Below are 144,179 nucleotides of genomic sequence, written 5' to 3'. Positions count from 1 at the left end.
GTGCCGGGGAACTTTTTCACACAGAGTGGTGGGTACCTGGAATGCACTGCCAGAGTAGGTGGTGGAAGTAGGCACGTTAGCAACATTCAATGCATCTGGATGCATGAGTAGGGAGGAAATAGGGGATATGGACTGAGTAAGAGCAGAAGTTTTTTTTTAGTTTAGTTAGGGCATCATGTTTGGCATGGGCTTGGAACGCTGAAGGGCCTGTTCCTGTGCTGTATTTTTCTTTGTTGCAGGAACATAGTACAGATTGTACACATCAAGATAAAAAACAAAGGATTAAAAATGAGTCGTGCGAGAGCTCGCAAAATCGCAGCCACTCCCAAGCTTGCATCACATGATCCCCAGGCCCCTCCCATTGACCTTTTTTTAACTCGTTGGGAGTATTAAGAGTTACAGAGTCAAGGCAGGTAGTTAGAGTTAATATACAGATCGGCTATGATCTAATTGTTTGGTAGAAACCATTAACGGATCCCATACCTTTATGGTTACGTTGATGTGGATTGATTCTGCAAAATGCTGTACTCTCCATCTCAAGTCGTACCATGTTCTGGAATCTGCAAGTGATGAGAGCTGTAATGCTTGTCATTTCAGTAGGTAGGATGATCTCCTCTCAATAACTATTCCTTTTCTATCCCAGTTCAAGCGGCATGTGGGCGAGAGTGAAGAAGACATTGACTTATGGATGGGGTACTGTGCATTCCACCTTGGAGATTATAGAAGGGCCATGGAGGTAAGGAAAACCTGGCAAAGAATATGAACCCTCAGGTATCAAGAACATCTTGTTCTTGTTTATGAAGTTTGTGAAGACTCCCTATCCAGCAGTGATCACTATCTCTGCATTCATCCCTAGAAGTCTCACAACACCAGGTTGAAGTCCAACAGGTTTATTTGGTAGGAAAAGCCACTAGCTTTCGGAGTGCTGCTCCTTCGTCAGGTGAGTGGGAGTGAACTCCCACTGACCTGACGAAGGGGCAGCAAGTGCTCTGAAAGCTAGTGGCTTTTGCGATCAAATAAATCTGTTGGACTTTAATCTGATGTTGTGAGATTTCTTACTGTGTTTACCCCAGTCCAACGCTTGGCATTCTACATCATTCATCCCTAGATCCAGGATGTGAAGCTGCATTATGTTTATTCTGCTGTGTATTAGCTGACTGAAATAGGTTTTTCACACCTCTCCTGTCACTATTGCTCGGTTTACTAAGCTCCCCGACAAGCAAGAATGCTTTAAAAATATTCCATTACTTTACATTTAAAACATGTTTTCTTTGAAAATCCTTCGAGGTTAATGTTATCCAGTGTACATGATAAATCTTGGGCCAAATATCTATAGCCACATGCGCTTATGCAATCTGATGGCTTGCAAGCTGTAATTCTGAACTTGGCAGTGTCAGCACTGAGAGCTGTTGGCAGGAATTTTACAGGCTGGGTGAAACTTATTTTGTGTTAATTTAAATTACCTGCACTTTCCTTGTCTGAGTTGTCTGTCTGCAAAGTTGCATCTCTCTCAAGTGCTGCCCATATTTAAAGCTGACTTGTTCAGAGGAGCAATTTACTCAAAGGAGAGTTGATTCTATTTTCCTCTGCTTTAAGCATTTAAGCATTTCATTCTTTAAAAGATGCAGCTACATATCTCTATCTCAACTACCGACTATGACAAAGCAATCCATGCTCCGTCAATCCTCTGTGTAAAGGGATTTCTTTGAACCTCTATCTGTGCGCTCTCAGTAAAAGTTTTAAATTGATGACCCCTTATCACTGAATAGTGGAAATGGAATCATCGAATCCAGCATAAGGAAGCCATTCATCTTGTTGCTTCCACTGCTGGCTCTCTCTATGAGCAATTTGGCTGGTCCCACTTTCCCATTGAACATATGAACTAGGAGCAGGAGTAGACCACTCGGCTCTTCAAGCCTGCTCCACCATTCAATATGATCATTGCTGAACCGACTGTAACCTACCGCTGATATTGTTTCACCCACTTCTTTACCAAGAATATATCTCTGCCTTGAAAATGTTCAAGGACTCTGCTTCCACTGCCTTTGAGGAAGAGAGTTCCAAAGACTCCTCACCCTCAGAGAGAAAATTCCTTCTCATCTCTGTTAAATGGGCAACCTTTTATTTTTTAAATAGTGGCCCTTAGTTCTAGATTCTCTCACAAGAGGAAATCCTCTCTCCAGATCCACTCTGTCAGGAGCTTAAATCAAGTCACTTCTTACATTGCCCCAGAAATTATTCCTAAAATTTATCTGATCATCGTTCAGCCAAAGTTTATGGCAGGTTCTCATTTTTTTTAAAGTGGGTGAAGTCTGCAAATGATAAAACAAAACTTGGGGTGGGATTGTCTGGCCCTTGCTACTGGTGGGGTCTTCTGGTCCGGCCCTTGGGGAGCAGAGTGCAGGCGTTTTCCAACGGGAATGGAAAATCGATACTCTGTTAACCTGAGCTATTCGTGTGTTATTCCTGGTGGATAAACCAGAGAAACCAGATGAGATACAATGCGTCATTAATTGATTTGCAGAAACATGCTTTGTTTTGATTAAGTGATTGGAGATAAATATCAAGTGGTTAGCACTGCCATCTCACAACACGAGGGACCTGGGTTCAATTCCCAGCTTGTGTCACTGTCTGCCTGGAGTCTGCATGTTCTACCTATATCTGCGTGGGTTTCCTCCGGGAACGCCGGTTTCTTCCCATAGTCTGAAAGATGTGCTGGTTAGGTGCATTGGGCATGCTAAATTCCTCTTCAGTGTACCCAAACAGGCACCAGAGTGTGGCGAATAGAGGATTTTCACAGTAACTTTTTTGCAGTGTTAATGTAAGCCTACTTGTGATACTAATAAATAAACTTAAAAAATGTACTGCATGTGGGACCTGATTTGCATTGCATGTGAAACAAAGACTACTTTGAAATCTAAGACTGTTGCAAGGCTCACGTGATGCTGTGAATTGACCAAGGTTCATTCTTGTGGGTTGTACACAACGATTACTCTGTCCCAGCTACATGTGATTTATGCTCCTTCTCTATTTTATGTTTTTCAGGAATATGAAACCCTGACAAAGAATGAAGATTGTCACCCTGATGTTTGGGTAGATCTAGCATGTACTTTCTTTTTCCTGGGGATGTATAAGGAGGCTGAGGAAGCAGCAATGAAAGGTGACTCCTTAAGAATGGAGAAGTTTAAATGGACTTTTAATGAAGGGATTTTGATACTGTAGATGTCAGATGGTCAAAACTATTTCCAATGACAGATGCGTCAACATCTGGAGAGCACAGATTTAAAATAATTGGTAAACACCAGGAAGGAGATGAGGAAAATACTTTCTATGCAGCAAGTTATTATGATCTGGAATGCACATCCTAAAAGGATGACAGAACCACATTCAATAGTAACTTTTAAAAGGAAGGCATTTGTGGGACTACATGCATGGGGCAGAGGAGTGATGCTAAATTGAATAACTCTTTTTTTCAGTGAGCAGAATGGCTATTTGTTTTACCATAACAGTTTTTTTAAAAAAATAGTCCGTTCTTTTTTTCATTGGACTCTGTTCCAATGTGCTGTGCACTTCATTGCTTGAGAACTCAGAAAAGAGAGGAATATAAATTGTCAAAGATGACTAGAAATTTAAATCCACTCCTCTATTTTCAGCGCCTAAAAGTCGATTGCAGAATCGCCTGTTGTTCCATTTGGCTCACAAGGTAATCTCCTCAAATTATTTAAAGTGCAAAGTTTAATACTATTGAAACCCTTATCCATGCCTTTGTTACATCTAGACCTGAATAATCCAATGCACTCCTGGCCATACTCCCCAAACTTGAGGTCATCCAAAACCTAAGTCCTAACTTGCACCAAGTCCCAAACATTGATCATCCCCATGTTAACTGACCTACACTGGGTCTCAGATAACCAACATCTCAATTTCAAAATTCCCATCCTTGGTTTCAAGTCCTTCCATAGCCTTCACTCTCCCTATTTTTGTCGTCTCCTCCTGCCTTTCAACCTCTGAGATATCTATGCACCTCCAATTTTGGCATTTTGAGCACCCCCGATTTTAACCACTGAATCATTGGTGGCTGTGCTTTCAGCTGCCTGGGTCCTTGGTTTGGAATTTGTTCCTTCAAACTCTCCACTTCTCCTCCTCTCTTTTCTTCTTTAACTTGATCCTTAAAATCTACCTCTTTGGCCAAGCTTTTGATCTTTGACCTTAGTATTTTATGTAGCTATCTGTCAAATTTTGTTTGATAATGCTCCTGAGGATAGGGCGGCATGGTACGACAGTGGTTAGTACTGCTGCCTCACATCGCCAGTGACCCGGGTTCAATTTCCGCCTTGGGTCGCTGTCTGTGTGGAGACTGCACATTCTCCCCATGTCTGCATGGTTTTCCTCTGGGTGCTCTGGTTTCTTCCTACAGCCCAAAGATGTGCACGTTAGGTGGATTGGCTGTGCTAAATTGACCTTTTGTTTCGGGGGACTAGCTAGGGTAAATGCATGGCGATATAGGGATAGGTTCTAGGTGGGATTGTGGTCAGTGCATACTTGATGGGCTGAATGGCCTCCTTCTGCACTGTCAAGATTCTATGATATTAAAAATGCTCTATAAATATTATTGTACCTTTGTATAGTAAATCATTACTGTTTTACTGATACTAGTTAGTCCATTTTCTATCTTCTGTGTACTTATGTCCCCTTTCTATCACTTTTTTTTGCTTTTTGTCCTTCCCTTTCTCTCTCTCTCTCCTTTCTCTCTCCCTCCCTATCCATTTTGTTCCACTTCCTATTTAGCCCTTCCACTTCTTTCAGTAAGTCTCTCCTTCCCTCGATTCGAATCATAGAATCTCTACAGTGCATGAGGAGGCCATTCAGCCCTTCGAGCCTGCACTGACACCAACCCCATCCAGGACCTATCCTCATAACCCCATGCTTCTACTCTGATAATTCTACACATTTGCCTTGATAATCCCCCTGATACTAAGGGTGTATTTAGCATGGCCAATCCACCTAACCTGCATATCTTTGGAGTCTGGGAGGAAACTGGAGCACCCGCAGACATGGGGAAAATATGCAAACTCCATGCAGTCTACCTGAGACCAGAATCGAACCCAGACCCCTGGCGCTGTGGGGCAGCAGTGCTAACTAAGCCACCGTGTTGCTCCAAATTACCTTTCTCTTCTCTGTTTCTCCCTTCTTTCTTTTCATGTGTTTATTTGAATATAGATATTTTGCTTCCTTGTATTTTGTGCTAGTTCAGTGATGAGAAGAGGTTAATGAACTACCACCAGAATTTACAGGACATTACTGAGGATCAACTCAGCCTGGCTTCAATCCACTATATGCGTTCCCATTACCAGGAGGCAATTGATATCTACAAGCGCATCCTACTTGACAACCGGTAATTCCTGCCTTTGTTCTTTATTCAGTGAACCAAAAGGGGAAGGAAAATAATGCCTAGTCACTGGTTACATGAGAAGACACGGTGGCGCAGTGGTTATCGCTGTTGCCTCAAAGCGCCAGGGACCAGGGTTCAATTCCAACCTCAGGTGACTGTCTGCGTAGAGTTTGCATGTTCTCCTGTGTCAGCATGGGTTTCCTCCGGGTGCTCTGGTTTCCTCCAAAGATGTGCAGTTAAGTTGATTGACCATGAAAAATTGCTCCTTAGTGTCGGGAGACTGATAGGGTGATTGCATGTGGCTACAGGGATTGGGCTGAATGGCCTCCTTCTGCACCATATGGATTCTATGAAACATCAGGTATGGTCAGAGTGATAGGGTTACTAAATACGATGACATCCTGTTAGCGAGATGGTAACAGAGCATATACACTGGCCATGAAAGTCCTGGTAGGGCATGTGTAGCCCCATTGAGTAATGGCTTGTTAATGTATCCACAGGACCCATTGCAGAAATGCTAAATGTGACAGGTTAATGCTGTATCTTAATCTCACCCATCTGGAAGTATTTTATTTAGTCAAATAATTTCATTGTTTTCACTAAGGAAGGACATCTGACAACTTCTCGGTCCTAAATTTCAGGACTAAAGCAGCAAGTTGAATTGATGCCTTGAGTTTGTGGCTATGCTGATAGGGGAGAATTTTTAGTTAGATTGACCCATCATTGATCTGTGGTAGCTACTGTTCATTGGTTTTACTGCAATTGGTCCATGTGAATGAACATCTCTTGGTCATTGGTCCAGGGCCATTGCTTATCAGTAAAGGGGTCTCTGAAAAGTCAGTGAGCATTTTGATTCTAATCTTTGGCCGTGGGTTTCGAAACAGTTTGTGAATCTGGTTGAAGATCAGAAATGATCACTAATTCAAGACCTATTCAGCCAGGTTTATTTTGAAGTTTTAAAAAAAAGTGAAAGGCCTTTTTGGAGCTTCCAGTTCCAGACCTCAAGATGCAGCATCTACTTTTCAGTTTGTATCATCTTCCTAAAAAAGCTGAGCGCTCAGCGACTCTTCCTCATTCCACTTGCTGTGCTCCTGTGTATCTCAACTTGTTGCCTTCTTTGTGTTTCACTGTGTTTATAATTGAAAAGTTTGTTTGCACGTTTCTTGAGCTTTTTGAAGTTATTTTCTCTATTCTAAAATACCCACCCACAAGGATCTAAACCGCTGGTTAACATGGGCAAGCCCACTGAAAAGGATCACTGGTCCCCACAGGTAACCATCCATCCATCCTGCCAATGGGACAGGACATATTCAGGGATGGCAATGGTGGTGTCAGGGTGTTATCTGTAAGGTATGATTCTGTGAGAATGACTATGTCAGGCTGTTCCTTGACTAGTCTGTGAAACAGTTCTCCCAATTTTGGCACTAGCCCCCAAATGTTAGTTAGGAGGACTTTGAAGGGTCAGCGGAACTATTTGTTTTGCTGTTGTCTTTTCCGGTGCCAGATGGTCCATCTGTTTTCATTTCTTTGTTGAAATTTTGTAACGATTGATACAACTGAGCGGTTTGCTCAGCCTTTTCAGAGGGCAGTTAAGAACTAACCGCATTGCTCGAGCCCTGGAGTCACATGTGGGCCAGAGTGTGTAAGGAAGGCAGATTTTAGAACATAAGAAACATAAGAAATAGGAGCAGGAGTAGGCCATCTAGCCCTTCGAGCCTGCCCCGCCATTCAATAAGATCATGGCTGATCTGTCGCTGCTTAGTTCCACTTTCCCACCCTCTCCGCATAACCCTTAATCCCCTCTCTTATCAAAAACCCATCAACCCGCGTCTTAAAAATATTTAGCGAGGCAGCCTCCACCATTTCAACGGGCAGAGAATTCCAGAGATTCACCACCCTTTGAGTGAAGAAGTTCCTCCTCAACTCCGTTCTAAACCGCCCCCCTTTTATCTTGAGGCTGTGCCCCCTAGTCCTACTGTCTTTTTTGAGCGGGAAGAGTCTCTCCACCTCTATCCTACCCATCCCATCCATCATCTTATACGTCTCAATGAGATCTCCCCTCATTCTTCTAAACTCTAACGAGCACAAGCCCAGTTTATTCAGCCTCTCCTCATAGCTCAACCCCCTCAACTCCGGTATCAGCCTAGTAAACCTGCTCTGCACTCTGTCCAAGGCCAAAATATCCTTGCGTAAGTGCGGCGACCAAAACTGCACACAGTACTCCAGCTGCGGCCTCACCAATGCCCTGTACAGCTGCAGCAAGACCTCCCTACTTTTATATTCAATCCCCCTCGCTACGAAGGCCAGCATCCCATTAGCCTTCCTGACCACCTGCTGCACCTGCAGGCTGGGTTTTTCTTCCCTCAAGGACATTAGTGAACCACATGAGTTTTTCCAACAATCGACAATGGTTTCACAGTCATCAGTGGATTCTTAATTCCAGATATTTTTTATTGAATTAACATTCCACCATCTGCCATGGTAGGATTTGAACCCAGGACATTATCTGAGTTTCTGGATTAAACTGGATTAATAGTCAAGCAATAATATCACTGGGCCATCGCCTTCCCTTACTTACTTTCAGATGGTCCTTAAAATCCACCTCCTTTACCAAACTTTTCGTCATCTGCTTTGTATGTCTGTGTGTCATATTTTGTTTTATAATGCCTCTAACATCTTGGGATGTTTTATTATGTTACAGGCTGTAAATCAGGCATGTCCAAAATGCAGCCCATGGGCCATTACCTGGCATTGACACTGCAGTACTTCCTTGATTCTGCACTGGCATGTCAGCGCAGAGATTTATGCTCAAGCCCTGGAGTGGGACTTGAACCCAGAACCTCAGAGGCAAGTGTGCTACTGACTGATGAGCCACGGCTGACGCTTCATGCTTTCCCCAATGCCCACCTGTACTTTATAGCAGACTTCATTAGCAAACGTAAAGAGTATTTATTCATAATAATTGTACAGCAGCCACATGGGCTGTAGCTTGCTCCCAAAATGTCTCAGGCTAGGAGCCTTTCTCTCCATGGGGTGATTCCGTACTGAGTCCTGATTGGTTACCAAGGTCAGGTGACCCTTACTGTACCATGCTGCCCTTAAAAAGACAATCACCACACCATCATTAACTCCCCACAACCCCCCACGCCTCATTCTTGACATTATTACTACCATGCTCTTCTTTAGTTTAATCTGGTTCTTCAAACTTGCTAACTTTTCCCTTCATGTTTTGCTAGGGAATTCATGGCCTTGAATGTGTATGTAGCACTCTGCTACTATAAACTGGATTATTATGATGTATCCCAGGAAGTTCTGGCTGTCTACCTACAACATTACCCTGACAGTACTATCGCACTGAACCTGAAAGCCTGTAACCACTTCCGACTCTACAACGGCAAGGCAGCAGAGGTAACCACCTGAGCTGAGGATGGAGACTCAGACTTAAGTTTTCCTTCATTCCCACAACAATCTAGTTGAAACCTACACAAAAGCTTCCCTGGTAGCCTGCTTAAATGGTCATTTACCCAGGCCCTTTGAGCGATAGTAGAATCACAGGAAAGCTATTTGTAAGCCTGTCAAATAAAGTGATGGAGGCAATTACTTGGTGGAATCATTTAAAGATCAATAGAATATGGAAAGGGTATTCAAGGGACTTTCTGGATTGATTAATTCAAATGGGTTGAAGAATTATCTGTAAGTATCTTGTGGAAAGCATATTTTTCAACATTAACAAGATTTTAACAGCAACTTTTATTTATAGAGCATTTTTAATGGAATAAAATTTCCCATGGTGCCTCATAGCAGCAGTATAAAACAAAATCTGACATCAAGCCACATAATGTGACATTAGGGCAAATGACCAAAAGCTTGGTCAAAGAGGTAGGTTTACAGCATGTCTTAAAAGTGAAAAGCAAGCAAGAGAGGTTTAGCAAGGGAATTTTAGCATTTAAGACTTAAGTAGCTGGTTGGAAATTCCAAAATCCCTTAATTAGAAGTCAATGTATGTCACTGAGCACAGGGGTGATAGGGGAATGGGATTAGGCGTGAGTTAGAGTATAGGCAGCAAAGGTTTGGATGAGCTCAAGTTTACAGAAGGTGGTGTGCATAGTCAAGTCTAGAGGCAACAAAGAGACATTACTTTAAGACACTTAGGTATCTGCCATGGCTCAGTGACAGCATTTGATTCAGTAAGTTACATTTACATTGCTGTCAGGAACTTGCACACAAAGCTCTATTGAAGTGTAACGCTGAGAGAGTGCTACATTGTCTTTTGGATGAGAAACTAAACTGCTCTTTGGAGAAGAGCAGCTGGGTTCTCCACAATGTCTTACCCTCATTCAACTCCTAAAAACAGATTATTTGATCATTATCATATTGCTGTGTTCATGGGACGTTGCTCTGTACAAATTGATTGCCATGTTTACCTGCAATTACAAAAGTGGCTACAGTTCAAAAGTACTTCATTTGTTGTGTTTTAGTTTGTCCTGAGGTTGGGAAACACATTTTTTCCCACTGTATAATTTGGCAAGCTTTATCTGGAATGTTTTTGAGTGGGAAATGATGGAGTGGTTTCCAGCCCTTTTTTGTTTTATTCCATCCTTAAAGTTACAGATCCAGTGCTCAGAATGGACCGGGCAAACCCAAATCCATTCCTTGCTTCAAAAACCAAATTCAGATTTCAGTTGAATCCAATGCAAGGTCCCCACAAGAGAGATAAACAAAATCCAAGCTGACAAGATGAGGCATTGCCCCCCCATCTTGGACCTGACCTGACACTTGATCTTAGCAGGCTCAACAGGTCTGTTTCCAGTTGCAAATCTAATCTGGTCTGCTTAAACTTATCCACACCAATGTCATTCTGACCCAGCAAGAAAAATGATTTTAAATACTCTCGGTTGACATGGGGCAGAGGTATTAATGTCCAATTTCAGTGGGAGCATAGCACTGGCCACATCTTAACAGTTGCTCGTTATACATCTTGCCCAATCTTGATTTTCCATTGAAATCAAGCAAAAATTATTTGCATCAGATTTCCCAGTGGGCGCCATCTTTTCAGTCCACTCCGCCAGTGGGAAGGTAGCACATGAGGCTTTTGAGCTGTTGGGTTTGCGAATCGGGCTTGTGCCAAAAGCCATCCTCAGGCTACATTACTGGTTTTCAGACCTTTTTGACACTTTGGGGTTTTTTTGTGAAGATTGCACCCCCAGGATGTTTCAGGCAGCAAGAATCTTCCTGACGCATTCACACTTACCACCTAACCTGTTGGACTTCAAATATAGGCAATTGTCTTCCCACCTTTTGCTAAAGATCACAGGAGCAAAGAGTTAAACTTTGTCGGGCTGGAATGGGAGGGAGGTCATGGAGAAATTTAGTGTTCAACTCCACTGGGGAGCTCGGAGCCAATGTAGGACAATGGAAATCCGAGTGATGACTGCGCTGGACTTGGAGACAGGCCTAAGGGGACAGAATCTGAGCAGAGGAATCCATTTTGAACATTAAATACGAAAGGGCCAAGGGAGGTTACGTGACTGATATTGAATGGCAATGGAGTCGAGGAAATGGATCTTTTGTGCAAAGTAACTTTGGAAAAGGTAAACAGGAAATAGAAGCAAACCAAAAATTCAGGGCAGTGCTGACCTGGGTGGGAAGATTTGACTTGGTGGGCAAGGTGTAGAAACAGACTAGGTGGTTTCAATCTTAGTGACAAAGAAACATACGAACTCCTTGCAACTTGGGCTGGATTTTGGCTGCAGGGATGGGTAACCCCAGTCAGGAATTTTTCTCCCATTCTCTCATTTGCCTGGATAAAAGCATCCTGAAATATGTGATTTTCACTGCAGAGACTGGAGACAGGCCACCAACTTCAGAAGCAGAGCATAGCTGAATGCAGCTGAGTGCCAAGGTGGGCTGCTAAACAGGCTCTCTTTGATACTCTGGGACTCCATCTGAGTTGTTTTAGAAGTTATTAGGTCCTCTAGGTCTTCAACCCTACTCCCACCCCATATCCTCTGGTCCTGATATTGTCCATGCCAATGTAGTGTCCTTCATGACCACATCCATTCCTCATTTACTCCATGTCACTTCTATGGAGGTATACCTAGTATCTAATATGGGCATACCTCAGGATCCTTGTGGTAAACCTCTAACAATCTAGTACAGCTCTCGCTCCTAAAACATGATGAAAAAAGCCCCATTCCAAAGATCCATTCAAAACTTTTAAATCTCCTCAAGTTATTAATTTCTCAAATGTAAACAGACCTCCATTCAGACCCTCTGTCAAAGACAGCTAGTCCTTTAATGGGTTCTTTAAATTGTCAGTCAAGTTGACTAACAACTTAAAGAAGCTACTAAAGGACCCAGATAATTGTGGCATTTTGAAACGCAGCCAGCTGTTCATACTGATACAATGATACCCCTGGGAAAAATGTCAGCAAGGAACACTATTGAAACTGCAGCACCAGATGCAATTTCTCCCAACCTACAGAGGTCAGTCAAAGCAGTCCAGTAACTTTATCAACAGTGACAGAACATAAGAAATAGGAGCAGGAGTAGGCCATCTAGCCCCTCGAGCCTGCCCTGCCATTCAATAAGATCATGGCTGATCTGAAGTGGCTGAGTTCCACTTTCCTGCCTTCTCCCCATAACCTTTAATTCCCCTGCCTACCAAAAACCTATCTACCCGCGTCTTAAATATATTCAGCGAGGTAGCCTCCACCACTTCAATGGGCAGAGAATTCCAGAGATTCACCACCCTTTGAGTGAAGAAGTTCCTCCTCAACTCTGTTCTAAACTGCACCCCCCCCCCCCCCCCCCCCACTTATCTTGAGGCTGTGCCCTCTAGTCCTGCTGTCCTTTCTGAGTGGGAAGAACCTCTCCACCTCTACCCTATCCATCCCTTTCATCATCTTATACATCTCAATAAGATCCCCCCTCATCCTTCTAAACTCTAACGAGTACAAGCCCAGTCTATTCAGCCTCTCTTCATAGCTCAACTCCAGTATCAGCCTAGTGAACCTCCTCTGCACTCCCTCCAAGGCCAAAATATCCTTGTGCAAGTGTGGCAACCAAAACTGCACACAGTCTATTCTATTAATTAAAAAGTGGGGGTACTTAAAAAATATGATAATTGTACAGACCTTATCTACCCTTCAAGAGCGTTTACTTCTAATCCATCAATTCATTACGCCCACCCTGTGGATTAAGGACCTTGCAACAGTTAAAATGGTGCCTGTTAGAACTCAGCACAGAGCTCAAATGGCCCTTCTGACTTTGGCTTTCTTCCTGTATGAATCACATCTCACTCCTTCTCCTCAACTGACAAAAATTGGATGTTTTGGAACTGGGGGTAGGAATGACGTGTCTGGGTCCCACCTGCCATTTGCAAAGGTCTACAGATCTCCCCAGACCAATGGAAATGTGGCCCTCAATGTCTGACTTGAAGAGAAATGTGTCTGACAACGAACAGGCTCTCTAAGGACAAACCTGAAGAGTTTTACTAAATTATATTCAAGAGCTGGAACAGTGCTAGAACCCACCACCTTCCAAGAAAGAGGTGCAAGTTCCACCACGATGCCACTTGACAATCGGTTACTGACATGGCTTCCAATAAAATGTGTCAACCATAAATAACCATGCAAGTGTTTTACTTCAGTAAAATTTGTGAAAGGTTGTGGCTGTGAAAATTTTAAAGAAAATAATGACCCTTTTGTGTTGCTTCAACAGGCAGAGCTAAAAAATTTGATGGACATTGCATCTCCTGTGTTTGATTTTGCGAAGGAGCTTATTAAGCACAACTTGGTATGTATATAAACATCTCCCTGCCTGATTGTTGTTCTTAAAATATTTGTTTTGTAAGGCAACGGCTATTACCCTGAGAATGCTAAAAGTTCAACCACACCGTATGGAATTAGAATCATGTATCAGCCAGTAGGATGTTACAGGTGGGTTTTTCTGTCCACACTCACCCCAGGACCAGAAAATCCTGCCCGAGGTCAACGGACCTTTGCGTGGTCTGCCTCCGCTTGCTATGATTGCTATGGTGGGCAGGACGGGAAACTTCCACTCCAGGGATAAAAATAAATTACTGCAGATGCTGGAATCTGAATCCTAAAGAGAAACTGCTGGAAAACCTCACCAGGTCTGGCAGCAACTGTAAGGAGAAAAAAGAGCTGACGTTTGAGTCCTGATGACCTTTTGTCAAGCTTTGACAAAGGGTCATATGGACTCAAATTGTCAGTTCTTTTCTGTCTTTACAGATGCTGCCAGACCTGGTGAGATTTTCCAATATTTTCTCTTTTGGTTCCACCCTAGGGATTTTTTCAAATTTCCTGATCATTTTCTGGCACAAACCCAACAATTTACTCACATTACTTTGCTTTCACAACTTGAGATTTGAGTTCATGACTTGTAGTCCAGCATAAGGCACTATAGAAAAGCAAGACTTTGCCTGTACCATAAACAATGCTGTACTTTTAATAATACAAGTAAATGTTCTTTATCTAACCAAGCACACATGATTATTTTTAATTTCTGTAATTAAACAGTTAATGATGTCAAATCTCAAGTATTCTTGCCAAGATGAAATATTGCAGAGGCTGGAAATTAGAAATAAAAACTGAAATAAAAAGCAGGAAACTCCACCATCTCTGGAAGGTCATCAACCTGGAAAGTTAATTCTGTTTCTTTCTTTCTTTCTCTCTCTCTCTCTCTCTCTCTATACAGATCTCTCTGACCTACCGAGTATTTCCAACCATTTTATATTTTAATCTCAGTTAAAAAATGAGTATTCTTCCTCAGAATAATAGGGTTCAAACTATTTATTGGCACTTACCACAAAGAAAATGCAACTACTAGTGATAATTTAATATGCACCTACAATGATGCTTGGGTTCACCGGAGAATTCAAACACGATAGAGGTTTGATGTTAAAGATTTTCAAGGTCTCCTCAGACTCTGGTATCTCTCTTAACCTCCACTCTTTTACTCCGTTTTTTTCTCAATCCTGCTCTGTGAGAATTCACCCGTTTCATAGGGTTACCTAATTTGGCACGGTGACACAGTAGTTAACATTGCTGCCTCACAGCGCCAGGAGCCCAGCTTCAAATCCAGCCTTGGATGACTGTCTATATGGAGTTTGCACGTTCTCCCCATGTCGGCATGAGTTTCCTCTGGGCTCTCCAGTTTCCTCCCACAGTCCAAAGATGTGCAGGTTCGGCTGATCAGTCATGCTAAATTGCCCATTTATGTCAAGGGGACTAGCAGCGTAAATGCATGGGGTTATGGGGATAGGGCATGAGTGGGATTGTTGCTGGTGCGGACTCAATGGACCAAGTGGCCTCCTTATGCACTATCGAGATTTTATGTAGCTGCTTCTTGAGCAAGGCTTCACCTTGATTGAAGTGTTTATCAAATCATTCAACTAGAGATAATTACAGAGAGGTTAATGAACAAAGTCAACATTATCACTTTTCTGCCTTCCTCCCATAGATGTGTTCCTTCTGGAATTATTATACCCAGCTTAGGCCTTCAAGAATAGATCAAAATTGTAACTTACCAAAAGTCATTTAACAGATATAACGATTTCCTATATCTTGTGTTCCTTCCAAACACTGGTAGATAAACAGCAAGAGAAGACCCCGGTATGTCTGCTCTCAACAAGGGTAGTCTGTCTGATGCTGCTGGATCATTTCTCAGCTAAAGGTTATCCCTGCCTATTCAGTGCAATATGTCTTAATTCCCACTCTCCTTCCAATAGTAATTCACTTAGCAACTCAAAGTTAACAGAAATAAATTAATACAAGCAGAAATATTAATACAACCTTTCCTTACTGCCCCTATCATCCCTTGATGACCTGAAGTTATAGACTAAGCATTATTTAGTTAGCATCATGTATTCAACTCAATTCTGTCAAGCAAATTTGTGCCCTCTTGGTTACAAAACATTGTCAAAGTATTATTCATTGCACATTAGATAAAATTGATTTTTGCCAGCTGAATACGGAAATATCTCTGAAGCCTCCAATTCCAGCAGCTTTTATCCAGTTCCTTTTTAGTTACAAGTGCTTTTGTTGGGAGTCCTTTCCACTCCCATGGGGAAGAGATGGAATTCTTCGACTCCTTAGTCTCTCACTTGATCCCTATCTCCATACTCACTATCTGAGTTGATAGCCTTACATTTACAATACCTGTGTCTTGATATTTAAAGAAGAATGCTAGTTTTCCATCATAATTTCTGCAATTAAACTAAGTTCACCTCTTAGACTATCTCCACCAATCAGTGATCTCTCAATCTTAAAATAACCTTTGACAATCTATTTTGAACCCATCACTGATTTGATATCCTTTTGGATGGCAGGTGCCCAGGTTTGCATCTGCTATTCCAGTTGTGGTACCACAAATGATCTGAACACACTTGGAACCTTTACTCCAATGACCATGAGTTGTAGCTTGACCTGTGTAGCAATCACTAAGTGTCATCATCATGCAGATATTATAGCTCTGGACTTTGCCACCTTTGCAAGTGAGTTGAGACAGTGGTAGAAAATGAATAAACTGGCTTTTAATTTGCCATTAACTACCTAATGGAAAGAAACTGTGTCCTTGGTATCTCCAGCTGTTTTATAGATAACAAGTCAGGTGCTAAATGCAGAAATGGCTTTGCTTTGCCACATTTACAGCAGGAGCCTGAGAGGAGTAATGTTTTCCTGGTGTTAGTTTTATTGCAAGCTTGTCCTAAATAAAATAAGATTAAAGGTTTGGTTTGAGAATATTCCTTATTTCTGGTGCAACTTGTGTGTTGAATGTCATCTCACGCTATGTTTTCCCTTTCTGACTTCTTCAGGTGGTGTTCCGGGGTGGGGAGGGCTCCCTACAGATTCTCCCACCACTTATTGATGTCATCCCTGAAGCCAGGCTCAACCTAGTCATTTACTACCTTCGGCAAGGTAGGTACTGTGTCACACGACGAAGATAACAAACACTCTAAATTAGACATTTGAATCATAGAATCATCATAGAATTCCTACATGCAAAAAGAGCACATTCAGTCCAACGAGTCTGCATTAACCACAATCCCACCCAGGCCCTATTCTCGAAACCCCGCGTATTTACACTGCTAATACCCCCTAATACCAGGGTCAATTTACCATGGCCAATCAACTTAACCTGCACAGCTTTGGATTTTGGACTGTGGGAGGAAACCCACGCAGACATGGGGAGAATGTACAAACTCCACACAGACAGTGACCCGAGGACAGAATAGAACCTGGCACTGAGAGGCATCAGTGCTAATCACTGTACCACCATGCTGCCTATTTGGTAGTATAGAACTTGAGAATTGCTGAAAAAAGAGACAAGGTATCAAAGCTATCTGCTTAGCTCACAAGATTAAAGGTTTGGTTTGAGAATGTTCCTTATTTCTGGTGCAACTTGTGTATTGAAAGTCATCTCACGCTATGTTTTCCCTCCCTGACTTCTTCAGGTGGTGTTCTGGGGTGGGGAGGGCTCCCTGCAGATTCTCCCACCACTTATTGATGTCATCCCTGAAGGATAGCTCGCAAGAAATTCTCAGTAACAAGGGAGCAACAATTTATACTGCATGAGAAGAGAGTACTCAGTGGTTGCCAAGTGGAGTCTGATTGTTGGTGTTGCCATGGAGAATGCAGCATGGAATAATTAACTACCCAGTATTGTTTAAATTCAAACCAGACAGTGTCTTGACCAGATACTGGTTGGTCAAGGCGCTGTCATTAAATTGATTTTCGGTGTAACTCTTAACACAATCAGGATTGTTTAGCAGATGTTATCCAATTGCAGAATCACATTTAATGTTGGACCCTGTTTTAAGTTTCGCAAACGTGGGCTGGTTGGGTATGGTCAGTCGTTTGCCTGTTGTGAACAGATGAAAGGATGTGTTGTTTGATATGATCCACCAATCATTGGCACAAACGGCCTGTTTACTTGGCATCACACCAGCTCAAATTTATATCCAACATTACTCATCAGTGCGATAAACAAGCCCTTTTGGCTTGACGGCAGCATTTTGCTCATGCTGAATACCACTCGTGTTGCTACTGCATTGTAACAACATACAATGGCTAGCTTCACCTGTTGCTCAAATCTTTGAGACACCTCGCCCTTCCAGGGTAATGTGAGGTAGGCTGGGCACTTTACAGGATTGAAAGTGGGAGCTGTGGGCCCATTTATGAGTTTGCACGATATATAGCAAGTGAGTAATCACTTGATCAGATAATCTGATCAGGGTAGCATTATCGTGCAGGATGGCTTTGCTGTGCCCTATTTCGACATCAAGCTTGCACAGTGAGCAAATGACTGGGCCTGATTTACGAGAGTTGTTGATAAACCTAACCTTTTCATGCATGGAATCATAGGAATCTGAAAGGGATTTGGAAAAGAGCTGTGAGACACCACAGGATAAGACAGCAGTGTTGGCCTCCCTTTTTAAATGCTGTCTGCAAAAAAGACACAAAACAACAGCAGCAGAAAGAGCCACAACACCAATGCCTTAAGAACAGAAGCTTATAACATTGTACGATTTTCAAAGCTGCTCCTTTTCAAGTCTACCAATGCAGTAGGGAACAATGGGGCACCTTGGGGGTTGTTGTGTGGGTTTTGCAGGGAGGTGGATGGGATTGGGACTAATTTTAATGTGGAAAGGGTATTTCTGATATGCAAAGGGCATTCCAACCCCAAAAATAGTAACTTTTCCTTCCCGCCCTCTTAAAAACTTTGTTGAAAAAACAAAGCCCATTCTCACCTGCTCGTCAATGCAAACCGTGTTATGGCATAAACAGCATTATATTGGGGTCCACTGGCTTGCAAACAAGTTCAATTGACCCAAAATTATTTATTTGGATCTGGTGGCCTACTGATTTCAGTGTCTTCCCACCCACCGAGTATGATGGGGGAACAGCTCAGGGATGAGTGAGCCAGCCCTGGTATTTTACATTTCACCCCACCTTTGAAAAATGGCTGGTGGAGGAACTGTAAAATCCAGCCCAAAATCCTAGAGCACTACGAATAGATGCTAATGAAAATCCAAACTGCAGACAACACGTTACTGGGATCTTTAGAAAGGGACAGGAGACACCAAATACTTGAACAAAAATCTCCCTAAGGCCAGACCCCCACCCTGGGAAAAAGTCAATTACAATTGCACCTCATCAAAAAAGTGTAATGAGAAGGGCTTGAAGCAGAAAACTGTTGTGGGCAAGGTGAACGTAGTAAGATTAGCGTAAGATTAAAGTGTGAATGTCGAGGACTATATGCAGAACGTGTGCTCCTGTCTCTCTAGCTTTATCAGGAAAGCAACGTTCAGAAACAAGTAATCAAGATTCATTTTCTTCCCCATGTGGCAGAGACATGTCATGCCCAGTAAACACATGCACTATACATAGTGTTGTGGAATATTCTGGATCTGACCTTTTTAAAATGGACCATGCTGAGCTGCAAAAGGGTGCTGCTGACGGTCACCTGACTCTCAGTCTGTAGATTCAAAAACTGCCACTGTCCTGAAAGAACTCAGTCCAGACTAGAGGTGTCACTACCCATCTGATGAGACCACCTGAAAAGGTATTTCCTGACTTGCATGGGTTGTTCTGAAACCAAAATGGTGAATGTCTGCACACAATAATCCAGGTTATGGTGAAACTTGAGTGAAAACATCATTTTTTTGAAAGGAGCTATGAGAAATCGCATGGTAAGGCAGCCACGTTGGCCTCCCGGTTTAAATATTTATGTTCAGCCTGTAAAAAGACAAAGAGCAGCAGCGCTTGTGCCTTAACTGGAGACTATAACGTTGCATGATTTGCAAACCTATTCCTTTTCAAGTCCGCCAATACAGCAAACAGACCTCCTGGGAACAAGTAACTATCTCTATGATCAACGGAAAGTTCATCTCATGAGCGAGTCCTACAACAAGTCGGGTATACAGCTTTGGCTATTGAATTCACCACTCTACACATCAGGAGGGAAAATCAATTCCTTCATTAAGCCTGCAGCATGTATTTTCTAAGACCAGCCAATCAAATGAATTACAAACTATTATTTAATAACTTGTAAAAATGCACTATTCTCTTTAACTCTATTTCCGTATGTTTGTGTGTGTGTGTGTGAAGTAGCAGTTAATAAAGTCAGTCTTTAACCCTAGAAAGCCTGGTAAAATTGGCTCCTTTTAAAACATAAGTATTGGGATTGAGGAAAAAGTACCTGTGAAGGAAGGGATAATTTTAGATTAAACTTGTTGCAACCAACAAAGGAGGTTGAATAAGGAAAGGAAGCCAGTTCATCCCTCCTCACCCTGGGCACAACAATTTGAGGGTTCTCATCCAGGTTCACAAATTTGGAAAAAGTCACCTGGGGACCGGGTTAACAACCTGGGATCAACAGTTGACCAGAGGTGCAGAGTTCGGGAAAACTATAACTTGTTCTGAAGTCAGGGCCTAACATGTAACCTACATTTTCTCTCTTTGAACTGACAGCTGCTGTGACTATCAAGTATTCTCCACTTTTAAGCCAAATTGCTCCTCTAGGTGAGGTGATGGCCTAGTGGTATTATCGTGAGACTATTAATCCAGAAACTCAGCTAATGTTCTGGGGACTTGGGTTCAAATCCTGCCATGGCAGATGGTGAAATTTGAATTCAATATTTTTTAAAATCTGGAGTTAAGAATCTACTGTCCATTGTCACAAAAACCTATCTAGTTCACTAGGAAAGGAAATTTACCTGGCCTGGCCTACATATAACTCCAGAGCCACAACAATGTAATTGACTCACATCTGCGCTCCATGAGCAACTAGGAGTGGGCAATAAATGCTGGCCAGCCAGCAATGCCCCATGTCCCACAGATGAATAAAACAGTTGTTTTTTTACTGTTTACCTTGCTTTGCTAACAGTCTTGATATCTTGTTACAGATGATGTACAGGAGGCCTATAATCTTATCAAGGATCTGGAGCCAACAACTCCTCAGGTAGTCTTTGTTCAGTACAACCAGTGTAAGACTTGCATGGTGGTATTTTTAGGCAAATGCTAATGAATAGCAATGGACAGTCGGATTGACTGAGGCTTGTGGAATATCCTTGTTGTGCTTGGTTAGCAAATCCAAAGTGTTTTGTTCATGCTGATCTTGTGCATGCTTTGGATTATATATGTCATGATTGTATTTGTAAAAGTGCAGTTGCTGTACACCTCAGAGTTCAGTATAATGTGACTTCTAGCTGTGGTATCTTGACAGGGAACTGGAGCAAAATTGTCCCTGTATTTTAGGATGATTTTTACTCCTGTTAGGCATTAAAAAAAACAAAATCAGTTCATTTGGATCGAACAAAATGCTGTTTTTTTTTAAATTGTCCACACACTCTGGGGTTAAGAAATGCATAACTATTCCTTTTCAAAAAATGCACAGTTTTAGGTGAGTCTGTCTTTTCTAACTTAATCAAACTCCACCCGTTGTATGTTAGAATGTGACCGGTGACACAACTTTGTGTCAGATGTATTGTAAAGTAAAGTAAAATTTACTTATTAGTCACAAGAAGGTGTATGTTAACTCTGCAATGAAGTTACTGTGAAAATCCCCGAGTCACACTCTGGCACATGTTTGGGTACACTGAGGGAGAATTTAGCACGGCCAATGCACCTAACCAGCACATTTTTGGACTGTGGGGGGGGGGGGCGAAACGGAGCACCCGGAGGAGACTCACGCAGGCACTGGGCGAATGTGCAAACTCCACACAGTGGCCCGAGACTGGAATTGAACCCGGGTCCCACCACTGTGCCACCTGACCAATGAGAACAAGCTGTAAGAGTCAGCTGACCCAGTAAACCATGGAACCAATTACAGAATGATGCGATGGTCAACTGACTCACTATTAATAAGTACCTGTTGGGAATTGTGGGTAACTTGGATTGGCCCAGGGCGAGGTCCCAAGGTTGGTGTAATGAAGTTTCTTTGATTTATAAGTGGAGTAAGTTTTGTTTTTTTTAATTGTCTGCATTTGAAGAGTTCCTTCTGAAGAAACATTGCAGACTGTGAAAAAAACTCTTGGCATTGGATTTGCATTGTTGAAAGGACACAGCTCTTGACCTTAGTAATCTATCAACCCCCAAATCATTCTGTTCTTCCACAATTCCTAGCTTCTCACCATTGGCTCTGATCAGCCTGTGTGGGTGGAGTTTCTAATATGGAAACTAATTGTAGGCACACTAAGTAAATACATAATGCTTTTGTGTTACATTTCCTTTGTTATTTAATGCTGTGTTAATCAATGTACTTTAAGGAGATTACCATTTTTGCTAAGGTAGCAGATAGAGAAATGTTATATGAACAATTTACATTTGTTCACTACCGCAGTAATGAAAGTCCCTTACACATACTGGCATAACACAGTTAAATATACTTCACATGTAAATTTACTTAAACCATCCAGCATAATGGAATGACAGGATTGTCATATAAGGAGAGATTGGGTCGACTGCACCTGTATTTACTGAAATTTAGAAGAATGAGAAGGAATCTAATCGAAACTTATAAAATTCTGACAGGACTGGACAGGCTGAATGCAGGGATGTTGTTTCCTCTGGCTGCAGGGGTGTCTAGAACAAAGGGTCACAGTCTCAGGATATGGGGAAGGCCGTTTAGAACTGAGATGAGAAATTTCTTCAGTCAGAGGGTGGTGAACCAGTGCAATTCTCGACTACAGAACGCTGAGAAGGCCAAATCACTGAACATAATTGACAAGGAAATAGTTATAGACTCAAGGGGTATGGGGAGAACACTGGAGTATGACAATGAGATGGGGGATCAGCCGTGATCATGTTGAATGGCGGAGCAGGCTGGAGGGCTGAATGGTTGCCTCCTATTTTCTATTTCAATAATTCAGTAATCAACAACGACTTGCATTGGAGATTTATAGAATCCCCACAGTGCAGAAGGAGGCCATTCAGCCCATTGAGTCCCACTGACTATCCAACCAGCCCCACATCCCACCCTATCCCCATAACCACATACGTTTACCCACTAATCCCCCTAACCTATACATCTTCGGACACTAAGGGGCAATTTAGCTTGGCCAATCCATCTAACCTGCGCATCTTGGGACACTAAGGGACAATTTAGCATAGCCAATCCACTTAAGCTAATTTAGAGAAGGAAAGAAAGCTCCACCAAGCCAGGAAGATTTAGGGAGGCAATTTTGGAGCTCGGGACCAAGGCAGCTGAAGACCCAGCTGCTATTGGTGGTGTGGTGAAAATTGGGGATATGCAATAAGATAGGAATAGGAGACCTTCCTTGTACAAATTGGGATATGGGCAGCGGAGATTTGAATGAATTTGAGATTATTGCGATCAGGGAGTGGGAGGCTAGCCAGGAGAGCACTAGACCGGTCTGGAAGTAACAAGTAGAGGAGGGCTCAGGGTTGAGGCTGAGGCAGAGATTCATCATGTCATGGAGGTGAAAGAGGCCGATCTTGGTGGTAGGGAAGATATGGATTGGGAAGCTCAGCTTGGGATCAAACAGGATGCCATAGTTGCAAACTGTCTCGTTCAGCCTCAGACAATGGTTGGAAAGCAAGGTCTGATTGCTTGGGCCTGTGGCAGAGACAAGACAATGGCTTTAGTCTTTCCAGTGTTGAACTGGAGGAAATTTTTCCTCATCGAATATTGCACACTGGACAAATGATGCAACAAAGTCAAAGCTGTAGAAACTAATCAACAAATTAAAGCAATCACAGTTATCACAAAAAATCTTCACATTCTGCATTGTGATGTTGAAGTTATAAGAACAGTTTCCATAAATTTGGCTTTTATTCCTTTGAGTGTAGAAAATCTAGGATGATCTGATGAAGGTTTTTATAATGTTAGAAGTGTTTGATAGGGTAGGTGCAGATAAACTGTTTCCTCTGGTGGGGGAATCGAAAAGAAGGGGACATAATGTTAAAAGTAGTTAGGCAGCAATAGAGGGAAATCAATGAGCATGTTTTCACGCATAGGATGGCATTACGCAGACACATACACACACATACATATTGTTTGTGAATATGAGTATTGAGGGATCATCTTTCTAATGGCAGTGTCTATTAATCATATTTTACTTACTAATCAGAAATGCAAGTAGTCACATTGGGCTGGTGGCTAATATGACCTTAAGTTCTCAGCCAGTACTGCACTGCTGCAGTACCAAATCAATGCCACCAGAGGCTGTAAATGAGCTCAAGGCTGTTGGTACTTCCAGAGATCAGGGGAGCAATTCTCCCCAAAAAAATTCTAAGTGTTGTATTTGCATAAAAGAACAAAGGAAAGTACAGCACAGGAACAGGCCCTTCGACCCTCCAAGCCTGTGCCGATGATGATGTTCTAACTAAACCCTTCCGCATTTGTGGAAGGCTCTATTGGCCTTGGAGGGAGTGCAGAGAAGGTTCACTCAGGTGATACCGGAGATGAGGGGGTTAGCCTATGAGGAGAGATTGAATGGGTCTGTACCCGGTGGAGTTTAGAAGGCTGAGGGGGGGGATCTTAAAGAGACATATAAGATAATAAAGGGGCTAGATAGGGTAGAGGTCAAGAGATTCTTCCTGCTTAGAAAGGATAGCAGAACTAGAGGGCATAGCCTCAAAGTAAGGTTGGGCGGGGGGGGAGCAGTTTAGATCAGATTTGAGGAGGAACGTCTTCGCTCAAAGGGTGGTGAGTCTCTGGAATTTTCTGCCCATTGAAGTGGTGGAGGCTACCTCGCTGAATATATTTAAGTCACGGGTAGATAGGTTTCTGATAGACAAGGGAATTAAGGGTTATGGGGAGAAAGCGGGAAAGTGGAACTGATCCACTTCAGATCAGCCATGATCTTGTTGAATGGCGGGGCAGGCTCGAAGGGCTAGATGGCCTACTCCTGCTCCTATTTCTTATGTTCTTAAACTAAAAAAAAAACTTCTGCCCTTACTCAATCCGTATCCTTCTATTCTCTCCCTATTCATGTACCCATCCAGATGCCTCTTATAATGTCAATATAATTCCTGGTATAATGATGATGATCATCCCATGTACAAATGATAAAGCTGTCTCAACCATAGTATCCCTACAGTGCAGAAGAGGCCATCTGGTCCATCAGCTCCGCACCGACTCTCCAACAAAGCATCCCACTTAGACCCTCTCTCCTGCCCTATCCACGTAATCTCACAAGTTTGCCATGGCCAATCCATCCAATCTATATATCTTGGGACACCAATGGGCAATTCAGCACTGCCAATCCACCCAAACTGCACATCCCCACACACAGGAGGAAACCCACCCAGATATGGGGTGAATGCACAAACTCCTCACAGCTACCCAAGGCCAGAACTGAACTCAGATTCCTGGAGTCATGAGGCAGCAGTGCTAGCCACTGTGCCCTCTGTACAATGCCCTATGTGCACTATGCACAAACGGGTCATATCCTGAATCTCTTGTTTTTTTTTCTAATAGACTTTTCGCGACATTATCAAAACCAGCAGTGCTAAAATACTGCTCACTGCAGTCTATAACAGGCCCTGAAACACATCAGCTTGGAGAGAGGCACAGTTCCTAATACTTTGCGGACCATTCTAAGTGATGAAAATTATTTTCAAATAAATGAAAAGAGTGATGAAGAAAATGCCTCAGCAAATGGAAAACTGGAGTAAATCTTGCTGGTTTTTGCAATGGGAGTTTAAAATGAATCTCCCATGCTCTGCGCACTGCAGAGTGCCTCGTGTGAATCATACTGAAGATCTGTGGGCAGGGCCGGCAGCATAGCGCTGAGTGCTCCACTGTGCATGCGCCTATTGGTCAGTGCTGAGATCAGCACATGCGTAATGGCCCGACATTGCCAGCCTCCCAATCGCTGGCCAGCTCAACAGACACAGCCCAATCGTGTTCCCCCCAAGACATGTCCGGGCCAGCCTTGACCCTCCCCCAGTCCGTCCTGATGCCTCCCACTCACCCCCATGGCCAGCCCTGATCGCTGGCCACGGCCACCCCCCGCAGCCGCCTTGGCACTGTCCAATGCCCAATGGAGTCTTTAGCCCCAGGCCCACTAATGAGATTCAAAATAGATTTAAATGTGTATTTGAATTATTTTTTCAGTTCCGCGCTGATTTCTGGCACAGAGCTGATGGTGCCGGAAATCTGTCTGCAGGAGAATCACAGAGGTGTGGTATCCAGCAGAGCTCACAACAGGCCTCTGATCGAGCCTCCCAGTCCGGTATGCTACAAAAGCAGCGCAGTGGGGTGGGAGAATCCGCTCTGCCGCCTCTCTCTCCTTTCCCACCCCGTCCCCCCCAATCCCCCCCCAGAGATTTTTTTATCAGCAACTGCTTCGATTTATATTGAACCTTCAGTGTAGTAAAACACCCGAAGAGCATTATAAAACACAATTTGCCATCAGGCCAGTTGAGAGATTAGGGCCTTCATTTTTATTTTTATATTCTTCACCATATTTCTTGAAGTCTCATGGCAGAAATTTTCTGGGATGTTTTAATGGCTCCTTTGTTACAGTGTCGCAGTGCTTGTGTGTGGTGTGGCATGTGCGGTGAGGTATGCGCGTACGTGAGATGGTGTGTGTATTGTTTAAAGTACAGAAAGCTCTTTCAGTAACGTGTGAATCTGAAGGGAAGACTGCTTCTGTCCCTCCAGGCCAAGAAGTTTGCACATTAATGCAGTGGATCTCTAGATTAATGGACCGTGTTTTATACAGCTTTGTCTCTCTTCTCCCTTACTAGGAATATATCCTGAAAGGCGTGGTGAATGCAGCTCTTGGGCAGGAACAAGGTTCGGTGAGTCAAATCCATTATAAATGATATTGATGGAGGAGGATGGACGAGTGCTCCAGTGTGCTGTACAACGGACATGGGGTTACATTCATTAATTCTCATGATTCCGGAACTGAGGAGAGACGGAAATTGTGAATTTGCCTTTGGGAAAGTTTTGATGTGAACCGTGCACTGGCGCACCAGCCAACTCTTTCACGTCTTAGTAATGGTTGTCAGATTTCCCACTTATATACTCCATAATATCATGAAATTATGTGGACTGCTGTGTGCTGCCTTCTGTTCCTTTGTTATTTCTCTGTTGTCCATCTGTGACTGTGCCTTCAAACACTACTGTCACATAAGCAATTCACACCACGGTTTTGAATTTTTGCCAGTTCATTAGTAATGCGCTCCCCTCAGCGTCAGCAATTCTGTTAGGAAATAACAACACTGGGAACCAACATGATGTTTATAAATACTTCGTACACTACTGCACAGTCGGCCTTCGCTGAGCCATTGACACACCACACTTCCTGTATAATTATTAACATTCTTGTTTTTGAGAAGGCCATGGATGCAGGCCCCACTCTAGGACTTCAGTGCAAAACTGAGAGAGTGCTGCAATTGCTGTCAGTTGGATGAGGCATTAACAGAAGCTCTGCTTTTCAGATCAGATAACTGTAAAATATTCTACAGCAAAAGAGTCTCTGGATGTTCTGGTCAACTTAATTCTGTTAACCAGTACTACAGATTTGCTGGCTGTTGGTTTAAATTTGCTGGTTGTGGGATCTTTACTTTTTCACTGCCAAAGTTGCCAGCATTACAACAGAGAATGCATTTCCTGCACAATACCTTGGCTGTGAAGCACTTTGTAACATTGTAAGGATGTTATGCAGTTAAGCTTTCTCTCCACTAGTGAGATTCTCTGACTGACTGTCGAACGGGTGCCACTGACTGAAGCAGTGACATCGTGGTATTGTCACTGGATTGGTAATCCAAAGACCCAGGGTAATGCTCTGGGGACCTGGGTTTGCATTCCACTGGCAGATGGTGAAATTTGAATTCAATAAAAATCTGAAACTAAAAGTCATTGTCAATTGTCGTAAAAACCCACCTGGTTCACTACATGTTCGATATGTGATGTTAGATTGACAGCAATGTAGTTGACTTTTAACTGCCCTCTGAAATGGCCTAGCAATTAGGGATAGGCCATAAATGCTGGCACCATCCATATCCCATGCCCCATGCATGAATAAAGACTGCTGTGGAGCAGATGTCACATAGAAGCTGGAGTTGGCCATTTAGCCTCCTGATTCTGTACCGCTAATCAATTAGATCATGGTTAACTCCATTTACCTATTTCTGATCCACTTCTTTTGATATACTTATGTGATCAATCTCAGCCATGAAAGCTCCAGTTGACCCACTTAATCTGCAGGACAGAATTCCTGATCTCTGCTACCCTTTGAGTGGCAACTGTTTTCACTCTGGCCTTGATTTCATGTTAAAATTATGCCCCGTTCTTCTGATTTCTCCCACCAGAGGAAATTGATTTTTTTTTGTATCCACCCTGTGAATCCCTTTAGCATTTTAAACCCTTCAGTTGGATATTTGTCACAACCAATCTCAGCTTGCTCTTTGGGAATTATTAGAAGTTAGCCCATAAATGCTGAATCAAGCTGTCACTACAAAGACAATTCATTTATCTCATAGAGTCTTTAGTTGGGATTGGCACTGGCACCTCATTGAGAGATGTTTTGTGGACAACAGGTGGGAGAATTGTGCATGCAAGGGTTTTTCCACTCTTCCGAGTTATATCTGGAGGATCTGATGGAAACCAAGAGAACTCTTTGTTAAATGGGAAGTAGGCCGTGCATTTCATACACCCAGCTAGCTAACTTGCCTATTCCTTATACTCTTGAATATTCAAAAGTAATTTCAATATATTGAGCTTGTTGTTTCATTCAGAGAAAAGAATCAGTGACAATCAGAGAGATGTGGAAATTTTTTAAATGTCTGCTTATGTGTCAAAAATATGAAAAGGCCATTAACCCCTTGTGTGCTTAGTCTTGTCCTTTGGCTGAATTTTTTACCTTGCCATTTCCAACAGAGGGTGAGGAAGAAACTCAGAGGCCAGAAGCCAACTCCTAAACTTTCAAGGACATTGATGTGTTTTTATGGTGCCAACTTTATTCAGCATCACAGAGCTTTAAAGAAAATCTGATTTAGTGCCATGTTTGACAAAAGCCAGTTGATAATCAGTGCACAGAAATACCAGCAGCTAAGTATATCTCTTTGACTTCTCACAGAGGGAGCACCTGAAGATTGCGCAGCAGTATTTCCAGCTAGTCGGAGGTTCTGCCAGTGAATGCGGTACGTATTGCGTTCTGCTAATGTGTAATCGGCTTAAAATCGAATACTCTATTAGATTGTGATGAGCGCTGACCTTGAAAAAGCAGAGATATTTCATATTATCTTGCAGCCTCCTTCATTAGTTAGAATGGAGGTCAAATCTCCTTCCCTCACCTATTGGAGAATGCAATTTGGAGGATTAACAAGACCTTCTGGTTTTGTGCAGCAACAATCAATACATTGGTATGATGGCAAGTACTGAGAGAGTAATAAAGCATTATGATATTTCATTGTCTCAAGCATAACAAAACATTATTTGGAGTATATATGTTGCCACGGTATAACTTAACATCTTGTCCATATATCCTTGTAACTCCCTGGGTTAGGGTATCGGCTGAGATATATTTGAGAACAGACACCTTAACAGTTGAGATGTATGGATAAGTTGGTTTATCTCTCTCCCTTCTCGCTTTTGCTCTTATCCAGTGACTCTGACATCCATCATTATGAAATGCTTCAAAAAGTTTTAGCTTCCCAGATTGTCTGGATCCATTACAGTTCGCCTATCGCCACAACAGCAGACGACCTCTCCCTATACTCAACCCTTAACACCTGGATAACAAGGACACCTATGTCAGACTTCTATTTATTGATTATAGCTCAGCCTTCAACACCATTTAGTCCAAGAAAACTCATCCAGAAACTCAGTGGCCTGGGCTCAGCTCCTCCCTCTATGACTGGATACTAGACTTCCTAACCCACAGCTCACAATCAATAAGGGTTGACAACAACACTTCCTCCATGGTCATCCTCAACACTGGTGCCCCACAAGGCTGTGTCTTCAGCGCCCTGCTATAGGCCTTATACACCTATGACTGTGTGGCCAAATTCCCCTCCAACTCAATTTTCAAGTTTGCTGATGACATCACCTTTCTGGGCTGGATCTCGAAATTGACAAGACTGAGTACACGAATGAGATAGAAAATACGGTGAACAACAATAATCTCTCCCTCAATACTAGCTATGCTTCAGGAAGCATAGTTGAGGGCATGCCCCTGTCTACATCAATGGGGACAAAATGCAAATGGTTGAGAGCTTCAAGTTTCTAGGTGTTCAAATCACCAACAGCCAGTCCTGGTCCCCCCCATACCAACGCTATAGTTAAGAGAACCCACCCCGCCTCTACTTTCTCAGAAGGCTAAGGAAATTTGGCATGTTTGCTACAACGCTCATCAACTTTTACACATGCACCATAGAAAGTATTCTTTCTGGTTCTATCACAGCTTGGTATGCTTCCTGCACTTCCAAGACTGCAAAAAAAACTACAAAAGGTTGTGACCAAAGCCCAGTCCATCACGCAAACTAACCTCCCATCCATTAACTCTGTCTACACTTCCTGCTGCCTCAGCAAAGCAACCAGCATAATCAAGGACCCCACGCACCCCGGACATTCTCTCTTCCACCTTCTTCCGTCAGGAAAAGGATACAAAAGTCTGAGGTCACTTATCAACTGACTCAAGAACAGCTTCTCAACTGCTACCATCAGACTTTTGAACGAATGTACCCTATGTGAAGTTGATCTTTCTCTACACCTAGCTATGAGTGTAACACTACATTCTGCAGTCTCTCCTTTCCTTCTCTATGAACGGTATGCTTTGTATAGTGTATAAGAAACAGTCCTTTTCACTGTATACTAATACACGTGATAACAATATATCAAATCAAGGGTTTGATTGTGTCCTGATGGTGAATTGAAAATGGACCTCACACACAAGATCTCAGCAAAAAAGCCACAGTTTAATTTCCAACTACAGTTTTTAATCTCTGTTCATTACTCGTGTCTTATTTTCAGATACCATCCCTGGGCGTCAGTGTATGGCCTCCTGTTTCTTTCTACTAAAACAATTTGAAGATGTTTTGATCTACCTAAACTCTGTCAAGGTTAGTTGTTTTTAATTTGTTCTATTTCCTTGAACATCCAGGCTCTCTCCCCTCCATGTGGTCATTGCATATTTGAGATTTTAAATGACCTGAGGTTTGCTGCTGTTGTGATTATTTTACTGGATTAGTAATCCAGCAGATGTAAATACAAATCCCATCGCGATAGCTTGAGAATTTGAATTCATTTTTTTAACTAGTGAAAGTGACCATAAAACTGTTGGATTAGCATTAGATGATTGACTCTGAAACAAATAGGATAAAAAGAGTTACATTTATCTAGCATCTTTAGTGGTCACAGGGCATGCCAAAGGGGTGGCACAATAGTTAACACTGCTGCCTCACAGTGCCAGGGACCCCAGTTTGTTTCCCGGCTTCAGTCACTGTCTGTGTGGAGTTTGCTTGTTCTTCCTCTGTCTGTGTGGGTTTCCTCTAGGTGCTCGGGTTTCCTCCTGCAGTCTGAAAGACGTGCTGGTTAGGTGCATTGATCTGAACAGGTGCTGTAATGTGACGACTAGAGAATTTCACAGTGACTTCATTGCAGTGTTAATGTAAGCTTTAACTTGCATTAAGTGACTAATAAATAACTTAAACGCTCTTTACAGCCAGTTTGTAATATATAAAGTGCAACAGCCTATTGGTGAGCACTGAGCTCCCCTAAGTGGCAATCTGGTAATGACCTGATAAACTCTTTTTGGTGAAGTTGCTTGTAGGATCAATATTGACCAAGGAAACAGGAGTTAAGCCCCCACAATTATTCAACGTATTATCACGGGATCTATTAATTCCACCATAGAGAATAGGTGGGTGAGTTGTTAAATCAACAGCCTAAGAGATGACACTGCAGTGCAGCACTCCCTTAGCATTTCACTGGAATGTCAGCCTTGATTTCCCTGAAATGGGAATTGAATTCACAACCTTCTGACTTTGAGGCAAAAGTGCTTCCCACTGAACCTTGACTAATACCTGTGGCATAGAAAGCCACACTTCATATCATAAGAACATATCAAATCACTGCCAGCGATTCAAGAGGAAGGTTCACTGCTACCAAGATTTCGTTGGATTAGTCAAGTTTTTAGGGAGCATGGACATGAGTTTCAGCTGTAGATGAAGTGATGGTGCCTCCAATATTACGTAGGAGAAAATGAGTGAACCTATGAAAGCATAGACATGTAAAAACATCTCAGGGCCACAAGTAATACCCAACCATGTTACAAGTGTTCGGTTCAGACACGGTTTCGTGGGCGAGGGATGGAGTCAAATATGTAGAGAATGGAGTTTGGTGCAGAAACAGTGGCATTAGTCTTCCCAGTATTTTGTTGGAGGAATCTTCTACTCATCCAAAAGTGGCTATCAAACCAAGAGGAAGTGATGGTGTAATGGTATTGTCTCAGGACTAGTATTTCAGAGTGCCTGGGTTTGAATTCCACCATGGCAGATGAAATTTGAATTCAGTAAAAACCTGGAATTCAGAATCTACTGATGACCATGAACCATTAGAAGATTGGGAAAAGTTTAAAAATCAACAAAGAATGACTAAGAAGTTGATAAAGAAAGGAAGGATAGAGTATGAAGCTAAACTAGCACTAAATATAAAAAAGGACACTAAGAGTTTTTACAAATATATAAAAAAGAGGAGGCTGGCTAGAGTGAATGTTGGACCCTTAGAGGATGAGAGGGGGGATTTAGTGATGGGAGATGAGGAAATGGCGGAGGCCTTAAATAAGTTTTTTGCCTCGGTCTTCACGGAGGAGGACGCGAATAGTCTGCAAGTGTGAGGTGGTCCACTTTGGTAGGAAGAATGGTAGGAAGGACTATTACTTACGAGGCGAAAAACTGCAGCAGGCGACGGTGCAGAGGGACCTCGGGGTCCTTGTGCATGAGTCGCAAAAACCCAGCTTGCAGGTGCAGCAGGTGGTCAGGAAGGCGAATGGGATGCTGGCCTTCATCGCGAGGGGGATTGAATATAAAAGTAGGGAGGTCTTGCTGCAGCTGTATAGGGCATTGGTGAGGCCGCAACTGGAGTACTGTGTGCATTTTTGGGCGCCGCACCTGCGCAAAGATATTTTGGCCTTGGAGGGAGTGCAGAGGAGGTTTACTAGGCTGATACCGGAGTTGAGGGGGTTGAGCTATGAGGAGAGGCTGAATAAACTGGGCTTGTACTCGTTAGAGTTTAGAAGAATGAGAGGAGATCTCATTGAGACGTATAAGATGATGAATGGGATGGATAGGATAGAGGTGGAAAGACTCTTCCCGCTCAAAAAAGACAATAGGATTAGGGGGCACAGCCTCAAGATAAAAGGGGAGCGGTTTAGAACGGAGTTGAGGAGGAACTTCTTCACTCAAAGGGTGGTGAATCTCTGGAATTCTCTGCCCGTTGAAGTGGTGGAGGCTGCCTCGCTAAATATTTTTAAGATGCGGGTTGATGGGTTTTTGATAGGAGAGGGGATTAAGGGTTATGGGGAGAGGGCGGGAAAGTGGAACTGAGCAGCGACAGATCAGCCATGATCTTATTGAATGGCGGGGCAGGCTCGAAGGGCTGGATGGCCTACTCCTGCTCCTATTTCTTATGTTCTTATTAAAGATAGAAGGATAGTAGGAGTTGAGGGCCTGAATGCGATTACTGTCACCAGAGAGGTAGTGCTTGATAGACTAACGGGACTGATGGTAGACAATCCCCAGGACCGGATGGAATGCATCCCAGGGTTCTAAAGGAAATAGCAGAGGTAATAGTGGATGCCTTAGTGATTATTTACCAAAATTCACTGGATTCCAGGGAAGTGCCAGAAGATTGGAAAATGGCTAATGTTATGCCACTGTTTAAAAAAGGTAGCAGACAAAGGGCAGGGAATTATAGGCCGGTTAGTTTAACGTCTGTAGTTGGAAAAATGCTTGAATCCGTCATCAAAGAAGAAATAGCGAGGCACCTAGAAAGGAATGGTTTGATAGAGCAGACGCAGCACGGATTCGTTAAGGGGAAGTTGTGTTTAACGAATTTATTGGATCTCTATGAGGATGTAACGAGTGCAGTGAACAGAGGGGAACTGGTGGATGTGGTGTTTCTAGATTTTCAAAAGGCGTTTGATAAGGTGCCTCACAAAAGGTTGCTTCAGAAGGTTAGGGGGCATGGAGTTGGGGGTAAGGTGTTAGCGTGGATAGAGGATTGGTTGTCTAATAGGAGGCAGAGAGTTGGTATCAATGGGTGCTATTCTGATTGGCGGTCGGTGACTAGTGGAGTGCCACAGGGATCGGTGCTGGGGCCTCAGCTATTTACCATTTATATAGATAATCTGGTGGAGGGGGCTGAGTGTAGGGTGACGAAATTTGCTGATAACACGAAGATGAGTGGAAAAGCAAATTGTGCAGAGGATATGGAAAGTCTGCAGAGGGATCTGGATAGGCTGAGCGAGTGGGCGAGGATCTGGCGGATGGAGTACAATGTTAGCAAGTGTGAGGTTATCCACTTTGGCAGAAATAATAGTAGGAGGGATTATTATCTAAAGGGTGAAAAGCTGCAGCATTCTGCAGAGCAGAGGGACCTGGGGGTCCTTGTGCATGAGTCACAAAAACCCAGTCTGCAGGTGCAGCAGGTGATCAAGAAGGCAAATGGGATGCTGGCCTTTATCGCGAGGGGGATAGAATATAAAAGCAGGGAGGTCTTGCTGCAACTGTACAGGGTACTGGTGAGGCTGCAGCTGGAGTACTGTGTGCAGTTTTGGTCGCCGCACTTGCGCAAAGATATTTTGGCCTTGGAGGGAGTGCAGAGGAGGTTCAATAGGCTGATACCAGAGATGACGGGGTTGGACTATGAAGAGAGACTAAATAGACTGGGTCTGTACACGTTGGAGTTTAGAAGGATGAGGGGGGATCTTATAGAGACGTATAAGATAATGAAAGGGATGGATAGGGTAGAGGTAGAGAAATTCTTCCCACTTAGAAAGGATAGCAGGACTGGAGGGCACAGCCTCAAGATAAGGGGGGGCGGGGGGGTGCAGTTTAGATCGGAGCTGAGGAGGAGCTTCTTCGCTCAAAGGGTGGTGAATCTCTGGAATTCTCTGCCCGTTGAAGTGGTGGAGGTTACCTCGCTAAATATATTTAAGTCACGGGTAGATAGGTTTTTGACAGAGAAGGGAATTGAGGGTTATGGGGAGAGAGCGGGAAAGTGGAACTGATCCACTTCAGATCAGCCATGATCTTATTGAAAGGCGGGGCAGGCTGGAAGGGCTAGATGGCCTACTCCTGCTCCTATTTCTTATGTTCTTATGTTCATTGTCATTTGTCAGAAAAATCCTTCTGCTTCACTAATGTCCTTTAGGGAAGGAAATCAGCCATCCTTACCTGGTCTGGCCTACATGTGACTCCAAAGCCACAGCAATGTAGTTGACTCTCAACTGCCCTCCGAAATGACCCAGCAAGCCACTCAGCTCAGAGATGGGCAATAAATGCTAGCCAGCCAGCGAAGTTCATGTCCCACGGATGAATAAAAAAGAACAGCATTGTGACGGTTTCGAGACAGTGGGTGATGGTGGGGGTTTGAAAGAGACGGTGATGAGCTGAGTGTCAACAGCATACATGAGGGAACTGAAGCTGTGTTTTGGGATGATATTGCTAAGGGGCAGCATGTAGATAAGAAATATAAAGAGGCAAAGAATAGATCCTTGGGGAACGCAGTGCAGGGTAGGAAGAGAAGTTACTGGATAGATAAGAATGGAATTGGATAGATAAGAAAAGAATGCACCATCCAGCTGCATGATGGTGCAGACTCATTGGAGGGGGATTGTGTGGTCAACCCAGTCAAGGGTTACAGGTCAAGAAGAATCAGGAGGGACGGCTTACCTCCTTCATGTCACATAGGCTATAATTTTCTACTTTGATCATACTCTTTCTGTAGCAGATGCAGAAACCTGATTGGAGTGATTGTGGGCTTGATGGGCAGCGATTTGAGAGGCAACAGCTCATTCAAGGACTTTGGAGAGGAAATAGAGGTTGGAGATGGATTGGTTGGATGTTAGGTCAAAGTGGGTCAAGAGTCAGTTTTCTGAGGAGAGGGGCGAAGATAGCAGATTTGGAGGAGAGGGACAGAGCCTGAGGAGATAAAACCATTAACAGTATCTGTGAAAATAGGGACGAGGAGGAATAGTTGGGTGGGCAGGAATTGAAACTAAGGTCACGAGAGCAAGAAGTGAAGCTCATCAACTCTACTGTAATCAGAAGATTCTAATCACTGCTATTGGTAAGGGCCAGGCAAAGGTTTGTTTGGTTCATCCAACTTATTATCAAGTAGACAAAAGGCAGAGACAATAAAATTGCCCATAACTTGGACAAAGTGCAATGAATGGCCTTCTGGGACAGTTGACATAGGTGATGGAAATGCCAGCCTTGTGTACCAGAAAAGTTCATTCTGAGATTGGGGCAGTGGTATATTGTTGCAACAGAATGGAGCAAGCTTTAGGCTGTTCCTAACACAAGGTAACCAATGTGTATTCCTGTGAATCTGCCCTGATGAGCGAAAGCTAAAAAGCTTCGATAGCTGTCTCTTTTATTTTTCAGCAATACTCATACACGTATTGTGAAACTGAAATGATTGAGTCCTGGGAGCACGTATTTAGTTGGGGTTGGGGGGCACATGAAAGACAAAAGAAAACAGATTCAGAAATTTCACTGGGGAAAGGTTTTCTGACTCCACTATCCACCTGATTTCCAATGGTGCATTTTCTGTGAACACGAAGCCAGGTTCACTTGGAGTAGGGTGTTATAGTAAGTGTCTGTACAGTAGGATGTGACATGCTTTTCCTTTTTTTTAAGCAGAGTTACTTCTATAATGATGACCTCTTTAACTTCAACTACGCACAGGCGAAAGCAGCTGTTGGCAACTTCAAGGAGGCTGAGGAGGTAAGCTATTTGGACAATTGAGCTGCAACATTATTTTGAGGCACTTGGGCTGGAACTTTGGAGAAACTGCAGACCTTCTTTTGGAAAGGTTGGCATCTTTAGATAGATGGACATAATGTAAACATTTAAAGCATACTCGCCGTATTAGCAATAATCTTGGTGCTAGCAAGGGGGAAAGAGCTTCTCTGTGGTTCAGTTGGTTTAGAATAACACACAACTGATCTGTGCCCTGGCCAGCCCCATCCCGGCCAAATAACACCTTAGGACAACTGCATGAGTACGTAGAACATAGAACACTACAGAACAAACAGGCCCTTCAGCCCACAAGTTGCGCCAATCATATCCCTACCTACCAGGCCTATCTATACCCCTCAATCCCATTAAATCCCATGTAATCATCCAGAAGTCTGTCAAAAGACCCCAACGAGTTCGCCTCCACCACCACCGATGGCAGCCAATTCCACTCACTCCCCACCCTCTGAGTGAAAAATTTACCCCTGACATCTCCTCTGTACCTACTTCCCAGCACCTTAAACCTGTGTCCTCTCGTAGCGACCATTTCAGCCCTTGGAAATAGCCTCCGAGAATCCACCCTATCTATACCTCTCAACATCTTATAAACTTCTATCAGGTCGCCTCTCAACCTTCGTCTCTCCAGGGAGAAGAGACCTAGCTCCCTCAACCTATCCTCATAAGGCATGCCACCCAATCCAGGCAACATCCTTGTAAATCTCCTCTGTACCCTTTCAATAGCTTCCACAGGCGAGTAGTAAAAGGCTTATGACTTTGGACTAGTCTATAAGTTCTCCTGTAAGTCACAGGAACCTAAGAAACTACACTGCAGAATTTGTCGCAGGTTGCCTGGCTTTGTGAGGCTTTCACAGGTGGTCTGAAGAGAGGGGGTCCCTCTTGCTTTCTCCACAGGCAGGTCAGCTGCTGTCTGTTGATGGTGACTTAACAAGAAATCCTGTTACATGGTATAGTTTGAAGAAGTTGTACACTGGTTTTCAAAAAAAACTTCAAGAAAAGTTATCCTAACCATATTTTTTTCCCAAAAAGGGGGAGTATATTGGATAGAGCACATCACAATTGAGTTCCAATGTAGAAAGCCCATTAACCCATTTAATTCCATTTTTGGAGGATACCAACTGTAACACCTTTCCATTAGGACATTGAGCTTTTTATTTAATTGAATCTTGTTTCTCAGCTTCAGCCACCCAATCCAGCTGTTGATAAACCAGAAGCTTCCTGGCATGTATCAGCAAAAAATTCAGCCTCAGTAAAAACTTAAAAAAAGATTACAACTATTAGAATGGCCATCCCTTAAATACTGTGCCCAATCTTGCTTTCTATTGAATTTATACATAATGGACAGTTGATCCGGTACTCCAAATCCTGTTAATTTTTCCAGGAACCTCTTCCTTGCTATTATGTCCTGTTTGAACTCTGTCAAACTGGAGGTTTTTGTGCTCCAGTTATTTCATCAATGGCAAAGTCCTGAATCAAGAGTGCCAAGTTCTTGTCAGCAATTTAAGAACATAATAAGAAATAGGAGCAGGAGTAGGCCATCTAGCCCTTCGAGCCTGCCCTGCCATTCAATAAGATCATGGCTGATCTGTCGTGGCTCAGTTCCACTTTCCCGCCCTCTCCCCATAACCCTTAATCCCCTCTCTTATCAAAAACCCATCAACCCGCGTCTTAAAAATATTTAGCGAGGCAGCCTCCACCACTTCAACGGGCAGAGAATTCCAGAGATTCACCACCCTTTGAGTGAAGAAGTTCTTCCTCAACTCCGTTCTAAACCGCCCCCCCCCTTTATCTTGAGGCTGTGCCCCCTAGTCCTACTGTCTTTTTTGAGTGGGAAGAGTCTCTCCACCTCTATCCTATCCATCCCATTCATCATCTTATACGTCTCAATGAGATCTCCCCTCATTCTTCTAAACTCTAACGAGTACAAGCCTAGTTTATTCAGCCTCTCCTCATAGCTCAACCCCCTCAACTCCAGTATCAGCCTAGTAAACCTCCTCTGCACTCCCTCCAAGGCCAAAATATCTTTGCGCAGGTGCGGCGCCCAAAACTGCACACAGTACTCCAGCTGCGGCCTCACCAATGCCCTATACAGCTGCAGCAAGACCTCCCTACTTTTATATTCAATCCCCCTCGCTATGAAGGCCAGCATCCCATTCGCCTTCCTGACCACCTGCAAGCTGGGTTTTTGCGACTCATGCACAAGGACCCCGAGGTCCCTCTGCACCGTCGCCTGCTGCAGTTTTTCGCCACGTAAGTAACAGTCCTTCCTACCAAAGTGGACCACCTCACACTTGCCAACATTAAATTCCATTTGCCATTTCCTGGCCCATTCGCCCAGCCTATGTAGATCCTTCTGCAGATTCTCCACACCCTCCGCACAATTTGCCGTTCCCCCAATCTTGGTGTCATCAGCAAATGGGAACAGAGGTTTTTAACTGGGTGTCCCACCAAATCAGAAGCTTGGACGCCCTTGCTTTAAGTAATTTGAGATATCAATTCCATTCTGTACTGTAAAGGGAATAGCTGCTTCTTGCTCATTTTCTTCTCCTCTTGAAGGAATGACTCACAATTGGCCCTATCCATTGGTAGTAGTTCTTGTCTGATCCGTCTATATTCCACCACAACATAGCTCATCTGACATCTGCACACAAATCTCCAGCAGGAGACACTGGCAGCTATTTAAGGAACCCTAACCATTTCCCCTCCTTCATCCAGGGCACTGAGGTGAACTGTACTGCCCTGAGATCAGCAAACTCAATGCAACTTAATGAATTAATCCTGGGTGCTTTGTAATTTGTGGCTCAGCTAATTGCTGAGTGGAAGACCAGAGTAACACATCAGCAGACTGGTACATCAGCCTACTCTAATACTATTGTATCGGCACATTGATTTAATGATACCCTGCTCATATACAGTTGCATTGGTTCCTCTACACCCTTTTCCATCATAACAGTATACCACCAAATTAGAATGTTCTTAACTACAGCACCACCATCCATTCCTATAACACCTTTACAAGAACGTAGATCAAAGAGCAGTTGACACTGAGCCAGAAAACAGGACTAAAACCATAAAGTTTATTTATTAGTCACAAGTAGGCTTACATTAATACATTAATGAAGTTACTGTGAAAATTCCCTAATAGCCACATTCCGGCACCTGTTCGGTACACTGAGGGAGAATTTAGCATGGCAAATGCACCTAACCAGCACGTCTTTCGGACTGTGGGAGGAAACCAGAGCACCTGAAAGAAACCCATGCAGACACACGGAGAACGTGTAAATTCCACACAGTGACCCAAGTCAGGAATAGAACCAGGTCCCTGGCACTGTGAGGCAGCAGTGCTAACCATAGTGCCACCATGCCGCATGGCAAAAACGATCATCATGGTGCAACAGTAGTAACTATTTATATAACACCTTTAGCAGAATAAAATGACCCCAGATGCTTTACGAGAATGTTATAAAGTAAACTTTGACCTGACCCCCTAAAGCAATGCGAAGATAGATGGCCAAAGGCTTGGTCAAGGAGTTATGTTTTAAGGAGTGTCTCAAAGGAAGAAAGAGAAATGGAGAGGGTTAGGGAAGAGATTCCAGAGTTTACAAATTAGGTAGCTATAGGTATAGCCACCAATGTGCAACAATTAACTCTTGAGAGGAATTAGTGAAGCGTAGATATCTTGGAGGAGGTTACAGAAGTTAGGGATGGATGAGGCCATGGCATGAAAATTTTAAAATCAAGGTGCTGCTTCACAGGAATGTATGTCAGTGAGCACGTGCATTACAGCTGAAAGGGACCTGGTGCGCGTATTGGTTGGCTCACCATCGTATCTCTAGATCAATATATCCAGCTGCTGTGTGTTTTATTATAAATTGCTTGCACGTTTCTGGAAATTTGCATTTAAAATAAATTTTATCCTGGATGCAGGACAGCTTAGCATAAACGTCTGATTGAATTACTTCTATTGTGCTGCATTGGTGCACCGGTGTCATTGTGATAACAAAACTAACTTATGAATTGAAGGAAGTTGTCTGGCAGCTTGCCAGTTACTGGTCCGGTGTTGGATTAGATCATCCTGTAGTGGATAAGTCACTGAATTGCAGAAATGCACCAGGTTTGGTTGCGTATTGTCAGAAAAGTTGAGGCCAGACTGGAATCAAATCAGCAGTGCAGACCCGTGAAATGCCGACTGTTGGAAAACCTCCTGCAGCTTATGTTCACTTGCATGCAGGGTTGGAGAGAAATATTTGACAGAGATTCCTCATTTGGCTATAGATTTTCTTTTTGCCTTTTAGAAATAAGATGAAAAATGTAAAAGCAAATTTCTGCGGATGCTGGAATCTGAAACAAAAACAAAAAATGCTGGAAAGTCTCAGCAGGTCCGACAGCATCTGTGGAAAGGTTAGCTCTGAGATTTTCCTCATTTTCTGTTTTTGTGCGGATGAAAAAAAAGTTGCTGACTTGGATGGCATTCAGAGAACTGGGTGGTGACTGTGCCAGCCTGATGGGTTCCTCTTTTTTTAGGAATAAGAGACCATTTGGCCACCCAAATTTGTCCCCTTTTTCAATTAGAACGTAGCTGATTTATACCTCAACTCTATCTAACGCCATCTACCTGTCTTTTGTTCCTTAATCCTTGGCTGTTTCTTCACTGTCTGCACCAATTACAGTGATCATCTTTAAGCAAGCATCTAAATCTGGATTTTTTTTATGCCCAGCTTTTGTTCCACAGAATTTCTGTGAAGGACTCTTGCACAAGATTGTAAAATACTCAGCTATGAGAATAAACAAATCGCACAGTTTATATCAGCTTTATCATAAATTCCTCCTTCAGCTATCTGAAATGTTTGGGAGTTTCTGTTGTACTGATTGGCATCTCATTAACCAGGTATTTAAGCCTTCTGTTCATCTAGAATATTGCAAGCTCGAGCTTGCTCCCACAATATGGTAGGGAACTGCCTGTTCAGCACATTTAGTCTGTTTGGCCAAATGTCACCTGAATCAGTGCCAACTCCCAGCATTCAACTTATTTATTAGTTGGAGGATTAGCTGGCTGACAGAGCCCCAGCTGCACTCTTCAGCCCACAGTCTGTGCGGTGACAATGCTATGATTCCACGAAATTTAAAAATGGAGGCCAGAATTCTCTAGCCACGCTGGTCTAAACGCCGGAAATTCCTGTACGATCGTCAATGGCATTTCATCTTCTTCGCAACCATCCCGCTAAAATTCCAGTGGCAGGTGGGAGAATTCCAGCCCAAGTCTTGAATCTGGTTCTCATATCATTAAAGGTTCTTTTAAACCCATCCCCAAAGCACACCTTCCTGGACAAGAAAAAAAATGTTATCGGTTAGCGGATCTTTCTTTTGCAGTGTCACTGTCAATGTTCCTCTGGGTTCCTTGTCCTTTTTCCTGTCATGTTCAAAATCTTGCTCCTCCTCTTCCCTCTCACTGTGTTGAAAATTATGTCTCATTGTTCTGTTTCCTTAGTGTTAACTTGTTTCTTCCCCTTCAGTGCGTGAAAATTCATAAGTTGCTCTTTTCCCTTGCTCCAACCGTCTACTAGTTTTTAAACTCCAAGCTTGACCTTTACTCAGAGTGCATTTTCGATCTTCCTCCTTTTGAACCTTGTTGAAGTCTCACATTGTGAACATTGAACTTTTGCCTGGGTTTCTAAAATTGCTGTTGGCAATGATCACTTATTGATGAGCACCTGAAGGAGCCTGGTTTCATATAAGCCCCTTGCTATGATTAAATAAACTATTTTGTAGAATAATGCAGACCCCAATCATTTTCCCAGCTGTATTTTGTCCCTGTGCTGAAATGAAGTAACATGAGACAAAAACAGAAAATGCTGGAAAATCTCCACTGGTCTGAAACCATCTGTGGACAACATCAGAGATAACATTTTGAGTCTCGATGACCCTTAGGCAGTGCTGTCAGACTGGCTGCCATTTTTCCAGCATTTTCTGTTTTTGTTTTAGATTCCAGCATCTGCAGTAATTTGCTTTTATTTTTGTGAAGTAACCTGAGGTTGCTTTGATCTGAGATACTGAGCTGGAGAAGTTATGTTTTTTCCTCCTTCGCTTCCTCGCTTTGGGTCAGCACGTGTCATTCATAGAACAGATTCATAGATTTCAAAGATGTGTCAGTTAGGTTGATTGGCCATGATTAAAAATTGCCTCTTAGAGTTGTGAGATGTGTAGATAGAGGGATGAGCGGGTAAATATATAGAGATATGGGGGTAGGGCCTGGATGGGTTTGTGGTCAGTGCAGACTTGATGGGCCAAAAGACCTCCTTCTGCACTGTAGGGTTTCTATGATTTCCTACAGTGCAAAAGGACGCCATCTGGCCCATTGAGTCTACACTGACTCTTACCCAGACTTAACCCATTACCCCATGTATTTACCCTGTTAACCTATATATTTTGATTTGATTTATTGTTGTCACATGTATTAGTATACAGTGAAAAGTATTGTTTATTGCATGCTATATAGACAAAGCATACAGTACATAGGGAAGGGAAGGAGAGAGTGCAGAATGTAATGTTACAATCATAACTAGGGTGTAGAGACTAAGGGACAATTTAACATGACCAATCAACCTAAATTGCACATCTTTGGACTATGGGAGGAAACCAGAGGAAACCCATGCAGACACGGGGGAGAACATGCAGACTCTGCACAGTCAGTGACCCAAGCCGGGAATAGAACCCAGGTCCCTGGCACTGTGAGGCAGCAGTGCTGACCACTGTGCAACCCTTTCTCCTTTTCATTAGTTTTCTTGGCTGACCATTCTTTGTACTGAGCATTAAGTTTTTCAATCCTGAAGCAAATCGCAGCTGAGCTTCAATCTTCATACATGCACTTCCGGAAGGAACCATGGGATGATTTAGTTGTTCTCACATCCACTGTCAGCTCCTTAGAATGAGCACTGAATCCACATGCTGTCACAGCCTGCGTTGTGTGGCTCAGCCAATCCACCATCTGAACCTGGACCTTCCTGATGTGCATTGTTCAGTATGTTAATTAGTCATCAGCTGCCTCCAAACGCCGTTCCTTTTCTTACTCCTCAGGTTTTCCAGCTGATTCAGAGTGAGAAGCTGAAGAATGACTACATTTACCTCAGCTGGCTGGCCCGTTGCTGTGAGTTAAACAAATCTTCATGACTATGAAAACAAATATTGTGGATGCAAAAAATCTGAAATAAAAACAAAAGCTGCTGGAAATGCTCAGCAGGGCAGGCACCATCTGTGGACAAGAGCAGAGTTCACGCTTTAGGCTGATGAGCAGTGAATGGCCATTGACCTGAAACTTTGTTTATCTCTGTAGTTGCTGTGTGACCTCCGGAGTATTTCCAGTATTTTTTCTCTATTCCGAAGCTCCGTGAGTGTTTGAGTTGAGCAATGCTTTTCAACAATGTTGGTGCTTTCAGATTGCTGCAATTCAGAATGCCAGTATTGGTGCTTTTGCCTTTGTTTACCAACCATTTACTGTTTGGGCTAAAAGATAAAATGTGATAAACATTAACAGACATCCTAGACTACAACCAAGCTACTCGTCCTGGGCAGAGTTGATCTGCTGCCAAGGACTGTGTATTCTTTAACATTATTGAAATCATAGATACCTGCAGTGGTCATAGAATTCCTGCAGTACAGAAGAAGACTCTTTGGCTCATTGAGCCTACACCAACAACAACCCCTCCCAGGCCCTATCCCTGTAGCCCCATGTATTTATTCACTAATCCCCCTGACAGTAGGGGCAATTTAGAATGGCCAATCAACCTAACCTGCACATCTTTGGACTGTGCAAGGATAGCGGAGCACCTGGAGGAAAAACAGGCAGACGCTGAGAGAAGATGCGAACAACACACAGATAGTTACCCAAGGCTGGAATCGAACCTGGGTCACTGGCACTGTGCCACCATGCTGCCCTAAGTCCAGTTACTATCTTTGAATGTGCTTTGTGCTGTGGTTTTTTTCGCTAGCCATATGAAGCATACTGTGCCCAAAGCCCACAGCACTCTCTCTATTCTGGACATCTAAGGAGTCACCATCAAGAGCAGGATGCTGGATGTTTAGCATTTCCTCCCTTCTCTCGTCTAGTGAGCCTCAACGTCGAACGTAGAAGTCCACCATTACCCCTGGCTGTCATTGCCTCACTTAGCTCTGACCTTTCTGGTCTGTGTTGTTCAGCAGACAGAATATAAGCCAAACACTTGAGACATTTTCCCAGAGAAAGTTGCTAATGAAATGCCCCAGCCTGTCCATCAGTGGTCTTCAGCTGCACTGTGATAGTAGATTAGTAGCAAATTCTCCCAGCATGAATCCTCCCTACAAACTGGGAGCCATAAATTGGATTATTTAATATTTAAGCACAATAGTTTGGGTACATATCCAAAACAATCGCTCCTGATATTCAGTTCTGATGACAAGTACCTTCTCACTGTCCCTTCCTAACTACCAATCCCCACTTCCCTTTGAGCGTGTGTTGGAAAGGACAGAGAGAAGCTGTTTGCTTGCACCTTGAATCTCTGTCTTACACCTTGCCAAGGCGTGAATGATTCCATGAACATATGACACGATCTAAGGGTGAGGGGGGAGAAGTATAATTTGGATACTAGAGGAAGGTTTTTCACGCAGAGGGTCGTGGGGGTATGGAACGCGCTACCAAGTAAGGTGGTGGAGGCAGGCACGTTGGACTTGTTTAAGGTTTACTTAGACACATGAGCGAAACAGGGATGGAGGGTTATCGTAGACGGTATTAAAAAGGGTCAGAGCCTTGGGACGACACTGGAAATGTAGTATTACATGTTAATGTTTTGTCTCTTTTAATCCACAGGTGTCGGTCCACCTTGTTGTCAAACGAGGGGCATGCACACGGTGGGTCGTGCGTGGGCTGCTCTTGGAGGTTTTGAGAGTGGCTTAGTACTTCGTGTCGTTGTGTGTGCTTAATCCTGGACCAGCAGACGGGCACCACAACAGCTCAGTGACTATCACTGCTAGCTGTGCAGATACATGGATTTGGGCCTGTGTCTGTGGGAGTTTGCGCATTCTCCCTGTGGTTGCTTGGGTTTCCTCTGGGTGCTCCGGTTTCCTCCCACACCCCAAAGATGTGCTCTTAGGCTGATTGGTGTACCAAATTGACACTATTCTCCCCTGAATCTGGCTACATTAGGGGTACCATTCACATACACATGGGGCAGGGTAGGTGTAGGAAAGTGCTTTGTTGAAATGGCAGCGTGGGCTCATTGGGCCGAAGGGCCTGTTTCTCGTGCTGGGTTGTTCTTTGTTCTTTGTTTGTATATGAGGAAGTAGACTGAACAGATAGGCACGTTGTGAAAATAAGGTAAGGGAACTGAAGGAGATGAAGTGGATAGCAATCTTAAAGAGCTAGTATTGGTGTAATAGGCTGAATAGCCATTTCTGTGCTTTAAAAATGGCTTGCTTCTACACTATGGGCATTTCATGTTATGGTGCAATGGCCAGAAGCTATTTTTAATTTTTTTTAAGTTTTTCTTTTTATCTTTCCCTTATCCGAAAGCATCAAGTAACAGTGTTTGACTGAATGAGATATAATATTCTATCCCTCCATCTCCTGTGTATTAAAACCTAAATACTTGCTAGATCACTAAAGCTTACTCAGGTGAAAGGTCTTTGTAACATGAGGACCATCTTGCTATTGCAGTAAAGTGCATTTTTCACCCTCCTGTCCCCTTGTTTGTTTGCGCACCTGGTGCTGACTTCACTTCACAGCTGCTACAATTCTTTCCACTTTCACAGATATCATGAACAAGAAGCCACGTCTGGCATGGGAACTCTACCTGAAGATGGAGACATCAGGAGAGTCCTTCAGCTTACTGCAGCTCTTGGCTAATGACTGCTACAAGGTAAGTGAGACAAGCTATTTGAGGAGCATTCACTGTTCCAGGGATTCCACCAACTGCAGCAAACAGCTCAAATCTATTTTTGCAAAGCTTCCAGTATTTCAGAAATGAGTGTCTGCATTCACTTGTGTTTTGTGCTGCTCTTATAGATTCTTTCCCATTCATGGATGGCAGTTCTACACATGATTCCCCCTGCAGTCCTCCAACTAAATGAAGGTTCACATTCAGCCTACACTGTCACCATTCGTCCCTGCTCTAAGCTCTCAGCCCTTTGCCCACTGAGTCCTTAGAGATCAGTGAATGGCCACCAGAGACGACAGCCCCTGTGTTTGACTGGGTGAGAGAACAGAAGGATCAATGGGTTTTTTTGCCCCTTCAGACATGGACCTACAGAGTCGATGGCATTCAGACTGATGTATGTACAGTGGGGAACACAGGAACAAAGCTCCCTTGTAGGTGACCATAAAACCCCTCGCGCTCTAATGGTAGCACTCTTGCCTCACCATCCACGTTTGAATGACTACCAAGATGGTATTACCATCACTGAATCCCCCACTATCACCATCTTTGGGGTTACCATTGACCAGAAACTCAACTGGACTCACTACATAAACACTGGCTACAAGGACAGGTCAGAGACTAAGGATTCTGCAGTGAGTAACTCATCTCCTGAATCCCCAAAGACTTTCCACCATCTACAAGTCAAGAGTGGAATGGAATACTCTCCACTTGCCTGAATGGGAGCAGCTCCAACAACACTCAAGAAGCTCGACACCATCCAGGACAAAGCAGCCCGCTTGATTGGCACCATATCTACAAACATCCACTCCCTCCACCATCGATGCTCAGTAGCAGCAGCGTGTACTATCTACAAGATGCACTGTAGCAATTCACCAAAGGTCCTTAGACAGCACCTTCCAAACCCACGACCACTTCCATCTAGAAGGACTTCCATCTGCATCAGCTAATGACACAACTACCGCCTCCATTCTGCCCGTCCCAACCCCCAGAACCTCTTTCCCTACTCACCTATGAAAACAACACATAATTTTTAAAATTTCTATCAAATCTCCTCTTGGATTTCTCTATTTCAGTGCAGTGCAAATAGTCCTGGTATCTGTAGTCAAATCTATGAGATACAGGGATGGGTGGCAAGATGAGATGAGGGAGTTATATGGAAAGAGGCTAATGTGGATTACAAATGCTGGCAAACACCTTTAGACTGGCCTGTTCCTATGTTGCAGATCTCCTGTAACTCCATGTCTACAGCTATAAGCTTATACGGGATTCTGGCAGCAAAAACAAACATGAAATTACTGACAAGTCCCCTTTGCAGGTCAATTAGAAAACTAGACAATGCAACTACCTTGAATAAAGTTCCAAAGAATGATCACTTCTCCTTCATGTTATTAATATCTCCCTCTCTCTTAAACAAGCAATATTCCCTTCAGTTAATCATTCTTTATTTTGTTTTTATACACAGATTATTGAAATGTCAGCAATTTATTGGTCTATGTTTCAATCCACTGTGGGCAGTGTTGTTTGATGATATAGCCTTTGTTCTGGGACCTTTGCCAACAGCTAAGCTAACTGAATTTTCTGGTGTTGGTTTTCATTGACCAGGGGAGGGAAATAATCTAGTACCATTGACATAGAGTATATTAGACTGGGAGCAGGCTTGAGCGGAGTATAAAAACCTGTTTCTATTTCGCTAAAATGAATTATTTAGTTAAAGTTAATATAAAATGGTAAATTTCTGATGTACTTTTTTTCTCCTTTCAGATGGGCCAGTTCTACTATGCCGCAAAAGCCTTTGACGTCCTTGAGCGTCTCGATCCTAATCCAGAATATTGGGAAGGAAAACGTGGAGCATGCGTCGGGATCTTCCAAATGATCTTAGCGGGACGGGAACCAAAGTGCGTATCTTCAGGATGCAAGACCCATTTTAAACACTGATATCAGTCACAATATTCATGTCTTAGAAACTAACAAAGCTGAACTAATAGCTGATATGCTTTATAGGAAAATACCTGCCATGAGGTTAACAATTTGACAGCTTTAGAAACCCAGGCTGATCCTATAATGTCCAATTAGGTCTTCCTGCTGATTGTCTTTTTTAAAATTGAATGGTTGTAATGAATGTTAAACCCTCCATCGTGGTTTCTTGCTGCCTGTCAGTGTATCGTAGAATTACACAGCACTGAATGGGGCCATTTGGCCCATTGTGTCTATACCAGCTCTTTCATAGAATAGAGATGAGATGACCTTAGCTCAAAAGAGCAATTTGCAGAATCAGTCTGGCCAGAGAGAAAAGATAGGAAAGGTAAGAGGTTACTTACACTGACAGGCAGAGTATACAAGAAGAAATAAATAGAATTAAGAAGGGAATAGCAATAATCATGGGTGATTTTTAATCTACATGTAGATTGGGTGAATCAGATTGGGAGAGGTAGTCAGAAAAATGAGTACATGAAGTATTTTCAGGACAATTTCTTAGAGTAGTACATTTAGTGCCAACCATGGAGCAGATTATTCTAGACCTAATAATGTGCATTGGGACAAGATGCAACAGCAATTATAACATGATAGAGCTTCGTGTTCAAGTTGAAGATGAGAAGTGTGAGTCCAAGGCTAATTTAAAAATAATTATAAGGATATGAAAGAGTTGGCTTAAATGAACTGGGAAACTAGTTAAAAGATAAGATAGTGGCAATATAGTGGTAGTCTTTTAAGGAAATGTTTAATAGCTCTGAGCAAAGACATATCCCAGTGAGAAAAAAAGACTGGACGCATCATCAAGGCTAAATAAGAAAGTTAAGGGATTGTATCAAATTGAACAAAACACTGCGATTCTGTGAAGATTACTGGTAAGCCAGAAGATTGGGTGGATCTTAAGAACAGGCAAAAAATGACAAACAAAAGTGGAAGATATTAAAGTGAGAGAAAGCTGGCTAGTAAAATAAGAACAGATTGTAAGAGTTTCTAAAATTAGTTAATAAGAGTAAATAAAGTAAGTGAAGTGAGAGTTGGTTCTTTAGAGAGGAAGCTTTGTGGAATTAATAATGGAGAACAAGGAAATGTGCGAAGTGTCTGTCTTCACTGTAGAAGACTTGGAAAAATTGCCACAGGGATCAGTGCTGGTGCTTCAATTATTCATGACGTATATCAGTGAAAGAAGGGACCAAATGTATGGTAGCTAAATTTGCTGATGACTCCAAGATAAGTAGGAAAGTAAGTTCTCAAGAGGAGGTAAAGAGCACAAAGGGTAAGCGCAGTGAGTGGGCAAGAAATTGGCAGATGGAGTTTAATGTGGGAACTTTTCCACTTTGGCAGGAAGAATAGAAAAGCATCTGATGAAGTATTGTACAATTTCATCTCCTTATTGAAGAAAGGATATATCTGCATCAGAAGCAGTTCAGAGAAGTTTCACTCTAACTGATACCTGTGGTGAAGGGATTATGAATACCCACTGAAGTTTGGAAAATGAGAGATATCTTATTGAAACAATCAAAATCCTGAGGGGACTTGACAGGGTGGATACTGGGAAGATTCCTCTTTGGAGGAGACATCAGAAAACAAGTAAATGTTATGATCATCTTTTCAGGGCATCCATATTTGTACAGAACCTTCCACAAGCCTGCTGTTGTTTAACTGTATAGCTTTTTGTGTTTTTTTCTAAATCTGGTTTGGTATTTTGCTAGCAGTGTGTCGCAGCTGAATTGGTAACAGTTAGTGCTGCTGTTGTGACTGCCATAAGCAAAACGAGAGTAATACATCTAAGAGGAGTCCAGTATGTTCATATTTTCTTTAATCAACTGTGTTCAGAAATGAGCAGTCTAAAAGAAGAACTCGTGCAAAGATGGAGAATGGAAAAAGCCCATCAACTAATTGAAGCTCACCCTCCTGTATGCTAATTCTGCCACTTGCCACTTTGTCCCACATATTTATCTCCTTTTATCGTAAAATTATGGAATCCTACAGTTCAGAAGGAGGCCATTCAGTCCATCAAATCTGCACTGACCATAATCCCACCCAGGCCCTATCCCCATAACCCCATGCATTTTTCATAGCTAGCCCCCCTGACACTAAGGGGCCAATTTAGCATGGTTAATCCACCTAACCTACACATCTTTGGACTGTGGGAGGAAATCAGATCCCCCAGAGGAAATCCACGCAGACACTGGAGACTGTGCAGATTCTACACAGACAGTCACCCAAGCTGGGAATCCAACCCGGTTCTTGATGCTGAGGCAGCAGTGCTAACCACTGTGACACCCTCCTGCTCACCTGAAGGCACTCCTCTGATAGCTACTCTCTAGGTTTGCCTTCACTGCCTTATACTCTGACGTCATTAGCCTGTGATAAGGGTGAGAGTTTGATTTTGAACTCTCCCTCTCAGCAGTTGCACAGGCTGCAACTTGTTTCCCTGGAACAGGTTAAAAGAATGTATGCAATGTCATTAATTGTACACATCAGAGTTTGTGGTTTGAGGGTGCATTACTGTGTTTTTTTGAATGCCCAAAGGGCTGGGAGAGGACTTTTTCCCCTTATTAGCTCTGTTTTTAATTTTTGCAAAACCCAGCAGATGGCATGGCCACAGATGGTGGGGGGCAGGTAGGGGCTGGAGGGTGGGATGGGCATGTGCAGAGTAAGCAACACTTTGTCAGGATACTGCAGTCATCTGATGTAGGCTTACTTAGATTAGAACCGAGGATACAGTTTTAAAAATAGGAAGTTTCTCATCTAAGATGGAGGTGAGGAGATTTCTCTTCAAGCGTCAATGATCTGTGGAATTCTCTTTCTCAGCTGTGGAAGCTGATTTTGACTCCTTTATCAGTCAAGAGTCAAAGAGTAGACAGGAAAGTAGAGTTGAGATCATGATCAGGTCAGCCATGATTTGAAGAAGAGTCACATGGACTCAAAACATTGAGTGGAATCTTACCTTTTTTTTTAAGTGTTAGGCTCAGACTGAAAACCTGCATATGGCTCTCTGTCAGCACAGTCCAGTTTTCTCTCCAGATCTTGAGCTTCTCTAAGTAAACTGAAATAAGCAGACAGGGTTTCTGTTATCGCTCTGGTAGAGCAGGGCCTGATAGAGCCAGCAAAGCAGGATCCACAAACTCATTTCACTTCCTGCAACATAGTTCACAAAAATAGGGTGCCATCTTTAAAGGAGCACTGAAGCCCCACCTGGCCACTGGACAAGTATTGCCAGTGTTCTTCCTCCTCACTGCTTGCAATTTTCCCACTCACCACCTGCTTTCTCCCCTGGCACACATAACTGAACCCCCGCCCCATGGCGCTGCCACTAGGGCCTGCCCCATTATACTGAGTCACATCAACGAGGTTTGAATATTCAGAGAGGGGGAATCATTTGGCGGGTGCTAGGTACTTATTAAAGTTTATTTCAATCCATTAAAATAGGATTCTCATTCTTTGCGTGACGTCAGCAGCGAGAGGGATGGAAAATTAGAAACTCAATTCTCCAGAGAGAATTGAATTTCTCGATTCTCTCTGGATTTTCTGCCTACATCGCCCTTCTTTCTGACAGCGAATGTGAGCTGAAAATTGCCCCCGTTAACTCTGAATCTCTCTCCACAGATGCTACCAAAGCTGCTGAGTTTTTTTTTACAACACTTTCTGTTTATATTTCAGATTTTCAGCATTACTATTTTGCTTTTATTTGATGAGATTTATTGCAGCTTAGCTGACAGCTCAGTGAATTAATGCGAGTAAGTGGCAGAGCCATTTAAACCACAGTAATATCAGAGTTAGACTCTACAGTTAAGCAACTTCAGTTGCATGGAGAGACAGGAGGGGCTGGAATTTTTTATCTTTGAGCCAAGCGTTAAGGGGAAGTTAAGGAAAATTCCCTTTCGTAACAGCACTGTGAGTGGATTTACACCATCTGAACTGTAGTGGTTCAAGAAGGCGGTTCCCCAGCACTTTCTCAAGGACAGTTAGAGATGACTAATAAATTCTAACTGCCAGCCACACCCAGTCCTGTGAAAGCAAAAGTTGTTGATAGGTACAAGAGGTTTTGAAAGAGTAAAAATGAGGAGAAATTGTTCCTGATGGCAGGAGGATTAGGACCAGAGTTCATGCAGACCTAAGATAATTCGCAAAGTAACAGAGGGGAAATGAGTTTTTACGTATTGACATTCCTGCTTTCAGTCAGGTTAGCAATAGTGCCCTACAATTGATCTCAGCATTTTAGGCTTGGAGGGGGAGGGAGGGGCATGGCGTGGTGGCGGAGTTAGTCAGCCAGGCTGCACTACTGATTTTTATCTTACTCCGAATGAGAAGTGTCAATATTGCGGTCAGACATGGGGCCAATATTGGCCTGAGCTAGCGTACTCACTGCCTTGTCTCTGATGTCACTTGAGCAAAGTACCAAACAATGCTCATTAGGATCACAGCAACAGCAAAGTGCCTTTAACATTATAAAACACCCCAAGGTCCTTCACAGGAGTGTTATAAATCAAAATTCAACACCAAGCCACATAAGCTGATATTAGGGCAGATGATCAAAAGAGCCCACTGAAGGAGGAAAGAGAGATGGAGTGGGAATTCTAGGGCTCAGTGCTTAGGCAACTTAAGGCATGACTACCTGTGGTGGAGGGGTCGAGGGGCTAGAATTAGATGACTGCAGGTATGCTCGCCACCACAGCGGGTGCAAAATTAGCATGGATCAGTGGGAAATGCTATGTGTTCCTTGAATGAAAGTCCTAACTATTATGCACTTTTTCTAGGGATACCATGCGAGAAGTTCTCCATCTCCTTCGAAACACAGGGAATCCTCAAGTGGAATACATAATCCGTACCTTAAAGAAATGGGCCAAAGACAATCGAGTAGCTGTCTGAAGGTGCAGAGCAAAAGGACCAGGAAATGAGCTGATAGTCTGGATGGAGCAGCTGCTGTGAATTTGAGGCTTCTGTTCCTCTCACCAACACCAACATGAGTAGTTCTCATTGCGCCCTGACAAAGAGCTCTCATGATATGATGCAGTGCTCCATGGGAAACATTTGCTCCTCTCCCACTGACTGCAATTAATTGTCGACCAAAGTTAAAGCCACATAATTCCCTTTGTTACTTGGCCCCATTCGGGTGGGGGGGAGGGGAGAGTAAAGATTCTGCCAAACGCTTCAACATCTGCACTGTCAAATCACCTAGGCACCTACTGTATTCAGCATTATTCTGTTATAATGTTCTCTACACCCATTCGTCTGAACAGGATGCAGCACAGCAAGTGATGTGGGCTGGAGCAGTGTTTTAGTTCTCGAGCAAAGGTGGCTTTGTGAATTCCAGGACCCCCTTAACCATCTGTGGAAACTATGCTACCCCCAAGTATGTAACAGTAAGACTTCACTTAAAACCACACTGTTATTTTTCCTGTACTCATTGCCATGTTGCCATGAGCCTATTTGTATATGAGCCAGCGTTGCATGGTGAGCAAGAATCTGGTTTAAATACCAAACATGTCAGAAGAGTATATGCCTCAGTAATAAGTTCCCCATATGGAGGCCAGATACAGTTTGGCCGCATATGGAATTGCTGCTGGGAGGAACTGGAAGCAGCAAGCCAGGCGCCTGCTACCAAGAAAGGATTGTCAAAGTAGCAGGCAATGCACGTACTATGCCAGTGACTTTGAGACACAGAAGCAGGGAGCAGATTGATGCTCAGAGTTGGGGAATAGTGAATGGAGTAAAAAGTCTGACAACACCAGGTTTTAGTCCAACCGATTTATTTGATAGTAAACTCACTAGCTTTCGAGGGGATTCCCTCTTCGAAAGCTAGTGAGTTTACTATCAAATAAATCGGTCGGACTAAAACCTGGTGTTGTCAGACTTTTTACTGTGTTTACCCCAGTCCAACGCTGGCATATCCACATCATGAATAGTGAATGGCGCAGGGAACAAAACATGGCAACATGTTTCTGGTTGCCATCAAGTGCCCTGCACTGGAAAGTTTAAAGATTTTGACACGTCGGATGAGAACTGATTGGGAATTGCTGTCCTCACTGCGCCCCCACCTTACTGGCTGCAACAGCACGCAGACTTACCATCAAACTTGTGTGTGTAAAGAGTGACTATTTGCATGAGGTGTCAGGTCCTCTGCTCATCATACCCTGGCAACTGTCAGTATCTCTGGGAGAATATTGCCACAAAAATTTCAGTTTAGACACGATTTAATAGCAACCTTTTCTATTGACCCTGAAGTTCTGTTACTGGTATTCTGTTTCCATGTTTGTTCTTGTGTAACTCTTGCATAATTAATACACATGAAGATTTGTAGATTATTTTGTGTAAATAAAGCATTTATTTCTGACTTTTTTATTGCTGGAGATGGATATGACTCATTCTGAGGGGATTGTGTAAATGCTTTTGCTGTGGTCTCAGTGGGATAAAACAGTAGTTACTCTTTTTCCCCCCCCCCTCACTCTCTTTTGTGAGCTGTCTCTTGCTCTCCAGTGTAACCGAGGAGGCACTGGCTAATAGTGGTATTATCGCTAAACTGTTAATCCAGAAACTCCGCTAATGTTCTGGGGACCCAGGTTCGAATCCCACTAAAGCAAATGGTGAATCCACTGATGACCATGAAGTCATTGTTGATTACTGGGGAAAAACCCATCTGCTTCACTAATGTCCTTTAGGGAAGGAAATCTGCCATCCTTACCTGATCTGGCCTACATGTGACTCCAGAGCCACAGCAGTGTGGTTGGTTCTTAACTGCCCTTGGGCATCTCGGGATGCCGTCAGTCAGCAATGCCCAGATTCCAGGAAAATAATATAAAAAAAAGATTAAAATGTTTAAATTAAAAAAGGGTCTTTTTTTCCTTGCTCAGGAAATTTGTGTTGTGAGGAAAATACTTTGTTTCTGAAGTGTGAGAAGCCAATGGGACCTGATGTATCTGGCACCCATTGTTCTTGGATTGACCATATGTCCAATAAAAAAAATGGTGGCACGCAATACCGGTGAAAGAATTAAAAAAAAATGTGATTTGGCCAAATGTTCTAAATTGTTATTTATCTCACCCTATCAGCAGATCCTTCCAGTTCTTTCTCCCTCATGTCCTTACCCAGCTGCCCCTAAAATGCATCATTAAAAGCACAATAAACTGCAGATAAAATAGAAATACCAATTTAGAACATTAGGCCAAATCTTCTGTTTTTTTCATTCTTTCACCAGATGTGGGTGCCACTGGCTAGGCCAGCATTTATTGCCCATCCCTAATTGCCCTTGAGAAGGAGGTGGTATGCTGCCATCTTGAACTGCTACAGTCCATGTAATGTAGACACACAGTTCAGATCTTTTTACATTGGTCAGGCCCATGTGTATGACCAACAGGACTTGGAGGTCAAGGCAAAGGCCTACATGTGCCTGCACAAAATCCCTGGGAGAAGCATGACACGATGTGGAGATGCTGGTGTTGGACTGGGGTAAGCACAATAAGAAGTCTCACAGTAAGAAGTGCTCCTCACCTGATGAAGGAGCAGCATTCCGAAAGCTTGTGGCTTGTGCTACCAAATAAACCTGTTGGATTTTAACCTGGTATTGTCAGAAGCATGACAGACAAAGATTAAAAAAAAAGGCATATGCTATTCCACAAATCACAATACTGAAACCATACCAATAGCTTGAGTGCCGAAAGGTGGGATTAGAAAGGGCACCTGGGTGTCCTAGGGCTCAGGAAGAAGTCTCACAACACCAGGTTAAAGTCCAACAGGTTTATTTGGAATCATGAGCTTTTGAAGCACTACCCCTTCATCAGATGAGGAAGGAGCAGTACTTCGAAATCTCGTGACTCCAAATGAACCTGTTGGACTTTAACCTGGTGCTGTGAGACTTACTGTGCCCACCCCAGTCCAACACCAGTATCTCTACATCAGTCCTAGGGCTGGCATTACAAGATGGACCAAAGGGTTTCCTTCTGTGCTGTAACTTTTCAATGGTTCTAACTTGTGTATATATAGTTACAATCACTTCATGCCTATATATAACATTATCCTCAGATTTCTGTCTTGCATTTCACTTTCTTAAAAAATTGTTATGGCTTTTTTTCTCATTTAATTTTTTTAACCTGAGATTAACAATACTTAAAATATTAACACAAAAGCAAAATACTATAGATGCTGGAAATCTGATATAAGAAACATGCTGGAAAAACTCAAATCAGGCAGCATTTGTGGAGTCAACATTCATGTCCCAAAATATTAAATCTTGTGAATTTTGTTTTTAAGGAAATCAAAGTTCTCTTTACACAATTTACATTTGTATTGTATTGGTTACATTTTTCCAAACCCAGGTTTTAATATAAGAACATAAGAAGTAGGAGCAGGAGTAGGCCATCTAGCCCTTCGAGCCTGCCCCGCCATTCAGTAAGATCATGGCTGATCTGTCGTGGCTCAGTTCCACATTCCCGCCCTCTCCCCCATAACCCTTAATCCCCTCTCTTATCAAAAACCCATCAACCCGCGTCTTAAAAATATTTAGCGAGGTAGCCTCCACCACTTCAACGGGCAGAGAATTCCAGAGATTCACCACCTTTTGAGTGAAGAAGTTCCTCCTCAACTCCGTTCTAAACCGCCCCCCCTTTATCTTGAGGCTGTGCCCCCTAGTCCTACTATCCTTTCTGAGCGGGAAGAGTCTCTCCACCTCTATCCTATCCATCCCATTCATCATCTTATACGTCTCAATGAGATCTCCCCTCATTCTTCTAAACTCTAACGAGTACAAGCCGAATTTATTCAGCCTCTCCTCATAGCTCAACCCCCTCAACTCCGGCATCAGCCTAGTAAATCTCCTCTGCACTCCCTCCAAGGCCAAAATATCCTTGCGTAAGTACGGCGCCCAAAACTGCACACAGTACTCCAGCTGCGGCCTCACCAATGCCCTATACAGCCACAGCAAGACCTCCCTACTTTTATATTCAATCCCCCTCGCTATGAAGGCCAGCATCCCATTCGCCTTCCTGACCACCTGCTGCACCTGCAAGCTGGGTTTTTGTGACTCATGCACAAGGACCCCAAGGTCCCTCTGAAGTTATCCCTGCTGAGCATTATTATGATGTGGAGATGCCAGCGTTGGACTGGGGTAAGCACAGTAAATGTCTGGTTTGTGAAGCAAGTCCTCACTCACCTGATGAAGGAGCAGCGCTCTGAAAGCTTGTGCTGCTAAATAACCTGTTGGACTTTAACCTGGTGTTGTGAGATTTCTTACTGAGCATTATTATGGCAGAAATCAGATTGTTGGCATCCACATTTGCACAATAATACCTGCATTTCTTGATTCTCTCTGGAATTTTGGCCCACATCATTAGTCTCTCTGACAGCAAACACAAGTTGAAAATCACGCCACCAAAGTCTTTTGGTAGAGGGCAGTTTAGAGCAAATAGAAGGTGCACCTCACTTATTTTTATGTAGCATAGTGGTGTGATGTGGCATAAAAGGTTAGGCATTACTGCTCGAGAGCCCTGGACCAATGAGAGATAGAAAGTGAGTTCAAATCCCATTACTGCTGTTTGAGAATTTGAATTCAACCATTTTGGAAAAAAAAAGCCTCTATCACATTGGTGACTAATGAACTGTTGAGTTATCTAAAACCCAACTGCTTCACTAACGTCCTTTAGAGAAGTCAGCCTGCTGTCCTTATCTTTTGGCTTCAATCCCTCACCATGGACAGGACTGCCGTCTTACGGTGCTAGGGACCTGAGTTCGATTCCTGACTTGGGTCACTGTCTGTGTGGAGTTTGCAAGTTCTCCAAGTGTCTGTGTGGGTTTCCTCCGGGTGCTCTGGTTTCATCCATAGTCTGAAAAATGTGCTGTTAAGGTCAATGGCCATGCTAAATTTTCCCTCAGTATAGCCGAACAGGCGCTGGAATGTGATGACTAGGGGATCTTCACAGTAACTTCATTGCAGTGTTAATGTAAGCCTACCTGTAACACTAATAAATAAACTTAAACTTTAATTGCTGTTTGGGGAAGTGCAGCAATGATCATGGGATTGTGGGAAGGAAATGAGAGTCTGGATTCTGCTCCAAGAGGGAAGTTTTCATGAGGGGTGTGGGACAGAGTGGGAGGTTCAGGAGGCAAACTGCACGTCAGCCTGCCTGCAAAAATCTCTCTCTTCTTCTGCTTTCCCCTTCCCAAAGCCAAATTATCATTGCTGAGGTTTAGTGTCCAAAACAAGATGGAAAATCAAAGAAGAATTCAGGGAATCAGTGCATTTACAGTAACGTAGATGACATCTAACCAAGGCTCTGAACAAATGAAGATTATTTCCCAGTTTATTTATTAGTCACAAGTAAGGCTAACATTAACAATGCAATGAAGTTACTGTGAAAATCCCCTAGTCACTACAGTCCGGCACATGTTCAGGTCAATGCACCTAACTAGTGTGTCTTTCAGACTGTGGGAGAAAACCCATGCAGACACGAGGAGAACGTGAAAACTCCACACAGACAGTGACCCAAGCAGGAATTGAACCTAGGTCCCTGGCACTGTGAAGCAGCAGCGCTACCCAATGTGCTACTGTGCCATGGAACACTAAAAAGGCAAAGTTTATTGATTAATGGCCTCTGAAGTTTCCTAGCAAGTCACTTCAGTAAGGAGGCCCATCACCACAATCTCAGGGCAACTAGGAATAGTCAAGACTGCTCCTGGATTTAATTATTCCATTGATATGACAAACGTTATGGCATGGGCAACACTATATGTTTGAGGTTATTTTGATTGTGGCTGAGGGAACAATGCAATAAAACAAATAAAATGCCAGAAATCTGAAATGGAAGTAAGAAATACTGGAACTGTTCGACAAGTCAGGCAGCATTTATGGTGAGAAAAGCAGACTTACAGAATGGAACGGAAAGTTGTTGGGGAATCAACAGCTTCATGGCAAGAACAGAGCGAGCAAGAATGGGACAGGAAACTTGAATAAAAATGAATTAAATTGCCTATCAACTAGAGCAATGTGCACAGAATCTGAAGCAAAATGGGAGATCTGGAGACAACAATTCCTAGCAAGGAGCAAGGTGGAGTTTGCACGTTCTCCCCATGTCTGTGTGGGTTTCCTCTGGGTGCTCCACTTTCCTCCCACAATCCAAAGATGTGTGGATTAACTGCATTGGCTATGCAAAATTTCCCCTTAGTGTCCAGGGATGCGTAGGCTAGAGGGATTAATGGAGTATATATGTGGGATTACGGGGATAGGACCTGGGTGGAATTGTTGTTGATGCAGGCTCGATGGGCTAATTGGCCCCCTTTGGCAGTGTAAGGTTTCTATGAATTTTCTTTGAATCTATTTCGATGATGTGGAGATGCCAGCATTGGACTGGGGTAGGCACTCATCTGATGAAGGGGCAACACTCCAAAAGCTTGTGCTACCAAATAAATCTGTTGGACTTTAACCTGGTGTTGTGAGACTACTTACTGCTTCTATTTTTATGCAATCGGTATATCTAAAACAAAATGGTAACACAAAGAACAAGATTGGAAGTTAAGTCATAGAATCCCGACGGTGCAGAACACCATCCAACCCATCGAGTATGCACTAATAACAATCCTTCACAGGCCCTATCCCTGTATTTACCCTGCTAATCTGTCTAACGCTAAGCAGTGAATCAGTTCAACCTGCAACACTAATATTTGGAGTGTGGGAGGAAACCCATGCAGACATAGGGAGAACATGCAGACTCCACACACAGTCACCCAAGGCCGGAATTGTCCCTGGCGTTGTGGGGCAGCAGTGCTAACCACTGTGCCACCGTGCAACCTTATTGTAAGTTAAAACATTTCGAAAGGATGAGGAAACCAACAGTATAAAATAGAACCTTAAATAATATGAAGATAGAAACAATTGAAATAGATTGATCATGAGTAAGGAGTATCGAGGCAATAGCTATCACAATGTATGGTTTAAGATAATGTTTAAAAATATCACAAGACAAAGATCAAATGAAAATTAAAGAGAAAACAGTGGGAAGATAAACTGAAATAAAATATTGACCCAAAAAGTGAGAAAACAATAGTGGGAAATATTTAAAAAGTTGAATATGAAGAAAGGATGCTGAATGGTGGGCAAGTCTACTCTGACTGGATGAGGTGTCACTGTCATGACACTTAGGGAATCGGTGAACTATGCTTTAGTATAATATTTTAAAAAGTGTGATGCCTGGACACTTTCCTTTTTGCACCCTTTTAAATTTGGCATACAAACGTGTGTCTTGAGCGCAAATTAAACACTTCAACAGCATATATTTTGTTCAGCCGTATGCAGGCTTATGAAACTGGGCATGGAGTGAACAGATATAGCATCTTGCAATGTAATGAGAGTAAATTTTCTGTAATGCTGTCACAAAGTATTTCATTGCATGTTAAGCATTTTGAAACTTTGAGATGTATTATATATTTCTTTGACAACATACGGCCATTTCTCTGGGTTTAAGGATATGTGAAATGCAATCAAGTGCCATTAACCTTCTATAAATAATAAAATAGTTACAATGACTCAATAATTTTGAGTTTGCAGAGATACCCATCAACACTCACACATCATGCTAACACAAGTATAGTGCAGGAAATAAAGGATCTGGAGTTGAAGGAAAACATGGGTGGCATAGTGGCATAGCACTGCTGCCTCACAGTGCCAGGGACCTGAGTTCGATTCCCGCTATCAGTGTGGAGTCTGCATGTTCTCCCCATGTCTATGTGGGTTTCCATTGGGTGTTCCAGTTCCCTCCCACACTCTGAAGAAGTGTGGATTAGGTTGATTGACCATGCTGAATAGGCCATTAGGGTCAGGGGGATTAATAGTGTAAATACGTGAGGTTACAAAGATTGGGTGTGTGTGGGATTGTTGTTGGTACAGGCTCAATAGGCCCAAAGGCCTCCTTCTGCCCTGTAGGGATTCTACGATTTCTATGATGTGGAGATGCCACCGTTGGACCAAGGTGGGCACAGTAAAAATATCACAACACCAGGTTAAAGTCCAACTGCGCCTTCATCAGGTGAGACTTCTTACCATGGTTTCTATGAAGGAAAAGTGGAGTTGGGGAGGGATTAAGATGAGTTTGATTTCATGACTAATCATTAAAATTTTGTGTAATGAGCGACAAAAGTTTTGGATGATAATTTGGGAAAGGCTCCTGTGAGGTAGTGGAAGTGCTTCCAGACTGTCTCCCTGAATAGCTGAGATCAGATTTAGGGGGTTTTCACAGTAACTTCATTGCAGTTTTAATGTGAGTCTTACTCGTGACACTAATAAATAGACTTTAAAACTTATGTGCAAAAAATGGAAGACTTTCTGACCTTCAGGGGATGCCAGACAGATGATTGACAGGTGATGTGGCAAGTAGTCTGTGTGTGGCATGACGCAACGAGATTACGGCATCGCGTTAACAAGACGTCGGCACGCGGAGAGTGACGTCGAGACGCATTAGGATGAGATCGGCGCACGATGGGCGTGATGTCATCACGCACGAGCATGACGCCAGGGCGTGTGAGTCCGACATCATCACGCATGAGCATGACGTCACGGGCGCTCCACGCGCAGCTACCGTGACGTCGGGACGTGCAAGATGGCGTCGCTGGTGCGAGCTCAGTGAGGGGAGGGGGAGCGGGGCTTTGATTGCCTTACAGCGGCCCGGAGCCGGCCCTGGCCCCGGGCTCGGCCCGCAGGCCTCGGCGCGGCAGGCCCGGCCCGCGCAGACATGAGCGAACCGCGGAGGGTCGCCTTCAACACCGTGCCCGCGCCCGCTGCCGCCGTGCCCGTGCCTGCCGCCGCCGCCGCCGCCGCTACCGCCACCTCCTCCAAGAAGAAGCGGCGAGAGGAGCGCAGCGGCCCGGCTCCGGCTAATGTCCGCTTCGGCCTCCGGCTCAGCGAGCCCAGCGATCGGAGCCACACCGAGTACAATTACAACGAACTGCTGCGGGAGGCCAAGGTAAGCGCCTCAGATCATCCGACCCTGGGATTCCCCTAGTGCCTGTGAGCAACACAGAGACCCCCGACCAAAGGAGCCCCCCCTTCACCCCCCCAACTCCCCCCGGAGACCGCCCAATTCCTGAGATCGCCCCCCCCGAGACTCCTCCCCCCTCCCCTTCCCCTTCCCCTTCCCCTTCCCCCTCCCCCTCCCCGGAGACTTCCCTCCCCCCCCTCCCCGGAGACTCCCCCCCGAGGACCCCCCCCCCCCACTCACCCCCGAGACCCCCCCCCCCACTCCCTCCTGGAGACCCCCCCAGAGACCCACTCCCACTCCCCCTCCCCCTCCCCGGAGACTTCCCTCCCCCCCCTCCCCGGAGACTCCCCCCCGAGGACCCCCCCCCCCCCCACTCACCCCCGAGACCCCCCCCCCCTACTCCCTCCTGGAGACCCCCCCAGAGACCCACTCCCACTCCCCCCCCCCCCCCCCCCCCGGAGACTCCCCCCACTCCCCCCCCCCCACTCCCCCCGGAGACACCCCCCCCCACTCCCCCCGGAGACACCCCCCCCCCCACTCCCCCCCCGGAGACCCCCACCCCCAGTCTCCCCGAGACCCCCCCCCCCCCCCCCCCAAGACCCTCCTCTCCAAGGCCCCCCTCTCCCTGATATGTGCCCTTGTGCAAGGACCCTGGCCCCCACCTGCCCGCCCACGGACCCTACTCTCTTTGCCTCGAATTGTCCAATGGGACTTTTTGTTAACACGCAGACTGACTGCTTCCTGGTCTAAACTCCCAACCAAAAGATGGCACCTCCAGCAGTGCAGCACTCCTTCAATGCCATATTGAGGTGTCAGCCTAGATTTTATGCCCAAGTCTGGGAGTGAGGCTCAAGACAACAATTTTTTGATTCTGGCGAGGCTGCTATGCACTGAGTCACACTTGCAGTAATCAACTTTTCTTAAAGCGAAATGACTATGCACCTAATTAATCTAATTTCTCTAATGCAAGCACCAATCCGCATTCCTTCAGCTAGGGATACTAACTAGTTAGGTGCACAAATGGAACAAAACCAAGCAAGAAATAAAATTGCAAATCTAACTGCATTACCTGGAAATCCAGGAACAGGATCAAAGGCTTGATATTTAATACACCAACTCTCCTATTACAGTGTTCACTGACATTTTAGTCCCAGCTGCCTTCCCAGGCACAATATGATTCCCACTCTTTGAATAGGAAAGTCCTCCAGCTATTTACTTTTTAAAACCAACTTAAATCCCCTGATCCTAATTGCTGTGAAATAAAAGTGATTTGCTGTGAAGTAATATTCTGATGTTACCACGGTCAAAACCATTATAACTTTACCCACGATGCTGTCTGCATTTGCGACCAGCTTTACAGCCACGTTTTGCCTGCTCTATCATTGCAAGTACTCAGGGCATGTTCCACAGCAGTTTGGTGTTTCTCTTTTGTGTTTTCAATGTTTTTTTGTGTTGTGAATGACACTGGAAGGCCAGCATTTGTTGTCAATCCCTAATTGCCCTTGAACTGAGCAACTTGCAGGTCATTTCAGAGGGTGTTTAGGAGTCCACCACATTGTTGTGGGCCTAGACTGATGGAGATTTCCTTCCCAAAAAGATATTGTTGAATCAAGTGGACGACACAGTGTGGCACAGTGGTTAGATTGCTGCCTCACAGCACCAGGGACCCAGGTTCGGTTCCTGGCTTGGGTCACTGTCTCTGTGGAGTATGCACGTTCTCCCCGTGTCTGCATGGGTTTCCTCCCACCGTCTGAAAGATGTGCTGGTTAGATACATTAACACGAACAGCCACTGGAGTCTGGCGACTAGGGGAATTTCACAGTAACTTCATTGCACTGTTAATATAAGCCTTACTTGTGACTAATAAATAAACTTCAAGTGGGCTTTTATGACAATTGATAGTTTCATGGTCACCATTACTTAATTTAATATAAAACAAATTAAACCACCCACCTCAGGGGGGTTAGCAGGGTAAATACAATGGGGTTATAGGGATAGGGGTTATGGGGATTGTTGTAGGTGCATGATCGATGAGCCAAATGGCCTCCTTCTGCACTGTAGGGATTCTGTGGTTCTATTCTATGAATCTATTACAGAAACTAGCTTTTCATTCCAGATTTTTATTGATTTAAATTTAAATTGCACCAGTTGTTGTGGTCGGATTTGAATGTCAGAGCATTAGTCTAGGCCTCTGCACTGAGTCCAGTGACATTACTACTATGTCACTGCCTCCCCACGTGCATTATGTCCTGCTATATTCAGCATGTATATTAGGGTAGGGCCCAAGCCTGAAGCAGTCAGGCTTGTAAACAACAAGAAGAAATAGCATCTTGCTGCTTTGAACACCTAGATTGCTGCCTGCCTTGAAATGGTGATTCTGCAAAATGAGCTCATTTTTTGCCTTTGGCTGGCAGCTGGGTGAGGGCGATCAAATCCTACAGCAATGGAAGTCAGAAGTATTGGCAGTTTTGATTTGTGGTAGATGGGTTAGCCATCCAATACCAAAGGATATGTTGCCAAGGCGGATGAATGGAGTTGAGGTACAGACTAACCATGATCTAATTGAATAGCCTTCTCTTGTTCCTATGTTCCAAAAACAAGCTGTGATGCAGACTGTTTTCAAAGACCTATGTTGAAACGAACTGAACTATGAGTTGTGCAAGGATTTTGTCCTGGTCTGGAATTAGCTTCCTGCATCGTGTGAAGTTCGTTTGTATGTTGGGGCTCAGTGAATTTAATCTGATACAATTGTCTCTTGCTGTTGGGACAGGAGAGCGTTCCTCCACAGCCCTTGTTTGAAATTTTACTGAGGTATTAGAAGTTGGTACATCAGGCGCTGTTGTGAAATTGCGGAAAATCTCAGTGCTGTTTTGTGCTGTGAAGTTTTTCTCCTGTTGATGTTTTAAGTGCCTTGTGCATTCAGTGGCAGCTGATTTATTCCGTTTCTTTCTTTACTCTTTCAAGGGATGTGGGCATCACTGACTTGGCCAGGATTTATTGCAGGTAGTGGTGTTCCCATACCTCTGTTGTCTTTGTCCTGATGTGGGAATGCCGGCGTTGGACTGGCGTAAACACAGTAAAAAGTCTGACAACACCAGGTTTTAGTCCAACCGATTTATTTGATAATACTCACAAGCTTTCGAGGGGACTGATTAAATTTTAATCAGTTAACTCTCAATTGTCTGTGCTTTATATGCTCTGTCTGAGGCCAGAACTCTCCATTCACCTGACGAAGAGGCAGTCCCCTCGAAAGCTTGTGAGTATTATCAAATAAATCGGTTGGACTAAAACCTGGTGTTGTCAGACTTTTTACTGTCTTTGTCCTGGTCAGTGGTAGAGGTTGGGTTTGGAAGGTGCTGTCAAAGAAAACCTGGTGAGTTGCCGCAGTGGATCTTGTACACAGTACACACTGCTGCCACTGCGCGTCGGTGATAGATGGGCTGCTGATCGAGTGAACTGCTTGATTAACTGGTGCATCTTATTTTCTCTCTCAGCCAAACATCTCACTTTTTACTCGTTTTGCAATTTGGTTTTTAGCCCTTCCAGTCAATATTTCTGCAATTTGGTTATTTAGGAGCAAGACATCTGCTAAGGGTCTTGCCCAGTGGACTACTCTTCATCTCTGGACCTAAATAGTGAATATTGGCTGCTCTTCAGCCACGAAAGGCATCACAGCCTGATCGTCAGTGTGTGCTAACTTTCATTCGATTTGTGGACCTTAGCAGTGTCTCAACTTAAGTATTTCATTGTCTGTAAAGCGCTTTGAGATTTTGGAAGTCATGAAAGGTGCCATATAAATCAAGACTTTGTTTTGCTGAACCTTCATTTCACCTTCCCTCAGTTGTGGCACCCGCTGATTGAGGTCACGGAATTCTGCATCCCTAAAGTTGAACTTGGAAGCCTATGGTTCAGTGTCACGTTGAGGAATTGGAAGATGTTGAGTTTATTCCTCAGCAAGATTCTTGAAATCCTGCCTTTGCTGCTTCTGGTCTCTCTCATCAAGCAACGACTGTGGGATCATTTTATGTTTTTCAATTTATCATTGGTCTGAAAAATGTTTCATTGGCTTGGTACTTGTGCTGACAGGAACAGGTCCGGGGTTGTAAATCTCAGAAGCTTCGGTTATCCCTGTTCATTGTTTTGCCCATCTTTCTCCTCCAAATGTGGCAGGTTGGCACAGTAGCTAGCACTGCTGCCTCACAGCACCAGGGACCCATGTTCAATTCCAGCCTTGGGTCACTGTCTGTGTGGGAGTTTGCACGTTCTCCCTGTGTCTGTGTGGGTTTCCTCCGGGTGCTCCAGTTTCCTCACACGGTCCAAAGATATGCGGGTTAGGTTAATTGACAATGCTAAATTGCCCCTCACTATCAGGGAGATTAGTAGAGTAAATGTGAATAGGGCCTGGATGGGATTGTGGCTGGTACAGACTCGATGGACCGAATGGCCTCCTTCTGTACTGTAGGGATTATATGATTCTGTGAAAGGCATTGGTCTTTGTAATAGTTCATTTCGTTCTTGAAATGAGGCTGACACTTGCAATGCTGCATTAATTGTCCATCTGGCAGCTGAATAATTTGCTATGCCTTTAAGGGAGAACCAAAATATTGAGAGACTGAAATTGTGCATGGGTATATCAATATAATTGCAACCTTGGGCACAATGGAATCTGAGGATAGAGAATAGATTAGGCCAGGATTAGAGCACTGTGACTCAGTGGTTAGCACTGCTGCCTCACAGCGCCAAGGACCCAGACTCAATTCTGCCCTTGGGTGACTGTGTGTGTGAAGTTTGCATGTTCTCCCTGTGGATTTCCACTGGGTGCTCCGGTTTCCTCCCACACTCCAAAGATGTACAAGTTAGGTTGATTGGCCCTGCTAACTTGACCCTTAATGTCAGAGGGTTTAGAAAAAGTTAAAATTTATTTATTAGTCATGATCTTACATTCACACTGCAATGAGGTTACTGTGAAAATCTACTAGCCGCCACACTCCGGCGCCTGTTCGGGAGCGCTGAGGGAGAATTTAGCATGGTCAGTACAACAAACTAGCACATCTTTGGAGAAAACCCACGTGGACACAGGAATGTGCAGACTCTGCATAGACAGTGACCCAAGCTGGGAATCAAACACAGGTCCTTGGCGCTGTGAGGCAGCAGTGCTAACCATTACGTGGAGTTATGGATATAGGTTCTGGGTGGGATTGTTGTTGATGCAGTCTTGGTGACCCAAATGGCATCTCTCATGCTGTAGGGATTCTTTGATTTTCAATGTAATTCAGTTCCAGCGTGAAGGCCATAAATTCTATGTAAATTTTCATATTGTTCTATGTCAGTTTTTATGTTGTTAGGTGGCTAAATGTTTGGCAATTTGGGGACGAGATTGGATTTTACCGAGCAGTGTTTCTGCAGTGTAAGCTGAGGTATGGTTGTAGAGCTGATGTGCTACTGTGCTGCCACTGGCAGGAGGGTGAAAATGCAGCGTGACATATATACATCGGCAATTTCCATTTTAAATGTGGATATAGAAATTTATAATGGAAAGTTGATGCAGGAAGTACTCACAGATTAAGGATTTTTAATGAGTTTGTGTTAATGTTTGGGGATTGTACTCCATGAGGCTGCTGTGGGTTCTGATGAGGTACAGCAATACAATCTTGTGGCAGTGGAAAGTTGAGCAAAAAGCAAAATGTTGCACGTGCTGGAAATCTGAAATAGAAACAGAGAATTCTGAATTGCTCAGCAGGCCATGCTGCATCCTTGGAGAGAGAAGCAGAGTTAAAGCTCCTTAATGGACCTTTCATCAGATCTGTAAATAAGCATGGTGTCCAACTCCAGACCAAGCCCATTGGGGTGCAATGCCTTGTCACAGACTATGCATTCTTCCTTTTCAGATAATAATCCAATTCTCTTTTGAAAATCCTGATTGACTCTGCCTCCACTGCACTGTCAGGCAGTGCATTCCAGATCTTAACCATTCGCTGCGTAAAAATATTTCTCCTCATGTCACCATCCAGTTATCTTAAATCTGTTCCCCCTCATTTTCAATCCGTCCATCAGTTTCTCCCTATTTATTCTGCCCAGACCTTTCATGATTTTGAACACCTCTATCAAAACTTCTTTCAGTGCTTCTCCTCTAAGGAAAAGAACTCCAAGTCCCCCACCCTATCTTCATAACTGAAGTTCCTTATTCTGGGATCATTTTTGTGAATCAGTCTGCACTCTTGCCTTTACCTTCACAGTTTGTGGTGCCCTGGTATGGATGCAACATCCCAGTTGATTTCCTTGCTCTTGTACTTTATACTCCTATGAATAAAATCTGGGATACTTATGTTTTATGAACTGTTGTTGCTACCACCTCAGGAATCAAGTCTTTGATTTTTGGACAGGACCGGTGAAAAGTCAAAGACAGGTGTGTTATCTTCTGGTAAACATGTGAAGCAAAATGTTCCAGTCAGTGCAACTCTGTGCTGTCTCCTAATGAGTATCATCCCCCTATGGGCAGCATGATGGTTAGCACTGCTGTCTCACAGCGCCAGCCACTTGGGTTTGATTCCTGGCTTGGGTCACTGTCTGTGCAGAGTCTGCACATTCTCCCCATATCTGTGTGGGATTCCTCCGGTTTCCCCTCTCAATCCCACACTGCTGATTAGGTCCATTGGCCATGCTAACTTCTCCCTCAGTGTACCCGAACAGGCTCCAGAGTGTGGTGACTAGGGGATTTTCACAGTAACTTCATTGCAGTATTAATATACTTGTGACACTAATAAATAGATTTTTTTTAAAAACTCTGTTCCTGCCAACTCACCACTGGGCTGGTTCAGCCTCTGATTTGTTGAATGTTGATTGAGTAGTGAAACTTCTCAGAGTGACTGTTTTGCATTCCGTGCACTTTGAGTGCTGATTCCTGCAAAAGGTCAGACATTTGGGCCAAGAGTTTCAACAATGACCTCTTGGTTCACCGTTTGGCAGGTCAGTTGATTCATGATCGCCATCCATTATCTGGCTGCCGTTTCCTTCATGGTTCATCTGTGTAAAGAAGTCTCCCTGATAACACCCCGGAACAACCACACTTTAATTTTAAGGTTATGCTGTCTTGTTCTGGACTCTTGCCCCATCAGAGAGAATGACAGAAACTATCCAGTAGTTTAATCTACCTCAATAGTATCATCTGTTAATATTCTATACTCAAGGGTACGCACCTGGCTTATGCAACCCCTTCTTATATTTTAATGATTTTTAGTTTGGTATCATTCTACTAAATCTGTACTGCAACCCCCCACCCCCAAAGGCCAAGAACTCTCTCTTTCCAGGCTCACCTGGAATTAGACAACTAACTGACCTCTGGTATCCTACATGCACTCACTAGTGCATTAATGTTGTGTTGCTCTAATGTGATCAGTCTGACATATAAGCTCAATCCCGTGCTGCTCTCTTCCATGTGCTTTGTGTGACACAGTGGTTAGCCCTTCTGCCTCTGCACTAGGGATCCAGGTTCAATTCCCAGTTTGGGTCACTGTCTGATGGAGTCTGCATATCCTCCCTGTGTCTGCATGAGTTTCCTCCTACAGTCTAGAAGGTGTACTGGCTAGGTGCAGTGGTCATGCTAAATTCTCCCTCAGTGTACCCAAACAGGCACCGGAGTGTAGCGACTAGATGATTTTCACAGGAACATCATTGCAGTGTTAAATGTAAGCCTACTTGTGACACTAAACGTCAAAGTTTTAGCTTTTGCTTGGGGTGGGGTGCAATGGAGAGGGGAGATGCTTGGAATGATTTGCCACAGGCACACTGGCTGATTTTAGTTATTTCCTTACCTTAAGAGGCACTGAGGCTAATCATATCATCAACTCTACTCGATGCTAGATCAGCGAACGCAACGTAGATCTGGGACTTCCGTAGTCTATTTGAGTCAGTACCTCACTGCGCAGGCACCCAACTGAGACACCAGGAGAAATCTCCCATATCACTTGTCAATCTGTTCCCCCACACACCTCAGATAAACTATTTTTCTTTTTGCTTCAACAGAGAAATTTTGCCAATCCTGATGATCCCTTCAGCACTGAAGAGAAGGAGAGAAGAGAAGTGGAAGCTTTAGCAAAGAAACTTGAGGAAAAATATGTGAGTGTTGAGTGTGCAAAGGGATGTGATTGAGAGGGCACGCAAATGAAAGAGTGCACGCAAGAGACTCGTCAGTAGATACGGAGACAGAGTCATGATATTCACTCACGACTTCTACCCTCCTTAAGAAGAAAAAAAATTCACAAACACAGGATGTCCCAAAGCACTTTGCGCCCTTTGTCGTTTCTGAACTGTATTCACTGTTGTAATGTAGGAAACGTAGCAGCCAACTGTGCACAGCAAGATCCCAAAAAACTGCAGATGAAATAATAGGATCATTTGTCAAGCAGGATGCAGAAGCACTTCAGTCCTCTGAGCATCAGTGCCAGGCCCAATAACTTGCTGCCCTGCAGGCTGGCTGTTTCGGTTCACCAATTTCCCTCCAAGAATTCTATGGTGCTGGGCTAAACCTCTCAAGGATATGTCTCCAAAAATACAGCAGTGTATTGACGTGCATATCTATAGTCTGTGATCAATCTTGCATCTGCTGTTTTGGTCCCCTTAACTGAAACTGAAACTAAACAACTCTTGCAAATTGCAGGGTCAAAAGAACCACAAGCGACGGAAAGACCGCATGCAGGATTTAATTGACATGGGGTACGGTTATGATGACACGGACCCATTCATCGACAACTCTGAAGCGGTGAGTGTTGGCTTTTGATAGGCAGTGCTGCTGTTCCTTTGGCAATAAATGAGTCCTTTTTTTTCAGCTCCTTGTTTGTGTATTGTAAGGAAGCTAACCAGCCTCTTCATGGGACAAATCTGCAGTCAAACTAGCAGCTTAGCGCAGTGGCTGATATTATGCTCGTGGCTGGCATGACCCAGCGGCCTCCTTTGGTGCTGTAACAATTCTATGATTCTGTGCTAGGAGAATGGAGGATAAAAGTAGGGAGGTCTTGCTACAGCTGTACAGAGCAGTGGTGAGACCACACTTAGAGCACTGTGTGATTTTGGCCTCCTTACTCAAGGAGGGACATACTTGAATTGGAAGGAACTCCAGAGAAGGTTCACTGGGCTGATTCTTTGGAAGAAGGGGGTGTCTTATGAAGAAAGGTTGAGAGGTTATAGTGGGCGGTGAAAAAGGCAAATGGTATGTTTATCTTCATAGCGGGGGGATTTGAGTACAGAAGCAGGGATGACTTTCTGCAATTAACACTGCTGTCTCACAGTGCCAGGGATCTGGATTTGATTCCTGGCTTGGGTCACTGTCTGTGTGGAGTTTGCACATTCTCCCCATGTCTGTGTGGGTTTCCTCAGAGCACTCCGGTTTCCTCCTACAGTCCAAAGATGTGCGGGTTAGGTGGATTGGCCATGCTAAATTGCCTCTGTGTGTTGGGGGACTAGCTAGGGTAAATGCATGGGGTTACGGGGAGAGGCCGTAGGTGGGATTGTGGTCAGTGCAGACTCAATGGGCCACATAGCTTCCTTCTATACTATATGACTTATGATTCTATGAATTATACAGGACCTTGGTGAGGCTACGCCTGGAATATTGTGCAGTTGGATGTTCTTGCTGTGGAGGGAATGCAGTGAAGGCTTACCAGACTCATTCCTGGTGGGATTGACAAATGAGGAAAGATTGAGTCAGTTAGGATTATATTGGTTGGAGTTCAGAAGAATGAGGGAGCATTTCAAAGAAATTTATAAAATTCTAACAGGACGAGACAGGGTAAATTGAGGAAAGATGGTTCCGATGGCAGGGGAGTCCAGAACCAGGAGTCACAGTCTAAGGATATGTATGGGGTTAAATCATTTAGGACTAAGATGAGGAGAAATTTATTTAGCCAGGGAGCGCTGAGTTTGTGGAATTCTCTACCAGAGACCATAGAAACCCCCTTGGGGTCAGTCTTGGGATCAAAGGATATGGGGAATAAATGGGATCAGGTTACTGAGCTGCATGAGCAGACGTGATCATACTGAATGGCGGAAAAGGTTCGAAAGGCCTACTCCTGCTCCTATTTTCAATGTTCCTGTGACTTATAGTTACTGCAGTTTGGAAGAATGAGAGGTAATCTTATTGAAAAATAAGATCCTGAGAGAGCTTGGCAGGTTAAAAGCATGTTCCCCCTTAACAGAGAATCTAGAACTGAAAGCATAGCTTAAAACTAAGGGATCTCCCATTTAGCACGGAGATGAGGAGAATTTTTTTTCTTGAAATTTTTACTGAATTCTGTTCCCCAGAGAGCACTGGAGGCTGGGTCACTGAATATATTCAAGGCTGAATGCAACAGATTTTTGATTGACAAAAGAGTCAAGTGTTATGGGGGACAGGCAGGAAAGTGGAGTGGTTGCCACAATCAGATCAGCCATGATACAATATCGAATTACCTAATCTAATTGTGAGCAAGCTTGATGGTCTGAATGGCCTACTCCTGAGTTTTTTCTCCTGAAGGTCCATATCCTCAGGCAGAATCTGAATAAGACTGTTGGGCTCGTGGAGAGAATTTAAATAGTGGTCAGAGATTCCTCCTGCCTGTGTGAGTGATACTGAACATCAAAAGGGCCATTTTCTTTGTGGTAAGGGTCCATTGGCCACCAGCTGTGTGCACTGGACAGTTAGATGTCCACAATTGGTGATTTTTCCACTCATGTTTGTAGTATCTCCATCATCAGCATGTCCTTTTTTTAAAAAAAATCCTATGCTGTGACTGTTAGATTTGCAAACTTGGTGATTAGTATTTGAACACTGGCAGTGAAATTGTACAGGGATACCAGCAGAACATAATTTCATGGCTAGAAACAGTGGTTAAAAAAAAATAGCCTTGCGTTTCAGTCTTACCGGTGTTCATTGATATGGTTTGCTTTGTGTTTTTCAAAATCTGGAGGAAGTTCAGCACTGAAAGCATGAGTACACGTCAGTGAAGACTGATACTGAATAAAGGAACTGTGCGTAACCGAATCCTTTCAGTTCTGGGAAACAGTTTCACAACCATGTCAGCCAGAAAGGTTGATGTTCTCCCTCTGGGGATGGGATGGCACGCTTTCAGAACTCTATTTTTTCACCCAAAACCCCCTCTTTTCTCAATGATTCTTAAGCTTGGTACATTCTGGAAATGGCAGGTTAAAGTACCCCTGAAGGCTGATAATGCCTCAAAATGGGTCATCAACGGGGCAGAATTGTATTCCACCGCAATCTGTAACCTCATAGCCCAGAATAGCTCTCACTCCATCAACAAACCAGATGGTCAACCCTGGTTCAGTACAGGATGTAGGAGAGCAGGAATTGAGATGAATTGGGTATCTCCTTCAAAGAACTGGCATAGGCACAATGGGCTGAACAGACTTCATGTGCTATATGTTTAGTTTATTATTTTAGAAGACTTACATTAGCACTACAATGAAGTTATTGTGAAAATACCCTAGTTGCCACACTCTGGTGCTTGTTTGGGTACACTGAGGGAGAATTTAGCATGGCCATTGCATCTAACTAGCACGTCTTTCGGACTATGGGAGGAAACCAGAGCACCCGGAGGAAACCCACGCAGGCACAGGAAGAACATGCTGACTCTGCACAGTCGCTCAAGCTGGGTTGAACTGGAGTCCCTGGTGCTGTGAGGCAGCAGTGCTAACCACCGTGCTGCCCAGATATTACTAGTCTGTGATCAGTGACATCTACTTATAGGAAGTTGAGGACAAACATCGTCCTCAACTAAAGTAGGGTGAAGAGCTGGGAATAACTGAACCAAAGTGCATTTTAATGTCAAATGTTCTATCCTTGGTTCTTAGTATAATTTGACATTATTTAAAATTAATTAGCAGAATTTGTAGCATTTTGAGATTCTGATTTGGATCCTTCGCAGTTTCTAATCTGATTGATGTCATAGAAACTCATAATGGAAGACGTTAATACAGATAAGTGACCAAGAAATAGCATATTGTGAATACGTGAATTTAGTGTATTATAGAACTGCACAGGCAACCTTTGACATGCACACACATCAGAAATGTATATATTTCAGATTAAGTCAGGGGCCAGCAAGCAATGTGAACTGGGTTGCTCCAACCACTTGAACAGTGCACACTTGTATGTTTAACTCAGATTGAATATTCCAGCTCTCAGCTCTCCAATTGGCAAGGGCTCCTGCTGAAACCTGAATTTATTTTCCAGTATGACGAATTGGTCCCAGCCTCCCTGACAACAAAGTATGGAGGATTTTACATTAACACAGGAACGTTGCAGTTCCGGCAGACCTCCGACACTGAAGATGAAGATATGGTGGGAAAGAAAAGACTGAAATCACCAAAAGTGAGTGGTGGTGATTTTAATTCTGTGGCAGATTGTGAGACTCAGAACCAATCCCACATAATGTGTAATCTGACTTCCATGGCATAAGCTGCCCCCAATACCAAGCGTAATGATGAGAGTGAGGAGTCCCTCAGTTTCCAGTAACCCCCTGTGATCAGTCAATACTCGATGCGCATTAATGCCTTCAGGTTCTTGTTTGAAGCTTGACTTTGGTAATGTGTATAAGTTCATACGATATAGGAGCAGAATTAGGCCATTCGGCCCATCAAGCCCGCTCTGTTAATCGATCGTGGCTGATATGCTCCTCAACCCCATTTTCCTGCCTTCTCCCATAATGTTTCAACCCATTACCAATTAAAGGTGCGGTGCACGCCTACACCACAGTGAGTTGATGTACTTGTCCTTAGTAGTGTTTACCTGATTGATCTCCTTTACATGGAATGTCTATGACCCCACCCCAAAGCCCCAAAATATCTTCTTTCTGGTTATCAGCTCGTTAGGCATTTGAGCCTAGCATTTGAACTAGAACTGTCTACTCTAATTCCATTTACTACTGGTTCACCATATATATACTTGTCCAATTCATTTTTATCTGATCTAGTCACTACCTTATTAGGGTTTTCCGATAAATCTTGAGTCTAGCAGATTTCTGTATGGGAAAGATATCTCCTAGCTTTCCTCTTCAGGTGATTATCCTCTGCTTGCACCCCCTTGTTATTTGCTGTGCTTTGTATTGCTAGTTGTTCTACCAGCACGATTAAACTGCATAGGCATCTGAGATGCTGAATAAATCCACTGCTTTCTTTCTAAAAATGATGTTTTGCAACAAACTTTGAAGTGCTGACGAAACACCATCTTTCGGCTTTGTGTGAAACTTGACTGGGATGTGATGAGTTGTCTTTGTACGAGTGTTCTTTCGGACTGGACAGTAAACAGAAAACTGGCGGTGTTTTTCTTTCAGAAACAAAAATTAAAAGATGGAGAAGATAGGGTGGTGAAAAAACAAAGAAGAAAGGATGAAAGTGGGATGAAAGAGAAGAAGTCAAGGAAGCTGAAAGTTTTAAAGGAGTCTGGGTGAGTAGGCCATGTTGAGTTGCTCATATGGCCGTGACTACAAGATTCAGTCACAGTGAGTGAAAGGTTGTTCCTGCAGATTAGACAAAGATATTCAAAATGCAGTGAGATGGGAGGCTTATTGTATTGGATGGACGGGCTACATCCTCTTTTCTCATCCCTGTTTTTGCTTATACTAATATATCGGGTTTCCTCTCCATGTCTTTCAGTGCAGGTGGTTCTGTGTAATGATGCATCTTGTTGTCTTGGATGGCTTGGTGTTGTCACATGGCTGTGAAATTCAGCATTGTTGTACTGTTTCGTGAATATTCCAATGCTGTCCTGGATGCCCCCCCCAAAAAAAAAGCACGCGTTGTGGTGGCACAGTGGTTAGCACTGCTGCTACGCCCGGGACCTGGGTTCGATTTCCGGCTTGGGTCACTGTCTGTGTGGCATTTGCATGTTCTCCCCGTGTCTGCATGGGCTTCCTCCGGGTGCTGTGGTTTCCTCCCACAGCCTAAAAGACATGCTGGTTAGGTGCATTGACCCGAACAGGCACCGTGTGACTAATAATAAATAAACCCTCCATAAACTTGAGCTCATTCTAAACTTTGTCCATATTCTAATCTGCATGTAGTCCAATTCATCCAACACCCCCGTGTTCCAGGGGTAACTCCTCCAATGTAAGATTCTCATTCTACACAGCCTCAACATTTCCCATCTATGTAAATTCCTCCAAAATCTCTGCATTCCTCTAATTCAGGCCCTGTGTACATCCATAATTTCCTATATTGGCAGCAGTGTTTCTAGTTGTTTCGGCCCCAAGCACCAGGCTTTCCTAGATGTGTGTGTCACTGGCTGGATCTGCATTTGTTGCCCATCTCTAATTGCCCTCGAGAACGTGGTGATGAGCTGCCTTCTTGAACTGCTGCAGTCCTTGTGTTGTAGGTACAGCCACAATGCTGTTAGGGAGGGAGTTTCAGAATTTTGAGCCAGCGACAGTGAAGGAATGTCAGTGTATTTCCAAGTCAGGATGGTGAGTACTTAGAAGGGAATTTCCAGGTGGTGGTGATTCCATGCATCTGCTGCTGTTGTCATTATAAATCAGTAGCAGTCGTGGGTTTGGAAGGTGCTGTCATATGAGTTTTGGTGAGTTCTTTAGTGCCTGTTATAAATGGTACACCCAATAGTGTTCCTGTGAAGTGCCTTGGGGCATTTTACTATGTTAAAGGTGTCATGCAAAAGCATGTAGTTGTTGATTAGCAGGGCATGAGTTTTTAGACTCACATAGAATGTGTTCTCCTGCTGTGAGGATCCACTTTTGATCACTTGGTGCAAGCTGAGAACATCCCTAAAGGGAGGAAAAATTGAAGCTATGGTCAGTTGTGCCACTTTTGCTATCCTCTTGGTCAGAAAGTAACACCTAAAACAGAATGAATGCGAAAAAAACAAAGATAAAGTCTAGAGTGATTGTTTAGTATGAAGTATTCGAGAATTATACAGCACAGAAGATGGTTATCTGGCTCGTCATGTCCATGTTAAAGTTTATTTATTAGTCACAAGTAGGCTTACATTCACACTGCAGTGGAGTTACTGTGAAAGTCCCTTAGTCGTCACACTCTAGCGCCTGTTCAGGTACATGGAGCGAGAATTTAGCATGGCTAATACACCTAACTAGCACATCTTTTGGACTGTGGGAAGAAACCGGAGCACCCGGACAAAACGCACACAGATGTGGGGGGGAACGTGCAGACTCGCACAGCCAGTGACCCAAGCCAGGAATCGAACCCAGGTCCCTGGCACGGTAAGGCAGCAGTGCCAACCATCTTTAAAAGAGCTGTCCAGTTAACCCTACTGAAAGTTAGCTGTTTGCTGTGTGCAGCCTGCTTGTTATGTTGCATGGTCTCTTTAAGATTGCCACGTGGCCATGCATGTATGCATTTTAAAGGACATGACCTGTTTGTTCCCTGCGCGGTACATGCACCAGTGCAGCTTAAAGGGAACATTGACCCCACTCTTCCTGATAATTATTTCCTTTCTAAGCAAATATTCGTTGCCCTTAAGTAATGAATGAATCATTTTCAGGCAAATTATTGTGTTAAGCTGTTTGAGTAAATAGTCATCTCATATCACACGGCACCAAAATTGATTCTACCACAGTAAGCCTTGAGACTGTGTTGCAGTTCCTCATGTTATGAACTGGTTCACACCAGGGGCTTGCTTGTTAAATATTGAATCATACAAACCAGTAACTTCCAATGTCTTGATTCCTAGCCTGTACCGAATTAACTCAGCTCAGACAGTGTAGATGCTGCAAGTTAGTCTTACTTCACCTGAGCCAAGGAGAAGATTTTTATGAGACGAGATAGGTAGGTTCTTGAGGAAGTTAGCAATGGGTGGTTCCTGTAATGCATAAAAATACTCCATTGTTCTGAAAATTACACTTATGAGAAGCCGCTATAAGTATGCATTATGGACTACATGCTGATGAAAGGTCGCAGACCTAATGTGTTAACTCTGGGCCCTATTTTACCACTTTCATTCTCAGTGCTGGGCGGACTTGAAACTGGGAGTGTTTCACATCCAACTTCTAGACCTGTTCCCAGGCATCCCCATATGCACTCTGCCTGAAAAAGTAGCAGCGATTCTGAATCGAGCTGCAGAAGCCTGCAGATGGGGCTTATCGTGCCCGAAATGCTGCAGCTCCGACCGGTGCCTTCAACTGCGCGTGAGCAGTTTAAAACAAAAGAAACATGTTCCCCTGCCATATCGTTTCTCGGCTGGATAAAGCCTTCCCCTCGTCCCCACAACATACCTGACTCCCTTTATCCCCCTAACCCCCACCACCCAGACCGATCACGACTCCCTGCCCCCTTCCCCTCTACCAATCACCTGCAGAGTGGCAACGGACTCCCCCTTCCCCCCACCGATCGCACGCAGAGTGGCATTGGCCCCCCCCCACCACTGATCACATGCAGAGTGGTAGCAAACCCCCATTGCCTCTGTCCCCCTCCTCTCCAGAGAGCCATCTGACCCGCCTCCCTCCCTCTAAGGGAGCCATCTGACCTGCTTCCCCCTGCCCTCCTCACCCACCAGAAAGCCATCTGACCCACCTCCCTCTTCCCCACCACTTATCTGAGTTAGAGAGCCACGTGAAGCTCTGAACATATATCATCAGAAGTTAGAGAGCCTGAATCGGACCTTTGTGGACCATGTTTGTTTCATGCCAAATCTGGACGGGCGAACGTGGTAGCAAACGGGGAGGTGCCGGTAAGTTTGGACAAGCAGCCTATTAAGTCATTTTAAATGCGATCAAATGCATTTAAATTGACGTTGCGCCTGTTTCAGGCGTGGCCCAGAAGACTGCCATTTTCAGCCATTGATGAAGGGGGAGCAGGCGCGGATTGTGCTATTCACCTCATGTCTGACTTTACCAAGTTTTCGTGCCCGAAAACAGGCACACCTTGATGGTAAAATCAGGCCTTCTATTCTATCTCAGCAGCTGCTAAGTATTTTCAGCATTTTTTAAAAAAATATACTCTTTGGGTTATGTCCAAACCCAAACTTAGCACAAGTTGGCCAAAGTTAAACCTGAGGCATCCCAAAGTGTGTTGGGTTGCTATTGCATTTATCAGCTAAAACTACGCAATGTACCAGCACGAGGCATTGAAAAGCTTCCTGCTACCCCTTTTAAGGATACCCTATATATATAGAACTATTATGCCATTTAGCACATGGCGTATTATTCTGCTGTGCATCATGAGGATTGTCCCTTTATTTTTAATTTTGTTTTAATTTGTTCGTGTGACGTGGGCATCACCGGCTGGCTAGCATTAGTTGCCCTTGAATTGAGTAGCCTGCCAGACCCTTTCAGAGGGCAGTTGAAAGTCAGCTACATTGCTGTGGCTCTAGAGTCACACGTAAGCCAAACCAGGGAAGGATGGCAGATTTCCTTCCCTAAAGGACATTAGTGACCCAGATGAGTTTTTTTTTGGAAATCGACAATGGTTTCATGGTCATCAGTAGATTCTTAATTCCAGTTATTTTTTATTGAATTCAAACTCCACCATCTGCCATGGTGGGATTTGAATCCAGGTCCCCGAATATTAGCTGAGTTTCTGGATTAATAGTCTAGCCATTGCCTTCTCCAAGGCTACAAGGTGCAAGTTCATCCTGAGGTTAATTAGAAGCTAATTATTCTCTCCAATATCCAGAGGTCAGCCAAAGAGCAGTTGCGCAAATGCAGGGACCTGTCCTTTGCGAGCAAAAGGGACTTGTTCAGACAGTCTTCCTCTTTTGAATGGAGCAAAAGTATTGGGGGGGGAGGCAATAATTCCATGGCTATTATGCCTTAATCAATCGGAGTTAACTTGCTAACAAATTAGCCCTCTTTTCTCGTGCAGTATAAATTGTTGCTCCTTTTGAAATTTGTCATTCTTGTACTTGTCCTGGTCAGTGCAAGGTAAAAAGATTCAACAGCATGTCTCTCTTTCGGCAATACAAAGAATAACTTAGCAATTAAGCAACAGCACAAAAAGCTCCCTTTTTATCCTCAAAGATTATTTTGCATTTACGTTGGGATACTTGGGAGTTTGAATTTTACTACTAACCTACTCCTATGGTATTGGATTCAGGATCTGGAGAGCAAGAATAATTGAGTCTGGGTGTTCAGACATAATTCTCCTTTTTAAAGTTATAGGCACAGTCCTTATTTTTAGCTTATACCTGGATAAATATTACTTATATTTGAATCACAAACTTGGCTGCAATTTGGGGAGCAGAGAAGAAAAGGCATCTCTCCGCAGTGCAGGTTGAAGGTCTGTGAGGTGCTACAGTGCTATCTTTGCAGTTACAATATGGCGAGTTTGCATCGGCATAAATGTTAATGTCAAAATTTTTATTGGAAATGTTGATGCAAGTAATGTGCAACTGGCCATGAAGTATGTAGATGGAAAATTGAGTGGGTGTAAGATTTTAAATTTATTATCTGTAAGAATATGCTGTTTTCGTCTGTCTGGACTGTATTGGTTGGTCAATCTAGATGGTCTGTCTGTTGGTGGGGTTATTTGATGGATCATAGAATCCATACAGTGCAGAAAGAGGTCATTCGGTTCATTGAGCCTGCATCTACTCTCTGACAGTGTATCTTACCCAGGCCCTTTCCTCCACCCTATCCCTGTAACCCCACATATTTTGATTTGATTTATTGTTACAATTAATGTACAGTGAAAAGTATTGTTTCCTGCAAGCTATATAGACAAAGCATACCGCTCATACAGAAGGAAATGAGAGTGCAGAATGTAGTGTTACAGTCAAAGCTGGGGTGTAGAGAAAGATCAACTTAATGCAAGTAGATCCATTCAAAAGTCTGATGGCAACAGGGAAGAAGCTGTTCTTGAGTTGATAGGTACGTGACCTCAGATTTTTGTTTCTTTTTCCCAAAGGAAGAAGGTGGAAGAGAGAATGTCCAGGGTGCATGAGCTCCTTAATTATGCTGGCTACTTTTCCCAAGGCAGCAGGAACTGTAGACAGAGTCAATGGATGGGAGGCTGGTTTGTGTGGTGGATTGGGCCACGTTCATGACCTTTTGTAGTTTCTTGCAATCTTGGGCAGAGCAAGAGTCATACCAAGCTGTGATACAACCAGAAAGAATGCTCTCAATGGTGCATCTGTAAAAGTTGGTGAGAGTCGTAGCAGACATGTCAGATTTCCTTAGTTTTCTGAGAAAGCAGAGGTGTTGATGGGCTTTCTTAACTATAGTGTCAGCATGGGGGGGACCAGGACAGGTTGTTGGTGATCTGGACAACTCAATGCTTGAAGCTTTTGACCATTTCTGCTTTGTCCCCGTTGATACAGACAGGGACATGTTCTCCACTATACTTCCTGAAATTGATGACAATCTCCTTCGTTTTGTTGACATTGAGGGACAAATTACTGCCGCACTAGTTCACCAAATTCTTCTTTTTCCTGTACTCTGTCTTGTCATTGTTTGAGATCCAACCCACTACGGTAGTGTCATTAGCAAACTTGAAAATTGCATTAGAGAGGAATTTAGCCATACAGTCATAGGTGTATAAGGAGTATAGTAGGAGCCTGAAAACACAGCCTTGTGAGGATGATCGTGGAGGAGATGTTGTTGCCTATCCTTACTGATTGTGGTCTATGGGTTAGGAAGTTCAGGATCCAGTCGCAGAAGGAGGAGCCACAGCCCAGGCCACCGAGTTTGGAGATGAGTTTACATTTACCATGACTAATCCATCTAACCAACATATCTTGCAGTTGTGGGAGTAAATCAGAGCACCCAGAGGAAACCCACACAGAAATGGGGAGAATGTGCAAACTTCACGCAGACAATCATATTAGCAAGAAGTGGCAGCACAGTGGTTAGCACTGCCGCCTCACAGCGTCAGGGACCTGTGTTCAATTCTTGGCTTGGGTCACTGCGTGTGTCGAGTCTGCATATTCTCCCTGTGTCTGCGTGAGTTTCCTCCAGGTGCTCCAGTTTCCAACCACAGTCTGAAAGATGTGCTTGTTAGGTGCATTGGCCATGCTAAATTCTCTCTCAGTGTACCCAAACAGGCGCTGGAGTTTGGCGACTCAGGGATTTTCACAGTAACTTTATTGCAGTGTCAATGTAAGCCTACATGTGACACCAATAAATAAACGTTAAACCAAGGCCAGAATTGAATCTGGGTGTTTGGAGCTATGTCATTAAAATATTTATAGGATTTAGAGAAACCAGAGTGTGAGGCACTGTGCTACCATGCTGCCCCTGGATCGTTTCTGGATACACCCAGTACCCAAATGTCATTAAAACAAGATATAAAATATCTAATTAACCAGCTGCTATCCCACAGGTGCCTGGCAACAGAGTATTGTAGAATCTCACCAAGCATAAGGCACTGTGCGAAGGCAAGAGATGAAGGGGAACAGCTGGGTGGGGGAGTGTTGACAGGTCAGCATGAGAGGAGGGTGGGGAGAAGGCTTAAGGGATGAAAGCATGGGAGGTATGGATCGGAGAGCAGGGATTGCATAGGGAGAAGGGATGGGATTCAGTGACGAGCAAAGGAATGATGGAATGGCATGCAATGGGGATTTAAAAATGTGATGTTGCAATAAAGGTGCTAATTGCACATCAGATGTTTTGTGAATTGGAAGGTAAGGGGACCCCAACAACAAAGTTATCCTGACTGAAGAGATGAAGGGATGGTGGGGCATTGGTGGTGGTGGGGGGGGTGCGCGCGGAACGGAGGGGGGAGTGGTTTGCAGGAATATCATGGACGTGGCTCAGTGAAAGTGGGGGGTTTGCAGGAACATCATGGAGGTGGCTCAATGAAAGGAGTGGCGGGGGAACTCATGGGGGATTTGGAGTGGAGGACTAGGTGGTGTGGAAAGCATGGTGATGGCACAGGGAAAAGGGATGGATTGGGATGGAGGCAACATGAGAGGAATGAGAGGACTGGGGTTGACGTGAGAGGTATGGTTTGGAAGGCTAAAATAGGATGGGAAGTTAAAGTGATAACATTGCATTAAAGATACCAATTTGAACGCAGATGGTTTGCTCATTAACCTCTGTCACACACCAATCAGAGCCTGAACTTTCTGGACAAATGGTAAAAGAGCCAGCAGATCTCATCAAGTGGATATTTACATTTCATTTGCAAAACAGACGTAAACAGGAAACACATTTTATCAGCAACCAAATGTATTTTAAGATTAGGGACATGTGTGGATCTTGACCCAATTCTACTGTTTCAGCATGCAGACCTTTTGGCTAAGATGCAAATGAGATCTAGCCTTGGAGGAGGAGCTATGCCTACTCCAATCAGCTTGAATCATGTAGATCAAACCCACGACAGGAGGTTAGAGCCCTGTCTTGTCAGCTTGGATCGGAAATGTCTCAGCTTGTTGAGACTATGAATTGTACTTAATTGGATTGAATTGGAATTAAAAAAAAGTTCTTTAAAAAAAAGATAGTGTTTTCTTTCCACTGATAATTTTGTCAACTGGAGGCCTTCGCTGGCAGGAGAAGGGACAATCAGCTCCTGTAGTGCAAGCAAAACGCCCCAGATGGCTGACAGTGGAGTTAGGTTTCTGTAGCTTCCCCCAGCCTTTTGTATAAATGGGTTACAAATGTTGTTTGCCGCTGGTCTGACTGGGAAGTGACCACAGCAGGAATTAACCCATGTCAATATTACTTGGAATGTACAGCACAGAAATAGGCTGTTTGGCTCAACTGATCCATACGGGAGTTTATGCCCCATGCAATCTTTTAATGCATCTGTTTTATTCACTGAGTCAGTTCTACATTCTAACACTTAGAGTAAAGGGGTTTCTTTTAAATCCACAATGTATATACAGATGGCATGGTGGCACAGTGGTTAGCCCTGCTGCCTCTCAGCGCCAGGGATCCGGGTTCAATTCTGCCTTCGGGTCATTGTTTATGTGCAGTTTGCACATTCTCCCTTGGTCTGCATGAGTTTCCTCTGGGTGCTTCAGTTTCCTCCCACAGTCCCAAAGATGTGTGGGTTAGGTTGATTGGGCGTGCTAAATTGACCCCAGTACCAAGGGGATTAGCAGGGTAAATATTTGAGGTTATGGGAATAGGGCCTTGTGGAACTATGGTCAGTGCAGACTCGATGTGCCAAATGGCTTCCTTCTACACTGTAGGGATTATTTGATTCAAAGTGGCTTCCCCCTTATTTTCTAATTTTGTCCCCTGGTTTTAGACTCCCTAACCAAGGCAAACATCTGACCTGCATCTACCCTGAGAATTCCTTTAAGTATTTTGCAGGTTTCAATGAACTGACCCCTCATTCTTGAAAACTGTAGGGAATACAGGCCCAGTTTGCCCAGCCCCTCTTCATAAGACGATCCCGCCATCCCCAGAGCAAACCCTGGCTGCCCAGAGAAGTTGATGAGGTAGTGCAATGCAACTAAATGTCCCACTATTTCATAAGGCAGGTAAGAGTCCATCACATTGCTGTGGGGCTGGAGTCACATGTAGACAAGGTAAGGACGGCAGATTCTCCTCCTCAAAGGATATTAGTGAGTCAGTTTACTGATGCTAGCTTTTTCATTCCACTTTTACTGAACTGGAGATGAAATTCTCAAACCGCTATGGTAGCATTGGAACGCATGCTCTCCAGATTATTAATCTGCTAACGTAGCCATTATATCATCCTGTAAACTCCTTTCTGCTCTCTTTTAGAGTGGTGGCCCTCAACGCTGACAAACATAAAAAGAAGCGGAAAAATCACAGTGATGCCCTGTCATTGGCCGAAATGCTCAAGAAGTTCCAGAAGGAGAAAGAAGCCATGAAAAAGCAGGAAATCACCTTGAAACCTCCAGCTGCCTCTCAGACGCCGGAGCAGGCTGCAAAGAACTCTGGCTGTTCTGATTTCAGCTTGACTGCCTCCGACCAGGTCTTTGCGATTCTGGGGAACTCCAATGAGCACGACTTGCTTCAGGAAGCTGCCAATGCAATGGAGTTACTTGGGGACCTGGACATAGATAAGCTGCTGGCGGAAACGCCAAGTGGAAGCCCAGCCTCTGAAACGGAGGAAAACAGCAACACCGCAATGTCTTCCAGCTTCATCTCGCCGGCCCAAAGCCAAAAACAGGTGTCAGAGTTGCCGACAGGCTTACCTGCTCAGCTTGAAAAACGGATCCATGATCTTAAGGCACTGTGTGCTGTACATTCAAACAACGAAACCCATGTAAGTACATTGCTAGAAAATGATGAAGTGGCATTTGGAGAGATCAGTTCTGTTTTCTGACCTTTATTCTCAATTCTGAAGGTGCTGCTCTTCCTGAGGTCACTGATGTTAAGGGTTGGGGAGCATCAAGGGAATACTAACCACAACACAATAAGTTTTGACATTTTTTTCAAATGAAATGGAGAGGGAGCACTGAAAAGTGCTTGAGTAAGGAAATGTAATTTCAATTAGGGGAAAAAATGGAAAGAGAAACCGGCAGCACAAATGAGAAAATAAGGCAATTGATAGACTGATCCAAATCTTCCCCCAAATGCATATTTCTCAAGTTGTGCAACCATGTGTTTTGTTACAGCTGAGCTCAATCCTCTCCATCTTTTTCAAACAGGAATGATTGGAGTGGGAGCCCTGTCGGATTTGACTTTTCCTTCCCTTTCCTGTCCTATCCCTCTCAATAGGGGGAATGAGGCCAGTCTAAAGCCGCCTAACCCAGCTGATTGAAGTAGAGTCTGGGTGACTCGGTACCTTTACACATGTGGCTTTTGTAATTTTTCATTTTCTGCTTCTCCCTTTGCTGCCTCAGTGTGTGTGCCCACCTCGGAGGTATGCCCACACCCTCAGACATTATTCATGTGCAGACCTGCATGGTAATTATTGGTACGCTATTCAAATATGGGAGCCTTTGTAGCTCAGCTGGATCCTCTCTTTGTGTGCAGGACATCAGCTTCCAGTTCCTTTCCAACTATCACCAATCATTCATTATCACGGAATCAAAATCATGGGATGCTTCCTCCTCCCTCCTCTGTCCTTATTATCGCACCTTAGATGCTCCAGGTTGCTTCTCAGAAGTATCATTTTAAAAAAGGTATCAGATGAGGTGACTATAAGTTTGATCAAAGAGATGAGTTTTAAGGAGGGCCTGAAAGGAGTAAAGGGAATTTTGAGAACACTTTTTGAAAATCCATTCCATAGGGCCATGAAGAGCTATAGTAAGATGGAACTAAGGCAGGGGAAGAGATGAGCAGTGTTAGAGGGGGGAATCAGTGCAGAAGGAGGCTATATGGCCCATCGAGTCTGCACCAACCACAGTCCCACCCAGGCTCTATCCCCATTTACTCTAGCTAGTCTCCCCGATACGAAGGGACGAGTTAGCGTGGCCAATCAACCTAACCCGCACATCTTTGGGGCTGTGGGAGGAAATGCATAGAAACAGAGGGGGAACGTGCAGACTCCACACAGACAGTGACCCAAGCTGGAAATCGAATCCGGATCCCTGTGAGGCAGCAATGCTAACCACTGTACCACCATGGCATCCCGTCGCCCAAGTCGACAGTTTCATTGACGGAGAAAGTGATTGGAAGCTCATCATAAGTTGCCAAAGTTACAAATGATCTGGTTTGCCCTAATATGGGAATTCGCAGGGGAACAAGAATTCATATGGTAAATTTTGTAGAACAAAATCACCTTTTACTTTGAATAATTTGAATTCCACCTTCTACTTACTAGAGTTAAACACAGACATAATAGTCTAAATATATTCAAGAGGCGCCTGGATGTAGCACTTGGGGCAAATGGGGTCAAAGGTTATGGGGAGAAAGCAGGATTAGGCTATTGAGTTGGATGATCAGCCATGATCATGCTGAATAGCAGAACAGGCTTGAAGGGCCGAATGGTCGCCTCCTATTTTCTATTTTTCTATGTAAACCAGGAAACCTAAATAGATTTTAATCCTGTACAGAAAGTGAAAGAAGGATTGATTATCTTATGTTAATAATGTTAATCATCAATTGTGATGCATCCCATTGTGATGAAATAGCTACCAAATAATTATATTTCTGGAGTATAATTGTTAGGTTCTGAATTTCGATCAATTATTGAGTATGCAGGAATCAATTTTAAAGTACATCATCGTAAATTCAGAGTTCTAACATTGTAACTTTTTGCAAAGGATTTCGCAAAGGAGTTAGAAATGTTAATGGAATTGATGCACAACTGATGGCAAAATAAAATTTCCAGTGCTAATTAAATTCTGATGGGACAGGACTCCACAAGCTGTAAAATTCAGTGGTCAGGGCCAGAGCAGTTGTTGACCTATTGAAAATTTGCTTCTCCTGAACAGTCCTGACTTTTTTTGGCATAAATAGTGGATAACCAATGATGCAAGGGGGATCCGGGGATAGCTTTGGAAAAATGGATTGCACTGGACAATCAGCCATGATTGTACTGAATGGTAGAGCAGGCTCGAGGGCCAAATGGCCTAATCCTGCTCCAAAGTTTCTCTGCAATTACATTTTAGTTTAGTAACCATGGCAGATCATTGGGCATGCGAACTCACTTTGTGTGCGTGGATTTTAACCTTCTTTGTACATTATGCATGTAATGCGCAACACAAGCAGTGTACAGGTGTATTTTTGATCATCAGGAGTGCATTGGTTACTGAAAGATGGCAGAAGTGACTAGATATACATATGAAGTGCAGTCATTTGCATAGTGTGTGCATCATAAAATCATATAGAAGGAGGCCATTCAGCCCATCATGTCTGCACCAGATCTCTATAAGAGCTACCAATTAATCCCACTCCTCTGCTCTGTTCCATAACCCTGCAGTTATTTCTTAGGGTGACACAGTGGTTGGCACTGCTGCCTCACAGCACCAGGGACTCGGATTCGATTCCCAGCTTGTGTCACTGTGTGGAAGGTGCACATTCACCCCATGTCTGTGTGGGTTTCCTCTGGGTGCTTCAGTTTCTTCCCACAGTGCAAAAGACGTGCTGGTTAGGTGCCATGCTAAATTTTCCCTCAGTGTACTCAAACAGGTACCAGAGTGTGGCAACGAGGGGATTTTCACAGTAACTTTAATTTGGTGTTAATGCAAGTCTACTTGTGAGACTAATAAATAAACTAAAAATGAATTAAAGACCCAGCTGGAGTACTGTGTGCAGTTTTGGGCGCCGTACTTACGCAAGGATATTTTGGCCTTGGAGGGAGTGCAGAGGAGGTTTACTAGGCTGATGCCGGAGTTGAGGGGGTTGAGCTATGAGGAGAGGCTGAATAAACTAGGCTTGTACTCGTTAGAGTTTAAAAGAATGAGGGGAGATCTCATTGAGACGTATAAGATGATGAATGGTATGGACAGGATAGAGGTGGAGAGGCTCTTCCCGCTCAAAAAGGACAGTATGACTAGGGGGCACAGCCTCAAGATAAAGGGGGGGGGCAGTTTAGAACGGAGTTGAGGAGGAACTTCTTCACTCAAAGGGTGGTGAATCTCTGGAATTCTCTGCCCGTTGAGGTGGTGGAGGCTGCCTCGGCAAATATTTTTAAGACGCGGGTTGATGGGTTTTTGATAAGCGAGGGGATTAAGGGTTATGGGGAGAGGGCGGGAATGTGGAACTGAGCCACGACAGATCAGCCATGATCTTATTGAATGGCGGGGCAGGCTCGAAGGGCCAGATGGCCTACTCCTGCTCCTATTTCTTATGTTCTTATGTTCTAACAGTATGTAGATAGTCCAACTAGGGAGTGGGCCGTACTAGACCTAGTATTGGGGAATGAGCCCAGCCAGGTGATTGACATTTCAGGAGGGAAGCAGTTCAGGAACAGTGACCACAATTCAGTAAGCTATAAGGTTCCCCAAGTTAAGGTGCTAAACTGGGGGAAGGCTAATTACATTGATATTAGGCAGGAACTGAAGAATGTAGATTGGGGGAAGATGTTTGAGGGCAAATCAACATCTGGCATGTGGGAGGCTTTCAAGCGTAAGTTGATAGGAATTCAGGACTGGCACATTACTGTAAGGATGAAGAATAAGTATTGGAAAGTTTTGGGAATCTTGGATAACGAGAGATATTGTGAGCTTAGTCAAAGAGAAAAAAGGAAGCATTTGCCAAAGGTAGGAGGCAGGGAACACACAAAGCAAGTATAAGGAAAGTATAAAGAAACTTAAGGAGGACTAAAAGGGTTCATGAAAAGTCATTGGCCAGTAGGATTAAGGAAAATACCAAGGTTTTTTGTACATATATAAAGAGTAAGAGGGTAGCAAGGCCTAGACTTGAGGGCAGGGGAGAGAATTATTGTGGAGGCGGAAGAAATGGGCGAGGTATTAAATGAGCACTTTGTGTCAGTATTCACCAAAGAGAAGGAATTGATGGATGATGAGTCTGGGAAAGGGTGTGCAGATAGTATGACTCATTTTGAGATCAAAAAGGGGGAATTATTGGGCTTCTTGAGAAACATTAAAGTAGACAAGTCCCCAGAGCCTGTTGGGGTATACCCCAGAGTACTGAGGGAGGCAAAGGAGGAAATTGCTGGGGCCTTGAGAGAAATCTTTGTATCCTTACTGGCTACAGGGGAGATCCCAAAGAATTGGAGAATAGCCAATGTCGTTTCTTTGTTTAAGAAGGGTAGCTAGAATAATCCAGGTAATTACAGGCTGGTAAGCCTTACATCAGTGGTAGGGAAATTATTGGAGAGGATTCTTCGAGATAGGATTTACTCCCACCTGGAAATAAATGGACATATTAGCGAGAGGCAGCATGGTTTGGTGAAGGGGAGGTCGTGTCTAATTAACTTGATTGAGTTTTTTGAGGAAGTGATGAAGATGATTGATGAGTGTAGGGCAGTGGATGTTGTCTACATGGACTTCAGTAAGGCCCTACTGGTACAGAAGGTGAAGTCGCACAGGAGCAGAGGTGAGTTGGCAAGGTGGAATAAGACTGGCTGAGTCATAAAAGACAGAGTAGTAGTGAAAGGGTGCGTTTCTGATGGAAGGCTATGACAAGTGACGCTCCTCAGGGATCAGTGCTGGGACCTTTGCTTTTTGTAATATATATAAATGATTAGGAGGAAAACGTAACTGGTTAGATTAGTAAGTTTGTGGACAACATAGGTTGGTGGATTTGTGGATAGCGATGAGGACCATCAGAGGATACAGCAGGATATAGATTGGTTGGAGATTCAGGTGGAGAGATGGCAGATAGAGTTTAATCCAGGCAAATGTTGACGCAATGCATTTTGAAAGGCCTGATACAGGGAGGAAATATACAGTAAATAGCAGAACCCTTAAGAATATTGGTAGACAAAGGGATCTGGGTGTACAGGTACACAAATCACTGAAAGTGGCAATGCAGGTGAAGAAGGTAGTCAAGAAGGCATACGGCATGCTTGCTTTCTTTGGTCGGGGCATCAAGTTTAAAAATCGGCAAGTCATATTGCAGCTTTATAAAACCTTAGTTAGGCCGCACTTGGAATGTAATGTACAATTCTGGTCACCACACTACCAGAAGGATGGGGATCCTTTGGAAAAGCTACAGAAGAGATTTACCAGGATGTTGTTTGGTATGGAGGGCATTAACTATGAGAAGAGGTTGGAGAAACTTGGTTTGTTCTCACTGGAGTATTGGATGTGGTGGCGGTGGCAACATTACGAGGGACATGAACAGAATGGATAGTCAGCAGCTTTTTCCCCATGTGGAAGAGTCAATTACCAGGGGGCATAGCTTAAAGGTGCAAGGGATAAGGTTTAAAGGAGATGTACAAGGCAAATTTCTTACACAGAAGGTGGTGGATGCCTGAAACTCGCTGTCAGGGGAGGTAGCGGAAGCAGATACGATAGTGACTTTTAAGGGGCATCTTGACAAATACATAAAAAGGTTGGGAATAGAGGGGTATGGTCCCCAGAAGGGTAGGAGGTTTTAGTTCAGTCGGGCAGCATGGTCGGTGCAAGCTGAAGCATCTGTTCCTGTGCTGTAATTTTCTTTTTTCAAACTATATCCCTAAAGTGTGATGCCCTGATTTGGACACAACACCCTTGCTGAGGTCTGACCACTAATTTAAAAAGGTTTACCACCACTTCCTTCCTTCTCAACTCTGTGACTCTATAGGGCCATAACAAAAAGCAAATAAACCACTGTGATTCATTCGAACGGGATAGGTATGTTAAACATATCTGAAACTGGTTAGAAAAAACTTTGGAGCATTGTGAATAGTCTTGTTCTATAAATTAGAATAAGGAATTTGAGGCACTGGAGATGATACAAAAGATAATTTATGAGGATGATATCCAAAAATAAGAAGTTATACCTGTCAGGAAAGATTGAACAGGGTGGGATGCTTTACTCTAGTGGGGAGAAGACCGAGAGGTGACCTAATTTAAACCTTTAACATTATGAAAAAGTTTAATAGGGAAGATTTTCCATTTGCAGGAGAGTCTAGAACAAGGGAGCATTTTACTTTTGAATGTAAGATGATCACTCTTCAATCTAATGGAACTCAGAAGCTCCTTTACCCAACACAATTGTTTTGAATGTGAAACTGACTACAACAAGGAGTGGTTGTGGTGAACAGGAATGATTCAAGGGGGTGTTCCATAAACACAGGATGGGAATATACATGCCAGCGTTGGCCTGTTAAGTCACTTGGCCTGTTTCTATCCTTTAAATAGCATGCAATAAAGTCAAGGTTCCTGTTTGCTTCTTTGGCAGCTGTGCCTCAGCTGTTCTCAACAAAATGTAATACATGTGACAAAAATAGTGTTACATCTTCACTTACATCTTTACATCTTCATGATCAAGAAGGCGAATGGGATGCTGGCCTTTATAGCGAGGGGGATAGAATATAAAAGCAGGGAGGTCTTGCTGCAACTCTACAGGGCACTGGTGAGGCCGCAGCTGGAGTACTGTGTGCAGTTTTAGTTGCCGCACTTGCGCAAGGATATTTTGGCCTTGGAGGGAGTGCAGAGGAGGTTCACTAGGCTGATACCGGAGATGAGGGGGTTGGACTATGAAGAGAGACTTAAATAGACTGGGTCTGTACTCGTTGGAGTTTAGAAGGATGAGGGGAGATCTTATGGAGACGTATAAGATAATGAAGGGGATGGATAGGGTAGAGGTAGAGAGATTCTTCCTGCTCAGAAAGGACAGCAGGACTAGAGGGCACAGCCTCAAGATAAGGGGGTGGTGAATCTCTGGAATTCTCTGCCCACTGAAGTGGTGGAGGCTACCTCGCTAAATATATTAAAGTCACGGGTTGATAGGTTTTTGGTAGGCAAGGGAATTGAGGGTTATGGGGAGAAAGAGGGAAAGTGGAACTGAGCCACTTCAGATCAGCCATGATCTTATTGAATGGCGGGGCAGGCTCGAAGGGCTAGATGGCCTACTCCTGCTCCTACTTCTTATGTTCTTATGTTTACCTGTGGCTAGTTACCATTAGACAACACTGTCCAACTGGCACTGTAGGCAGCATGATGGCACAGTGATTTGCACTGCTGCCTCACAGCGCCAGGGACCGGGTTTGATTCCTGGCTTGGGTCACTGTCTGCACAGAGTCTGCACGTTCTTCCCTGTATCTGCGTGGGTTTCCTCCGGGTGCTCCAGTTTCCTCCCACAGTCTGAAAGGCCATACTAAATTCTCCCTCTGTGTAGCAGAACAGACATTGGAATGTGGCAACTAGAGAATTTTCACATTAACTTCATTATAGTGTTAATGTAAGCCTAGTTGTGACACAAATAAATAAATTTTAACTTTAAAACTTTAAAAAGACTTAAACTACTGCAAAAAACATTGCAAACGCTCAACCCGCTTAGTGCCAGCTTAGCTATCTGCCTGAGAAACACTGAATCAATGCAGACAAGAAATTAATGCTAAACCTCTTAGTCTGAATGGCCTCGTGCTCCACAAACAACATATTTGAACTTATGGGCAAGTGAAGAGCAGGAAGAAAAGGATCCTGAGAAACCTGAAGGACTTGAATATTCACAAAATAGCAGGTAGAACTGATCAAGAATGCTTCAGAACGTTTGGGGGAAATCACTGACCTGACCTTCATGTTGGAACTCTTCCACTACAAGGGTAGTGCTTGAAAATGGAGGGAAGAAAGCTGACATATCTCTTCAAAGAAAAAGGCAAAAGTAAGACATTTATCATGGAATCATCATGGCACAGAAGGAGACCATTCAGCCCGTTGCACCCATGTGAGTCACGAGGGACCAATCCAGTCTACCCCATTCCCTGCTCTATTCCCATAATCCCGCAAGTTTATTTCTCTCAAGTGCCCGTCCCATTCCCTTTTGAAATTATCAATCGTCACCACTTCAATCATCCTAGTGCATTAAATGTTCCAGGTCATTACCGTTTATTACGTATTCTTCCTCGAGTCCACATTCAAAACCTTACATCACTCCCTCCATTTGTGAGTGAAGATGATGTTGGGCATCTAAAATATTGGCCCTTGGTAAGATGCTCATTCAGAGACTTGGTGTAGACTCAATAGGCTGAATGACGGTGCCCTGCACTGTAGTGATTGCATGGATCGAGAATCGGAGCGCATAGATTTCAGGTCGTTTTACCAGAAGAAGCGATTGGGTGAGTTGTTAGAATTTGGACTGCCCTGCCTGAGAGTGTGCTGAAGGCAAACTCAATCAGGACTGTGGAAAGGAAGTGCATGTGGAACCAGGCAAAAAGGGGGTGGCACTCTGAATTGTTCTTTCAGAGAACCAGCACAGACATAACCGTCCTGTGATTCTGTACATTTTGCAGTGGTGTATTTGCTGTACATATACTTCCTGATACACAGTTTATCATTCCACATCCTAACTGCATACTCCACCTTGACTCACCGTCTATGTGCAATGCAATACAAACCAGATTCTAACTGTGTGACGTGGATGATTTATACCCAGACATGATTATATTTCAGGCCGTATATTTAATACTGTAACTGTGTTTATCCAGGCTGGCAAGGTCTCTGAAGGAGAAGGAAAGAAGAAATTCTTCACCCCGGAGATTAACGCCATCCTGCTGGAGTAAGTATTCTGCTTTCTTCAGATTTCTGAAAACAAGGATAAAGACTTCTGCTTATGCAGTTTTCTAAGAAAAGTGGATAGAATTTTGGAGTGTAATTCCCAAAGCAGTGGGTAGATTCGAGGCAAATTCCCACATGGTAGCACAGTGGTTAGCACTGCTGCTTCACATCATCAGGGACCTGGGCTCGATTCCCAGCTTGGATGACTGTCTGTGGAGTTTGCATGTTCTCCCTGTGTCTGCGTGGGTTTTCTCCGGGTGTTCTGGTTCCCTCCCACATTCTGAAAGACATGCTGGTTAGGTGCTTTGACCCAAATGGGTGCCCGATTATGGCAACAAGGGGAATTTCACAGTAACTTCATTGCATTGTTAATGCAAACCTTACTTGTGACTAATAAATAAACTTTATGATAAAAAGAGAATCAGGCATGATCTGATTGAATGGCAGAACAGGCTCGGGGTGTGGGGGGTGTTGGCGTTGATGAAAGTATAACAGATAATGGACGAAACTGAGAATGAAGACAAGACTGTTCATTTACTGAATGATGACTTCGTGCATCCTGTGGCAAATCTAGTGCATGTGATCTAACACGTGTGTCAGCACTGGCATCGTGAGTCAAGGCTTCAGGATGTCAAGTTTTAGTTTTGGAAGGAAAGAGCAAACAGTGGTGGCAGGAGTTTATATGCCGGCTTTGTCGTTCTTGTTGCTAATAGTCGCGTCTGCGTATCCATCTGTCTCTCTCTGCAGCATTGAACTACAGGTACAGGAGTTGAATGTGACACTGCGTTCAGGAGTATATGGTTTCCTGGCCTCCTTCTTGCCCTGCAGCAAGGACACACTAATGAAACGCCTGAAGAAGCTGCACCTCAATGAGCAGGTAAAAAGAACTGGAGAGCTAGTGTGCAGAATTTGTGTTCTCACTTTCCAAACTCTCTGACCCAGAGATAAATGGGACAAGAATAACATGTCAGTCCGACAGGCCAGCAGGTTCCAGCTTTTGATTTCCAGTCTTGCAGAGGTGATGAGCAACGATAGGGGCATTTTAATTGGCCTCGGGTGGGTCAAGGAAGTGGATTCCAAACTTACAGGCTCTGACCGCTCCCTTTTCTCATTCCAAGTGTGGTGTTAGCGAGCAGCATAGTATTAACTGTCCTGAGCTGGTCTGTATCCCAGGAATATCCCATGAACTACAAGAGGAGGCTGTAGAGCCTAAATGCCAGGGAACTTTCTCAGGGAGATAAAAAAGAGCCATTTCCACCTCCCACTGTACACTAGAGGAGGGAGTGGACAGCTAAGTATAGCTGTGATTTATGTCTTGTTGCAAGGAGTGACCAGCTTTCTGTCGTCTTGTGACAACTGAGCTGAGTATTGAGCCCTGTGGATCTCACACAAGCTGTGGTGATAAATTGAATGCCACTGCTCAGTTCACCAAAGTTTGATCAAATGTTGACAAAGTAAAAGTCCTGCCTCTTCCATCTTTTCCTTAACATTGTTTGTGGGTCTAATGTAAAGTTCTTTTTTCAGTGAGGGAGCTGTAGTGAGCACATCCCTTTCCAGATCATTAGATCTGTGAAATTCAAACACAGGAACCAAGCAGAGGAAGAGATGTTTCACTGAGGTGTGAAAGGCTGTTTAGTTAGAGCCCCCAATCCCCATGTTGGCCGTCATTTAGACTTGGCAGCTTTATCTACAAAATGTTAAAATGTACTTCCCAGCTGAAAAACCTTACTGTCTCTCAATGTCATTGTGGTGTTATCTTTATAAATTCCCATGTCTGCGTCTATTGTGGAATTTTTCTGTGTAAACCTGTCACGTTGTAATTGCATCTGCCCCCTGTGAGACCAAAAGTTTGCATTCCTCCATTCCTTGGGCTATGCTGGAGAGAAAGTCCGCTTTGTGAATTGCCATAAGTTGAGCTCTTTAATTGTAACTAAAATGAGAGTACTCTCAAGTGTAAAGTGTATGATTTTAAAATGGGGGTGGATTATGTCTGCTCACCCTGGTCCACTTATTATCCATCTCTCAATCTTGCTAAATCTGACAACTACATATAATTTTTATGTACAACACCAGAAGGAGATAGACTCCTATGCAGATTAAAACTTCTAACTCCATGGCACAGTGCATAGCACTCTTTCTTCTGAGTCAGTTGGCTGTGAATTCAAACCCCACACCCGAGACTTGAGCACATAATCGACACTGACACTGCAGTGCAATATTTGCTGCACTGTCAGAGATGTTGTGTTTAAAATAAACAATTCAATCAAGGCCTCATCTGTCTCAGGTAACATGAAAGAACCCATGATACTATTCAAAAGAGCACTTGGTTCTCTTGGCCACTTTTAATTCTGCAGCTGACATCGCCAAATCAATGATTATTGCTTTGCTGTTTGTGGGAACTTGCTGTGCACAAATTGACTGCTGCTCTTCGTATATTGCAACAGTAAATGCTACTCTTCAAAATGACTTTATTGGCTCTGAAGCGCTTTGAGACATCCTGAAGTTCTGAAAGTTGCGATAGAAATGTGAGTTACTTTCTTTTCTCAATGGCTGTGTTGCCTTCCCAGGACGAGCGGTTACGGGATCCGACACAGAAGCTGAAGGAAGCAGTGGCAAATGTGATGCCGGCTCAGCTGATAAAATACCAGGAGGAACTGCAAGCACATACACAGGCCCGGTTTGCCAAGTATGTGCACTCCTCAGCCCTCTTTTCCAATTGTTTTCTTCCAAGTGCTCTCCCAGACACAAGTGCTGGACCAGAAAAGTCATAATGAATTGTATAATCTGTAATAGGTTGGTAGGATTCATTGGTTTATCCTGAGGTTTTTTTTTCTTACACCTCTGAGATCTTTATTCTAAAATTTAGCTTAGCAGCCTGGAGCTCTGGTGCTCTTGTTAAACAGTTAAAGCAGAAGTTCAGACCAGTGGTTCTTTTTGTGGCTGCCCTGCAAGAGGAGACAAATGTTTCTCCACGAGGAAAATTGTAAAGTGAATCATTCTGGGCTCAGTCCTACACCCTTTCAAACAGGCTGTGCTGGAACCATCAGGAGAAAGCCACATTTAGTTAGCATTGAGTCAGCAAGATCAATTTGGTCTAACAACAACTTTAATTTATATAACACCTATACTATAATAAAGCATCTAAAATCATTGCAAGGTAACATTTATCAGGCAAGATTTGATTTATTATTGTCATATATATTGGGATACAGTGAAAAGTAATTGTTTCTTGCGTGCTCTGCAGTCGACGCATATCGTTCATAAAGAAGGAAAGAAGAGAGTGCAGAATATAGTGTTATGGTCATTGCTAGGATGTAGAAAAAGATCAACTTGACACAAGGTAGGTCCATTCAAAACCTGATGGCAGCAGGGGAGAAGCTGTTCTTGAGTCAGTTGGTACATGATCTCAGACTTTTGTATCTTTTCCCGATGAAAGAAGGTGTAAGAGTCTATGTCCGTGGTGCATGGGGTCCTTAATTATGCTGGCTGCTCTTCTGAGACAGCAGGAAGTATAGGCAGAGTCAATGGATGGGAGGCTGGTTTCTAGATTTGACCCGAATCACATGAGGTACTGGGACAAGTGACCAGATCTTAGCCCTCATGTTTAAAATCTAAGTAGCACAAGCCACAACAGCCATTGGTGGTTGATAACTATCAGGGCTGCAGTAGAGCACAGAATTGGAGGAGCTCCAAAGTTACAGGTCTGGAGGCGAAAACCAAGATGGTCACTTGGTATTTGATGGTTCTGACGAAGAGTCATCCAGACTCAACGTTGGCTCTATTCTCTCTGTATAGATGCTGTCAGACCTGCTGAGATTTTCCAGCCTTTTCTGTTTTTGTTTCAGATTCCAGTATCTGCAATATTTTGCTATCAATTTGGTTTTTGAGCATTGCAGAAAAATAGAGACATACCATCAAAGATTTTCATCTTGTACTCATCAGGACAAATTCGCAAGGATACCAAATCTCAAAAGGAACAACAGTTTATACCACATGAGAAAAGGGGTGCTGATTGGTTGACAAGGGGAATCTGATTGGTCGAGGTTTGAGATGGAGAATGCGCAGATGAGAAGAGTGAGGGTGTACAGAGATTTGAAAACCAGGCTAAAACTACTGAAACATTACCAGACTTAGGGGTCCAATGTAAATCAGCATGCATAGGGTGATGGGTGATCAGGATTTACTGAGAGTGAGACTTCAGGCAGCAGGATTTTGGATGAGTTCTTTTACAGAGGGTGATAGATCAGAGGTTGGCCAGCAGAGCATTAGAATAGTGAAGTCTGGAGATGACAAAGATGTGACTGACAGTTTCAGCTGCAGGTGAGGCTGAGGGAGGCAATGTTGCAGAAATAGAAATATGCATCATTGGTGATTTCTCAGCAGATCTTAGCTGGAGGAGTAGATGAAGTATTGTCACAGACCTGAATAACCATGAATGCAGGATGAAGGGAACCGCCTCCCCACCAACCACTTCAAGGGCTTATGCCATTTCCAAAATGCTGGAGAGGATGTGACTTCTTGTGGATGAGTCCAGAATGAGGGCGCACTGTTTTAAAATCAGGAGTCATCCTAATAGGATAGAAATAAAGAGAATTTTCTGTGAGATTTTGGAATTTGCTGCCTCATAAGACAATGGAAGCGAGGCCATTGAATATTTTTTAAGGCAGAGGTGTACATTGTTGTTGTTAGACAAGGGAATCGAAGGTTAGTAGGGTAGATGAGGACAAACACAAACAAATCAGCATGATCTTGTCATAGAATCCAAACAGTACAGATGGAGGCCATTGCCCTATCAAATCTGCACTGTCTTCAACAGAACATCTTACCCAAGCCCTATCCCTATAACCCCATGTATTTACCCCACTAATTTACACATCTTGGGACACTTGAGGGGCAATTTAGATGGCCAATCCACCTAACCTACACTTCTTTGGTCTGTGGGGGGAAACTGGAACATACAGAGGAAACCCATGCAGATATGGGCAGAATGTGCAAACTCCACATAGATGGTCACTTAAGGCCAGAATTGAACCTGGGTCCCTGTCGCTGTGAAGCAGCTGTGATAACCAATGAGCCACCTGCCACCCATAAAAATTATCAGCACCCCAGATGGGACTTGAACACACAATCCCTGGCTTTGAAGGCCAGTGCCTTATCCATTGGGCCACTGGGGTTGCACGAATAGCAGAGCAGTCTGAAGGGGCCGAATGGCCTGACTGTTCCAATTCCATATGAAATAGACATGAAGTGGGGAAAGGAATGGGAAGTGGTGAACAAATTGCAGCCACACACAGGCTGACAAGTTGTGGCATCAAACTGTCCTTCATGTGAACTAAATGCAATCACTGGGGACAGAGACTTGATTTCACCTTGGGAATGAGTGTCAATCAGTGCCATATACACTGGGAGGTTCACACAGCCCCAGGACCAAGGATGTTACTCAATTCTGAAAGCAGTTGTATTATACAAGTGTTGAAACCAAACTGAGCAAATAGATAGCAGCGTCAAATTGTACTGCATTTCCTGGTGGAGAGCTCGATGTCATGTATACAGTGGTGATTTTTTTTATCAGTGATAATTGCAATCCCTTTCTGTTGTTTAATCACGTAGCATCAGGTGTAGCCACTCAGTATCAAATCACTTTGCTACCTGTGCTCCATATCCCTTGATATCCTGACACGACAAACATCTATCCCCAGTCTTGAAAGCTCCAATTGACACACCAGTATCAGCCAACCTTTCTGAGGAAGAGGGAGTTCCATCTTTCTATTCCCCTTTGTGTACGAAAGTGTTTCGGTATTTCACTCCTGAACAGCAACGATTTAATTTTAAGGCTGTTCACGCTTGATCTGGATTCCTCCACCCGTGGAAACAGTTTCACTGTATCGACCCAATCAAATCCTTTTAACATTTCAAACATCAGGTCATTACTCAATCTTCTCGAAAGAGAATACAAACCAGTTTTATTCATTGTTTCACTTCAAGGACCGTATATTACATCACCCCACAATCTTTTTAAACTGGGGTACAAGTCAAGTTTATGCACCCTTTGAGCTCCAGGTACCTGCACCTACTTAAGAGGTGAAATTGCACTGTATTTTCTCTGAGGCTGATATCGTTTCCCTGCAGTTTAGTGTCCAGAACTGAATACAGATCTCCAGTTGGGGTCTTTGCCAGCAACCTCCTCCCCATTGTATTCCAGCCCGTTGAGATAAAGGCCACCATTCCAATAGTCTTGGTTACATGTTTGTACCTGTGCAGTAACTTTTAGTAATTTGTGTATCTGAACCCTTAAATCCCTTATCTCCGGGTCTGTTGCAGGGTGTTGGTGTGTGCCCATTAAAGGGTATTAGTTTGTGTTGATTTATTGGAGTGGGGGCATGGATTCTCGCTGCACTATTTAATTTTCATTTGATTGCATTGCAACATGCCAGACATACACTGACTGCACAAGCTCAGTGCACTCCTGCCCTCCTCCCTGTCAGAGCCATTGGTCGCAGTCAGTGTCTGTACCTGGGGATGTTTCAGAGCACGGGCAGCAACAGCAGCAGCCTCTAGAACTAAGGGAGAAGGAAGGTTGGCGAGGTGTGGGCGGGAGCGGAGGGCAAATGCCGGTTTCCAGAGCACACTCTTTCATACTGGGTGTCTTTTCAGAATGGCGTCCGAAGAGGAACGAGACAAAAATGGCTCTGAAGAGGAAGATGACGATAAGCCAGGACGAAGAGTCATGGGACCACGGAAGAAGTTTCTTTGGAATGATTATGTCAGGTAGGAATTTTACAAGCTGAGGACATCCCTCCAGAGCGTATTTTTGTTTTGGTTTGTTTTTTCCTCTGTACCTTTTGTCCTTCCTGAACCTGCCACTCTTTGAGATTTCTAAATAAAATGGTTTCGTATGTCTTAATTCTGTCTCTTCTCTATTTTGCTTTGCCTTCTCTCATTTTAAGTTTTGTCAGCTTGACTCAGTTGGCAACAATCTGTGCACTGAGAAGGTCCTGGGCTCAAACTTTGTAACTTGAACGCACAAGATGGGCAGTGTTGAGGTAATGCTACATTGGTAGAAGTAGTCTTTCATGAGTGAAGTTAAAGGGCGGCATAGTGGTTAGCACTGCTGCTTCTCAGCGCCAGGGACCTGGGTTCAATTCCAGCCTCAGGTCACTGTCTGTGTGGAATTTGTACTATCTCCCCATGTCTGCATTGGTTTCCTCTGGGTGCTGCAACTTCTTCCCAAATTCACAAAAATATGTGGGTTAGGTGGATTGGATATGCAAATTTCCCCTTAGTGTCAGTGGGATTAGCAGGGTAAATACCTGGGGTTACAGGGGTAGAGGCTGGGTGGGATTGTTATCAGAATAAGCTCAATGGGCCGAATGACCACCTGCACTGTATGGATTCTATGATTCTTAAACCAAGGCCGCATTTGCCGGGATATATACAACCCCATTCCACCATTTGAAGAAGGAGCACTCTGTGTCATGCCCAATATTTATTTTTAAAACAGCATGACCTGATGAATTGGCCATTTATTCATTTACAGTTTTGGAATATTGCTCTTCGCATGACCGCAGTAACTTTATCATTGGCTGTAAAACACCTTGGGTTGTCCTCAGGTCCTAAGAATGTAGGAAATAGGAACAGTCAGGGCCAATCATCCTTTTTTAGTGTGCTCTGTCATTCAATACATTCATGCCTGATCTCCTACCTCAACTCTCCCAAATTCCTTCATTCCCCTGTACTCAAAAATCTATTGATCTCTACCATGAATATACTCATTGACTGAGCATCCATAACTGTCTGAATAGAGAATTCCAAAAGATTCACAGTTCTTTGAGTGCAGAAATCTTTCCTCATCTCGGTCCTATATAGCTCGGCCTTTATTCAAGGCCTGTGACCATGTGTTCTTCATTTCTAGCCTGGGGAAATATTTTCCCTGTAACTACCAGATCAAGGCAGATAAGTCCCTGTCTCTGATGGCTTGCATCCTAAGGTACTGAAAGACGTAGCTCCGGAGACAGTGGATGCATTGGTTATACTTTTCCAAAAATCCTTCGATGCTGGAGAAGGATTGGAAAACTGCCAATGTGACGCCCCTTTTTCAAAAAGGGAGGGATGCATAAAGTGGATTCCTAGCCTTTGGCCAGCTCTGGTTACCACTGTATTTGGTTAGTCCAGTTCTGTTTCTGGTCAATGTAACCTCCAGAATGCTGATAGTAGGGGATTCAGTGATGGTAATGCCATTACCTGTCAAGGGGATTAGGGGGATAGGCAGGATGGATGTGGATAAGATGTTTCCCCTGGTTGGTGAGTCCGGATCTAGGGACACAATTTCAAAATGAAGGGGAAGCTACTTTGGACAGAATTGAGGAGAAATATTTTGACTCAGAGTGGTGAATTTTTGGAATTGTCTATCCCAGAGGTTTATGGAGCCTCAGCCGTAGAGTATGTTTAAGGTATAAACTGACATATTTCTGAATACCAGTGATGTAAAGAGATTGGCGAAAAAACATTGAAACGGATGATCCACCATGTTATTAAATGGCAGAGCAGGCATGATGAGCTAAATGGCACATTCCTACGTTTCTAATTTATTCAACCTCCTTATAGTAATAAGGGGCATTCCCTTGTTTTATTTCTATTTCTCCCTTTCTATTATCTATTTCCATAGAATCCTCCAGTGTAGAAGGAGGCCATTTGGCCCATTAAGTCTATACCAACCACAATTCCACCCAGGCCCTATCCCCATAACCTCATGCATTTACTCTAGCTATTCCCCCAACGCTAAGGGGCAATTTAGCATGACCAATCCACCTAACCTGCAAACCTTTAGACTGTGGGAGGAAACCGGAGCACCCGGAGGAAACCCACACAGATACACGGAGAATGTGCAAACTCCACACAGACAATGGCCCAAGCCGGGAATTGAACCCGGGTCCCTGGCACTGAGGCAGCAGCATTAAGCACTGTGTCAGCATGCCACCCAAAAGTTCAGGCAGCTTGATCGGTTGTTCCTGTGCTGTAATTTTCTTTGTTCTTTGACGTACAAGTGTTCCTGCTCCTTTATACCTTTCTTCGCATCATCCTCCATTTCTAGTTTTATTTCTAATTTCCTTCTTAGTTAATGACTAACTCCGCTAGCTGGTGCTATATTCTGCGCCTGCGTTTTGTTAAATTCACTTCCCGATTGAGAACCAGCTGCCCGTGGAAAAGTTGCTGTGATGAGAGTTTGACCCTGTCACAGCGCTGAAGTCAGCCACTGACTTCTCTTTCCCCAGATTGCCTGTTTGACAGAAATATTGAGCTTGGGTTATGATACTACCTACAGCTTATTGGTACTCACTGCGCAAGCTCGCACATGACTAACAGTTATTTGGACCCCATGACCAACGTCATTGAAGAGTAGACAAGAAAAAAGACAATCTGGCTGTTTGTGATGTTTTGCAAGCTGCTTATCCAGATTTTCTAAGATGCTGTGTGCCCCTCTGATATTATATGCTAAATATGAAACATGTGGCATCTCATTGACACAGATATGATGGGCTGAGTAGTTGCCTTCTGTGCTATGAGTTGTTACTATATTCTCATTTTTTCCCTTTGTCGACTTTCATTTTATCTCTGCTCTCATTTTTGCTGGCAAAATATGATCCACCATGTTATTAAATGGCAGAGCAGGCATGATGAGCTGAGTGTCTGAGCCCTTCATGTCCTGATTTACAGCTGACTGGTTAAAAACTATTGTTGCTAGCCAGTTTTGTATATTTGGTACAAATTTAAGAGTTTTCACAAATATCATCAAATTCTTTTTAAGGTTCTTGTAGTTGCGCGGTGGCACAATGGTTAGCACCACTGCCTCACAGAGCCAGGGACCCAGCTTGGTTCACTGTCTGTGCAGATTCTGCACGTTCTCGCCAGTTCTGCATGGTGCTCCAATTTCCTGTCTGAAAGATGTGCTGGTTAGGTGCAATGACCATGCTAAATTCTACTTCAGTGTGCCCGAAATGTCGCCAGATTGTGGCAACTCGGGGATTTTCGCAGTAACTTAATTGCAGTGTTAATGTAGCATTATGTCAATAAATAAACTTGAACTTAAACACTCACCACCACCTGTGAAGTAACATGTAGCTGCACTATTTTCATGATCTTGTGCACATTTCCTTCCTGTTTGTGACATGTGCCTACTGTCATTTCATCCATCCACCAGTGGACACAGTGTAATGACCCAGCTGCATGTTTCCCAACTTTGCCTGCACCGTGGCTAAGTTCTACTTCAACCAATTCTGTTTTCCAAATTGTTCTAAGGTTTATTATTCTTACAAAAAAAAGTCAAAAATCAAATTATTATTAGAAATGGGCTGAATATATGGCTTTAAGATGGACTTGAGTCGCACTGGTGTGAGCAGCCTCTTGAGTCAGATGTGGAAAAATACAGCACAGAAGGAAGGCATTCAGCCCATCGTGGCAGTTCCGGCTCTTTCTAGTTAGTCCCACTCCCACTGTTCTCTCCCTGTGGCTCCACTACAGTGACCGACTGACTGACAGTGTGTTTTCATCAATTTCTGCTTTTGTTGCAACTGACAAAGTGTTTAATTCAAGGATGAGTGACGAAATGGCAGGTTGCATAACCCGGTTGCGAAAGTGACTCTTGGGCGGTTTCCTTGTTTAGTAAGATGCAGATACAGCCGTCAGAGAAAAGTATCTAAAGTTTTAAAGTTTAGTAATGTCATGAGTAGGCTTACATTCACACTGCAATGAAGTTATTGTGAAAATCCCCTAGCCACCACACTCCGGCGCCTGTTCGGATACACAGAGAATTTAGCACGGCCGATCCACCCTAACCAGCATGTCTTTCAGACTGAGGGGGGAAACCGGAGCACCCGGAGGAAATCCATGCAAACATGGGGAGGACATGCAGACTCTGCACAGACAGTGACCCAAGCCAGGAATCGAATCCGGGTCCTTGGCACTGTGAGGTGGCAGTGCTAACCTCTGTGCCACCGTGGAGCGACAAAGTGCTTCTTGAGGTTTCTTCTGTTGCTTCTCTTCTGGCTTTGATTAGCAGCCTAGACACCTTCCAAGAGAGGTGGAAATACTGCTGCAAGAATAGGTCCAGTGAGGCAGCAAGAGATATTTTCAAACCATCAGTTCATGCTCATGACAATTGTGTGATCTTCATCCACAGAACTTGGTGGTTGGAAATGTAGATTATCGTAGTGTGCTGAGACGTAGATTTATAGCTTTAACACGAGTTCAATTCCAGTTCATGCTGATGTGATGCAAATTTCTCCCTGAATGGAGTTCAGCCTGCCTAGCATCCACCCAGCTTCTAATGGGCATTGGGCCTCCAAAACCCTACACTTTGGCACAGATCTGTCATCATGAGTAATAAGTGATGTTGGCAACTGTTGCTGTTCTGATATTCGGATTATGATGAATTTTATCAAATCAACATGGGTAGAGCTTTACTTCATCGCTGTGGCTTCCTAGTAAGCCCTCTCACCTCTGAGTCCCATTCCAGCACCCTGAGCAAGAAAATTCCAGCTAAAAATCCAGCGCAGTGCTGAGGGAGTACTGCAGTGTCGGAAGTGCCGTCCTTCAGGTGGGATATTAAATGAGGCTATGCCTGCCTCTCAGATGGTTGCAGAACATCCCACAGCACCATGCAAAGTAGCAGAGGACGTTCTTCCTGGTGTGTTGGCCAGTATTTATCTCTCAACTAACATAATTAAAACAGATTATCTGGTCATTAACACACTGCTGTTTTTGGGAGCATGCCCATTTCTGCTTTTGGGAGCATGCAGTGTGCAAGTTGGTTGTTGTGTTCCCTGCATTGTAATAGTGACTACACTTCAAAATGCTTCATTACTTTTGGGAGTTCGTCAAATGCAATTTCTTTCTTCCTGGATGAGTAGTTTACAAATGCCTGTGGTTGAATATCTATCTCAGGCTTACTGCTGGCTGTTTTTGGTGCCTTGTACCATCCTGAACTATTTTTCCAGTTGCTTGCTGGTTGCAGTGTCTTGGCTGCCGGAAACCATTCCGTCCCACTCAGAGGCTGGACTCTGAGCATTAACAAGGGTTTCTAACCATGGTAACAGCTGGCACAATATCAGCTGGTGGTGAAAAAGAATGTTAACCTAAGCAAAGAGATCCTGCCTTGAAGTATGACTATAGCTATTAGCAGTGTGTAGCAAGGAAAAAAGCATTTTTTGATAAATTCATAGAATTGTACAGCACAGAAGCAGGCTACTTGGCCAACAATATCGGTGTCTGCTCTTTTTCTTTTAAGGATATATCCAGTTCTGTTCTGAAATATAATATTGAATCTGCGTCCACTATCCTTTTAGGTCGTGCATTCCAAATCATGATCTGCTGCATTTCTCAAGAAAGATTCTCCACGTCTCAGCCTTTGCTTCTTAATGGCTATTATTTTCAGTCTGTACTGGGTTACTGATCTTCCTGCCAATGGAAACAGTTCTTACTCTTAATCAAACTCACTCATAAGTTAGCATCTGTACTGAACCTCGCCCCCCGCAATCATGTCATCTGTTCTCAGGAGAACAGCCAAGGCTTCTCCTGTTTCTCAGCACAACTGAAGCCCCCTTATCTCTGTTAATAAACCTGTCCTGCACTCTCTCCTACACCTTTATCCTTACTTAAATGTGATGCCTGAAATTGGGTACAGTTCTCCAGCTGAGGGTTAAACATTGATTTATAAGGATGCAATTTACTTGCTTTTAACTCATTCAGCCGCCTTCAAGGATTTTGCTATCTTTACGATTGTTGCAGCTATGTTTGGCATCAGAGAGCATGTTACAAAGGAGCTTGTACTCTCAAGTTCCTGGTAACAAGGTTTAACTGTAACTGGCTGGATGTCTGTGGCTAGAAAGTGAGGTTGTACTACTGGACATGTAACAATAAAGCAGGATAGACATTTAACACACTCTCTATGCCAGGGAAGGTGAATGGTTGGCTCTTTGGTTCTCATATGAAGTGCCACTTGGGGTAGTGGGGAACTTGTCCATCCATTGGACCTGTACACCACCCAGAGCCTTCAGGAGATGAAAGTAGGAACTTGGGATAAAGAGGGTGGAGAGGATGAACAGTGCAGGATGATTGACCCAGAAAGTGTCCAAACTCTGACAACATTATCTTGTTTATCATTGTTATGATCAGGGATCTGCTGTGTAACCTGGTGAAGATAAAACTGGGATGTTACGAACTGGAGCAAAACAAGTCACAGTCTGCAGAGGATTATCTGAAGGCGTTTATGGAGACCGAGGTGAAACCTATCTGGCCCAAAGGCTGGATGCAGGCACGGTAAGATTGGCTGCCTTTTATATTCTTCCACACGTTTTGAAGAGTAACAAAAGGTCCACAGTGTGGCAAATTTCTGATAATTCGTTTTGGCCAATGAACACTTTATTCCTTACTGATTGCATTTTTTCAGACATATTTTCCCCAGTTTAAGCATGGCCTTTTCTGTAATGGGAACAAAGAGCTGATCATTTGTGAACAGAGGGACAGTGTCTCTTCCCCCACTGAGATCAAACTATTCAGTGGGGGGAAAAAAGAACTGTCTACCCCATGAACATCCCTACAGGAGCTATTGGCCTGGCCTGTAAAGCTGCTCATCATGGTTCCTTTTCTCTGCCCCTCATTATCTGCATCAAATTGGAAGAACTTCATGGGGTGAAATACCATTGAAGGTGGAGTCCCCCATCCCAGTCCAGGAGTGTTGCTGCAGCCACGTGTCCCTGCGTTTCCACAGCTGGCACTGCCATGAGCTATGGGAACGCTTCCCCTAATTCAGCCTATTTTGTATGTGAGTCAAGAAAGGATGGTCAACTATGGAAGGACTTGCAGCTTCTCTTGACCCCGCACTCATATGCTATGCATGATCTTTACACTTTCCAGTGAGGGGCACTGACAAATGCATGGAGTCCATTCCAAACTATGTCTACCAAGGCTCAGTGAGTAGCACTGTGTCGCAAAACTTCTGAATCATGTAACTGTCAGTTCAAGTCCCACTCTTGAGACTTGAGGTCGTAATCTAGGCTGACACTCCATTGTTGTACTGAGGGAGTGCTGCACTTTCCTTTTGGTATGATGTTTAATGGAGACTCTATCTGCTCTGTCAGGTAGATGTGAAAAATTCCATGACACCATTTTGAAGGAGGACTTCCCTCGATGTCCTGGCCAATATTTATCCCTTAACCAGTATCAAGATTATCATCTTATCCTTTCGGTGCTTGAGAGATCTTGCTGTTGAATGCTACGTTTCCTACGTTGCAAGCGTGACTATGCTTTAACAAGTGCTTCATTGACTGTCAGTCTGTTTGGAGCTCCCTGAGAATGTGAAGAATGCTTTAGAAACAGTTCTTTAAATGTGCTTTCTGACTCAGAGGCGGCACAGTGGTTAGCACTGCTGTCTCACAGTGCCAGAGACCTGGGATCGATTCCTAGCTTGGGTCTCTGTGTGGAGTTTGCACATTCTCCCCATGTCTGCATGCATTTCCTCCCACAGTCTGAAAGACGTGCTGGTTAGGTGCGTTGACCCGAATGGGTGCCGGAGTGTGGCAACTAGGGGAATGTCGCAGGAACTTCATTGCAGTGTTAATGTAAGCCTTACTTGTAACTAATAAATAAACTTAAAAAAAAGAATGGTGAGAGCTAGATGGAGCTCAAGATGCCCTCAGCTTGTGAGCAGCCCATTTGTAAGAAGAATGTTCTTGGTCACTGCTTACCCTTCTCAGTGTCTCCCCAGAGTACAACCAGTTTTAAAGCATTATAAAGCCTCAAAATTCACAACTGCTTAACACTCAACTTCAGCATCCTCTCTTTGAGGCAGGGAGTTATTCAAAACTGGTAGCGTTTGTGGCGTGAACTCAAGTCAGCATTGGAAGTAAAATTTCGGAGATAGGATCCATAGCTTGAGGAGTGTCACTGGAACAAGAGGACAAGTTGATCACATGTTGATGCCGTAGCCAAGGAGATTGTTGAAGGGGCTATGATTGTGGCACAGATTATTGACAGAACCAGCTTATTGAACAGGCATTAACACTCATCACCTGTACGGGTTGGGGAGAGGTGTGTGTGTTGCTGTTGGTGAAGGAAGAGGAAATGTACAAGGCTGCCATGACATTCGGGAAAGGGATTGTAGGTATATCGTGAGGGGTTGTCCCTGCCCCATCTTTGATCTGGGTGCTGACAACACCTGAAATGAATCTTGGACTCTTGCAGCACCTTCCAACTTTGAGCTGATAGTTTTATCTCCCTCCTCTTTCTCCACATCCCTGCAAATATTTATTTTTCAAATAATCTTCCCGTATCTGTGTGGATTTCCTCCTGTGTGAGTTTCCTCCCACACTCCAAAGACATGCAGGTTAGGTGGATTGGCAACGCTAAATTGCCCCTTGGGGATTAATGCATGGGGTTATGGGGATGGGGCCTGGGTGGATTGTGGTTGGTGCAGACTCGATGGGCCGAATGGCCTCCTGCACTGTAGGGATTCTATATATCCAATTATTTCTTGAAAATTGCTGTTGAATCTGTTTCCACCATCAATTCAGGCAGTGCCTTCCAGATCATAATTCACTAAATAAAAATACAATTTTCCTCATCTTGCCTCCAGTTCCTCTGCAGTTATTTTAAATCTGTATCTTCTGATTACTGCCTCTAGTGGGAAGCTTTTCTCCTTATCTACTTCCTTGCTTTGGCTAATAATAAGTGGAGAGGTTTTTCTTACCAGGACACAGAATTTTAAAATGCTCAAATGGACGCTGGGGCTCTGCTCAAGGCCATGTGCCCTGCCTTGTCAACTGTGGTGCTGCAACCCCCAAAATTCTTAATCTGCAACAATGGAAAGTAAGGGAAATTTGGTTCAGTCATCATTGGGGGAATGTTCTCTGTTTGAACATTGTTCCACCAGGGTCTCAATCTTCAAGAAAACAGTGCAAAAGAACATCTATTAACTGACATAAAGCCCTCAGAGGAGCCAGCTCTGAGTGGATGGAGGCTGACAAGTAAACACAAACTGCACACTGAGCCACAGAAACAAAACTGATGTGTAGATGGCATCACGCAGTTAATGGATATTGTTTGTGGATTATGGTTACAAGCATGCAGCTGTCACACGGAGTAGGGAATTTTATTCTGCAACTGTTCCTTAACAGTAGAGTTCTGTTGACGTCCCATTCTCCAAACAGCAGATATACAGAGCAGACCACGCCATCCCCCAAAAATCACTGAAAAAATGTTACTGACTGTGTCTTTTCTGTTGCAGAATGCTGCTTAAAGAGAGCAAGAGAGTGCACAATCACCTGACTGCCACACCGTGAGTACAACCACAGCCACTTATATTTTTCCCTCTTATTTACTGCGTTGCGAATTTACACTGTCCCTCCCGCTGAAGGCACAGACTCCTTCCTGTACTGTGTCCTGTGGACTCATGCTGCTTTCCAGAATCGTTTTTCATGTGAGCGCCCTGGCAGTCAGTGTTCGCAGGTCACATATCTACAGATCAGCTCAGTACTGATCAATCCAATGTGCGCATGCGCGCACCCCTGGATGTGTGTGCGAGTGTCCACGTGTCTCTGGTGTGTGTGCACGTGTGCGTGCCCCTGGGGGGGGTGTGCGCGTGCGGGCCTGTGCGCATCTGTGTGTATTTTCCTATGTTTTTATCTGAATGTGTTCCTCTGAAATCATGAAGTGTAAACCATTGTTGAGAATCATAGAATCTACAGTGCAGAAAGGAACCATTCGACTTAGAGTCTGCACTGACCACAATTCCACCCAGGCCCTATCCCCATAATCCCACGTATTTACCCTGCTAGTTCCCTGACACTAGGGTCAATTTAACATGGCCAATCAACCAAACCAAAGTGCACCTTTGGACTGTGGGAGGAAACCGGAGCATCCGGAGGAAACCCATGCAGACAGAGAGAGAATGTGCAGACGCCACACAGACCGTGGTCCAAGGCCAGAATCAAATCAAGTCCCTGGCACTGTGAGGCAGCAGTGCTAATCACTGTCACCGTGCCGCCATTTGTGTATTGCACTGCAATTTATATAGCATTGCGAATATAAGAAAGCATAATTTTTGAAGACAATCTCATGTTAACTCTTACAATTAAAACTGACTGTAAACAAATAAAAATTGAACGTAATGGCATATTCCTGGCTATGGCCACTGGACAATCCCACATAATTGGATGCTATAATCCTCTGGGTGCTGCTCATGCTGTAAGCTGCAATACTGTGGTGCGTGTAAGGGCAGTGCGATCTCTTTCAGAAAATGTTACAGTAGGTTAAATGGTTGCAAATTTTAATGACGTTTTAGTTTTGTCCCAAGGAATTAAGCAACATATTTGAAATAATTTGTACATTTAAAAAAAAGCAGCAGTGACTTCATGTCCTTGAACAGTCTGTTTGGTAAATAAATAATGTTGAGGGGGTGGCATCAGAGCGAAACTGATGTACCTTGGAGACGTTTCAGAGAATGGTTCGGGGGTGAGGAACTTCAGTAATGTGGACAGATTAGAGAATTTAATAATAGAAAGGATGGTCCACTGCGTTTGGTGTTAAATTTCAAAGATCATATATTGTTGGGTTGAGTTCATTAAATTCTCAGTGATTTATATATTATCTAAGGGTTTTGTAAAGTGGAGGGCTGAGCTGTCATAGTCTATTCATTCTATTTGCAGCATGATATCTTTTCTCCTTAACTCCATCACATTCCAGGTTAGTGAGTGTCTTACTGCTCCTGACCACTGGGCATTCAGAGCCACATATTCATCCCGAATATGGATGAGAGAAGAAGCCTGGGAGTGCTGAGCTTCGACTGGTTATAATTGATGAACCAAACTCAGCTCCTTCGGTGACTTTTCCCTTTTGATTTCCTATTTCATCCATTCAGATGACCAGTAGGTAATTCCATGGAGCAGTCCAATATAAAGCCTCAAAATGAATTGGAAGAGTTTTATTATCTGTGGGCTAGTACCAGAGATGGTTGGGGCTGTTCGATTATAGCAAGATTTGAAGATAGTTAGTGCCCGTGAAATCTTGCTGAGGGCAAGACAGTGTTTAAGGGGAAGTTCGAGATTCCCCTGTTTACTGTTGTTTAGATCACTTTGAGAAATACCATTGAGCTGCCACATTTGAGCTCATTCAGAGGTAGCATTTATCGCACAACCAAGCTTTACTTTTAAAACTGACGAAGACCAAATTAAGCACATTTATCTATTATTGTAAGCAGGAAATTGTTTTTTTTTTGTTAATTGGCCTTAAACAATTCAACATTGGCCCATGAACCCCCAATTAATGGCTTCCAATAGAAGGTCGAGACTTATAGCTTCTGTATAGAACCTATGCTTTGAAACCCAAGGGGGGATTATTGGGGAATGACCCAGGAATTAGTTTGGAGAATTAGATTATACTGCATATCCCTAGTTAATCTTCCAGTTCAATTATAATAATGATTTCACTGGTTAGTTTTCCAGATATAAATGATTTGGCTGAGAATATAGGGGGCATGGTTCATAAGTTTGCAGATGACACCAAGATTTGTGGCACAGTGGACAGTGAAGAAAGTTATCTCCAATTGCAACGGGATCTTGATCAATTGGGCCAGTGGGCTGATGAATGGCAGATGGTGTTTAATTTAGACAAATGCGAGGTGATGCATTTTGATTGAACCAGGGCAGGACTTACTCAGTTAATGGTAGGGTGTTGGGGAGAGTTACAGAACAAAGAAATCTAGGGGTACCTGTTCGTGGCTCCTTGAAAGTGGAGTCACGGTGGACAGAGTGGTGAAGAAGGCATTCGGCATGCTTGGTTTCATTGGTCAGAACATTGAATACAAGAGTTGGAATGTCTTGTTGAAGTTGTACAAGACATTGGCAAGGCCACACTGTGTGCAATTCTGGTGACCCTATTATAGAAAGGATATTATTAAACTAGAAAGAGTACAGAAAACTGGGATGCTACTGGAACTTGATGGATTGAGTTAGAAGGAGAGGCTGGATAGGCTGGGACATTTTTCTCTGGAGCATAGGAGGCTGAGGGGTGATCTTATAGAGTCCTATAAAATAATGAGGGGCATAGACAAGGTAGATAGTCAATATCTTTTCCCAAAGGTAAGGGAGTCTGAAACTAGAGGGCATAGGTTTAAGTGAGAGGGGAGAGATACAAAAGTGTCTGGGGGCAATTATTTCACAAACAGGGTGGTGAGCCTCTGGAACAAGCTGCCAGAGGTAGCAGTAGAGGTGGGTACAATTTTGTGTTTTAAAAAACATTTCGATAGTTAAGTGGGTACGATGGATATAGAGGGATATGGGTCAAATGCGGGCAGTTGGGATTAGCTTGGGGTTTTTTTTAAAAAGGGCAGCATGGACAAGTTGGGCCAAAGGGCTTGTTTCTGTGCTGTAAACGTCTATGACTCTATTATTAGATCCCAGCATGTTCAGTAACAGGCTTGCACCTGACTACAATCTTCCAAATCCTGATGTGATCTAGGGAGCATCACCGAGTCGAGACCCAACTCCGCCACCTGGTGAACGTGGACTGGGGAGCAAACACTGCCTTGCCAAAGACGCATCCCACGTACAATTAATGAAACAAAAGTCCGCAATCTAAAATGAGAGTTGGTCATTTTCCAAGAAAGCTTGGTGTTTTAGGGGAGGCCAAGGGACCCGCTTAAACATAATCTATTTCTCTCTTTTGGATGCTGACTGAGGTGCTGTACGTTTTGCATGTTTTGTTTGCAATCCCTTTTGGGCAACTCTCTTCAGGTTGTTGGAGTTGGGTTTCTTGACCTCGCTGTCTTTTCTCTCCTAGGGCCAAGAAGAAGGTGATACTCGCCCCAAAACCGAAAGTAAAGGTGAATTTTTCCCTTTAATGTTGCTCCCTCAAGTGAACATTTTTGATTTATTGAAGCTAGATAACAACCAGAATATGGAATGGAAGAAATAGTATCCGGATCACAGTGAATTACAGTGAGGAGCAGTGATGATGCAGGCAAACCTTGTGCACCTTTAGCCTCGCTGAGTGTATCTGTTGGGCAGCAGTCTCCAGCCTGTACAGTCTGATCACTGTATCCAGGAGCAGAGTAAGTAATCTCACAACACCAGGTTAAAGTCCATCAGGTTTATTTGATAGCACGAGCTTTCGGAGTGCTGCTTCTTCATCAGGTGAGTGATAAAGTTGGACTTTAATCTTGTGTTGTGAGATTACTTACTGTGCCTACCCCAGCTCAACGCCAGCAACTCCACATCAGGAGCAGAATGGAAGGCCAGTCCACGTACAGCTTATCTCAGTTGGTGCCAGTGGGGCAGGTTTATGACTGCAAATGTTATTTAGTGTCGCAAGTAGGCTCATGTTAATTTTGCAATGAAATTACGATGAAAATCCCCTAGTCACCACAGTCCAGTGTCTGTTTGGGTACACTGAGGGAGAATTTAGCATGGCCAATGCATCTAAGCAGCACATCTTTCAGACTTGGGGAGGAAACTGGAGCACCTGGAGGAAACCCATGCAGACTCCACACAGGTCGGCAATTGAACCCGGGTCCCTGGTGCTATGAAGCTGTAGTGCTAACCACTGTGCTGCCCAGTCTGGATGTGTCTCTGAAACTGAAGCATGAACAATGAATCTCCTTTACGCCACCACCTCCGCCTCCTTCTCCTGGGGGGCCGTTAAAGAGTTAATTTGTAGTGTTTTCAGTGGGGTTAGGGTTTATCTATTGTGTAGGCAGATGATATTGAGATTTGAATGGAATATGAGGTGTTTTGACAACTGTTACAATTCCTCACCATCTTTCACTTTTCCTTTAACTAGGACTCGAGCCCCAAGAAAGAGCAGAAGCTCTCTACTCCGGCAGGTACCGGCCCAAAGACGCTGCCAATGAGCAGCGTCACGCCTATCAGCGCCTCGAGCTCCAGCTGTAACCCAAACCGGGAAACTATTTACCTGGACGATTCTCTGGATGAAGATCTGTCCCTAAAACCCCCTTCCCTTGAATCGGTATCAGATGCATTGTCTGTCTTCAACAATACAGCCAAAATCAGTAAGACTGTAAATAACTCTGTCCTCGCTGCCCCGCGACCTCAGCCTGTCATGAAGGAGGATAAAAAGGTCATAGCCAAGGTCACACCTCTGGTACTTTCCCCAAAAGCAACCTCCTTTTCGCCAAAGTCAGCCACACCATCACCGAAAGCGACTGGGCCCCAATTGAAAGCAGCCGTACCATCTCAGAGACAGGGCACCCCGTCTCCAAAAGCAGCCACGGCCTCTCCAAAAGTGCCCACACTTACTCCTGTCCCTTTGACCTTCAGTCATTTATTTGGCCACAGTTCAGGCACCAAGAAATCCCAGGAAGGATCGCGAACAGGAATGAGCAGCTTGATCGCTGGCTACACTGCACCTTCGTCACAAACGCCCAAGCCTCCCTCGGTGACATGCACAGCCAAGCAGCACCAGCCAGGATTGCAGAGGCCCAGCCAGTCACAAGCCCAGTCCACCAAACCACAGTCTCAGCCCAGCATGCATCACAATAGCCTCTCCTCACACCCCCAGGTTTCTGTCGGCAAAACGCACCAAAATCCGGTGGTAAAATTAAATGCCTGTCCGCAGCACCTGCTCCCAAGTCATATGCCACAGTTGTCAGAGAGGTCAACTGCCTTTCCAACATCCTTTGCCCCTTCAGTCACCAGCAGCACCCAGGTTTCTCATGCTGCAGTTTCTCGGACCAGTTCCACTCAGTCTACCTCTAGCGATTACACGCCCAAAGCTGCAGTGCCCTCAAGCACCTCGGCCCAAGGCTTTAAACCTCCCTTCTCCATGGCTGGCCCACACAAACCCACGGCACCTTCAAGCGCCGGGAACCAGAATGTGTCTACGGGGTCAAGTAATCTGAGTGGGGGTCCATCCAGCAGGCAAAGCAGCGGTAAGCACTCCGGCAGCCCGTCCAGCAGCAGACACTCGCCTTCCGGATCAGCCACTGGGCAGCAGCAGTCAGCGGCTCTTGTAAAAAAAACCTCAGTGCCTCCGAAACTGGCCAGCCCACCTGGTGCTGGGACTCTTGGCAGAAGCACTACAGCCGGAACTGTCAGCCGTAGCAGCTTGAGCGTGAGCGGGGCGCCCACCAGGAGCAGTGGAACTGCTAGTCGTAGCAGCGTCGTTGGCGCAGTGGGCACCAGCACCACCAACCGCAGCACTACGAGCCCGAATGTCTCCGTCAGTCGGACTGGGTCTCTGAGCAACTCAGCTGCTAACAGGAGCAGCCCAAGCGGAACTGTCAGTAGGACTAATGTGAGTGGGGGGCCAGGAAGTAATCCTCAGGTTGCTATAAAAATGCTGCCCTCCCTACACAGGCCCCCCTCTGGCTCAGGATCATCAACTGGTATCCAGGTAACTACTTACTGAAATTGCTCTTCTCTACATTCCTGTCTCTTGGCTGAGAAAGCAGGTTTATCGCAAGCGGGCTGGAACTGGGAAGTGATCTTCATTTGTTCAGAGCCTTGGTTAGATGTCATCTGCATTACTGTAAATGCGCTGATTCCCTGAATTCTTCTTCAATTTTCCATCTTGTTTTGGACGCTAAACCTCAGCAATGATAATTTGGCTTTGGGAAGGGGAAAGCAGAAGAAGAGAGAGATTTTTGCAGGCAGGCTGACGTGCAGTTTGCCTCCTGAACCTCCCACTCTGTCCCACACCTCTCATGAAAACTTCCCTCTTGGAGCAGAATCCAGACTCTCATTTCCTTCCCACAATCCCATGACCATTGCTGCACTTCCCCGTTTATTTATTAGTGTTACAGGTAGGCTTACATTAACACTGCAATGAAGTTACTGTGAAAATCCCATCATCGCCACAGTCAGGTGTCTGTTTAGGTCAATGCACCTAACTAGCACGTCTTTCAGACTGCGGGAAGAAACCGGAGCACCTGGAGGAAACCCATGCAGACACGGGGAGAATGTGCAAACTCCGCACAGACAGTGACCCAAGCCGGGAATCAAGCCCAGGTTCCTGGCGCTGTGAGGCAGCAGTGCTAACCACTGTGCCATCATGTCACCCATTATTTTGATTCACTGTGACGTGGCCAAGCCAATACACGACCCCAGTGACTATTCATCTTGCTATTCATATTGCTTCACGCTCTGTGCTGGCTAATATATTCTAAAAGGCATCACAGCCGAGTGTTTCATGTCATTACTTGATGCACATGCGCCAACTTTACATCAGAGGCAGGTTGGTAGCAAAGATAGCTGGTTGCTATTTTTGAATCCTCCTTTCTCTGGTGAAATGCCCCAAAGCCTGGGCTGGGTTCAGCCAAACCCCTGATCCTCTACTTGCCGACCAGGGAGATTGCCCCTCTGCTGTTTGTGAGCTTTAGTGATACACCATGTTGAGTAAAGGCCCCCAGCGGTTTCTGTATCCTTGGGGAATAGTGAAGCTGTGTTTGAATTGCTCCTCACCAAATGGAACTTTGCATGGCTTTTGTAAAGTTTTTTTTTAAGTATCTGATAATCGCTTCTCTGCTACTAGTTGGTCTTAGGGGTGTGTGTCAGTAATCTCCCCACTACATTTAATTAATAGGTCTAGTGTTGCAACAGTAGCCTGTTTGATTAGGCACCACATCCACCATAGTATCAGCTGTGTGTACCATCTACAAGATGCACTGCAGCAACTCACCAAGGTTCCTTAGGTAGCACCTTCCAAACCCACAACTGTTAGCGTCAGCAGCAGATACGTGGGAACACCACCACCTGCAAGTTCCCCTCCAAGTCACCCACCATTCTAACTTGGAAATGTATCACCGTTTCGTCATTGTTGCTGGGTCAAACCCTGAAACTCCCTCCCTGACAGCAGTGTGGATGTACCTACACGTGGACTGCAGTGGTTCAAGAAGGCAGCTCACTACTTCAAGGGCAATTAGGGATGGGCAATAAATGCTGGCCTAGCCAGTGACACCCAGATCCATAAACAAATTAAAAAAATATTTCTGTGTATTGGCTGGAGATTTTCCTGTTCATCGACTTCAGAGGATAAACTAAAAATCTGCATTAAATGGTAACTTTCAATATCCTCAAAATAGCCCAAAGCGTCTTCAGCCAATGGAATTTCTTCTTAAAATACTCTTGAAGCATTGTCACGTTTGTTGGTAACACAGCAACCAATTTGCACGTAGCAAAATCTCACAAACAGCATTTTCAAATGTATTCATTCATAGAATGTCGGTACGCAGACAAAGCCCCAAATTCGCCTTTGAAAAGGTGGTGGTGAGCAGCCTTCTTGAACCGCTGTAGTCCATGTGGCGTAAGGTACACCCACAGTGCTGTTAGGGAGAGCGTTCCAAGGTTTTGATCCACAATAGAGAAGGAACAACGAAAGTCAGGGGAGCCACATCATAGAATTCCTACAGTACAGAAGAAAGCCATTCAGCCCATTGAGTCTGCACCAGCTACAATCCCACCAAGGCCCTATCCCCGTAACACCACGTATTTGTCATGCTAGTTCTCCTTACACTAAAAGTCAATTTAGTATGACCACCCAACCTAACCCACACATCTTTGGACTGTGGGAGGAAACCGGAGCACCCGGCAAAAACCCACGCAGACACAGAGAACGTGCAGACTCCACCTACACAGTGATCCAAGCCCAGAGTCAAACCCGGGTCACTGGTGCTGTGAGGCTGCAGTGCTAACCACTGTGCTACCGTGCTGCCCCATGCACTTACAGGTAGCAACGTTCCCATGCATCTACTGCTCATGCACTTCTAGATAGAGAAGGTCACATTTGGGTGGTGAGGTCAAAAAAAACCTTCATGGTTTGCTACAATGCATCTTGTAAACATACTCACAGCAGCCACTGCATGTCAGTGGTGGAGGGAGTGAATGTTTAAATTAATGGATTAGATGCTAGTCAACCACGTTCTTTGTACTCTCACTGTATTTTAATGGCTTATCTAAATTAAATGTGTATGTTTCTAGGGGTTTTGATGGGTGATTCAACAATGAAAATGTCATTGAATATCACGGGGAGATGCTAGACTTCCTCTTGTTGGCAATGGTCATCCCCTGGCATTTGTGTGGCTTAATCATTAATTGCCACTTTTCACCCCAAACCTTATCACCAGCTCTCGCTGCGTGCAGCCACTACTTCATTATCTGGGAAATTGTGGATAGATCTGATGACTGAGCGATCATTACTGACTTCCCCACTTGGTGGGGAAGAATGGGGAGGGAATCACCCCTTGGCTGAATACCCTGGATAGTTATTACACTTCTCCCAGTGACTGCCACAGATTAGCTCTGGTCATAGCTGGCTTACTGACCCATCCAGCAAAAGGGTGAGAAATTGAATTGAGGAGACATGGCAACACTGTTTCAGTGAAAAAATACTTTCACTTTTTGTATGTTTTCAAATTATCAATTTGATTATGCAATTCTTTTCTCCAGTTTTTTTTTCCCCCATTCCTCGTACGGCACCTGAAGACTTGGAAATCTGCCCTAATATGCTGCTTCTGATCTGATCGATCACTCTTTCACCCTCAAGCAGCTGAGTGGAATGGCAGCTACCTGGTTCCATTGTTTACCTAGCCAGAGAGTACCTCAAATCACCTGCAATGATTTGTGTTCCCACTCAAGTAACATTGCCCTTAGCATGTCTCTTCCATCTCCTCCACGCACCTATAATTGACCTCCCCCCTACATTTTCATCTACCTGCTGCCCCTTGGCAATATCCCTTTGACCCCAAGATGAGCTTCTTCCACACATCCATGTCATTACTAGGACCATGTGCTTCCATTATATAACATCACCTATCTCAGCTCATCTCCTGCTGAGACACTCGTACATATCTTTGTTACTTCTTGATTTGACTCGTCCTGGCTGTCCTCCCATATTCTATCCTTTGTAAACAGGAGGTTGTCAAAAACTGTGCCTCGCACCAAGTCCCATTCCTCTCACGCTGTTGTGCTGGCTAACCTCCATTGACCCCAATTCAAGCAACATCTTGAAAACAAGGATGAGAATTTTAGAATCAGATCTCTCTATGGCCTCGCCCCTTCCTGCCTCTGTAATCATCCCCAGCCTCAAAACGCTCCCTGGTAATCATGTTCTTACAATTTCTGGCCTCTTCAACATTCTCATAATCAGTCCACAATAACAACTGCACCTGCAGCTTCCAAGACCCTAAGCTCTGGAATTCCATCCCCGAACTCTTTGCACCTAAGAACATAAGAAATAGGAGCAGGAGTAGGCCGCCTAGCTCTTTGAGCCCGCCCCACCATTCAACAAGATCATGGCAGATCTAAAGTTGATCAGTTCCACTTTCCCGCTCTCTCCCCATAACCCTTAATTCCCTTGTCTATCAGAAATCTATCTACCCGTGATTTAAATATATTCAACGAGGTAGCCTCCACCACTTCAATGGGCAGAGAATTCCAGAGACTCACCACCGTTTGAGTGAAGAAGTTCCTCCTCAACTCTGATCTAAACTGCCCCCCCCACCCCTTATTTTGAGGCTGTGCCCTTTAGTTCTGCTATCCTTTCTAAGCGGGAAGAATCTCTCGACCTCTACCCTATCTAGCCCCTTCATTATCTTGTAAGCCTCTATAAGATCCCCCCTCAGCCTTCTAAACGAGTACAGGCCCAGTCTATTTAATCTCTCCTCACAGGCTAAACCCCTCATCAGCCTGGTGAACCTTCTCTGTACTCCCTTCAAGACCAATATATCCTCTCTCTTAAATATAGAAAAAAGATAGGAGCAGGGGAGGCCATTTGGCCCTTCAAGCCTGTTCTCCCATTCAATAAGGTCATGGCTGATCATCCAACTCAAGAGCCTGATCCTGCTTTTTCCCCATAACCTTTGATCCCATTCGTCCCAAGTGCTATATCCAGCCACCTTTTGAATGCATTCAATGTTATGGCATCAACTACTTTCTGTGGTAGTGAATTCCACAGGCTCACCACTCTGCGCGAAGAAATGTCTCCTCACCTCTGTCCTGGAGGATAGCGAATGTTGTCCCATTGTCTGGAGGATAGCGAATGTTGTCCCATTGTTTAAGAAGGGGAATAGAGACTTCCCCGGGAATTATAGACCGGTGAGTCTTTCTTCTGTTATGGGCAAAGTATTAGAAAAAATTATTAGGGATAGGATTTATAGTTATTTAGAGAATAATGAATTGATTGGAGATAGTCAGCACGGTTTTGTGAAGGGTAGGTCGTGCCTTACTAACCTTATTGAGTTTTTTGAAAAAGTGACCAAAGAGGTGGATGGGGGTAAGGCAGTTGATGTGGTATATATGGACTTTAGTAAGGCATTTGATAAGGCTCCCCATGGAAGGCTTCTGCAGAAAATGCAGATGTATGGGATTGAGGGTGATTTAGTTAATTGGATCAGGAATTGGCTAGCTGATAGAAGACAGAGGAAGGGTGCCATTGTCAATGGGGTGCAAGTGACATCCATCCCCCCTGGACTGGCTAAATCTAAGGGTCAGGAACAAGAGGGGGCTGCTGAGAGGAGGAAGGAGGGTGGGGAGAGGAGGCCTCAGCGCCTCAAGCTGCATAACAGGTTTGAGGTTCTTGCTTCCAGTGTGGACGAGAACGAGGGAGGTGAGGTCGGTGAGCAAACTGCACACGGTACAATGATGCAGCAGGACATAGGCAGAGAGAAGGTGAAAAGGAACGTAGTAGTAATTGGGGATAGCGGGGTTAAGGGTATTAACACTGTCCTTTGTCACAATGACAAAGTGCACAGAAGGGTGTGCTGTCTGCCTGGTGCTCGGGTCCGGGATGTCGCATCTGGGCTGCAGAGGAACCTGGAGTGGGAGGGTCAGAATCCGGTCGTTGTGGTTCATGTGGGTGCCGACGACATAGGCAAAATGCGAACGGAGGATCTGGGGAGGGAGTATGAAAAGCTGGGAATGGAATTAAAAAGTAGAACCGACAAGGTGGTCATCTCTGGGCTACTGCCTGAACCGAGTGCAGACGGGCGTAAGGTTGATAGGATTAAGGAAGTGAATGGGTGGCTCAGGGATTGGTGTGGGAGGAATGGGTTTGAATTTATGGGGCATTGGCACCAGTATTGGGGTAGGTGGGACCTGTTCGGGCGGGATGGGGTTGGTCTGAACCGTGCTGGGACCAGAGTGCTGGCGAATCGAGTAAAGAGGACTGTAGACAGGGCTTTAAACTAATTAGTGGGGGGGAGGGTGCGAGGGTAGGTGATATTACGGGGTCTAAAGTTAAGGAGACGGTACAGGTAAGGGAAGAGGCCGAGGATGTCCCAATAATAGAGGGAGTAGGGGGCGTGAGTATGGTTGGTGGCGTTCCGGCACATAGGGTCCAGGTGAAGGCTAGGATGAAGGTGCTTTATCTGAATGCGCGAAGCATTAGGAATAAAGTGGATGAGCTGGTGGCGCAGATCAACACAAATGGATATGATCTGGTGGCCATTACAGAGACGTGGCTGCAAGGTGACAGGGACTGGGAGCTGAATGTCCAGGGGTATCAAGTGTTTAGGAAGGATAGGCAGGAGGGAAAAGGGGGGCGCGTAGCTCTGCTGATTAAGGATAGCATCAGGGTGGTAGCAAGGGATGATATTGGAGCCAAGGATCAGAACGTGGAATCGTTGTGGGTAGAGATTAGGAACAGCAAAGGGAGGAAGACGCTGGTGGGTGTCGTCTATAGGCCCCCGAATAATGATCTGGAGGTGGGGCGGGCTGTTAACGCGCAAATAAGTGCAGCGTGCAGGAATGGGACGGCCGTAATTATGGGGGATTTCAATCTGCATATTGATTGGTCGACCCATGTTGGACGCGGTAGGCTCGAGGAGGAGTTCTTGGAATGCTGCCGGGATAGTTTCCTGGAACAGTGTGTGTTGGAGCCGACGAGGGAGCGAGCTATCTTGGATCTGGTGCTATGTAATGAGGTGGGTAGAATTAGGGACCTTGCGGTGAAGGATCCTCTTGGGGAGAGGATCATTGTATGGTGGAGTTTCTGGTGCAGATGGAGGAGGAGAAAGTGAGTTCCCGGACACGCGTCCTTTGTTTGAACAGAGGGGAGTACGGTAGGATGAGAGAAGAATTGGTGAATGTGGACTGGGGGAGCGCGTTGGAAGGTAGGTCTGCTGAGGAGCAGTGGAGGATCTTTAAGGAGATCTTTCTTGGTGCTCAGCTGAAATTTATTCCGATGGTCAAAAAGGACAGTAGGAGGAGAGGTAATAAGCCATGGATAACGAAGGAGGTGAAGGAAAGTGTTAAATTAAAAGCGGAGACGTTTAGAGTAGCTAAGAGTAGTGGGCGAGAAGAGGATTGGGAGAGGTTTAAATGTCAACAAAGATTGACAAAGAAGTTGATAAAGAAGGGTAGGAGAAACTATGAAGCTGGGCTCGTGCTCAATATAAAAAAGGATAGAAAGAGTTTTTATAAGTATATAAAAAGGAAGAGGCTGGCTAGGGTGAACGTTGGCCCCTTAGAGGATGAGAAGGGGGTCTTAGTGGTAGGGGATGGGGATATGGCTGAGGTCTTGAATAACTTTTTTGTTTCGGTCTTCACGGAGGAGGACGTGAATAATTTGCCGGATGTTAGAGATGGAAAGGTGGTAGGACTGGAGGGTCTCGATGACTGTTACTAGAGAGGCGGTGCTCGACAGACTGGAGGGGCTGATTGTGGACAAGTCCCCAGGACCGGATGGAATGCATCCGAGGGTTCTGAAAGAAATGGCGGGGGTGATAGTGGATGCCTTGGTGGTTATTTTCCAGACGTCGCTGGATTCCGGGGAAGTGCCGGAAGATTGGAAAACGGCTAATGATACGCCGTTGTTTAAGAAGGGTGCCAGGCAAAAGGCAGGGAATTATAGGCCGGTTAGTTTAACGTCTGTTGTAGGTAAAATGTTAGAATCCGTCATCAAGGAGGAAATAGCGAGGCATCTTGAGGGGAACTGCTTGATAGAGCAGATGCAGCACGGTTTCGTTAAAGGGAAGTCGTGTCTGACAAATTTACTGGAGTTCTATGAGGATGTGTCTAGGGCGGTGGATAGAGGAGAGCCGGTGGATGTGGTCTTTCTGGATTTTCAGAAGGCGTTTGACAAGGTACCTCACAAGAGGTTATTGCAGAAGGTCAGGGAACATGGAATTGGGGGTAGGGTGTTAGCGTGGATAGAGGATAGCGTGGTGCTCGTGTCCGGGATGTCGCAGCTGGGCTGCAGAGGAACCTGGAGTGGGAGGGTGAGAATCTGGTCGTTGTGGTTCATGTGGGTGCCGGCGACGTAAGCAAAATGCAGACTGAGGATCTGGGGAGGGAGTATGAAAAGCTGGGAATGGAATTAAAAAGTAGAACCGACAAGGTGGTTATCTCTGGGCTACTGCCTGAACCGTGTGCAGATGGGCGTAGGGTTGACAGGATTAAGGAAGTGAATGGGTGGCTCAGGGATTGGTGTGGGAGGAATGGGTTTGAATTTATGGGACATTGGCACCAGTATTGGGGTAGGTGGGACCTGTTCGGGCGGGATGGGGTTGGTCTGAACCGTGCTGGGACCAGAGTGCTGACGAATCGAGTAAAGAGGACTGTAGACAGGGCTTTAAACTAATTGGGGGGGGGGGGGAGGGTGCGAGGGTAGGTGATGGTACGAGGTCTAAATTTAAGAAGAGGGTACAGGTAAGGGAAGAGGCCGAGGATATCCCAATAATAAAGGGAGTAGGGGGCGTGAGTATAGTTGGTGGCGTTGCGGCAAATAAGGTCCAGGTGAAGGCTGGGATGAAAACACTTTATCTGAATGCACGAAGCATTCGGAATAAAGTGGATGAGCTGATGGCGCAGATCGACACAAATGGATACGATCTGGTGGCCATTACAGAGACGTGGCTGCAGGGTGACAGGGACTGGGAGCTGAATGTACAGGGCTATCAAGTGTTTAGGAAGGATAGGCAGGAGGGAAAAGGGGGGGGCGTAGCTCTGCTGATTAAGGATAGCATCACGGTGGTAGCAAGGGATGATATTGGAGCCAAGGAGCAGAGGGTGGAATCGTTGTGGGTGGAGATTAGGAACAGCAAAGGGAGGAAGACGCTGGTGGGTGTCGTCTATAGGCCTCCGAATAATGATCTGGAGGTGGGGCGGGCTGTTAACGCGCAAATAAGTGCGGCGTGTAGGAATGGGACGGCCGTAATTATGGGGGATTTCAATCTGCATATTGATTGGTCGACCCATGTTGGACGTGGGGGGCTCGAGGAAGAGTTCTTGGAATGCTGCCGGGATAGTTTCCTGGAACAGTGTGTGTTGGAGCCGACGAGGGAGCGAGCTATCTTGGATCTGGTGCTATGTAATGAAGCGGGTAGAATTAGGGACCTTGTGGTGAAGGATCCTCTTAGGGAGAGTGATCATTGTATGGTGGAGTTTCTGGTGCAGTTGGAGGAAGAGAAAGTGGGTTCCCGGACACGCGTCCTTTGTTTGAACAGAGGGGAGTACGGTAGGATGAGAGAAGAATTAGCGAATGTGGACTGGGGGAGCGCGTTGGAGGGAGGGTCTGTTGAGGAGCAGTGGAGGATCTTTAAGGAGATAAAAGGGGGGCGGTTTAGAACAGAGTTGAGGAGGAACTTCTTCACTGAAAGGGTGGTGAATCTCTGGAATTCTCTGCCCGTTGAAGTGGTGGAGGCTGCCTCGCTAAATATTTTTAAGACGCGGGTTGATGGGTTTTTGATAGGAGAGGGGATTAAGGGTTATGGGGAGAGGGCGGGAAAGTGGAACTGAGCAGCGACAGATCAGCCATGATCTTATTGAATGGCGGGGCAGGCTCGAAGGGCTGGATGGCCTACTCCTGCTCCTATTTCTTATGTTCTTAGGACTGGTTGTCAAATAGGAGGCAGAGAGTGGGGGTCAATGGGTGCTATTCAGATTGGCGGATGGTGACTAGTGGAGTGCCCCAGGGGTCGGTGCTGGGGCCTCAGCTATTTACCATTTATATAGATGATCTGGAGGAGGGAACCGAGTGTAGGGTGTTGAAATTTGCTGATGACACCAAGATTGGTGGAAAGGCAAATTGTGCGGAGGGTGTGGAGAGTCTACAGAAGGATCTAGATAGGCTGGGCGAATGGGCCAGGAAATGGCAAATGGAATTTAATGTTGGCAAGTGCGAGGTGGTCCACTTTGGTAGGAATAATGGTAGGAAGGATTATTACTTGCGTGGAGAAAAATGCAGCAGGCGACGGTGCAGAGGGACCTCGTGGTCCTTGTGCATGAGTCGCAAAAACCCAGCCTGCAGGTGGTCAGGAAGGCGAATGGGATGCTGGCCTTCATAGCGAGGGGGATTGAATATAAAAGTAGGGAGGTCTTGCTGCGGCTGTATAGGGCATTGGTGAGGCCGCAGCTGGAGTACTGTGTGCAGTTTTGGGCGCCGTACTTACACAAGGATATTTTGGCCTTGGAGGGAGTGCAGAGGAGGTTTACTAGGCTGATGCCGGAGTTGAGGGGGTTGAGCTATGAGGAGAGGCTGAATAAATTAGGCTTGTACTCGTTAGAGTTTAGAAGAATGAGGGGAGATCTCATTGAGACGTATAAGATGATGAATGGGATGGATAGGATAGAGGTGGAGAGACTCTTCCCGCTCAGAAAGGATCGTAGGACTAGGGGGCACAGCCTCAAGATAAAGGGGGGGTGGTTTAGAACAGAGTTGAGGAGGAACTTCTTCACTCAGAGGGTGGTGAATCTCTGGAATTCTCTGCCCGTTGAAGTGGTGGAGGCTACCTCGCTAAATATTTTTAAGACGCGGGTTGATGGGTTTTTGATAAGAGAGGGGATTAAGGGTTATGGGGAGAGGGCGGGAATGTGGAACTGAGCCACGACAGGTCAGCCATGATCTTATTGAATGGCGGGGCAGGCTCGAAGGGCTAGTTGGCCTACTCCTGCTCCTATTTCTTATGTTCTTATGAAAGTATTCGTCATGGAGTTCGGTTATAAGTGGTGTGCCTCAGGGATCTGTTTTGGGGCCACTGCTGTTTGTAATTTTTATAAATGATCTGGATGAGGGTATAGAAGGATGGATTCGTAAATTTGCTGATGACACCAAAGTCGGAGGAGTGGTAGATAGTGAAGAGGGGTATCATAGTTTACAGAGAGACTTGGACAAGTTGCAGAGCTGGGCCGAGAGGTGGCAGATGGAGTTTAATGCGGAAAAGTGTGAGGTAATTCACTTTGGCAGGAATAACAGATGTGTGGAGTATAGGGCTAACGGTAGGACTGTGAATAGTGTTGACGAACAGAGGGATCTAGGTGTATATGTGCATAGATCCCTGAAAGTTGGAAATCAAGTCGATAAGGTTGTTGGGAAGGCATACGGTGTCTTGGCGTTTATTGGTAGGGGGTTTGAATTTAGGAGCCGCAACGTCATGTTGCAACTGTACAAAGTGCGGCCGCACTTGGAGTATTGTGTACAGTTCTGGTCCCCACATTATAGGAAGGATGTGGAGGCATTGGAGAGCGTGCAGAGGAGGTTTACCAGGATGTTGCCTGGTATGGAGGGAAGGTCCTATGAGGAGAGACTGAGGGATTTGGGGTTGTGTTCGTTGGAAAGAAGGCGGCTAAGAGGAGACCTTATTGAAACGTACAAGATGATTCGAGGTATAGATAGGGTGGACAGTGATAGCCTTTTTTCCTCGGATGGAGAAAGCTAGCACGAGGGGACATAGCTTTAAATTAAGGGGTGGTAGTTATAGGACGGATGTCAGAGGTAGGTTCTTTACCCAGAGGGTGGTGGGGGAATGGAATGCCCTGCCTGCTGCAGTTGTAGATGCGCCAAGTTTGGGGGCGTTTGAGGTCCGTGGATAGGTTTATGGATGGAAAGGGATTGGTTTAGGTTAGAGGGTCATTGCTTTTTCCTTAATGGGTCGGCGCAACATCGTGGGCCGAAGGGCCTGTTGTGCGCTGTGATGTTCTATGTTCTATAAATGGTCTATCCTGAATCCTCAGATTGTGACCCCTGGTTCTGAACTCCCCCACCACCGGGAACATCCTCCCTGCATCTATCCTATCTCTACTGAACTCCAGCCAGCGAAAGCAGTCCTAACCTAGTCAATCTCTTCTCATACATCAGTCCCACCATCCCTGGAATCAGCCTGGTAAACTCACTCCCTTGAGAGCAAGAACCCCCTTCCTCAGAAAAGGAGACCAAAACTGCACACATTATTCTAGTTGTGGTCTCACCAAATCCCTATATAGTGCTACATCCCTGATTCTGTACTCGAAACCTCTCGCAATGAAGGCCAACATGCCATTTGCCTTCTTTTCCGCCTGCTGCACCTGCATGCTTACCTTCAGTGACTGATGCACACGGACACCCAGGTCCTGCTTCACGCTCGCTCGCTCCTCCCAAGTTACAGCTATTCAGGTAGTAATCTGTCTCCTTGCTTTTGCTTCCAAAGTGAATAAACTCACACTTATGCAAATTGTACAGCATCTGCCATTGATTCGATCACTCACCCAACACTTCAGGAAGTTCCTTAAAATCTACATTTTTGACTGCCATCTATCCTAATAGCTCCTTCTACTTTATCTTTGATAATACCCCTGTGAGGAATTTTGGTATATTTACTGCATTAAAAGTGCTATACAAATACAAGTTGTTGTTGTTGTTCCAGGCAACAGCTGGATCGACCTTATTGGCAAACACATCACCTCTGACCCTAATGACGTCACCCCTGAATGTAACAAACCTGAATGCGACGTCAGCGTCTCTGAACTCAGCGGCAGCATTCAGCATGTTGGGCGGTCTTGTTCCCGTCTCCCTGCCCTTCCAGCTCCCGCTCAACCTGCTCAGCTTTGCTTCGGAATCGGACGTCTCCACCACTGCGCCTACTGGATCTACCTCAGTCACGTACCAGCACAACTTAACACAAAGTAAGTACTCAGGATTGCTGGGATGAAAGGGGCATGGTTTCGGGGGACACAGGGAAACTGTCACGGACACATGGATGATCCAGAGAAGCACCAAGATCAGATATTGTTATGCAGATGGCGAGGTGCCGGAGGTTCATCTCTCCTGTATAAATCACGCTTCAACAGTTAGTCACTTTGCATGGCTCGGAGCAAGACCAGAAGAGAAAGCAACAGGTTGTCAGAGAGGGTTTTCTGGCCATTAGGATGAACTGCAGGCTTGCTGTTTCATACCTAATCTTGCCTGATAAACAATGGGTTTGTACAGTAAATGTTGGCTTCTACAAACCTTCAACCACTGGAACGAGAGGGCACAACCTCAGGCTAAAGGGACGATCCTTTAAAACAGATGAGGAGGAATTTCTTCAGCCAGAGAGTGGTGAATCTGTGGAACTCTTTGCCGCCGAAGGCTGTGGAGGCCAGGGTCATTGAGGGTCTTTTAAGACAAAGATGGATAGGTTCTTGATTAATAAGGGGATCACAGGTTATGGGGAAAAGGCAGGAGAATGGAGATGAGAAAAATATTAAATGTGATTGAATGGTGGAGCAGACGCCATGGGCTGAGTGGTTTAAATCTGCTCCTATGCCTTAAGGAAGGGCAAGGACAGCAAGTGAACAGGGATAGTGTCAATTCCAATTTTCTTTATTCTTGAATGGGATGTGGGCGTCACTGGTAAGACCAGCACTTGCTGCCCATCCCAAATTGCCCTTGAACTAAGTGGTTTGCTTGGTCAATTCAGAGGGCAGTTAAGGGTCACCCATATTGCTGTGGGCCTGGAGTCACATGTAGGCCAGACCAGGTCAGGATGGCACATTTCCTTCCGTTAAGAACATGAGTGAACCAGATGGGTTTTTACAACAATCAGTGATAGTTTCAGGGTCACCGTTACTGTAGCCAGCTTTGGAATCCCAGATTTCTATTATTGCATTTAACTTCCACTAGCCGCCAGGTTGGTATTTGAACTGCTGCCTCCAAAACATTGGCTGGGTATTAAATGAGTGACTTCACTATCAAGCCATCATCTCCTCATTATCCTAAAATATCACAGTTCCTTCATCCTTATTGAGTAAAAATCAAAGGATTATACCATGCAGAAGGAGGCCACTCGGCCCATCAGGTCTGCACCAAGTCTTTGAGAGAGCATCCTACATAGGCTGTGTTCCCCTGTCCCCTCTCTACACATTTAGCATGGCAATCCACCTCACCTTTGGAGCGTGGGAGAAAACCAGAGCACCTGGAGGAAACCCACGCACACCTGGGGAGAACATGCAAACTGCAAACAGGTTGGAAATGAACCTGGGTCCCTAGCATTGAGGCAGCAGTGCTAACTAATGTGCCACCATGCTATCCTGGAACTCCTCCCCTGCAGACATGGGGAGAACGTACAAACTCCATACAGTCACCCAACCTGGCAGCTAGTGGGAATTAAATCCAATAATATTGATTTGGTTTCAATCAACCCATACTGAAAGGAAATGAATTAATATATATTGGGAAAGGGGAGTTGAGAGTCATAAAATGCTGTAGCACAGAGAGCAGCCATTTGTCCTGTCACTTCCATATTAGAGCTCTGCAAAAGCAACTCAATTAGTCCCACTCCCCAGCCTTTTTTCCATAGTCCTGCAAATCTTTTCTCACTGCAGCCAATGAAGTACATCTTGAAGTATAATCAGTGCTGTGGGGAAACATAGCAGCCAGTTTGCACACCACAATCTCCCACAAGTAGCTCGCTCAGCAAACCTCATGTCTCCATAAGAACATAAGAAATAGGAGCAGGAGTAGGCCATCTGGCCCTTCGAGCCTGCCCCGCCATTCAATAAGATCATGGCTGATCTGTCGTGGCTCAGTTCCACTTTCCGGCCCTCTCCCCATAACCCTTAATCCCCTCTCTTATCAAAAACCCATCAACCCGCTTCTTGAAAATATTTAACGAGGCAGCCTCCACCACTTCAACGGGTAGAGAATTCCAGAGATTCACCACCCTTTGAGTGAAGAAGTTCCTCCTCAACTCCGTTCTAAAACGCCCCCCCCTTTATCTTGAGGCTGTGCCCCCTAGTCCTAGTGTCTTTTTTGAGCAGGAAGAGTCTCTCCACCTCTATCCTATCCATCCCATTCATCATCTTATACGTCTCAATGAGATCTCCCCTCATTCTTCTAAACTCCAACGAGTACAAGCCTAGTTTATTCAGCCTCTCCTCATAGCTTAACCCCCTCAACTCCGGTATCAGCCTAGTAAACCTCCTCTGCACTCCCTCCAAGGCCAAAATATCTTTGCGCAGGTGCGGCGCCCAAAACTGCACACAGTACTCCAGCTGCGGCCTCACCAATGCCCTATACAGCATGACACTGTTGACTAAGAGTTATTGCAATGATACAGCATTTCCTTGTGGCTCTGTATCTACAAAGCTGGAAGAATAGTTTTTTATTAAGAGCTCCATCTCGCTGAGGAGACTTCAACCAATCTTCATCCAACAACCTGCTCTGAAAACTCTGCTCACATTTTGACAGCTGTGACAATCTACAACATTGTATAACAATCTAAATAAGACAATCCACAACTACTTTAAAAAAATGTCAAGTTGTCCCAATATTAAGAGATCGTTCAAAAAAAAATCCCTGGGGTTCAGATCTGCACATTTGCCAAAATCTAATCCATTCTTTTTTGTACCATGCCTGATCTGTTGAAATCTACTCATTAGGTTTTGAGATATATTGTTTGTAAACTAATAAAACAGCTGAAAATATTCTCTCGTCCCATCCTCAGTTGCAGAGATAATTAAATAAATCGAGTAATCTGCCTTAGGCTTTGATTGAGGATCTGATGTCGGTCAGGACACAGGAGAGAAATTCCCTTTACTTCGAAATAGTGCTGTGGGATCTTCCGTGTCCATCTGAGAGGGCAAATAGGGAACAGTATGATGTCTCAACTGACTTGGTTTTGTTATTATTGTCACATATATTAGTAGACAATGAAAAATATTGTTTCTTGTGTTCCATACAGTAAAGCATACCGTACATAGGGAAGGAAAGGAGACAGTGTAGAATGTAGCATTAGAGTCATAGCTAGGGTATAGAGAAAGTCAACTTAATGCAAGGTAGATCCATTCAGAAGTCTGATGGCAGCAGGGAAGAAGCTGTTGGTACATGGTCTCGGATTTTTGTATCTTTTTCCCAGTGGAAGAAGATTGGTGATTGTATGTCCAGGATGCGTGGGATCCTTGATTATACTGGCTGCTTTTCCGAGACAGTGGGAAGTGTGGACTGTCGGTGAATGGGAGGCTGGTTTGAATGATGCAGTGGGCTTCGTTCACGACTCTTTGTAGTTTCTTTCAGTCTTGAACAGAGCAGGAGCTGTACCAAGCTGTGGTACAACTAGAAAGAATGCAGATAGATTCACTGACAGTGCAACATTCCCTCACTCCAGCACTGAATTTCCAGGCTGGATTTTGGGTTCATGTCTCCAGAATGGGGCTTGAACCCGCAATCTGATTCAGTGCTAATAGTGCTACCCACTGACTGGCACTTCAGGTTTTCCTACATGATATCTGGATTAGTGTCACACAGGCTAGCTCCCAACTCCCATTTGTAGATCAAAGATGTGGAAGCCCCAGCCACCTTGTAAATCAAAATCACCAAACTGCATACAGAGTCATACAGCGCAGAAAAAGCCCTTCAGCCCATCGGGTCCGCACCGACAATAACTACCACTAAAGGCGCGCTTATCCCAATTTTCTGCACTTGTCCCATATGTTTGAATGTTATGATAGTTCAAGTGCTCATCCAAATAAGGTAAAGTTTCCAGCCTCCACTACCTTCCCAGGCAATCTATTCCAGGTTCCCACCATCCTCTTGGATGAAATTTTTTTTTCTCAAATTCCCTGGGTCTGCAGTCGTTGGAGTTTAAGGCTGAGGGGGGATCTTATAGAGACGTATAAGATAATAAAGGGGCTAGATAGGGTAGAGGTTGAGAGATTCTTCCCACTTAGAAAGGATAGCAGAACTAGAGGGCAAAATAAGTAGGTGGTGGTGGCAGTTTAGATCGGAGTTGAGAAGAAACGTCTTCACTCAAAGGGTGGTGAGTCTCTGGAATTCTCTGCCCATTGAAGTGGTGGAGGCTACCTCGCTGAATATATTTAAGTCACGGGTAGATAGGTTTCTGATAGACAAGGGAATTAAGGGTTATGGGGAGAAAGCGGGAAAGTGGAACTGATCCACTTCAGATCAGCCATGATCTTGTTGAATGGCGGGGCAGGCTCGAAGGGCTAGATGGCCTACTCCTGCTTCTATTTCTTATGTTCTTCTAAGTAAAGCCCATTGAGTGAAATAGGCAGTGCAGTGGCCCAGGTACAAAATTGGTTAAGCAGCAGAAAGCGAGTCGTTGTGAATGGGTTTTTGTCAGAAGGGAGGGGAAATATGAAACAACCTCCTCCAGGGGCAAGTATTAGGACCACTGCTATTTTTGAGAAATATTAATAACTGAGAGTACAGGCCATAATTTCAAAGCTCTATGGCACAAAAGTAATAGAACATAGAACATAGAACACTACAGCACAAACAGGCCCTTCGGCCCACGAGGTGTGCCAATCACATCAACACCTACCAATCTATAGACCTATCTATAACCCCCAATCCCATAAAACCCCATATACTCATCCAGAAGTCTTTTAGAAGACCCCAGCGAGTTTATCAATATCAATATCAAGGAGGTTTACAGCAGATTTCAGGAGGATGGTTGAGGACTCTGAGTCTGTACTCGTTGGAAATTAGAAGATGAGGAGAGGATTTTATTGAAACTTACAGGATACTGAGGCTCGGATAGAATGGACGTGGAGAGGATGTTTCCACTAGTAGGAAAAACTAGAACTAGGGGGCACAACCTCAGGCTAAAGGGACAATCCTTTAAAACAGAGACGAGGAGGAATTTTTTCAGCCAGAGAGTGGTGAACCTGTGGAACTCTTTGCCATAGAAGGCTGTGGAGGCCAGGTCATTGAGTGTCTTTAAGACAGAGATAGATAGGTTCTTGATTAATAAGGGGATCAGAGGTTTTGGGGAAAAGGCAGGTGAACTGGGGTGCAAAAAATATCAGCCATGATTGAATGGCAGAGCAGATGTGATGGGCCAAGTGGCCCAATTCTGCTGCTATGTCATATGGTCTTATAGGACATGGGCACAGTGGTAAAATGAGCAGATTCGAAGAAGGCGAAATGTCATAAATAGTTTTTGGCTGCACTCTGTGAAGTGATGCATGAAGAATGGAAGGAAGCAATAGAACCAAAATCATTTTAAAACATATTTAATGTGGTTGCTGGAACAGAGGAAGATGTGGGGATCTACCCACACCCTTTCTCTCTCGAAGATGGCAAGACAAGTTAAGAAGTCTTTAGAAAATACATAGAGACATGCATCACAAAACCAGGGGAATTGTGCAAATTCTTTTAGGAATCACTGCTTGTGCCGCAGCGAGAATATTGTGTTCAATCTCGGGCACCACATTTAGGAAGGATGTCAAGGCCTTGGAAAGGCTGCTGCGCGGATCTGATCAAACGACACAAGGGAGTTCAGTGAAATGAAGAGACTGGAGACATTGGGATTGCTCTTGAGAGTAGAAAAGATAAGGAAATTTCATGGAGATGTTTAAAAATCACGTGGAGTTTTGCTCGAGTGAATAAGGAGAAACTGTTTGCCCTGGAAGGAGAGTTGAAAACTTAAATACACAGGTTTCTTGGCCAAAGACTAGGGGAGGGTGAGGGTGCAATTTATTATGATCTGGAATGTACTGCCTGCAAAGGTGATAGAATTGGGTTAATAATTTTCAAAAGGCAATTAGATTAATGTTTGAAAAGGAAAAATGTGCATGACTTTGGGGCAGGAGGGTGTGAGGTGGGACGGGACTGCTTGGTAGTGCTTACAAAGAGATGGCACAGGTTTGCTTGCTGCTTTGAATGATCTTGTGTGCTATCTAATTCCAAAGCTTTAACATTCCCTGAAGACTTGTGCCGTCAGGATATGGAAGCTTGGCTCTCTGATAAAGGAGACAGATGAGCTGTTTGACCACTCAAATTCTCTCCTTCTTCCTGACAGGTATTTTGAAAGGTTTGCAGTCTGGTTCTGCACAGCTTTCCCGATCAAGTGTGCCAGCCCATTTACAACAGGCCTATACAGGTACTATTCTGTTTTTGCACAGTGTTCCTTACAGTAAACGTTTTCGGTTTCACTGCAGTGAGGGTGGTGGTGAATCATGACTTGCTGAATCAGCTCCAGACCAAAGTTTCTCCCCAGCGAGGGCGCCAGTTAGCGACACCACTGCTCTCAACACTGCTCTCAAACCACTGCATCATGAACTGTATTAGAATCCACACTTAGGGCAGCAAAGGCACTGCTGCCTCACAGTCAGGCACCCGGGTTGGATTCCCTGTCTGCGTGCATTTCCTCCGGGTGCTCCAGTTCCTTCCACAGTTCAAAGATAGGCGGGTAAGGTTAATTGGCCATGCTAACTTGCCTCTTAGTGTCCTAGGATGCGTGGGTTAGAGGGATTAGCAGGGTAAATATGTGTGATTACGGGGATAAGGGATAACCTTGAAGGCACTTTATCTGAATGCACGAAGCATTCGGAATAAAGTGGATGAGCTGGTGGCGCAGATCGGCACAAATGGATACGATCTGGTGGCCATTACAGAGACGTGGCTGCAAGGTGACGGACTGGGAGCTGAATGTCCAGGGGTATCAAGTGTTTAGGAAGGATAGGCAGGAGGAAAAAGGGGGGGCCGTAGCTGTGCTGATTAAGGATAGCAAGGGATGATATTGGAGCCAAGGAGCAGAAAGTGGAATCGTTGTGGGTAGAGATTAGGAACAGCAAAGGGAGGAAGATGCTGGTGGGTGTCGTCTATAGGCCCCCGAATAATGATCTGGAGGTGGGGCGGGCTGTTAACGCACAAATAAGTGCGGCATGCAGGAATGGGACGGCCGTAGTTATGGGGGATTTCAATCTGCATATTGATTGGTCGACCCATGTTGGACGCGGTGGGCTCAAGGAGGAGTTCTTGGAATGCTGCCGGGATAGTTTCCTTGAGCAGTGTGTGTTGGAGCCGACAAGGGAGCGAGCTATCTTGGATCTGGTGTTATGTAATGAGGCGGGTAGAATTAGGGACCTTGCGGTGAAGGATCCTCTTGGGGAGAGTGATCATTGTATGGTGGAGTTTCTGGTGCAGATGGAGGAGGAGAAAGTGGGTTCCTGGACACGCGTCCTTTGTTTGAACAGAGGGGAGTACGGTAGGATGAGAGAGGAATTGGCGAATGTGGACTGGGGGAGCGCGTTGGTCTGCTGAGGAGCAGTGGGGGATCTTTAAGGAGATCTTTCTTGGTGCTCAGCAGAAATTTATTCCGATGGTCAAAAAGGACAGTAGGAGGAGGGGTAATAAGCCATGGATAACGAAGGAGGTGAAGGAAAGTGTTAAATTAAAAGCGGAGACGTTTAGAGTAGCTAAGAGTAGTGGGCGAGAAGAGGATTGGGAGAGGTTTACATGTCAACAAAGATTGACAAAGAAGTTGATAAAGAAGGGTAGGAGAAACTATGAAGCTGGGCTAGCGCTTAATATAAAAAAGGATAGCAAGAGTTTTTATAAATATATAAAAAGGAAGAGGCTGGCTAGGGTGAACGTTGGTCCCTTAGAGGATGAGAAGGGGGACTTAGTGGTAGGGGATGGGGATATGGCTGAGGTCTTGAATAACTTTTTTGTTTCGGTCTTCACGGAGGAGGACGTGAGTAATTTGCCGGGTGTTAGAGATGGAAAGGTGGTAGGACTGGAGGGTCTTAATGACATTATTGTTACTAGAGAGGCGGTGCTCGACAGACTGAAGGGGCTGATTGTGGACAAGTCGCCAGGACCGGATGGAATGCATCCGAGGGTTCTGAAAGAAATGGCGGAGGTGATAGTGGGTGCCTTGGTGGTTATTTTCCAGACGTCGCTGGATTCCGGGGAAGTGCTGGAAGATTGGAAAACGGCTAATGTTACGCCGTTGTTTAAGAAGGGTGCCAGGCAAAAGGCAGGGAATTATAGGCCGGTTGGTTTAACGTCTGTTGTAGGTAAAATGTTACAATCCGTCATCAAGGAGGAAATAGCGAGGCATCTTGAGGGGAACTGCTTGATAGAGCAGACGCAGCACGGTTTCGTTAAAGGGAAGTCGTGTCTGACAAATTTACTGGAGTTCTATGAGGATGTGTCTAGGGCGGTGGCTAGAGGAGAGCCGGTGGATGTGGTCTTTCTGGATTTTCAGAAGGCATTTGACAAGGTACCACACAAGAGGTTATTGCAGAAGGTCAGGGGACATGGAGTTGGGGGTAGGGTGTTAGCATGGATAGAGGATTGGTTGTCAAATAGGAGGCAGAGAGTGGGGGTCAATGGGTGCTATTCGGAGTGGCGGATGGTGACTAGTGGAGTGCCCCAGGGGTCGGTGCTGGGGCCTCAGCTATTTACCATTTATATAGATGATCTGGAGGAGGGAACCGAGTGTATGGTGTCGAAATTTGCTGATGACACCAAGATTGGTGGAAAGGCAAATTGTGCGGAGGGTGTGGAGAGTCTACAGAAGGATCTAGATAGGCTGGGCAAATGGGCCAGGAAATGGCAAATGGAATTTAATGTTGGCAAGTGCGAGGTGGTCCACTTTAGTAGGAATAATGGTAGGAAGGATTATTACTTACGGGGCAAAAAACTGCAGCAGGCGACGGTGCAGAGGGACCTCGGGGTCCTTGTGCATGAGTCGCAAAAACCCAGCTTGCAGGTGCAGCAGGTGGTCAGGAAGGCGAATGGGATGCTGGCCTTCATAGTGAGGGGGATTGAATATAAAAGTAGGGAGGTCTTGCTGCAACTGTACAGGGCATTGGTGAGGCCGCAGCTGGAGTACTGTGTGCAGTTTTGGGCGCCGTACTTACACAAGGATATTTTGGCCTTGGAGGGAGTGCAGAGGAGGTTTACTGGGCTGATGCCGGAGTGAGGGGGTTGAGCTATGAGGAGAGGCTGAATAAACTAGGCTTGTACTCGTTAAGAGTTTAGAAGAATGAGGGGAGATCTCATTGAGACGTATAAGATGATGAATGGGATGGATAGGATAGAGGTGGAGAGACTCTTCCCGCTCAGAAAGGATAGTAGGACTTGGGGGCACAGCCTCAAGATAAAGGGGGGGTGGTTTAGAACGGAGTTGAGGAACTTCTTCACTCAAAGGGTGGTGAATCTCTGGAATTCTCTGCCTGTTGAAGTGTTAATGTAAGCCTACTTGTAACACTAATGTATAAACTTTTAAACTTAAAACTGCAATGAAGTTACTGTGAAAATCCCCTAGTCGTCACACTCCAGCACCTGTTCGGATACACTGAGGGAGAATTTAGCATGAACAATGCACCAAGCCATCATGTCTTTTGGACTGTGGGAGAAAACCAGAGCACCCAGCGGAACCCATGAAGCCACAAGAAGAACATGTGAACTCTGCACAGATGGTAATCCGAAGCTGGAATCAAAACTGGCGCTGTGAGGCAGCAGTGCTAACCCCTGTTCCGCCCCATAACATGCCTGGAGACTCGCAGCAAGTATTGATGCAATCCCAGGGGTCAACAACACCCCTTCCAAAGGACAGAGTCAGGCAGCCGTGGATGCTTAGCTACAGAAACAGCCGTCCACCAACAGCCAGATACCAAAACCTTGCAAATCCCCCACTTCCGTCCGATAATGAAAGCTTTATATTTGCTCTCTCAGGATATGGGAGCTGCTGGCAAGACCACATTTATCACCCTCCCTAGAATTCGCTAATGCACTGGGCATTTCAGGGCTTTGAAGAGTCATCCTTATAATGTGGGACTGCAGAAACACCAGAAAAGATATTAAACTGAATTTAAAATAGGCTATTGAAGTTAGTTTCACAGATTGCCAGAATGAGATTTGAACCCAGTGCCTCTGGCTCATCAAATCCAGTGAAGTCGCTCGTATCACCTTTCCCTGCCGTGGCCTCCTCTGAGGTGGCTCAAGTCCCATCATCAGTCGTTAAGCTGTGAAACTGGCTTTAAGCAAACTATTCTGAAATGAGGTAGAGAATGCTGGAAAGACTCAGCAGTCCTGGCAGCATCTATAGGGAAGAGAGAACCAGGACTTCAAGTCTGTTTGACTCTTCATCAGAACTAAATAAGGAGAGAAATGGGTTGGATATTAACCTGTAGCTATGAGAGATTGCAGCAAGAGAGACCTTAAGAACAATACTCAGATGGCCATGTGCATGAGGAGTGAAGGTTGTTGCATTCAGACTATAAGTGTATGGGATATTTCAGAGAAAGGGTTTAAGTGGAGGTGAAAGGTCACAGTATAGATTCAATGTTCCAAAATGGGCTGCATTTTGTAAAACAAGGCAGTTAGGACAGCAACATGAGACAAGGTAATATAAACAAGATTTTAAAGTGGTGCAGGAACAGTGAGACGCGGGGTTTTCAAACAAATCTTTGAAGGGGACAGGAAAAGTTGAGGCTTCTTTTTTTTAAGTGGGACCCTGGGCTTTCTAAATAGAGGCATAGAGTACAAAAGCAAGGAAGTTTTGCTAAGTCTTTATAAAATATGGGTTAGACCTCTGCTGGAGTATTGTGTCCAATTCTAAGTACCACACTTGAGACAGGATGACAGGTCTTGTAGAGGAGCTTTATCAGAATAGAATTCCTCCAGTGCAGAAGGAGGCCATTCAGCCCATTGAGTTTGCACCAGCTCTCTGAAAGAACACTTTACCCGGACCTACACCCTAGTCCTATCCTAGTAACTCTGCACATTTACCATGGCCAATCTGCCTAACCGGCACATCTTTGGACTGTGGGAGGGAACAGACTCCACACAAACAGCTGCCCAAGGCCTGAATCAAACCCTATTGTTGTGAGGCAGCAGTGCTAACAGATGTGCCACTGTGGGGCCAGGGAAGAGGGACTTCAGTTCATGTGGAAAGACTGGAGAAACTGGGATTGTTCCCCCAGCAGAAACAGTGAAGGAGAAATTTAGTAGAGGTGTTCAAAACTGACAGATTTTGCAGGAAGAAACTGTTTCCAGTAACAGAACAATTGATAACCAGAGGACACAGATGTAAGATAATTGGTAGAAAAATCATTGGAAGATGAGTAATTGTTGGCATCATGAGTTCTGGAAAGTGCTGTCTGAAGGCCTGAATGAGTAAGGGAATTGGATAAATATTTAAAAATTAACAAGAAGATACATCAAACAGTTGGAAAGGCAAATGATATATTGATCTTTATTACAAGAAGGTTGGCATTTAAGAATAAAAAGTCATCTAGCAGTTATGTTGGGCTTTGGTGAAACCAATTTATGAGGAGTTTTGGGCTCCATGTCTATTGAAAGATGTACTTAAATAGGGTTCACTAGGTTGAGTTACATAAATTTTTATTTTATTAGTGTCACAAGTAGGCTTACATTAACAGTGCAATGAAGTTATTGTGAAAATCCCCTAGTCGCCACACTCTGACACCTGTTCAGGTACACTAAGGGAGAATTTAGCATGGCCAGTGCACCTAACCAGCACATCTTTCAGACTGTGGGAGGAAACTGGAGCTGAGGAAACCCACACAGACACAGGGAGAAGGTGCAATCTTTGCACAGACAGTGAATCAAGCTGGGAATCGAAACTGGGTCCTTGGTGATGTGAGGCAGCAGTGCTCAACATCGTGCTGCCCTCACTGCTGAAATTAATAAGTTTTCTTATGAAAGATTCGATAGACTGGGCCTGAATTCTCCACAGTTTATAGAAATCGGATAATATATTTTTTTAACCTACTAGAGTCTGAGACTGTTAAGTGGTGGAGACACAAGGTTTGTTTCCCCTGGCTGGGGCAGTCTCGAATTAGGGATCACAATCTTGCATTTCGGACCACGATTTGTTCACTCAGGGGGTTGTGAATCTTTGGAATTCTCTATCCCCAGATTGCTGTGGATTCTCAGACATTGGTTACACTGAAGACTCAGATCGATGGATTTTTGGGCACTGAGTATTTCCTGGGATAGGGATGGGAAGTGCTGACATTGATGTTACTGAATGGCAGAGCAGGCTCAAGGGGTCATAAAAAAGGAAGAAAATAGGAGGAGTGAAAGAAAAGAGCAAGAAACGCAACCAATCGGATGACTCTTTCTGGAACCCGGGCAGAAGCACACTGGGTCTTATGCTCTCCTATGCTGTATGAATGTATGATTCTGTACTTAACCATAATCACTCTGCCCATTGTTAATATTCCCACTTTCTCCTCTTCCCCCAGATGGCAACCAAAGCCAGGGAGATTCTTCAAAGGTCCAACGGAAATCATAATGGCCTCTGAACCCTCTGCAAGGTGGCAATGGACAGCATCACATGGGATATGTTGCATTGAAGTTTCCCAATTGGTCTAGTTGCCTCCACCGATTCGGAGGTCTCTTGCTGGGTACATGACTGAGGGTGTTTTCCTTTTGTTACGTTTATAACACTTCTGACCCAGAACACTGTGGAAATGGGAAAAATTTACCGAGTTGAGTTGATTTACAAATGGGACCTTATTGAACCTGAGTCTGACAGGTCTGCTAACTGGGAGGACTTCAGCCATGCCTGAGGAACAGTTCAGTGGTTTAAAAGGTGAACTGAAATGCTGAAGTAGGATTCCAAAGCAAAGGGGTCACTCAAAAAGCACAGCTTTTTTTTCACAAGGGTGTGTCGAGCAGCCTTGGGTTCCCGTGGGAGTGAAACCGAGCAGGGAGTGGTGCCTGGGGGGAGGTAGGTGTGGGGCCTGGGAGAGGTAGGCCTGGGGCCTGGGAGAGGTAGGTGTTAGGCCTGGGGCCTGGGTCCTGAGGGAGATAGGTCTGGGGCCAAGGAAGCAAAGCTGAGCAGAGCCTGAGGCCAGTGGAGCCCAGGGCTGTGTAAGGAGTAAAGCTGAAGATCTGCTCAGATTCAGGACTAATGACTGTTTTTTTTAAATGTTCTATTTATCCAATACCCAGTCGGCCTTATGTACAGAAGGTGGTGAGACATTGGAATGAAGAACAAGGAGGTAGGGGGTGGTGGTTTTGAGGAAGTGAGGAGGTACCTTAACCTAGTGGGCAAAATTTGAGGTGCTGAAGAGAGCAGTAAATCAGTCTGGCAAGGTCACAATCTTCTGACCCATCCTTAGGCAGATGGGCAGGTGAGTGTTTGACTGGAATGCCCTCAACAAGGACCTGACTGTTATCACATAATGAAACAATGCTGCAAATCAGACAGGCTGTTGATTGGTGGGGATGGGGTTAGGGTTAGGGTTGTTGGGGGGGGGAACTGATTTGTCCCAAGAACTGTACACATTACTTTGAGAAGACCTTTGGGCAGCCCAGGATCAACTTCTAATGTAATTCGACATTGTCTATTCTGTGGCAGTCTGCCATTTAGCCAGTGCTGGGCAGGGCAGCAGCAACGACTGCACTGATTCCTTCAGCCACTCCAGCCGAACTTCAGGGACGGAAGGATTGCGTGGCGGGTGTCGGGGGGGGGATTTATAATTCGTGTTGTGATATACACCTGCAATGTTTGCAATTCCTGTTGTAATCTGATTGAGAACCTTCTATTAACTCGCACTCAAATCAGCTACATTTCTTGGTGAAAGTTCTGAGGTTGTACAGTGCGGTAATTAACATTCTCCCCTCCGAGAGACAAAGCATTAAAAACGATGTTCCTGCCAGCTTTAAGCATCTGCTGCCCTTCTCTGAGATTGGAGTTCCAGCTCAGGGCTTGTCCCACATTGATGAAGCTCTGCCTTGGGTTTTCAAACCAGGATGAGCCAGATTGGTTTCCGGTGTGTCTCTGTCATGTCAGCCTGGGCCATACAGCTGTTAACTCTATGCCCTCCACAATAAAGAGTGGAAAAATAAACTCGGGTTTATGTCCTTGGACTCAGACAGATTGCATTGTGTATAAGAAAGGCACAGGCAGCATTGGTTTGGCCTGTGATGCACTCTGTGGTTGAACAATGCTGCAGGTCAGGTAGGTTATTGATTGGCAGGGGGGTGGGGGGAGCTGATGGACAGAGAGAAGAAATTGGTTTGTCCCAAGAACTGTACAAATTACTTTGAGCTACCCCCCTCCCCACATTTGGGTGAGATATGAGACTGAATGTTGCCTGGAACACAATCTACCTGTAAATGTTGGCACCTTCAAGGGAGGGGAGGAGATGCTGGGGGGTGGAGTGGTAGGAGGAACCCACAAGCTCGGTATCCCCATTTTTTAGACTCCAGCCTGCAGGGTTGAAGAACTCATTTGGTTCATCCTTTTCTTTACAATAATATTGCTTCAAATTGGAGTGGGATAAGCCTTCCCCCTGGAGTCTTGGTGTTGGAAACCCTGGCCTTGTTGAATGTCACATCACTGAATGAGGCCATGAGGAAGATGGTGAGGATTGGTGCATTCCAGATCCCTTGGGGCACCGGCAGGGAGGTGGCTGACGTCCTTTATCATTGTTCAACTAAAAGAGGTGGTTGGGGCTCTTTAAACCAGATCTTGCATCATCTCCAAGAAACGAATGTTGAGCTATTCCCCAGGCTGTTGCATTAACCCCTCACCGTAAATATGATGGATTGAAGTAGGCACTGCAGGGAGCAGCAATCTGAGCGCCAACCATCTCACACCAGCTCTGCTGGTTCCAGTTTAGTTTTCAAAATTTCTACTGAGCTTTGGGATATTCCAGCACTCGGAATTGACAACGTGCCTTTGTGGCTTGAGGGAGGTGGCATGGAGAGCGAACCCGCAGCTACTACGCTGAAGACCAGGCAGTGCTGAACCACCAGCTCTAGTAGTTTGCAAACATACTCTGGTGAAACAAAGCACACTCTCCTACTGAAGCTATGGGAGCCCAGCCCGAGTGAGCATCTGTCAGGGACAAGCAGAGAATTTCTAAAATATATAAACATGCAAACATGAATTGAACTCGCAACTTGTCTTTCTTTTTGAGGGGCGGGTAAGTGTGGGGTTTTTTTCTTAAAGCAGCCAGTTTCTGAAATATCAGCGTTCGTTTCTGCAGATCTGCTGAACATGGAATTTCTGGTGGTTGTGCTGTGGTACATACCCTGGCCTTGGCCATTTACTCGGGCTGACCT

At 44.5% G+C, this 144,179-nt stretch overlaps 2 protein-coding genes across 5 annotated transcripts in view; both read left to right on the top strand.

Annotated features, from left to right (window-relative positions):
• The window catches only part of ift56 (intraflagellar transport 56), a 63,715-nt gene extending 9,719 nt beyond the window's left edge, over nucleotides 1-53,996 (top strand). For 3 of the 4 annotated variants that reach the window (XM_080217436.1, XM_080217435.1, XM_080217433.1), the window contains exons 3-18: nucleotides 644-736; nucleotides 3,046-3,160; nucleotides 3,654-3,703; nucleotides 5,250-5,395; nucleotides 8,629-8,800; nucleotides 13,115-13,189; nucleotides 16,233-16,335; nucleotides 20,325-20,380; nucleotides 26,137-26,190; nucleotides 28,476-28,539; nucleotides 30,371-30,459; nucleotides 36,265-36,348; nucleotides 43,453-43,522; nucleotides 46,159-46,265; nucleotides 48,045-48,178; nucleotides 53,015-53,996. In XM_080217436.1, coding sequence (XP_080073562.1) covers nucleotides 644-736; nucleotides 3,046-3,160; nucleotides 3,654-3,703; nucleotides 5,250-5,395; nucleotides 8,629-8,800; nucleotides 13,115-13,189; nucleotides 16,233-16,335; nucleotides 20,325-20,380; nucleotides 26,137-26,190; nucleotides 28,476-28,539; nucleotides 30,371-30,459; nucleotides 36,265-36,348; nucleotides 43,453-43,522; nucleotides 46,159-46,265; nucleotides 48,045-48,178; nucleotides 53,015-53,126 — 1,524 coding nt within the window. In that variant the 3' untranslated portion in view covers nucleotides 53,127-53,996. Of the gene's footprint in view, nucleotides 1-643; nucleotides 737-3,045; nucleotides 3,161-3,653; nucleotides 3,704-5,249; nucleotides 5,396-8,628; nucleotides 8,801-13,114; nucleotides 13,190-16,232; nucleotides 16,336-20,324; nucleotides 20,381-26,136; nucleotides 26,191-28,475; nucleotides 28,540-30,370; nucleotides 30,460-36,264; nucleotides 36,349-43,452; nucleotides 43,523-46,158; nucleotides 46,266-46,411; nucleotides 47,162-48,044; nucleotides 48,179-53,014 lie in introns of those variants that run through there. The other variant, XR_013889848.1, reaches the window with a different exon arrangement.
• A 7,824-nt stretch (nucleotides 53,997-61,820) lies between these two features.
• LOC145361608 (ubinuclein-2-like) lies at nucleotides 61,821-142,768 on the top strand. The gene is made up of 17 exons (XM_080217464.1): nucleotides 61,821-62,200; nucleotides 70,238-70,330; nucleotides 70,872-70,973; nucleotides 74,439-74,576; nucleotides 75,538-75,650; nucleotides 84,841-85,348; nucleotides 94,073-94,143; nucleotides 94,890-95,019; nucleotides 96,710-96,828; nucleotides 100,797-100,910; nucleotides 107,313-107,456; nucleotides 110,422-110,472; nucleotides 113,973-114,015; nucleotides 114,972-116,543; nucleotides 128,764-129,022; nucleotides 135,142-135,222; nucleotides 141,347-142,768. The coding sequence occupies exons 1-17, from the start codon at nucleotides 61,970-61,972 to the stop codon at nucleotides 141,394-141,396; spliced, it is 3,819 nt and encodes a 1,272-aa protein (XP_080073590.1). The 5' UTR covers nucleotides 61,821-61,969; the 3' UTR covers nucleotides 141,397-142,768.
• Nucleotides 142,769-144,179: the final 1,411 nt, after the last annotated feature.

This window comes from Carcharhinus amblyrhynchos, chromosome 35, assembly GCF_965287045.1.
Source record: "Carcharhinus amblyrhynchos chromosome 35, sCarAmb.v2.hapA, whole genome shotgun sequence".
Classification (NCBI taxonomy): Eukaryota; Metazoa; Chordata; class Chondrichthyes; order Carcharhiniformes; family Carcharhinidae; genus Carcharhinus; species Carcharhinus amblyrhynchos.
This window is presented reverse-complemented; position numbering and strand designations above follow the sequence as displayed.

Bases quoted from the DNA above. Each gene is read 5' to 3' on its own strand.
- LOC145361608 (XM_080217464.1), top strand. From the start codon at position 61,970: ATGAGCGAACCGCGGAGGGTCGCCTTCAACACCGTGCCCGCGCCCGCT. The intron at 70,974-74,438 runs GTGAGTGTTGGC...TTTATTTTCCAG, and splicing joins TCATCGACAACTCTGAAGCG to TATGACGAATTGGTCCCAGC. The intron at 116,544-128,763 runs GTAACTACTTAC...TTGTTGTTCCAG, and splicing joins GATCATCAACTGGTATCCAG to GCAACAGCTGGATCGACCTT.